The following is a 144179-nucleotide window of genomic DNA, read 5'->3' as shown; positions in this document are numbered from 1 at the left end:
AAGCAACAATGAACTATTGGGACGTAATCTGATTGCTCTGCAGAGCAAAAGAAACAGTCAACAAAACTAAAAGACAACCTACAGAATGGGAGAAGATATTTGCAAATGACCTATCAGATAAAGGGCTAGTATCCAAGATCTATAAAGAACTTATTAAACTCAACACCAAAGAAACAAACAATCCAATCATGAAGTGGGTAGAAGACATGAACAGAAATGTAACCAAGGAAGACATATATATGGCCAACAAGCACATGAGAAAATGCTCCGCATCACTTGCCATCAGGGAAAAAGAAAACCACAACGAGATACCACCTCACACCAGTGAGAATGAGGAAAATTAATAAGGCAGGAAACCACAAATGTTGGAGAGGATGTGGAGAAAGGGGAAGCCTCTTGCACTGTTGGTGGGAATGTGAACTGGTGCAGCCACTCTGGAAAACTGTGTGGAGGTTCCTCAAAGAGTTAAAAATAGATCTGCCCTGCGACCCAGCAATTGCACTGCTGGGGATTTACCCCAAAAATACAGATGCAGTGAAATGCCAGGACACCTGCACCCCGATGTTTCTATCAGCAATGGCCACAATAGCCAAACTGTGGAAGGAGCCTCGGTGTCCATGGAAAGAGGAATGGATAAAGAAGATGTGGTTTATGCATACAATGGAATATTACTCAGCCATTAGAGATGACAAATACCCACTATTTGCTTCCACACGGATGGAACTGGAGGGTATTATGCTGAGTGAAGTAAGTCAATCGGAGAAGGACAAACATTATATGGTCTCATTCATTTGGGGAATATAAAAAAAAGTGAAAGGGAATAAAGCGGAAAGGAGGAAAAATGGGTGGGAAATATCAGAAAGGGAGACAGAACATGAGAGACTCCTAACTCTGGGAAACAAACTAGGGGGGGTGGAAGGGGAGGTGGGCAGGGCATGGGGGTGACTGGGTGATGGGCACTGACGGGGGCACTTGATGGGATGAGCACTGGGTGCTATGCTATATGTGGGCAAATTGAACACCAATAAAAATAAATTTATTTTAAAAAAGGGGGGGAAATGAACATTTTTTAAAAAAAGGAAATAACTGGCTGAGAGAGCCTTGGGCGGGTAGAAAGCCAGGGAAATTGGGGGTGGAGATGAGAGCAGGAGAACAGACCAGGAGATCCCCCTGAAGCCCATTCAGGGTGGCAAGGCGGGGCCAGTGCCAAACATCCTATAGATGAAGCAGAACCATGCTCCCAATGTCCTAACCCCAGGAGCCAGTGAATCTGTCATATTCCATGAGGAACTGAGGCTGCTACCCAGCTGGCCTCGAGCCCGGGAAATCCTCCGGGGTTATCTGGCTGTACCCTTGCAGGTAGATATGGGGGCAGAAGAGTGAAAGACAAATGCCATGTAAGAAGGGCTGAATCTGCCTGTGCAAGCTTTGAAGGTGGGGGCGGGGGGTGAGCCAGCAAGAGCACCCGGCCTTCCACGAGCTGGAAGACGTGAGGAAACAGATTGCCCCCTAGAGCTTCTGGAAGGGACCAAGGCGCGGCCACCCGGATCTCAGCCTAGTGAGGCCTACGTTGAGCCAGCGCCAGAGCCAGAGCCAGAGCCGCAGAGGATGAGGTGCCCTCCCCCTTCAGGGCGCGGGCCTGGTTACCGCAGCCGCGGGGAGCACGCGTGGCCGCCACGCGAGTGGCCCCCGACCCCAGTCCCTGACCTCAGGGAATCCTGGAGGGCTTCCAGCCGGTCCTGCCCCTGGGAAGGATGGAGGTGGGCTTGTTTGAACATGGACAGGAGGAGGAGGCGGCCAGGCAAAGGCGATGGGCAGCCGAAGCAGGCAGAGGAGGACAAGAAGCCCTGACTGGCGGCTCAGGGGAAGCTGCTGAGAATTTTCCAGGGGGGCCCCCAGCGTGGGGCTGGGAGGCAGCCCGGAGCCGCGAAGCCCGAGGAGGAGGTGGGCCCGGTGGCTGCCGAGGAGAGCCTGGCCTGGGAGCGCTGGCCGCGGAGATCCCGAGGTGGCCGGAGGTGGACACGCAGCAGGTGCAGAGCCACAGGGACTGGGTCGTGTTGGCTTCCTTTTTTGGGACATAGTGAAACCATGTGCTCAGGAGCAGGGAGGTGTGGAAGGCTTCCCAGAGGTCTGTTTGGGGGGGGGGGGGGGATACTGTCACCACACCCATCACCCCTGGGGCTCTGCATCCGAAGCACCATTGGACAGATGCCTTCCAGGCACCCACCAGGCCCCAGGCGTGCTCCCCAGCCCCTCCAAATGAATGAAACTTCTTGCCCTTCGGGGCATGGATACTTCTCTTGAATCATCACCCATTCTTCCCCATTCTATTGTTTACGGAATAAATCTCATGGTTTACATCCTCCCTGCCCTCAGCTTTCTGGCAGTAAAAACAACTCCTTTCTTAAAAACAAAAACAAAAACAAACAAACAAACAAAAACTGTTCTTTCCCTGACTTCCAAGACTGATATTTCTGCTTTGCGTCTGAAGAATCTAATGAATGGTTTCCAGAAAATAAATACAAATGACCTTTGCCATAGGAAAGGATGGCCTCACTCATCATCAGAGAAATGCAAATTGAAAAACCACAGTGAGATGTTACTCATCGCCCATGAGACCCACTGATGTCCTCAGATGCCTGGCAGGCTGCACTGGTGATCAGCTGGGAGTGTGCATGTGGGAGCATAGCTCGGGGAGAGGACTGGAGCCACATGGATACACACTTGTGCACCGAGAGTGACGTTTGGACCAGAGCATTCACTGCAGCCTTGTAACATCACAGGACACAAAGCAGCCAAGCATGCAGCAGCCAAGGACTGAGTGAACACACGTGGCACGCATAGCACATGCCTACCACAGAGCCCACGGGGAGCCCAGCTTAGCAAATGTCTCCACGTGGTTTTTTTGTTTGTTTTTAAAGATTTATTTACTTATTTATTTATTTATAGACATATATATATATATATATATATATATATATATATAGAGAGAGAGAGAGAGAGAGAGAGAGAGAGAGAGAGAGAGAGAGAGGCAGAGACACAGGCAGAGGGTGAAGCAGGCTCCATGCCGGGAGCCCGTCGGGGGACTCAATCCCGGGACTCCAGGATCGCGCCCTGGGCCAAAGGCAGGTGCCAAACCATTGAGCCACCCAGGGATCACCTCCACGTGGTTTGTTAAATGAAGGAAGTGAGATGTGGAACAATAAATAGTGCATATCTTTTTGTAGAAATGTACATTTTTCAGTAATAAGTGTATTATAAAAGTAGTAAGAATATATATATATTCATATATATACACACACACACACACACACACACACATACATACATATATACACTGTATTTGCTTGGTTTTGCATAAGCAATACTAACAAACTGATGATAAACACAATTCTAATAAAAATGGTTAAGGAAATGGGACCTTGACAGCAGAGGCAAGCACAAGACAGCTCTGGGTATGCCCTTTTATACAGTGTTTACTTTTTATCCATATAAATATCTTACATCCTCAAAACATAATTTTCAATTTAAAAATCAAATGATCTTAGATTTGATTTGGATTCAGTTGGAGTCTGAGCAGAACACCAACTGCTGGTATCCTGGGCTAGTTGGGGGGATCCGTGTGTCCAGTATTCACCCTACCCAGAGACACCTGGGAGGAAAGGCTGGGCCAAAGCTGGTTCCTCCTCCCCAAGTGGCCCTGAGGGCGGTCTGCTGAGCCTGTGACAGTGGAAGGTAGGGCTGAGCCCTGCCCAAAAGAAGAAAAATTCAGAACCCCACCCCCACCCATTCCGAGGCCCAAGCTTCCATGTGCTTTCCCATTCCACATCCCAGGCCTAGTTCAACACTGTCCTATCCAGCCAAGGAGGGTGTGAACAGAGGGAACAAACAGTGCAGATCCAGGCAGAGGACCCTTCAACCAAGATCTTTGAATATGTGGCCCAATACCTCTGTCTTTGGTCTCAGAGCTTGTCCCTTGGCTATCAATGCTGTCAGAGGGTTTTTTTTTTCTTCCCTCTTTTTTGATGTTCAAAGCTGCAATCCTGACACTTGGTTTCTGATGTGAAAACATCCTGCTCTCCAGACTGATTCCGTGTTTGATGTCAGCCCTTTCAAATGTTCAAGACGTGCTTTGCAGAAATGCGGACTCTGGAAGCCTCCCTCTTGGCTATTTCTTTCTACTCAGTTATCAGTGCTGTGGTGCTGAGCACTTATAAGGGGAAGGAGGGGCACATCCTGAGTTATTAAAATCTCGGCCAATCCAACACATTACCCTGAACTCAGCCCTTTCATGTGACTCTTAAATATGCATCATAGCCCTAATAAATGTAAATCAGTCTGGGAATGACTTCTCAGCTGTTCATTGGGAGCATCACTGATTTAGATTTTTTTTTCAATTAACTTATCAAAGGGCCTAGATTTTAATCAAAGACTTCAGAATCTTCTGTGGGGCTAAGTCAAATCACTGTCAGTGTGAAGGGGAGTCTCTAGTGGCATACCACAGGGCCCTCCCCAGTAAAGCATTCTATAATTTAGGTGAAGGCATCAAGGAATAAATATCGCATCTAACAATTACCCTAAGCTCAGTGGGACAGATAGATATGGTAGATGACAGACTCAAGGTCACAGTTACCTTAAGGGAAGAGATTAATGTGCCAACCTGAATAATTGTAAAACCTTGTATATAGAAACCAGCAATTCATTGCACTTGACCAAAGATCATTTGTAGAGTGACTGAAGTTCCTCCAAAAGTAGGATATAATATAAACAAATTTTTTAAAAAGCCTATGTGGGTGAATGTAGAGTGTCACACTGCAGTCTGCACTGGCTCCCTGTCCCACTGAAAGTCCAGCTGCCATGTTGTACGACATGTGGTAAAACACTAAAGATGAGCATTTGTGGAACCTGGAGAAGGTCAGTGGTAAGACAGCATTGCTCTCAGAACTGGGGCTGGAATGGCTTTGGACTCTCAGGATAAACAGGCAGAATTTGCAAGGAAGGTTGGTTTCTCTTCGATTATACACTAGGTCACTTTCCAGGCATTGGAATGATCTATTAATACAGACTTTTGAGTTGCACCAAGCAAGCAAATTATAAATGAACTGCTTTATACTTCATATTTTTAAAAGACTAGAAACTTTTGTTCAAATGAAATCTCATCTGGTGTAGTGAAACAAAGGGGCACCTGCACCCCAACGTTCACAGCAGCAATGTCCATAGTAGCCAAACTGTGGGTGGAGCCATGATGTCCTTTGACAGATGAATGGATAAAGAAGATGTGGTCTATATATACAATAGAATATTAGCCATCAGAAAGGACAAATACCTACCATTTACATCAACATTGGTGAAACTGGAGGGTATGATGCTGAGTGAAGTAAGTCAATCAGAGAAGGACAATCATTATATGGCTTCACTCATATGGGGAATATAAGAAATAGTGAGAAGGATTATAAGGGAAGGAGGGGAAACTGAATGAGGAAGAAATCAGAGAGGAAGACAAACCATGAGAGACTCTTAACTCTGGGAAACAAACTGAGGGTTGCTGGAGGGGAGGTGGGTAGAGGAATGGGGTAACTGGGTCATGGGCATTAAGGAGGGCATGTGATATGATGAATGCTGGGTGTTATACTATATGTTGGCAAATTGAATTTAAATTTAAAAATTAAAAAAAATTAAAAATTTTAACTGGAAGTCTAACATATAAACTAGATAGGGTTATTCTTCTTGAAACCGAGGTGGGGGCCCAGAATACCATTTTTATGGATGCCCCCTACATTCTAGAACACTCATAAAGTTCTTCCATAGAAAAGCCCCAAATCCCTGTGATAAAGAGGCCTTGAACCATGTGTGCTCTTGACTCCTTTTATTTCTCCCTGGCAAATATAACAAAGGGTGCAGGTGCCCCTTTGTTTCACTACACCAGATGAGATTTCATTTGAACAAAAGTTTCTAGTCTTTTAAAAATATGAAGTATAAAGCAGTTCATTTATAATTTGCTTGCTTGGTGCAACTCAAAAGTCTGTATTAATAGATCATTCCAATGCCTGGAAAGTGACCTAGTGTATAATCTCCCTGGTCTAATCTAAAATTTCTGTAACAATTGACAAGCTGTCAGTTGTGTTGGGGTGTGATGTTCTAACATGCTCCTAGAGGAGCTTATAAGGATGTTTAGACTTAAAAATATGATCAAGAATTGATATCACAAAGGTAAGTTAAACAGCTCAGCTATCACATTTTATATCCAGCATACACTATATTCCCAAAGTCCCCCACAATTTGATTTGGGGCCAGATCTCTCAGGCTTGCTTATTCCTCATCCCCTCTTACTCAGTATCAGGCATGAGACCATTGTCAAGGGACATCCCTTTAAAGCCACTTCACAGCCACGATTCAGGTGGAAATGCACCATTCCAAACAAATCTTCACTGGTTATCTCCTGAAATGCCCAGCTATGTTGATGCTGCCTGGTGTACAGGATTTTGCAAGGATAAGTTCCCTCTTACATCCCATTTAAAAAGCTTCTTATCTCATCAAACACAAAAGTTTTACTGATGTGGCGCAGACTGCTATCATTCTCCCCTTCTTCCATAGAAATATAAATTTTATCTGAGTATAAGATTGCCTCTCACGGTCTCACGAGGTGATCTGGCCTGGCCGTGAGCAGGGTAGGTGTGGAAAGCTATACAGTCCCCCACTTCTCTCCCTATTTCGGCAGCAACTGGAGCACAGTTGTGTAGAAAGCCAGCTCTGGCCATGAGGACCAGAGCAAGTCTACAGACAGCAGAAAAGCAAGAAGCAGGGAGGTCTGACTCCATCAAGTTGCCTGCCCAAGGTATTGTGTGAGAAAGAAATAAAGTCTTACCTGTTTAAGCCCCTTTGACTTTGAGTTTCTTATTATAGTAGTCTAGTTTTTTCTTCTTATGGCTGTGTTTTATAGTCTCCTTCAGACTTCTCTCTAATCTGACATTCTGTGAATTGTCATCTCTTCTTGGATCACAACTAGAGCTGGAGCAGGTATTGCTGAGTGACTAAAGCTATAGTTCTGATTTCTGCTTATGGACATAATGGAAGGCAGGAATTGGATTTCCTTCCAGCTTATATAACTAGAAAATCAGACAGAAGACAGGACTTTAGAACACAGACATCATAGAACACTGATTCCTGAGAAAAGGAATCCAAAGGAGGTACATTATTTTGCTGGGGCTGCCATAGCAAAGTACCAGAGGCTGGAGGGCTGAAACAACAGAAATGTATTTTCTCACAGTTTTGTAGTATGAAATTCTGAGATCAAGGTGTGGGAAGCATTAGTTTCTTCTGAGACCTCTCTCTTTGACTTGAGAAGGTTGCTCTCTGCCTGTGTCCTCACATGCCCTCCCTCTGTATATCCATGCTGCAATCATCTTTTCATATCAGGACATCAGTTACATTGTATTAGGGCCAACCCTCATGACCTTATTTAACCTCTTCAGAAGTCCTACACCAAACACAGTCACATTCTAAGGTCTAGAAGATGGGACTTCAACATATGAATGGGAACACAACTCAGCCCATAACACAGAGTGTACCCAGTGAATGCCTAGGCCCTGCCTGGAGAGTATCTAAGCTTTAGTACAAGGAAAGGAGACCCAAAGATAATCTGCTGAGTTCTGCAGACAGAAGCAAAAGTAAGTAGAATTTGTGGGAGAGAGTACCAAAAAGGAGAGGGCTGTACAGAGTGAGCAAGATGTGGAAATCTGCATAGGGACCCCTCAAACCTTTATTTGAGTACCAATCCATGTGAAGGAATGATGCAAGCTTGGGAAAGCACCACCATGAGGAAGTAGGCAAAATAATCCCCAGGACTGACTTGACCAGTAGCTTGTGCTCCCACTAGCAAGTAAGAAGAAACCTCCTAATACAAGAGGCCTCAGAATGGTATGGTCTCAGTAATGCAACCAAATTCACTCCAGAATAAAGCTGCTTGGACAAAGCTCAAATACAAGTCTCATAAAGGTTAAACTGATTCCAAGGAATTTAATTGCATCTAGAACAAAGCCAAAACTATTTGAAGGAATACAATAAACTCCAGCACTTCATTTTTAATAATATAAATTTTACAACATCTGCCATTCAATAAAGAGTCACTAATAAGTGATTGGATTGTATTAAAATTAAAGTATTAAAATATGATTTTCAATGTTTAAAAAATCAATCAATAGAAATAAACATACACAAGACACAGCTTATGGATTTAGTAGACAAAAACATTAAAACTATTATCATGGGCAGCCCGGGTGGCTCAGCAGTTTAGCCTCGCCTTCAGCTTGGGGTGTGATCCTGGAGACCCGGGATCAAGTCCCACGTTGGGCTCCCTGCATGGGGCTCTGCCTGTGTCTCTGTCTCTCTCTCTCCCCTCTCTGTGTTTCTCATGAATAAATAAAATTGTAAAAAAAATAAAACTATTATTATAACTATAGTCCATAAGTTTAAAAAGGTAAAAGAAAGCATGGAAATGATGGAAAGTAAAATGATAGATTTTTAAAAGACACAAATGTAATGTATAGAGAGGAAAAATACAGTACCTGAAATGAAAACTACACTTTATGCTCTTAATAACAGATTAGGTGATTCATGAAAAAGATCAATAAACTTGAAGACACAACAGTATAAATTATCCAAAATGAACATTCAGAAAAGAGAATATTAAGAGAATGTCAATGAGCTGTGGGAAAATATCAATTAGCCTAACACACATATAATATTGAGAAAATAAGGAAGGTGGACAAAAAGAGACTTTGAAGAAATTATGAAAAAAATTTTCCAAACTTGATGAAAACTATAAATGTCCAGATACAAGAGACTACGTGAGTCCCAAGTAGAAAGAACATGAAAACACACATGAAGATTCACACAGTATGCATACACAAATCATGATCAAATTCCAGAGGGCCAGTGACAAAAAGAAAAGCTAAAAGTAGCCAGAGGAAAAAAAAGCATGTATGTAGAGAGGAACTAAGTTAAGAATAAGGGAGACATCTCATCAAGAACAATATAAGCCAGGGGTGCCTGAGTGGGCTCAGTCAGTTAAGCATCTGACTCTTGGGTTTGGCTCAGGTCCTGATCTCATGGGTCATAAGATGGAGTACCGCATCAGGCTTTGAGCTCAGCAGGAGTTTGCTTGGATATTCTCTCCCTCTACCGCTTCCCCCACTCATACTCTCTACTCACTCTCTCTAATAAATAAAATCTTAAAAAAAAATACAAACAATACAAACCATAAGACAATGACACCTTTTAAGTACTGAATGAAAAAAAATCAACCTGAACTCCATGTTGGGGGATTTATCTTTCTTTTTTTGTTTGTTTGATTGCTTTGTTCTCACTGAAGTTCAATTTGCCAGCATATAGTATTACACCCAGCACTCATCCCATCAATGCCTTCCTCAGTGCCTGTCACCCAGTTACTCCATCTCCTTCCCCACCCCCACTTCCACAACCCTTTGTTCATTTTCCAGAGTTAGGAGTCTCTCATGGTTTGCCTCCCTCTCTAATTTTCCCACTCATTTACCCTCCTTTCTCTTATAATCCCTTTCACTGTTTCTTATATTCCTCGTGTGAGTGAAACCATATGATGATTGTCCTTCTCTGATTGACTTACTTCACTCAGAATCATACCCTCCAGTTCCATCCACATTGAAGCAAATGGTGGGTATTCATCCTTTATGATGGCTGAGTAATATTCCATTGTATATATAGACCACATCTTCTTTATCCATTCATCTAATGAAGGACATCATGGCTCCTACCATGGTTTGGTTATTACGGACATTGTTGCTGTGAACATTGGGGAGCAGGTGTCCCGGCTTTTCACTGCATCTGTATCTTTGGGGTAAATACTCAGTAGTGCAGTTGCTGGGTCATAGCGTAGCTCTATTTTTAACTCTTTGAGGAACCTCCACCCTGTTCTCCAGAGTGGCTGCACCAGTTTGCATTCCCACCAACAGTGCAAGAGGGCTCTCCTTTCTCCACATCCTCTCCAACATTTGTTGTGTCCTGTCTTGTTAATTTTCATCATTCTCACTGGTATGAGGTGGTATCTCATTGTGGTTTTGATTTGTATTTCCCTGATGGCAAGTGATGCGGAGCATTTTCTCATGTGCTTGTTGGCCATGTCTATGTCTTCTTTGCAGAAATGTCTCTTGATGTCTTCTGCCCACTTCATGATTGGATTGTTTGTTTCTTGGTTGTTGAGTTTAATAAGTTCTTTCTAGATCTTGCATACTAACCCTTTATCTGATAGGTCATTTGCAAATATCTTCTCTCATTCTGTAAGTTGTATTTTAGTTTTGTTGACTGTTTCTTTTGTCGTGCAGAAGCTTTTTATCATGATTAACTCCCAGTAGTTCATTTTTACTTTTGTTTCTTTGCCTTCATAGATGTAGCTTGCAAGAAGTTCCTGTGGCCAAGTTGAAAAAAGTGTTGCCTGTGTTCTTCTCTAGGATTTTGACGGGTTCTTCTCTCACATTTAGATCTTTCATCCATTTTGAGTGTACCTTTGTGTATGGTATAAGAGAATGGTCTAGTTTCATTCTTCTGCACGTGGCTGTCCAATTTTCCCAGCACCATTTATTGAAGAGACTGTCTTTTTTTCCAGTGGATAATCTTTCCTGCTTTGTTGAGTATTAGTTAACCATAGAGTTGAGGGCCCATTTCTGGGTTCTCTATTCTGTTCCATTGATCTATGTGTCTGTTTTTGTGCCAGTACCACACTGTCTTGATGATCACAGCTTTGTAGTACAACTTGAAGTCAGGCATTGTGATGCCCCTGCCATTGGTTTTCTTTTTCAATATTCCCCTGGCTATACAGGGTCTTTTCTGATTCCATACAACTCAAGATTATTTGTTCCTACTCTCTGAAGAAAGTCAATGGTATTTTGATAGAGATTGCATTGAACCTGTAAATTGCCCTGGGGATCATAGACATTTTCTCAATTGTTAATTCTTCTAACCCATGAGCATGGAATATTTTTCCATCTCTTTGTGTCTTCCTCAATTTCTTTCAGGAGCGTTCTGTAGTTTTGAGGGTACAGATCCTTTACCTCTTAGGTCAGGTGTATTTCTAGGTATTTTATGGTTTTTGGTGCAATTATAAATGGGATTGATTCCTTAATTTCTCTTTATTCAGTCTCATTGTTAGTGTATACAAATGCTTCTGATTTCTGAGCACTGACTTTGTATCCTGCCACATTGCTGAACTGCTGTGTGAGTTCTAGCAATCTTGGGGCGGGGGGAGTCATTTGGATTCTCTATAGACAGTATCATGTCATCTGCGAAGAGGGAAAATTTGACTTCTTCTGTGCCAATTTGAATGCCTTTTATTTCTTTTTGTTGTCTGCTGAGGCTAGGACTTCTAGAACTGTGTTGAATAATTGTGGTGAGAGTGGACATCCCTATTGTGTTCCTGATCTAAGGGAAAAGGCTTTCAGTTTTTCCCCATTGAGAATAATATCTGCTGTGGACATTTCCTAAATGGCTCCTAAGATATGGTGGAATGTTCCCTCTATCCCTACACTCTGAAGAGTTTTGATCAGGAATGGATGCTGTATTTTGTCAAATGTTTTCTCTGCATCAATTGAGAGGATCATATGGTTCTTGTTTTTTCTCTTGTGATATGATCTATCACCTTGATTGTTTTACGAGTGTTGAATGACCTTGCACTCCGGGGATAAATCCCACTTGGTAATGATGAAGAATCTTCTTAATGTACTGTTGGATCCTAGTATCTTGTTGCGAATTTTTGCATCTGTGTTCATCAGGGATATTGGTCTATAATTCTTTTTGATGGGGTCTTTGTCTGGTTTTGGAATTAAGGTGATGCTGGCCTCATAAAATGAGTTTGGAAGAATTCCATCCCTTTCTAGCCTTCGGAACAGCTTTAGTAGAATAGGTATTATTTCTTTAAACGTTTGATAGAATTTCCCTGGGAAGCCATCTGGCCCTGGACTCTTGTGTCCTGGGAGGTTTTAAATGACTGTTTCAATTTCTTCCCTGGTTATTGACCTGTTAAGGTTTCCTATTTCTTCCTGTTCCAGTTTGGTAATGTAGTTTTCCAGAAATGCATCCATTTCTTCTAGATTGCCTAATTTGTTGGCATAAAGCTGCTCATAATATGTTTTTAAAATCATTTGTATTTCCTTGGTATTGGTTGTGATCTCTCCTCTTTCATGATTTTATCAATTTTAGTCTTTTCTCTTTTCTTTTTAATAAGGCTGGGTAATGGTTTATGTATGTTATTAATTCTTTCAAAGAACCAGCTCCTGGTTTTGTTGATTGTTTTATACAGTTCTTCTGGTCTCTATTTCATCGAGTTCTGCTCAGATCTTTATTATCTCTCTTCTTCTGCCTGATGTAGGCTTTACTTGCTGTTCTTTCTCCAATTCCTTTAGGTGTGAGGTTAGGTTGTGTATTTGATTTTTTTTTCCCACTTTTTTGAGGGAGGCTTGTATTGCCATGTATTTCCCTCTTAGGACTGCTTTCACTGTACCCAAAGATTTTGAATGGTTGTATCTTCATTTTCAGTAGTTTCCATGAATCTTTTTAATTCTTCTCTAATTTCCTGGTTGCCCCATTCATCTTTTAGCATGATGCACTGTAACCTCCATGTGTTTCTGTTTTTTCCAAATTTCTTCTTGTGATTGAGTTCTAGTTTCACAGTATTATGGTCTGAAAATATGCAGGTGACAATCCCAATCTTTTGGTATCAGTTGAGACCTGATTTTTGACCCAGTATGTGGTCTATTCTGGAGGAAATTCCATGTGCACTTGAGAAGAATGTGTAGTTATTTGCATTCAAATGCAAAGTTCTGTATATATCTGTGAAATCTATTTGGTCCAGTGTATCATTCAAGGCCCTTGCTTCTTTGGTGATGTTGTGCTTAGAATATCTGTTATTTGCAGAAAGAGCTGTGTTGAAGTCTCCCAGTATTAGTGTATTATTTGAGTATGTCTTTACTTTGGTTATTAATTGATTGATATACTTGGCATAGGGGCAAGTAATGCCCACATTAGGGGCATAAATATTCATGATTGTTAGGTCCTCTTGTTGGATAGACCCTTTAAGGAACACTTTAGTGTTCCTCTTCATCTCTTACTACAGTCTTTGGTATAAACTTTAATTTATCTGATATGAGGATTGCTACCCCAGCTTTTTTTTGAAGACCATTTGAGTGGTAAATAGTTCTCCACCCCTTCGTTTTCAGGCTGGAGGTGTCCTTAGGTCTAAAATGAGTAGATAGCATATAGATGGGTCTTGCTTTTTTATCCAGGTCAATACCCTGCTCTTTTGATGGGATCATTTAGCCCATTCACGTTCAGGGTAACTATTGAGAAATATGAATTTAGTGTCATGGTAATACGTATACAGTCCCTGTTTTTGTGGATTGTTTCTTTGGGCTTCCTCTTTCTTTTACATGGTCCCCCTTAATATTCCTTGCAGAGCCAGTTTGGTGGTCACATATTCTTTCAGTTTCTACCTATCCTGGAAACTCTTTCTCTTTCCATCTATTCTGAATGACAGCCTTGCTGGATTAAGTATTCTTGGCTGCATATTTTTCTCATTTAGTACCCTGAATATATCCTGCCAGCCCTTTCTGACCTGCCAGGTCTCTGTGGAGAGGTCTGCTGTTAATCTGATATTTCTCCCCATATAATAGTGTCTTGTTTCATGCTGCTTTTAGAATTTTTCTTTATCTTTGAAATTTGCAAGTTTCACTATTCAATGTCAAGGCAGTGAATTTTTTTTTTTTTTTTGATTTTGGGTGAGGGTTGTCCTCTCTAACCCTTGGATCTGAATGCCTGTTTCCTTCCCCAGATTAGGGAAGTTCTCATCTATGACTTGTTCAAATATACTTTGTGGTCCTCTCTCCCTCTCTCAGCTGCTTTGGGAATCTGAAATATATGTAAAATCTTCTCAAGCTCTCATTTATTTCCTAAGCCTTTCCTCATGGGATTTTAATTGTTTTTTTCTTTTTTCCTCAGCTTCCTTCCTTGCCATCAGCTTGTCTTCTAGGTCTCTCACTCTCTCTTTCACCTCATTAACCCTATCAGGACATTCAGTTTGAATTGCATCTCATTTAATCTATTTTTAATTTCAGCCTGATTAGATCTCAATTCTGCAATAATGAAGTCTCTAGAGTCCTTTATGCTTTTTTTCCAGAGCCACCAGTAGCTTTATAATTGTACTTCTGAATTGACTTTCTGACATTGAAATCCAAATTCCGTAACTGTGGCAGAGAGTACTGTTTCTGGTTCTTTCTTTTGTGGTGAATTCTTCCTTCTAGTTATTTTTTCCAGTGCGGAGTGGCTGTATGAGTGGGCTGAGTCAAAGATAACAACAATGAAATCATGACCTAAGTAAAATACACCCTAGATGATTCTGAAGTGGTCAGAGACCACAAAATAAAAGAAAAAGAAGAACAGAACAAAATAAAAGGGCCACTAAAATGAAAACAAATTTTAAAATAAAGTAGTGAAAATAAAAAGCCAAAAACCACAAAGAAGAATAGAAAAGAAAAATAATAGAAGAAAAAAGGAAAAAGAGAAAAGAAAAAAGGAGGGTAGGGGGATGGTGGTGGTGAGGACAGTGATAGTGGAGAGAGAATGTAATCTACCTGAGGGGTCCTAGAGGGTGATCCTCTTGGTTCTGAGTGTATTTTGTTCTGTATGTTAGTTGATGCTCAATCCCAAATTTACATAATCCAGCAATACTTATAGAAACCCCAACCTTGACCACCAAAACATAAACAAGGTAAATGAGGGAGGCAGAATGGGAAGGAAGAGAGAATATAATCTCAGAATGAACCAGCTCAGTATTCCACTTGGTTCTGGGTGTATGTTGGTCGTGTTTTAGAAGGTACTAACTTCCACCATTGTAAAATCAAACAAGGCAGAAAAAAACAAAAAAACAAAATCCCCTATCTCATGTATGTCCCGAAATTTAATTGAATACATTGAATGGAATCCAAAAGTGTACAATATATTTAAGACATGTAGTTGTAAAAAAAAAAAAAAAAGACATGTAGTTGTAGAAATATGAAAGTCAAGAAGGAAAAAACATAAAAATGAAGAGCTGGTAAAATATTGTAGTTAAGGTGGGAAAAGAGAAAAAATATTGGAAATTTTTATCTGCTATAAAAACGAGTCGTAATGGAAAAAGGAAAAGAAAAAGGAAAGGAAAGGCTTCTCTAGGGGGGGCCTATTTTCTCTCAGTCCTGGAGCTTTCCAGCACTGCTGGGTCAAGAACTGGTTTTTCCAGCTGGTTCTTCCAGCTGGTCTTTTGGGGGAGGGGCTGCTGTGCTGATTCTCAGGTGTGTGTGCCTGGGGAGCTGCCCTGCCCCTGCCGGGTGCCAGGCTCAGTGGGAGCTGTTCACCTTGTGAGGCCTTTGTTCCCTGAACACCCCACCTCTCCCAGGCACACGGTGAAACATGGAGGAACACTGGTGGCTGCCAGACTTCCAGGTCTGGAGAGTGCTCCCTGTGAGTAACTAACTACCTGCAGCTCCCATTCTGCACTGGCCTAGATGCTTCCGGGGAGGTGCATGTGCGCTGATCTGCACAGCTTGGGGGCACCCAGCAGCAGGAGAGTCCTTGCTGTCCTGGGCCCTCCCCACTTCTGCCTTTCCCAGGGGGAACACAGGATCACTGGCTGTGTCTGCTCGGCGCCCTGGGATCTGTGTCCCTGTGTCCCTGGTCCCACCTGGGGGCCACCTCTCCAGAAGACAATGGGGCTCAGCCACCTGGGTCCAGAGGGGCCAGCCTAGCCAACTGGCTTCTCCCAGAGCCCCAGAGGGCTGTGACGCTCCGGCACTTTATCGAGATCTCGGCCCGTTGTTTGTAGTGAGCTTTCCCCTGGGTGCCCCTCCTCTAATAGTGACTCTGGGAATCTTGAGGCTTCACTGCCCGTCCTGCGACTCTGCCTGATTTCTCTGCTAAGCACTTTTCCATCCAGGAAAAATCCGGTGTGGATTTTTAAAGTTTCCACTTCTCCAGGGCTTGGCTCTCCTGTCCCAGAGGCTCTTGCTGCTCCACTTCAGCCTGGCTTCTCACGGGGCCCTCCCCGACTTTATTCTTTTTTTTTTTTTTTTTCACCTTCCTTCCTTGTTAGCATTCCAGCTGTTCTCTCTTTAAATCTCAGGTCAAATTCATAGGTGTTCAGGATGTTTTGAAAGTTATCTAGGTAAGTTTGTGGGACCAGGTGACTTGAGGACCCCTACTCTTCTGCCATCTTGCCCCTCCCTCCTCAGGGAATATCTTTCTAAAACAAAAACAAAAGAAAGGCATTGAAACAAACACTGAAAAAGTTTATTGTTGGTACTCTTAGATTATAAGAAATGGTAAAGAAAGTTCTTCAGGCAGAAGGAAAATGAGACTTGAAGGAAATTCAACTCTAGACAAAGTGTAAAGAGTGCTGGAAATAGTAAATATGTAACATAAAAGACTATTTTTCTCATATTAAAAAACACTTTAAAAGATAACCCGTTGTTTTAAGGAAAATCAAAGGATATTATGGAATTTATAACATGTAGAAATAAAATATATGAAAACAGTATAACACAATGTCTGAAAAAGTAAAATGGAAGCATACTATAATAAAATGCTTAAAAATATGTAAAGTGGTACAACATTTATGTTTAATATCATGATAATTTAATTGTAAGTAATTAAAGATGTGTAGTGTAAACTCTTTAGCCATTACAAAATCTTAAAACAAAGAAATATGCCTCTTAAGCAAACAAAAAGGAAATAAAATGGAAACATAAAAAAATATTAAATTAATCCAAAGAAATCAGGAAGAAAATGAGAAAGAAGAAACAATGAGTGGATGAAGCAAAACAAAACAGCAAGATTGTATATTTAAATTCAATTTTAGGGAACCCTGGGTGGCGCAGCGGTTTGGCGCCTGCCTTTGGCCCAGGGCGCGATCCTGGAGACCCGGGATCGAATCCCACATCGGGCTCCCGGTGCATGGAGCCTGCTTCTCCCTCTGCCTGTGTCTCTGCCTCTCTCTCTCTCTCTGTGTGACTATCATAAATAAATAAAAATTTTTTTAAAAAAAGAAAAATAAATAAATTCAATTTTATTACTGGAATGGCCAAAAACACTCCAATATTAGCAGGCAGAGGTCATCAGATTGGATTGAAAGAGTAAGATTCAGTTATATGCCATCTAGTAAAACACTATTTTAAATATAGACATAGCTAGATTAAAAGGAAAAGAATGGAAAAAAAGATATATTCTGAAAATGTGATTGAAAAGAAAGCTGAAGTGTCTATATTAATGTAAGACAAAGTAGGTTTCAGAGCAAATAATTTTATCAGAGATAAATTTTATCATTCTTACTGATAAAGGGACAATTCATGAAGAGAACTTATCCATCTTAAGAGTATATGCACCTAATAACTGAATTCCAAAGTACATGGACCAAAAAACTGATGAAGTGAAAAATATCTCCAAATCCCATAGCCAGTAAAAAGGTCAAAACTACTATTGTAATTGGAAATTTCAAAAATGTTCTCAGCAACCAATAGAACAAGCAGACAGGAGCTCTATAAAGATACAGAATACTCAGCACTATCAGGTTGCCCAAATTTACATGTGTAGAACACTGCACCCAATAGAAGCAGAATAATAATTCTTTTCAAGTGCACACAGAACATATGCCTACATATACCATATTTTTCACCTCAATAAATGTAAGGGGGTTGAAATCATATAAAATATTTTATTTGAACCACAATGGAATTAAACTAGCAATTAATAATGAAAAGATACCTGGAAAATCCCCTCAAATACTCAGAAATTGAACAACACACTTCTTATGAAATGAAACTCATGGTTCAAAAAATTTTAACAAATTTACAAAATATTTTGAACTTAACAAACCTAAAAACACATGTAAAAAATTGTGAGATACAGCTGAAATAATTGTTAGAGGGAAATTTATAGCATTAAACAGTTACAATAGAAAAAAAAAGTTATAAAATAATGATTCAAGTTTCCATCTTAAGAAACTAGAGAAACAAGAGCCAATAAAGCCAAAGTTAGTAGGAAGAAGGAAGTAAAGATAAAAGCATAAATCAATGAAATAAAATGTGAAAAAATAAGAAAGAATTTCAAAAAAATCAAAAGCTGTTTCTTTGAAAAACTAGGAGATTGAGGAGGGCAAAAAGAGAGAATATACAAATTATCAATATCAGATATGAAAGTGAGGACAATAAACAGACCCTATAGTCGCTAAATGAATAAGAAAGAGATATTATGAATAAAAATTGATGCCCATCAATTTGATAATTTAGACAAAATTAAAACAAATTTCTTTTTTATAACAAATTTCTTGAAAGACAAACTACTAGAGCTCATTCAAGAAGAAATCAATAAATTGCATAGTCTTATATCTATTTACAAAATTGAAATTAAAATTCAAAACCTTCTCACAAAATATCAGCTCAGATGGCTTCACTGGTGAACTCTTTCAAATACTGAAGAAAGAATACCAATTTTAAACAGACACTTCCAGATCATTTAAAAGCAAGATTATTTCCTCCCAACATATGAGGTTAGCACAACATGGATACCAAAACCAGACAAAGACTTTAGGAGAAAAGAGAACTACAGACTGATGTCCTTAATGAACACAGGTGCAATATTGTTTAATTTAGTGAAACAAATCTAACCATAAATGAAAAGAGTAGTATATTGTGATCAAATGGTATTTATCGCAGGAATGCACAATTTGGTCAACACTCAAAAAAAAATCTATGCTTTTCACCATATTAATAAACTAGATTAAATTCCATTTGTAATAATTGTCCACAATAGGCAAATCTATAACAGAGAGTAGATTATTGATTGTCTGGGGCTGTGAGACAGAGATGCATTGAGGCTAGGTGATATAGTGTGGAGTTTCTTGTTAGGATAATGAAAATACCATAAAATGTATTGTGATGATGAACGCATGACCATACAAATATATCAAAAGTCATTGAATTGTACACTTTGGGTCGATTGTGTGGTTTGCAAAGGATATCTCAATAAAGCTGTACAAAATGAGTAAGCTTATTTAAAAAAAAGAATAATATAAGTTCCAGAAGGAGCAGACAGGGAGAAGGGGACAGAAAGTTTATTTAAATAAATAATACCTAAGAACTTCCCAAACTGGCAGAAGACTTGAACATCAAAGTTCAGAGCTAACTGATAGCCCTGTTATCTTAATGCAAAAAGACATTCTTCCGGACACATTATAATGAAATCTTCAAAAATTGAAGATAAGGACAGAATCTGAAAAGTAGACAGAAGGGGAAAAATAGATTGTTAATCTACAAAGTAACCCTCATTATGCTATCAGCAAATTTCTCAGCAGAAACCCTGCAGACCAGAGAGAGTGGAAGGACATTCAAAAGTGTTGGGAAAAAAACTGCCAGCCAAGAATACTCTATCCAGCAAAGATCCTTCAGATCTGAAGGAAAAATAAAGACTTTCCTAAACAAACAAAAGCTGAGGGAGTTTATCATCACTAGACTTGCCTTGCAGGAAATGCTTAAAAGAAAGCAGTAATCAGTGACATGAAAGTATACAACACATGGGTCATGATAAATATATAGTCAGACTTAGAAAACGCTAATTCTGTATTAGGAAGGTGTGTTACCCATTTAATTATAATATAAAGGTTAAAAGACAAAGGTTAAAAGACAAAAGACTAAAAAATAATAATTTGCTAACAGATATACAATATACAAAGGTAAATAATAACATCAAAAATATAAAAGAGAGGATGCCTAGGTGGCTCAGTGATTGAGCATCTGTCTTTGGCTCAGGGAATGATCCCAGGGTTCCAGGATCAAGTCCCACACCAGGCTCCCTGTGAGGAGCCTGCTTCACCCTCTGCTTATGTCGCTGCCTCTCTCTGTCTCTCATGAATAAATAAAATCTTAAAACATATATATAATATATGTTATATATAATATATATACATGTATCATATATATAAGGGGGGTATAAGTGACTTTTATAGATGATTGAAGTTAAGTTTCTATCAACTTAAAATAGATAATATCATCTGAGATGTTATACATAAGCCCTATGGTTACCACCACAAAGCAAAAACCTAGAGTAGCTGTACAAAAGATAAAGGAAGGGGAAGCAGAGCATACCACCACAGAAAATTACCAACTTACAACTGTAGGCAGAAACAGAGAGAAATAGTAGAAGTACAAAACAGAAGACAATTAAGAAGATGGCATTAGTAAGTCTTTATATATCAAGAATAACTCTAAACGTAAATGGATTGATTCACCAATCAAAAGGTACACAGTAGTTAATGGATAAGAAATAAAAACAAGACTCAATTATCCACTGCCTACAAGAGCCTCATTTAAATTTTAAATGAAACAAACAGGCTCAAAGTGAAGAGATAGAAAAAGATATTCCATGCAAGTGGAGACAAAAAGAGAACAGAGGTGGCTATATTTATATTAGATAAAATAGACTTTACAAAAATGGTAACAAGAAACAAAGAAGGTCATTATGTAAAAATAAAGGGGTCAATTCATCAAAAATGAGAATTACAGACCAATATCCCTGATGAACACAGATGCAAAAATTCTCACCAAAATACCAGCCAGTAGAATCCCAGATGTTGGTGAGGATGTGGAGAAAAGGGAACCCTCTTACACTGTTGGTGGGAATGTAAACCACTGGTACAGCCACTCTGGGAAATAATGTGGAGTTTCCTCAGAAAGTTAAAAATAGAGCTTCCCTATGATCCAGCAATTGCACTACTAGGCATTTATCCAAAGGATACAAACATAGTGATTCTTAGGGCACATGAACCCCAATGTTTATAGCAGCAATGTCTCCAATAGCCAAACTATGGAAAGAGCCCAGATACCCATCAACAAATGAATTAATAAAGAAGATGTGGTATATACATATCATATATATATACATTATATATATATTTAATATATGTACTGGAATATTACTCAGCCATCAACAAAGAATGAAATATTGCCATTTGCATCAACATGGATGGAACTAGAAGGTATTATACTAAGTGAAATAAGTCAGTCAGAGAAAGACAAACACTATATGATCTCACTCATATGTGGAATTTGAGAAACAAAACAGATGAACATAGGGGAAAGGAATGAAAAATAAAATAAGATGAAAATTGAGAGGGAAGCAAACCAGAAGAGATGCTTAACTCTAGGAAACAAAAAACTAACTGAGAGTTGCTGGAGGGGAGGTGGTGGGGAGGAAGGTATAATTGGGTGATGGTTATTAAGGAGGACACATGATGTAATGAGCACTGGGTATTGTATGCAACTGATGAATCACTAAATTCTACCTCTGAAACTAATAAAAAATAAGTTAAAAATTAAAAAACATTTAAATATGTTAAGCAAATTATTAACAGATCTGATGGGAAAAATAGACAACAAATACAATAATAGTAGTGGACTCTAACACCTCACTTTCAGCATTGGATTCAGACAGAAAGACAACAAGGAAATTTTGGGCTTGAACCATACATTAAACCAAATGGGTATAACAGACATTTATAGAAAATTCCATCCAACAGCGGCAAATACACACTCTTCTCAAGTGCACACAGAAAATTCTCCAGGATAAGTCACATGATAGGGCCCAGAACAAGTCTTAGCACATTTAAGAAGATTGAAATCATATCAAGTTTCCTTTCTGACAACAATGGTAAGAAACTAGAAATCAACAGTATGAAATCTGGAAAATCTACAAATATGTGGAAAGTAAACAACACACTCCTGAATAATCAATGGATTGAAGAAGAAATCAAAAGGGAAAATTTAAAAATCACAAAACAAATGAAAATGGAAACACAATACAGTAAAACCTATAGGATCCCATAAAAGCATCTGGGGGGATATTTACAGGAATAAATGCATTTATTACTTATAAATGCATTATAGTAAGAAAATAGAATCTAGATCTTAAACATCTTAACTTTACCTCAAAGAACTAGAAAAATAACAAAGCCCAAAGTTAGCATAAGAAAGAAAATAACAAAGGTCAGAGTAGAAATGAATGAAATAGAGACTAGAAAACATCAATGGAGCTAAAAATAGGTTTTTTGAAATGACAAACAAAATAGACAAACATTTGGTAGACTACAAAAGAAAGAGACAAGACTTAATAAGTAAAATTAGAAATAGAAGAGACATTACATCTGATACTACAGAAATACATAGTATCATAAGACACTACCATAAACAACAAATTAGAGATTGAATTGGTAATCCAAAACCTTCCAACCCAGAAAATCCGAAGACCAGTTGGCTTCACTGATAAACTCTATCAAACATTTAAAAAAGAATGAACACCAACCTTTCTCAAACTCTTCCCAAAAATTGCAGAAGAGGGAAAACTTCCAAATTTGTTTTATAAGGCCAGCATTATCCTGATACCAAAATCAGATAAAGACACAACAAGAGAAGAAAACTTTAGGCCCAATGAATGTAGATGTAAAAATTCTCAACAAAATGTTAGCAAACTGAATCCAATACATTAAAAGGGTTATACACCATGGCCATATGAAATTTATCCCTGGGATACAAGAATGGTTCAACATCTGCAAATCAATAAATGTGAAACACCACATTAATAGAATGAAAGGTAAGCATTTTATGATCATCTACATGGGATGCAGAAAAAGGATTTAACAAAATACAACATACTTTCATGATTAAAAACCCTCAAGAAATTGGATACAGAAAACAAATTAAATCAGTTGCATTTCTATACATTAAAAATAAAACAACTGAAAAAGAAATGAAAACTGTCCCATTCATATGAGCTTCAAAAATTAAAAAAAAAAAACTTAGGAATAAATTTAACCAAGAAAGTGAAAGAGGGAGAATTGGATGAAGGGGGTCAAAAGGTACAAAGTTCTAGTTACAAGAAAAAAGAGTCCTGGGGATGTAATGTACAGGAAGATGACTGAAGTTAACACTGATGTACCGTGTATTTGAAAGTCATTAAGAGAGTAAACCCTAAGGTTCCCACTACTAGGGGAGAGTGGTGTGTCACAAAGTCACACTACTTTGTGTGTGTCTCTATGAGATAATAGATGTTAACTAAACTTATCATGGTCATCATTTCACAATATATGAAGGTCAAGTCATTATGCTCTTTGCCTTAAACTTACACAGGGCTGTATGCCAATTATAACTCAGTAAGACTGGAAAAAAGTAAAATATCTGAAGAATGAAAACTATAAGACTTTGATAAAAGAAACTGAAGACAGATGAAATTTATTCCATGTTCATGGATCTCAAGATTGAATATTGTTAAAATGCCTATACTATCCAAAGCCATTTATAGATTCAGCGAAAGCCCTACCAAAATTCCAATGGTATTTTACATGGAAATCGACAAAACAATTCTAAAATTTGTATGGAACCACAGAAGATCCCAAATAGCCAAAGCAGTCATGAGAAAGAGCACAGCTGAGGCATCGCACTTCCTGATTTTAAACTACTATAAAACTATAGCAATTGAAACAGTATAGTACCAGTATAAAATAATACACACAGACCAATGAAACAGAATACAGAGCTCAGAAACAAACCCCTGATTTTGATAACATTTGACAGGGAGTCAAGAACACTCAGTGTAGAAAAGATAACTTCTTTGACAATGGGGTTGGAAAAAACTGGATAACTGCATGCAGAAAAATGAAATTGGACACCTATCTTATTTACCCCACTCACAAAAATTAACTTAAAACTGATTAAACACTTAAACATAAGACCTGAAACAATAAAACTCCTAGAATAAAACATAGGTAAGATGCTCCCTATGACTTTGATTGTGGCAATGATTTTTTAAGATATGACACCAAAAGCAAAGGCAACAACAGAAAAAGCCACCCAGTGGGACTACATCAAACTTTAAAACTTCTGCACAGCAAAATAAATGATCAACAAAATGAAAGGGCAGCCCCTGGAATAGGAAAAAATGTTTGCAAACTACATATGGGATAAGGTATTAATATTCAAAATATATAAAGAACTCCTAGAACTCAATAACCAAAAAAACCCAAAATTACAATTAAAAACAGGCAGAACTAAAAAAAAATAAAAATAAAAATAAATAAAAACAGGCAGAACTAAGTAGATATTTCTCCAAAGAAGACAATTGAATGCCAAAAAGTACATGAAAGAAATATTTAACATCACTAATCATCAGGGAAATGAAAATCAAAACCACAATGAGATTTCAAGAAGACAAGAGACAACAAATGTCGGTGAGGATGTGGAAATAAGAGAATCCTTGTACAGTGTTGGCGGGAATGTAAACTGGTTCACCCATTCCAGAAAACAGTATAAAGTTTCATCAAATAATTGAAAATAGATCTACCATATGATCTAGCAAAAAATAAAACTACCATATGATCCAACAATCCCACTTTTGGGTGTCTATCCCAAGGAAATTAAAAGAGAATATTGAAGAGGTATCTGCAATCCCATGTTCACTACAGCATTGTTCACAATAGTCCAGATATGGAAACAACTTATGTGTCTGCCAGTGGGTGAAGGGATAAGGAAGATGTGATCTATGCATATATACAATGTAATATTATTCAGATAAGTCAGATAGATAGGGAAAAACAAATACTGTACGACATCACTTACATGTGGAATCAAAAAGAGCTGACCTCCTAAACACAGAGAGTAGAATGATGGTTACCAGGGCCTGGGGAAACTGGGGGAGATACTGTTTTAGGATGAAACTTGCAACTAATAATAGTCCTGGAGATCTCATGCACAGCATAGATTATAGAGAATAATACCATATTATAAACTTCAAAGTTATTAGAAGACTAATTTATACTATGTCAATTATACCTCAATAAAATACATTTAAAAATAAATTTTAAAAATAAATTAAAAAGGAAAAAACATGATCATTTCAATAGAGAAAGCATTGAACAAAATCCCCAGCCTCCAGTCCTGATTAAAACAAAAGAAGGCTAATTCACCATCCTTTAGACTTCTGCATGGGTGTTAACTCCTCTGGAAACATTGCTTGAGGGGATCCCTGGGTGGCGCAGCAGTTTAGCACTTGCCTTTGGCCCAGGGCGCAGTCCCAGGATCGAATCCCATGTCCGGCTCCCGGTACATGGAGCCTGCTTCTCCCTCTGCCTATGTCTCTGCCTCTCTCTCTGTGTGTGACTATCATAAATAAATAAAAATTTAAAAAAAAAGATTGCTTGAGGCTCCACCAAGTTCAGATTGGGCATATGCCATTTTACGAGTTTTGGTAGCATCCTGAGCTTCCCCATCAGAGCCCTCAAACAGCGGAGCTCTGAGCTGTGCCTGCTGGCTGTGTTATCATGCCTCGAACTTTAGCCCACATAGATATCTGGAAACTGAATAAATGGATAAATAAAGTTACGGGCTAAGCTTTACAAAACATTCCTCAAAGTAGAAGAAAAAATAATTAGAAGACCCGTATAGGAACTATGTATGCTTGTTTAAAATGTATGGTCTGCCAAATTCGAAAACAAAAAAGAGATTTTGATAAGCTTTATAGTAAAAACATATACACAAGTAAACATGGCAGTTAGTTTTTTTTTTTTTAAGCTATTAGAAACCTTACAGAGGAAGCAGGGAGGTAAATGTACCAGGAATTAAGAACAAACTTATTAATCTTATTGGGTGCTGAATTGAACTTTGAGCTCCCTAGTAGCCAAAGCAAAAAGAGGAGGATATCAGAAGGGACTGTAGAATTATCACTGGCTCAAAAGGAAGGCAGAGCCTAATTAGTAGCATAAATAAGCTGCTTATACAGATAAAAAGATGGGGACAAGTTAGTCAAGGAAGAATTATATGATTGCGTCAACAATTGGGGCCTTTTCAGACAGTAACACTACCTACAGATCATTTATCTCTCCTGGGCCTCCAGGCCCCCATGTTAAAATCAAGATTGCACATGAGCTGTCTATCCATCCCCTAGAATAAAAGATAAGCATTTTCTCTATTTAAATATCTTTTTTTTTCTGAAGAAATACAGAATGTATCTTGTGGAACTGTAGAGCCACTTAGTTGGACGTGGATGACTTTTGGTTGTTTTCTGTGAATCATCCATGTTGACTTGCTTCTGATTATGGCACATTAGCTCAGCACCCCCGTGAAGCTGGCATCAATCTGCCCGTCCCTGGCTGTGTAGTGCTAAACCATGTCATGCTCATTAAGGAACCAGAGATAAATGATGTGTGAGTCTGCTGACCACACCTGCTTTTGTGTCTTGGATCTCTGCTAAAGGAGGATCAAGTTCCTTGCCTGGGCAAGGTGGAATTTGAGGAACTGCCACCTTCCTCTGAGAGGAGCAGGTGGGGTGACTCCATACTTCATGCAGGTACTTCATGGGGTGTAGCCCAGCTAGCTCAGGGTAACACTGGCAGAGGAAGACCCAAGTGCAAGGATCCTGTCTCACGGAGGAAAGAAGTCAACAACAAGGTCAGTTCTTCTGAAGGTAAATAAGTAAATAACAACAACAACAAAAGCTACCTAACTGATAGATCTTGTGTACTTCTTGCTTAAATAATATATACTGTGTCAACCATCATTAAACTGTCTCTCAACTTCAGTTTCACCCTTCATCGCCTGTTCGTGAAAATTAAGATGATTCCTTTAAGTATTTTTTATTCGCTGGCTGGTGCCACATTCATTTGTCAGTTGAGGGCATTGGGGAATGGTTCTTGTGCCGTGCAGTGCCTTTGCTGCAACACCTCCCTGAGAACAGCCTTCCTGGCACGCTATCGGGTGGGTTTCCAGCAGGTTTCCCAGGGAAGCACCACAGAAGCCACTTCCTAAGCCTGGCAAGAACCCTGGGGTGGGAAGCTGGGTCAAATCTTGTCATTGGCAAACAAGGGGACATCATGAATCTCATCTAAATTGTATGGGAAGGGGGATCTTGGCAGAAAGTCATTTCTGGGAACACAAAAAGCAGGGATTTTCCCAGTCTTCAGTCTTCACTGTTTTCCAGGATCACAGGCTTGGATAAAGTTTGACTACCACTTTTATTTTTGATGTTCTCTTGGATTTTACCACACGAGGAGAGAGAGAGAGAGAGAGAGAGAGAGAGAAGGGTCAGTAGACTGGTGCTGACCTTACCCTGTCCTGATTTCTCAGGCCCTGCTGTGGCTGCTGACCACCACCGGCTTCACATTCAAACTCGTTGGGACAGTCTCACTGGTTTATAAGCCCGAGGCTCACACCCTCCCTCCCATCTCCTCCTTTGCAACTCCATAGCCCATATTTTAATTTTGCAGCACCTTCTGATTAGGCTTTGTAGAGGGGAGCCAAGGGAGCACTGCAGGGCGAGAGGGGGCAAAGGCAAAGCACCAGTCGCTTGCCGTACTCATCAGCATGGCCCTTGGGCACGCTGGAGCTACCATTTCAATGTTACTCAGAGTCCTCCTGTGTTCTGCAACACCTATATAACCAGTTCCCTCTGTGACATTCTTTCTGAGCTCCCGGGTTCCCCTCTTCCTGATGATCCTAACTGATCTGGACAGTTAAGTTGCTGTTAAATGCAATGTAAGGCCCTTATTTCATTCTCTCATCCCAGAGAGGTTAATCCCACAGGCTACTAGTCAGCCTTGGCTGGTCAGGAGCCCTCCTGGGTTGAACCAGCTATGGTTACAAGACCATGTGGACCAGGAGGGGAATTCTCTGGGCACAGTGCTACAAGAGGCTGGTAGGGTAGGTGCCCAGGGCCCCACAGCCTCCTTGGCACAAAACTGAGGTTCCCCAAGGACCAAGGGGATCCCATGTGGGAGCCTCTGGAGACAGGTTTGAACAACTGGACAGATAGTGTTCCATTAACCAGACTAGGGTACCCAGAAGGAAGAGCAGGGAGCAGATATGAGGAGGCCCACTTGGGACTGCTGAACCGTTGGTACTGGGTAGATATTTCCAGTACATGGTTAGAAATATCGATCCAGTGCTTAGACGAGAGATGAAGGCCACAGTACAAATATGGCACCATGGGCATGTGGCTGAAGTGAAAAGTGGAGGTGAGCATACACAGGAGGACCAAGGAGGGGAAGGAGAAGGAAAGCTGAGGATGGAACACTGCTGACACCACTTCAACGGATTAAGGAAGCTGGTCCAACACAGAAGGGGGAGTAGAAGGGGAAGTAGGTGGAGAGGGAAGAGAAAAACAACTATCTTTTGGAGTACGCTGAGGATAAGTAAAATAATAATATAACAACATAATGCATCCACATGGTGCCTCACACATAGCATGTTAACCTCATTACATGAAGAAACACACAGGTCCAAGGCCCAGGAAAAGCAGGGGCTCCACTCATTCATATTGACAGTAGAGCCTCAGGAAGACCTCAGTGGACATGAGAATGGAATAAGCCACTTAGCAGATGGGTCATAGTCCTGTCATCCAAAAGGAGAGATGGTAATCTGTCCATAGGAAGACATCAGAAAAACTATAAGGTCAACAACTTATCTAATGCTAGAGATTATTTTTATGGTTGGTCTGTCATTACTTTTGCTTATGAACACCAGGCACTACTTAAGGTCATTTGTCACACTTAAGTATAAAGAATCTCATATATTTACCCAAATGATAGATTTCTAAAAGAGATGGGAAGCTACTCAAATCAACCATCTCTGTGAATATCCCACTATACTTCGGAACACTCTTAAAAACCTCTCAGGTATTTCCTGGACAGCCTCAAGTGACTTACTAAATTCTTACCTCTCTCACAACCCACTTTGACACTGGGTAAACCTTACATTTGTTCAGAAATTTGCACAGAATTAATGCTAGTCATCAAGACAGTCATCCTAAACCGCATGATTAAGACACGCAGCCACATACAACTGACAGTGATCACTTAGCAGCATCTGCTGGTGGAATCATAAACACTTGGATTTGAAAAGGAAATTATCTTACTTATGACAAACTGCCTATATATTTACTAGGAAAAGTCTAGCACCTCAGAAAGATTTTATTATTTTTTGTTGTGGAATGAGGAGGGAAAAAAGAGAGAAAAATGGTTCATGTTTAAATGGATGGTTCTTAAGATGTTAGCATTTGAAAAATCAATATACCAAGGTGCACTGTGAGTTGTGTGCAAACACGTGTGAACTGGAGCCCACAGGAGGACTAGCAAGACAGGGACTTCCTTTCTGTTATTGTGCTATTCTCTGTATTTTCAAAAGATATATTAGACACTGATTTTTTCCCTTGGAAGACACAGTATTTTATTTGCATCTGCTACTCAAGAACAGCAAAACATCTTCTATGGCAGAAAATTTTTTAAGAATAAAGATTTTATTTATTTATTCATGAGAGGCACAGAGAGAGGCAGAGACACAGGCAGAGGAAGAAGCAGGCTCCCTCTGGGGAGCTGATGCAGAACACCATCTGGGGACCCCGGGGTCATGCCCTGAGCCAAAAGCAGGTGCTCAACCACTGAGCTACCCAGGTGTTCCATATGGTGGAAGTTTTGATGTGGAGTTCCATGGGAAATCTTGATCAAACTCAGGCTGTGCAATGGGATAACATGGGTGTGAGGTAATGTCTGCATTCCAATAATATTCTCCACTCATGTCACATTCATGTATCATTTTTTCTTACAGAATAACCTTTAAAACATTTTTAAAAAGGAAATAGGCTCTTAGCAAATAGAGAAACAGCTAAGTATTAGAGTGATACAGTGCCATATGAACTATGAATCCACTAAATTCCTGTAAACACAATTTCTAACCAGTAAAAAACAGCCTTTACTATGATCATATTAGAGAATAGGAGGTCTTGGGAGGTGCTTTAAATAATTTCCCATCTAGGGGCATCTGGGTGGCTCAGTAGGTGGAGCGCCTGTCTTCACTCAGGTCCTGATCTCAGGGTCCTGGGATTGAGCCCAGTGTCAGCTCTGTGCTCAGAAGGAGCCTGATTCTCCTTCTCCCTCCACCCCTCCCCCTGCTCCTGTGTGCTCTCTCAAATAAATAAAATCTTTTAAAAAATTTATCATCTACTGGTATTCCTGAAATCCCATCACTCAAACTTGTTCAAGTCTTGAAGATTTTTTCGTTCTTAAAGCATCTTTTTAAAGCTAGCATTTCTCTCTATCTGGGGTAAGACCTTGAAACACTGAAATTAACAACTCTGCCATAAGAAACCGGAACAAATAACTGAGGAATCCAGGGTCAAGCCCTGGAGAATGCTAGCAGGTGCTGGCAGGGGGAGGCAAGCTGCCCTCCCTCCTTTGGTGTCTAGCCTGAGGACACTATAACTGCTTTCCAGATGCCCAAAAAGAAATCCTCTTCAGGTCACTGCTTCCTGGAGACATTCTTTCTTTGGACAAGACTGTTGGTATGACTGTCAGGGACAAGTTTTGTGGACAAACAGCTACACTGCTAACTGGAAAGACTTGGAAATGCCTGGTTTCCTTAACCTGGAGTACAGGGCAATACAGCAGGAGACAAGGGCGGTCAGTAACAGGCACCCACCTGCTGCCTGAGTCACATAGGAGCACAGACATTAGAGCAGAGTCTGAAAACTACTAAGTGCTTTAAAAGCAGCTGAGAGGGCACCAGACTCGGCAACTGCTTAAGCCAATGCTACTGAAATGTCTGGGACCGAAACTTTCTCATTTTTCTATTTTACCTGTTTCAAGTCAGGCAGTTTAGGGGAGGTGATAGTGGATGTAACTCTGAGAAGGCCGGCATCATCCAGCACTGCCTGGGTGGGTGCAGGGAAGGGGACTCTCCCTGGTTGTGGGCTCCATTTAACAAGCGCATCTGGCTCTCACAGTAGTAAGCTTAGCCTTTGTTGGCAACAAAGGTGACATTCTGGCTTCCAGCTGCCTATTTTACTTTTCAATTTCTTTCAGAACTCTGGTGAGGAAACTGGGAGCTATTTATTAGCCCCTGGAAAACTTTAACTGGTCAGGAACGCTGAGAAATAACAGAGAATGGATTACGTGGACCAAAGGAACTCATGGTGAGGTTCTGTGGGACCAGGTGCATGGACCCCAAAATGTGGCACTTCCCCTCCTTCTCTTCTCTCTTACCACTTGCTAGAGTATTGCAGAAAGTGCACAAGTAGATGTACAGCCTAACAAATTTTCATGAAACCCATGTAACCAACACCAAGATCGAGAAATGTTCCAGGACCCCAGAGTGTCCCTTCAAGCCCCCTCCAGTTACCACTTCTTGCCTGGAATGACCGCGACTCAGACTTCTAGCTGCACAGATGTGATATGGGTGGGTGTTGGGGCGTGGTGTCCTGTGGGGTATTTCTGGCTGTGCACTTGACTTTACACTTCTAGACTTGGAAGAATCTAAGGTTTACAGCACCTGCTGCTTTGACCTTGTGGGCAACAGCTACTTGGAGCTAAGAGAAGCAGGAATTTAAGTAAAGGTCAGAAGTCTCACTTGTATCTCATTGGGCTAAAATCAAAGACTCAAAAAACAAGCAAACAAACAAAAAACAAAAAGCACAGCTGAGTTCCTTCTGGAGGCTCCAGCGGAGAATCGTTCCTCACTTTCTCCAGCTTCTGGAGGCCTGGGCGTTCCCTGGCTGTGGCCCCTTCCTCCATCATCAGAGCCAGCAGGGGTGTGTCCCTCGGATCCACTCTCTGCCTACAGCCAGGAAAGGCTCTCAGCTCTAAGTAACTGAGTGATCAGACAGGGCCACTGGTACAATGCAGGCCCTCGGTCTCTTATGGCAGAAGAGGGGACAGCTTCCCAGGTTCAGGACATCAGGGCACAGACATTTTCAGTGGTGGGGAGAGGGAAGCGCCATCCTACCTACCCCAGGGGGAGTACTGAAAGAATGCCCGCCTCTTTAAATGTCTGGTACGAGTCTTAGGTGAAGCTATCTTGGCCTAAACTTTATGAGGATTTTAATTATGGATTATCTGTTATTATGAGACTTCCTATTAATTTTGTAAGTTATTTTTAAAATGAATTTATCATTTCTTCTGTATTTTCACATTTATTTATGACATTTTAATGTTTAACAGGATCTGTATAGTGACACTTTTTTTTCATTCCCATTGTTCCTGCCTCTTTAGAGTTTTAAGAAGAAAAATCAGGCTTAGTTGAGGTCCGTGGAGTTTTCCCACCACTCCGAGAGGTTTCCCTGTGTGCCTTTGAAGTCAGTCTGCTCCCTCCCCTTCACCAAGCCCAGGAACCACAGCTCAGTTCTGTCCTGATAGTTTTGCTCTGACAAAAATGTCACATAAATGGAGTCACACAGACATCTGAGTCTGGCTTAGCATAATACTTTTAGGTTTATTCACGTGTCTACATGTATCAGTGTGCTCCTTTTCATCGTACAATGAACCACAACCTGTTTATGCATTTACCAGTTGATGGACATTTGGGTTGTTATATGAGTTTGGCAGATTATGGGAAAAGCTGCTATGAACATTTCAGGATAGGTCTTTGTATGGATAAATGTTTTCATGTATCTTGAATACATTTTTTAGGACTGGAATTGCTGGCTTGTACGATATGGCAGGCAGACCTCAATCTGGGAGGGAGACATGCCGTCCCCCTACCGCCCCAGACCTCAATCCCTGTGAATGTTAGGTTACATGGCAAAGGGAAAACCTCAGGTTGCTAGCCAGCAGACAGATGCTGCTAGACAGCAGACCCATGCTGTCACCAGGGTCTCTGAAAGCTGAAGAGAGAGGAAGAAGAAAAGGTCACACTGAGGCCCTGTGAGGATTCAACTCACCACTGCTGACTCTGAAGACGGAGGAAGCTTCATGAACCAAGGAACATGGGCAGCTTCCAGAAGCAGGAAAAGGAAGAGGGTTCTCCGCTAGGGCTTCCAGGAATACAGCCCTGGCCACACCTTGATTTTAGCCCTGTGAGATCCATATCAGCTTTCTGTCCTCCTAAACTGTGGTTTTTAAGCCACTAAGTTTGTGGCAATTTGTTACAGTAGCTGCAGAAAACTAACACATATGGTGAGGGAACGGGAAACCACAGACATCCCACAATGGCTGAACATTTTGCATTCCCACCAGCAATGCTCTTCACAACCTCTCTCCCTCTCTCTCTCTTTTTTGTAATGTCAGATTTGTTGTTTTTAATTTTAGCCATTCTATGCCTCTTTCTTTTCTTCTTGGTCATTCTTCCCATGGTATATCAATTTTAATAATCTTTAAAAAATATAAGAACTTTTGATTTTTTTCCTACTTTATTAATTCCTGTTTTCATCTTTATTGTTTTGTTTTGGGTTGAATTTACAATTTTTTTCCCAACTTCTTGAGATGAATTTAAACAACACTGGTTTTCAGTCTTCTTCCTCTGCTAATACTAGCATTCAAGATTATGAATTGTGACTCTAAGAGTGGCATTAGCTGCTTCTCACAAGTTACGATGTATGGTATTTTCATTATCATTCAGCTCAAAATATTTTTCTAATTTCCTTTTTTACTTCCTCTCTGACCCATGAGGGACTTAGAAGTATATTTTTTAGTTTCCAAACAGGAGAATTTCTGTTATTACTGATTTCCGTCTTAATTATATTATGATCAGGGAACACAGTCTACATGATATAATTCCTTTAGAAGGTACTCAGGCTCACTTTGTAGTCGAATGTCCTAGTAAGTTTTCATAAATGTTCCCTGTGAGCCTGAAAGCAGTGTGTGTTCTGTGATTTCGTGTGCACTGCTCTGTAATTGTTCACCAGGCCAATGTGCTTGAATGTTTTCTTCAAGGCTCCCATAGCTGTACCAATATTGGCCCACTTAGTCTATCATATACAAGAGGTGTCTGAAAATCTCTCAGAGTATGGATTTGCATACTTTTCCATGTATTCTCATAATTTCTGCTTAAATATGCTAAAGTTGTTATGTATGTACAAATTTGGAGTTGTTACATATCCTTGTATTTGAAGTATCTATCTCCATTTCTAACAATGCCTTTGCCTTAGAGTTTTTTTTAATATATAGAAAATACAGCTATACATTAGCTTCTGGTTAGAGTCTACATGATGTATCTTTTTCTATCTTTTGTCTATGAAGACAGAGAAAGTGTCAGACCAGTAAGATGGTTATAGCTGATTTTTTAAAGACTTTTATCTTTAAAAAAAATTACAGCATGTAATCTATGTAATTACTTATTTATTTGGATCTAAATCTACCCATATTACTAAATGCTTCCTGATTGTCATATCTGCTTTATTTCCTTTGTTTTCTTTTGGATGAGCATATTTTGGACTAGTAGTGTTCCTTCTACTGGCTTCAGAGTCAGACACCTTACCACGTCTGTGTGCACTCCAAGCCTCATGTTACCAGGCTAACTGGGACTCTCAGTTAACACAAGAACCTGAGATTACACGATTTACCCCTCCCCAATTTATATGCCACTCTAGTTTTGTATTTTAGTTCTCTCTATATTTCCATCTCCACAAGACATTGTTTTGCAGTCACTATCCATTTAGATTTAACCATATGGTTACCACTTCCATTACCATATATACCTTTCTGCATCTGTATTTTTTTAAACACTACTTATCTATTCTACTACACACTTATTAATAACTGCTTGTCTGGACTGCAGTCTTTCCCTGAGTCAGCCAGCCTGGGTCAGCTCTAGCTCCACCAGTACATCTTTCCTGCAAACCCTGGAGGAGTATTATGTGAGGCCAACTCTTTTCATGGCTCCTACTGCCAGTGACATTGGGTTTATAAAGCTCTTTCACATAGACTATGATTTCAGCTTCAGAACAACACAAAGGGAAAAAAGTGCATTATGGGGGCAAATCCTTTTTTTAAATGATTTTATTTATTTGAGAGAGAGAGAGAGAGAGCAAGTGCAAGAGAAAGAGAGAGCAAGCATGGGAGGAGGCAGAGGGAAGGTTCTCTCTCCCACTGAGCAGAGAACCTGATATGGGGCTTGGTCCCAGGACCCCATGATCACGACCTGGGCTTAAGAGAGATGCCTAACTGACTGAGCCACCCAGGTGCCCCTATCCCATACCTAATTCTAAAATCTCATCCTTATTTATGCCCCACAGTGCCCCTATACTCTCTACTCATAGTTAGAGATTCTCTGGATTACCTGGATTTTATCAAAAATTGCTATTTCTTGTAACCTGGATTGCTCCATTCATGTATCTGAAATACTGCTTCCAATCTTTTAAGACCCAGTCACTTCCCAGGATGCTTTCTTGTGCTGTGTGGGTGGAGGCTGAAGCCTTTCTGAGAGCTCTATACATAAATCTACTCTCTTATCTTGTTACCACTCTGGTTGCTCCATGAGGGCATGGCTAGCCTTAACCATGTGTATCTCTATTTCCTAGCCCAGTAGGAAAATGGAGCCAATATTGAGTTCATCCTCAAAAAAGGGATAATAATTAAAAAAAAAAAAAAAGGGATAATAGTCCCTGTAACGCATTTTGCCCCTTTGTGTTCTGAAGCTGAAATCATAGTCTATGTGAAAGAGCTCTTAAAATCAGATAAGTATGTAGAGATTAATGGTTGGTAGTGCGACATAGTTGTTTCACATGCTTTATGAAAAAAAATCTAAATTAAATATGTCTAGATTTTGTTCCCAAGAAATTTATTAATTCCTGGATCATAATTACTTTGTAAACTTGTGCCTGAATAGTGAAGAATAAATCAGTTTTGTAAGGAGAATGTGAATGTTATACTTGTTCTAGAAATTTTTTTCTTTGCAGGATAACTCTTTTAAAATAAAATCTTACATGAAATCCCAAAAATATTAAGTAAATTAAAGATTCATGTTGTGACTGTGACTGAAGCACATGTGGTGAGTGTCTCTCACAGCAGAGTCACTAGTAGTACAAAATGATTACCCTTCTGGTAGGTTCAGAGTCATCTCTTCAACTAGAGAACTGAATAACTTTGTTTTAACATGCCAACAACCAATCTGGCATTTAAAAGTAACTTTATTAAAGTTGAGGATAGTTGTTGATACACAGTTTGATATAATAAATCTACAGATAACCACCACTCACATCACATAATTGAGCTTCTGAGATGACACTCTCCTCGGCTAACGCTCAGCGCTGTGGCAGTGGCTGGGCTCTGTACGACAGGCTACCTGCTCTCATGGACTCACGGGCTCTCCTCCTCCCACTTTCCAGAACTTGGACATTACTGATCCTGAGAAGAAAGTTCAGAGCTTTTTCTGTGATACTTATAACTTACTTTACTAAAGTTTTAAAAGGCTAGGAGACATTCGTGAATTTCAAGTGTAAAGCTGGAATTTAAAGTGTTTGTCCAGATAAATTGTACTATGAAATGAAAGGTTTTATTTGCAACTTATACAACTTCATAAAAAACTACACTGCTCAGAATCTGACATAGGCTAAGTGAAACATTTTATTTTCTGAAAAATACTGGCAATATATACCTGTCTTAAAATAGTTCAAACACATGATTAAATGAACTAATTTTGATAGAATGTTTAAGATGACAGTTTGTAAAAAGAAAAGTAATTTAACCACATATTAGTAAATATATTTTATTTGTCAAAAGTAAATGCCAAGTTTATTTAGGATATTCAAGTACAAAAAATGAAAAATTATATACCTATGTTAAGAAAAAGTTAGAAGGCATTAAATTGTTATAAGAATACTACAAAGGCACTGAATTCAACTATAACTTAATATATGAATTATCTAAGTTTTAATATCTTTAATGTTCAGTTGCTCACAGTTATTTTCTTAAGAAATATTTTTAATAAGATGATTCAACCTTATGATTTTTCCCCTGGAAGACAGAGTTTTAAACAACAAGTGTGTAAAACATCCTAATGAAATAGAGTGGGAATATCCCAGGCTCAAAGGTACTCAACACTAAAAAAGGGATGTATTATCCAGAAGCTTTTACTTTTAAACACATCTTTTTTTCATCACAATACATCTACCACAAAAAGGCACTTCATTGTGCCTTAATGAATGCCTCAATGAAGTGCCTTATTGTGCCAATTTTACACAATTTGATAAAAAAAAAGTTTAGGATTGTGTTACCAACTGGATAATGATATCAAAAATTTAAAAAGTTTCATGAAACTATTAAGAGGTTAGAGCTTCAGATACACAGTACATTTTAAAACATATTCCCCAAATTTTACTTTAGTATGTACAAAAAAGGAGTTCATCTTGGAATATAAATGCAATCAGATAGCCATAAAATGAATGACTTCTGTATTTTCAATGGCACTGACACTTTGCTCTGTGGTACAATGCATATAAGTAATAATAACTGGGCAGCAGGAAAACAATCTAGATTCATCGCAAACCAGCAACTTGGAAACTTCTAACAACAGTGAATATAAAAGTGGTATCATCCACTGTGGCTTATGTATTAACCTTATACTTAAAAATATTTTTCCATAAATGGCAGTAACTACAGCCATTTGCCAGATATAGAATAAGTGATACAGCAAATAAAAACAGCAAGAAAATCAAAGCATACTTCTAACATTTTAATAACTTTTGCTTGTGATGACCTTCTGTGATCTGGAACCTTTGTTTTACATAAAATTGGAGCTGGAAAGAGAAGAAAAAAACCTTTTGATTGGTACAATAAAGAAACTATATAGGAAATAAAAATTGCTAGAATCATTAGTTTTATAAAGCTTTTTTTTTTTTTTTTAGTTTTATAAAGCTTTTACAGAAAGAGTAAGTATATATCTAATATATAAACGAATCTTTGGAAAATAAAAAACCATCAAACCCTATTTTCTTGTGTATGAATTTCTGAGCTCTCAATAAAACTATGGGCTTGGACCTGACTTTATAAACGAGCATATGCTAATAATGGTCATGTTAAATGGAGTCAGGTGACCATTTTTACAAAGCAAATGTAAACTGTCTTTCACATATGGAATAAACTTGAGGAATCCAATTTTAGTTAACACTGGATTAGGAGGAAAAGATAAGAATAGGTAAAAGGTCCCTCAGCTTTATAATTCAAAGCCTATCTTAAGGCAGTAATAAATTTTATTTATAGTTTATCTTTTAAAATTCAATGACTGAGTAAAACATAGCTATTAATAGTCATATTCATTCTTTTGACTAGTGGCTTGCCCACTACATAGCAAGCGCTTTTGTAGGCTCTGGAGATAGATGCATCAATGAACAAAACAAAGATTGTAGAACTTATATTGAAAGATCATACATGAGAATTTATTCCTTCTTTCTTCCCCCAAACTATAAAATCCACAGGTCAGCGAAATCCACCAGAACCTTGTGGATTTACTTCTCCACAGTTCAAAAATGGAAAGCCATCATGAACCAATATTATGTTTTCCTAATTATTTTGAAGTTAAATTATAGTATTCTGAAAATGCTGGGTTTGAAGGAAGATGTAATGATAAAACTGAACCAGAAATATTGCAGTGTGAGGAACAAAAGGAGAAGTGGATGCTGCCAAAGCAGAGATAGTTGGAGTAAACTAAGGCAGAGCCACCAAGAAGCACTGTCAACTGAACAAGTCAGTGATAAAGTTCAAGGACGGTCAAATAGGCAAAATGACAAGGACACTCTGAGTGGGAGAGATAAAGGACAGAAAGTATAGAAAAGGAAAAATAAAACTTATTTTCTAAAAATTTGGTAACTTTGATTTTTAACACATACCCCAAACCCTCAAGCCTCGAGATTATCATCCATATGCTACTCATGGCCGCCCCATTGTACCGAGGCCCTCTCTACCTTCCTCTGCATCTTTACGTCCACCATTGGTTTCACAAGCTCTGACATCAAAGCACAGGAGTTCGAATCGATAGCCTGGTTCCCTTATTAAAATAAAAATTCTCACAAAATTATCATCAGTAGAATTTATTTAAATAAAAGTAAACCTAAAAATTTGTTTTTTTTATCAGATATTATTTTACTTCTAAGATTCCCCAACAAAGTATATAGCTTCTATTTAGACAAGAAATTCAACATAGCTAATGGCAGGTCTGCAGTTACTAGTTATGCACTAGAAACAGGCTGGACAATGAAATAAGAGCAGTCATTTTTCCTCTCAGGTAACTGACCCTTTTTAAATTATGATGTATTTAGTTCATTCATTTATTTGCTCATTTGGCAAATATTCACTGAGCACCTAGTATGTGCCCAGTGTTGTTCTAGATGCTGGGGAAACAGCAGTGAACAAGAGGGACAGGTCTCTGTTCTTAAGGAGCTGACATTTTAGTTGCAAGCAGCTGATAATAAACAAGGAAATAGACTGTTATAAGCACAAGATCAAACAGGGCAACAAGACAGACGGTAATGGGGAGGGGGCCACCAAAGTGGGGGCTTTGGGGGTAGCTTACTTTTTACGGTCCTTGTCTTTCCTCAGGTTGCTGCCTGATGCCATGTAGGACTGGCTTTGGTATATCTCTGAAGTAGCTTTCTTCTTTGAGAAAGCAATTATTTCTTCTTCCAAGAGTCGTCTCTTCTCTTCAAGCTTCATTCTCTCTTCTTGGTGAACTCTTTTAAGGTGCTCAAACTTGGCCTGTAGCTGTGAAACAAAGGTGCAATTCCCATCAACGACACAGTGTGGCAGCACATGCACAGGAACGTTCTCCAGTTTAACAACCATTGCTAAGGCTAACCTACACAGTAATCTACAAATTATCTGGATGTTGCAAAAGATCATGCTTAAAGTAAAAATGTACATATGAAATTGCCTTGGTAACGAGTTCCCATGCAAAAAGATGCATGAATAACAACAACAAAACAAACTATAGCCTCTAAAAATCTCCTTTTAAAACATTTGACCTTTTCTTAGTTTTTATTTTCTTGCTCTATATTTTCCTCACAAAGCCTCTTCAAATAAACTTTCTAAAATCCATGCTCAATAAAAGTGAGGGACACAAATACAAAATCAAGTTATCAAAAAAACACCTTATTGAAACCTAAACACATTCACCTTCTTGAAACCTAAACTAAATCAAGAAATCCTAAGTTAAATTTTATTCATAAAAATACTCACTGTAGTAGAATTTCACCATAGCCTGTGTCTAATGAAGTCAAAAAATAAATTTATGCTAAGTACACTCAATGCAGCCATTAAAATGAGTTTGTAAAAGGGTTTTTTTTTTTTTTTTTGTAAAAGGTTATAACACTATAAGATGAAATTTCCCTTTGTTGTTTGTTGTTTATTGGGGAAATAAATCTAGAGACTTGAGCAGATTCCACATGAATCAGCTGCAAGCCTTGCCTGCCAAGAACACAAACACAGCATCCAGAATCTAGATCAAAAAAGGCAACTTCTAAAATTCTCTAGTCTAGTCAGATTAACTTTAGTATTTTCAGTTCTGTGCAGCATTCATATAAAAAAAATAGGACTTGGTTTCTAGAAAATATGGCATAAAATAATTGAAGAAATACTTTGCTAAAAATTAGAGGTTGAGGGTGGAAAGTGAAGAGCTAAACTCCATCCTAATAAAAGTTAATGGTTTCAAATATGGAAGAGGTTGTCTTGTGTGCCAGTAAAGCTTGACAGATGTATTGAAATGGAAACAGAAAAGAATTGAAACAGATTAAGTAAGACCCTTCTACCCTAAGATTCTTTTATTCCTGAGGATGGAATTTCAGAGAAGTATCAGTTCCTTAGTATTTATTTCAATAATTCCTGCTTTTAAAAAAAGCCATGTAAGTGAGTGTGTATGTATGTAAAGGGTGGGGTTTATCTAGCCGTCATTCAAATCAGTGGTATAAATAAAGGGAGTCACAACTCTCTGAGTCTGTGTGCATCTCCTACAAATGTGGGAGAGGAACTGAGTAAACCCAGGAAAGACAGGATCTAGGAGTGAATTTATATGATGTGAATGAAGACATCTCTGATTACTTAAATGGAGGCTGCATACTCTATGTGCATAGTTAAATACCTTGAAAGGTTATAGGGTACTTTATATGTCATTCATGAGGTTGGCTAAAAATTGCAGAAATACTATAAAGAGAAAAATATTTTAAAAGGGGAGGCAAGGGGCGCCTGGGTGGCTCAGTGGGTTAAGCATCTGCCTTTGGCTCAGTTCATGATCCTGGGGTCTTGATCTCCTGATGCAGCCCAGTGTTGGGCCCCCTGCTCAGCGAGAAGTCTGCTTCTGCCTCTGCCCCTCTACTCTGCTTGTGCTCTCTCTCACGTTCTTTCTTTCTCTCAAATAGATAAAATCTTTAAGAGGGGAAACGGGTAGGTGTGACTATTATTCACATTATGTGGAGTTCACATATACATACTTGTGGTTCCATGATTCAGTATAATAGGCATTTAATTCAAACATATTTTCAAATACTCTGAAGTAATGTTTACAAAAGATACAGCAGTGTGCCATATTGGTGATACTGTCTTAAGGGTGTGGTGAGAAGTTATCAACAGCACAGAGGTCTCCTGTTTTTCCGACTTTGACTCTTAAGTATTTAATGATACTGACTTTACAGTATAAAACCTGGTCAAGAGGTACCTTGTAATATTAATAAAAGAGGTCCAGAATCTACTGCCTCGAATGCTATATAACTAATATGTTTAGAACTCTTGTGAGAACTTTGGTTGTTGATGCCTCAGGCTTACATTAACTACATTTTTTGTGCTTCACAAAAAAGCACTTAACCATAAAAAATAAAAGTCTACTACGGATCTGCTGACAAATAGTCTTTTTCTTTTTCTTTCAACCGTGTGGTCACTCTGAATTTTCTATATCCTTTTGAATAATACACATTTAAGAAAAATATTCTTATGTGGGATTTTAAAAATTAAAAACTCAACTATAAACCACTTCTACATCTTTTCTCAGTGAAGAAACTAAAAATCATGATACGTGAGAGACAAACTCTTAGTTTTACTCTACCATCTTAAAGATGAAATCTACTAATGAAAAAAATATCAGCAACCTTATTCCTTCTCTTCACAACTCCTTCCTCAATATTCATAAAGACAAACAGACAGAATACCCAAATGTGACATGAGAATTGCGACTGAATTCCAGTTCAAAAACGAAAAAAAAATCACCAAATTAAAAACAAACAATAAAAGGCCATATTTGGACAAGTGGGAAACGTGAATGTGATCAGGCATTCCCATTAATTTTCTTAGATGTAATACTGATACAATGGTTATGGAGGAAAATGTGCCTAAGCTTCAGAGATGCACACTGCAGGGCCTAGGGATAAAGTGTCATCATGTCTACAACCAGTTTTCAGATGACCAGGGAAAAATATATATCCTCCCCTTGGATATGTACATACACATATATAAAATACAGAGGGCAAATTCCTTTTTGAGCTCATCCTTTTTGACCATCATCCTGAATGTGACCATTGACTTAAAAGCAGCCATTGTGGTTAGGTCTATAGAAAATAGCTTAACTCAAATAAAAGTAAAATTATGACTTGAAGAACTAGAAGCAAGCCAAAGGTCACCTGACCACCACACTCCTCTGGAAAGCCTGACTTCAAACTCAAAGTTACTTAATTACTTTCACAGTTAACCACTAGGTAGCAAGCATCAATCCCAACAATCTCCAGAACTCTCAAGAAAGGCTTTATGAAGCCACAGCTAAAACATTTCTGGTTTAAACTTAAGGCATTTATTTTTTATTTTTTTTTTAAGATTTTATTTATTTATTCATGAGAGACACAGAGAGAGGCAGAGACATATGCAGAGGGAGAAGCAGGTTCCCTGTGGGGAGCCCAATGTGGGACTTGATCGCAGGACCCTGGGATCAGGCCCTGAGCTGAAGTCAGATGTTCAACTGCTGAGCCACCCAGGAATCCCCTAAAATTAAGGCATTTAAAACCTAGTTCACCTAACTCTGGGAAACGAACAAGGGGTGGTAGAAAGGGAGGTGGGTGGGGGATGGGGTTGACTGGGTTACGGGCACTGAGGGGGGCACTTGATGGGATGAGCACTGGGTGTTATTCTATATGTTGGCAAATTGAACACCAATAAAAAATAAATTAAAAAAATAAAACCTAAAAAAAAAATAAATAAATAAAACCTAGTCCAATAAAACCTAGGTTAACTTAGTTAACCTAGTCCAATGTAAGTTGTTGGCGAACCACTTCAAATGGAAGAGTAACATTTGCCAAAACGTTGGCAAAAAGGCCAACGTTTTTATTTGAATTCAGATTTTTTAAAGTCTGTATGCAAAGTCTGTATGCAAAGACTGTATGTTAAAATAGCTAATTTTTAATGAACAAGTAGTCCCCAAAAGTATCTCAGCTAAATTCTTGAGATAAATCTCCCAAACAGGACACCTAAAAAACAAATGCAGATCACATTAAACCAGCGTACTTGCCTCTCTCTCAGCTTCTTTCAGTATGGCTTCTTTTTCCTTTACTCGCTGCACAAACATCTGCTTCATTTCTTCTTCCTTCCTCTGACGTTCACCATAAAATTCATGTCTTTTGGCTTCATAGGTCTCTTGAAGACTAAAAAGTTATTTGTGGTACTATCATGTTAAAAATGATGTAGGACACTTGCAAACACAAACTTCTCAGGTTAAGCCTCAGTGTTAACTATAACACCCTCTTATACAGAGCAAACATGACATTTCCATAACACAACATTTCCTACAGCACAAGACATAAAAAGCCACCAGTGCTGTAGTGCTATAATAAATAAAGAGTACTAGATTTCTGAAATCTCTGCTTTATCAAGTCCTTCACAAGAAGTATTCTCACTTTACTCCAGATAAATTCTTTCAGCCTTGGTTAATTAGCATCACTGTGTCTGGAAACCTTTGAGGTCTTGAAGTCATCCTTGACTCTTCCCTTACCTTCTCTCTGTATTTGATCACCAAGGTCTGGGAGTTCAGTTTGTGACCCTGACATCATTTTATTTTTTATTTTATTTATTTTTTAAAAGATTTTATTTATTTATGCTTGAGAGACAGAGTGAGAGAGAGGCAGAGACACAGGCAGAGGGAGAGGCAGGCTCCGCTCCATGCAGGGAGCCTGACATGGGACTCGATCCCGGGTCTCCAGGATCCCACCCTGGGCTGAAGGCGGCACTAAACCACTGAGCCACCAGGGCTGCCCTTTCTTTTTTTCTTTTTCTTTCTTTTTTTTTTTTTTTTAAAGATTTTACCCTGACATCATTTTAATCCAGTCTTCTGATTTCTACAGATATCCTGATACAGCCCAACCCAATCTTCATGATTTTCTGCCCTCACTACTACAATAATAACTTAAGTCATCTCTGGACTTTTAGTTCCTCTCTCTCTCTCTCTTACTTTTTGCCACTCCTAAGATTTTCTAAAATCCCCCACAGGTCTCATTATCTTTTTTCTACTGCATTAGTTATGTTCTACAAAATAAGGTCCCACCTCCTGTAAGAAGCAATTAAGAAACTTCACAATCTGGCCTAATTCTACCTTTCCAGATTCATCTCTTACCAAACATATCCAATCCTCCTAAGGTTTCAGCCATATCAACTTATTCAGTGTTCCTAAAACTACACATTTCATGTGTTAGCTTGTGTATCTCCTGCGCTTCCAAAGCCACTGCCCACATGCCAACCCTCATTCTAACCAGCTGATCCTCTAATTCAAATGCAACTTCCTCTATAAAGCCTTCTCTGGTCTCCCCAGTTGGAAATAACTATGCCTTCTAAGTACTTTCGTGGCACTTTGTACCTCTTCTTTGGCATTTATATCCTACTTGTCTTACTCTTCTAATAGATCATTATCTTTGTAACCCAACTATCCAACAAAGCTCGCTAGCTTTTCAGGCTCTTCATAAATGTTTATTTAATGACAGAAATTCCCAGGAAATAGAGTCAGATTTAACCAAGCAGAGCAAGTACTGTCCTCAAGCACTGTGTCTAGCTGCCCTTTCTTATTTATTGCATTTCAGAGGTATAACAGATCTTATTCGGCAGAATTACCAAGCCCTTCCATTTCATCTTACTATGAGAGTATCCCAAAGATTTAACAAGAAACACAAATGTACCTTCCAGCTGTGTTGCAGTTAGGAATTTCTACTGCTTACAAAAGTACTTTATATCAAAATAGATACAAATGTGATGAATTAAGGAATTTTACAGTCTTAAATATTACAACTGGAGAAATAAACCTGGTAAGTAAAGAATTCTAGAAGTTCACGGAGAATTAGAGTAAGAAATGTGCAACAGCTATTACGGCTGATTGTGTAGGGTAGGTGTAGCAGGTTTTCTGAGGAGGAACAGATCCTAAACATTGTCTTAAGAGAAAAATGTACAAACTGCCATAGATAACCACATAAATGCCCTAAATCTCAAGGAAAAATTTCACTTTCCACCAGGCTTTGTTTTTCTGTGTTTGTTTTGGTCTTAAAGAAGCCTCTATATCTATCAGGCTTTTTTCATCATTTTCAGAAACCTCACTGCATTTTGCTGGTCCTATAGTGGACCGAAAGTCTTTATAAACAAACTTGATTTAATTAAAGTTTTGAATTCATATCAAATGTAAGTTTAAAGAAGTTCTCATTATCTGTTTATGTAAGCACTTGAGTTGCTTAAGAGGAAAATAAATCTAACTGGCAAAGAAAAGACCTAACATTTGTTGAATAGCTGCTACCAGCAAGGTACTTTTCTGGAATTCTTTCTCTACCCAATTCCCATAGCATCCGTGAAGAACAAGCACTAACACTCTGTTTTACAGATAAGAAAACTAAAACTCAGAGAGGTAAAGTAATCAAAGTAACGTAGTTGATAAGTAAAAAGCTGGAATTTGAATCAGGTCAGATTTTTGTTTTATCAAAATAACCTTTTGATAAAAAGATTATTTTCCATCACGTCACATTGTTTTTCAACCTTGACAACCAAAAGTCAATTGTAAGTAAAGAAATGTTTAGAAGATGTGTAAGGGAATAATTTATATAGTTAGTGTCATAAAACTAACACAACAATTGTTTACAATCATGGATTTATTCATTAAATGAAAATGAAAAATAGTTTTCTTGCTATTTTAATATAAAATTCTTGCTTTTTCTAGTATAAAAGTATCTTGTTGTCATGAATATTCAATGAAACACATTACTATACTTGCAAATATCAGTGATTTAAAGCAAAGTTGAAAATTAAAGAGGAAGAAAAAAGTTCTCAGATGCTCACGTTCATCAAGAAAATCACTACAGTCCATTCACTCAGGACTTCTTTGTTTCGTATACAGTTCTAAAAAGCCTGTTGAACTGTTTCCATTTCTGCTGTAGACTAAATGTAGGAAGTTATTTATTTCTTGAGAGTTCCAAAGACACAAATTTTATTTTATTTTTATTTTTTAAAGATTTTATTTATTTATTCATGAGAGACAAGAGAGAGAAGCAGAGATATAGGCAGAGGGAGAAGCAGACTCCCTGCAGGGAGACTGATGTGGGACTGGATCCTGGGACTCCAAGATCATACCCTGAGCCCAAGGCAGATGCCCAACCGCTGAGCCACCCAGGCGTCCCTAATGACACAAATTTTATGACAGAATAAAATTATGTAAAAAATGTAAGCAACTCTAAAACACTACAAAAATCTTCCTTTCAAAACTATATAGGTCCCTCAACACTTCAAATGGCAGTGATTTTGTACTCAAATGTTAAAGATGCCTAACTTGTGGGAATGAGAATGGTTATGTTAATCTAAAATAACTTGAGGATTTAAGAACATTTATAAGCACTTCTGATCTAGCTTAAATAATTAAAGATCCATTAATTAAGACTAGAGGAGGGTATAATGCCATTTACTGGGACCTCATGACAAGCAAGTGAAAAGTGTTGAGAGATTAGGACACTAACTATGACTCAGCTTAACTGTTCACAATAAAATATAAGTGGAAAACAAGCTAAAGGTCTGACAATGAGAAGGACTGGGTAGTAAAAAGAAATAAAGGTCATCTTCACAGGTTCATATAACTTTTTAAAATTGATATAATATTGAGGGATAGATTTTACATGCCAACCAAATCATAGTGACTATTGTTAGGTATACCCCAAATTAAATGGAAAATATTGCCCAGAAAATAGAATGTAACTTCTTGAAACCGTAAAACCTTCCTAAGACATCAAGCTACAACGAACTATAGAAGCTTTATCAAATAATTTATTCACAAGTGAGAAAACACCAAGAGAAGAAACATTCTGCTATTCCTGACTCAAGATATCCAGTAAGAAATGTCTTCTCTCTGAAGGAGAGCAGCCTACGAAGTGCAGAGGACTCAGGCAGCTTACACTGAGATCTAGTTCCCCATCCTTTCCTGCTTGTTAACCTGGTGTAAACTGAAAAACCTCATTTTTCCAATTTTCCACTCTTCATTCGATCAGTGAACAATGTTTCCTGAACTGAAGAAATGCTTAAAAAAAAAAAAAAAAGGATGTTCTAAGCAATCTTTGATTCTGATTGCTCACCATCTATCTATACCTCCTTTTTGTACTGTTAACCTAATTACCTTTTGGAGAGCTACCTCTTCCCCCTAGGGATATAGTCTGGTGGGACAATTAATTAGATTCATGCCCACTCCGGCCAGGACAAGGGTACATGTCCTAAGCCAGGCCTGCTGGACCAGGCTATAAACTGTCAACCAGAGAATAAAAAGGCTGGAAATGGTTTTTGAGTTCATTCGCTCCACTCCCAGCATAGAATGAAACTGGTTTCTACCTGTTGTAAGAGTCTTCCCTTTGAACCTGTAATTCTTGGCTGATGTAGTCTTCCAACTATTGCCCTTTTTGTTTTAGATGGAGTGGTCTTCATTATTTTCAAAGAGTTGTAAAGGAAACAACTGGATTGTATTACACTTCTGTACTTCTACATTGAGAACCTGATCCTCAGCTTCAACACAGCTGACCTCTTCTTTCCTGAAACTCTTTTCACTTGGCTTCCAAGACATGACACTGCTGGCTTTTCTCCTTCCTCTACCCAAGGCTTCTCAATCTCTTCTATTTGCTTCTCTGGCTGACAAACAATAGAGTGACTCAAGTCTGATTCTAAGGCACCTTTCTTTCCAGATGTACTTCTCTCTCCCGGCAATCTCATCCATATTCATACATTTAGTTAGCCATCTAAATGCTGATGACTCTTAGGTTTATTCCTTTGGCCCAGCCCTTTCTTCCGAGCTCCAGAAAAATACCAAAATGCCTATTCGACATTGTCACTTGTATGTTTCAGAGGAAACTCAAGTCAACAGGTCCCAAACCAAGCTTATGCTCTCTATTATGCCCATCACTGCTGCTCCACAAAAAAGGCCAATCCATCCAGAGATACTTATCTCATTGAAAGGTACAACCATCTACCTAGCCAATGAAACTATAATACTAGGAAACTAGAAATCTTCTTTTTAGCAGCGTCTTCTGCTTCTTTAGAACTCGTTATTCCCAGTTACTAAGTTCTTTCATTTCATCTTTTAGATATGTCTCAAACATGTCCAGTTCTATTTTCACCACTTTTACTTTAGTCCAAGCAATATTCTCCCATTGGTCTCTCCTAAGCATCTTTGCACACCCCTTTAATGCCTTCTTTGCCTTAGAGCTAAAAGTGATTTTTCAAATGCAAATGTATGATAACTCCTTGAATGGTTTTGCCTTTCCCCTGGGACAAAGCCCAAATCCCAACCAGGTCCTCTGCAGTTGGACTCCTGCCTACCTGTTCTCTCAATCTTATGCCCCCTAACTTGTCTACTCTCCAGCTGCACTGACTTCCTGACAGAGAAGAGATGTTATTTTTTCTCTGCTTGAAGTCTTTTCATGTCTTGCTGATTTCCCCAAATTATTAGCTCAAAACAGTAACTGCCTCAAGAAAGTCTTCTCTAATTTTCCAGAGTAAGTGAGGAAACCCTTCCCCATTATATACTATCTCTTCTCTAGTGTACATTTCACAGCTATGATTAATTGTGCAATTTGATTTTGGCCTCCCCTATAAGAATGTAAACTCCATGAGAGCCAGGTCTATAAGATCTTACGCAGTATGATATCCCCAGCGCTTAGCCTAGAGCCTTGTAAATATTAGACATGTTTAAAATGTTTATGATTTTTCATATTATTCACTGTTGACTCCCAAATTATTAACCCAGCCTTAACTTCTCCCTAAGTCCCAGGTTCATTTATTTAATAACCTACTGAAGCTCTTCACTGGAATATTTATTTATTTAAAAGATAGATAAATTGATTGATTTTAGAGAGAGAGAGAGAAAACACATGTGCATGCATGAGTGGGCAGAGGGGCAAAGGGAGAGAATCATCAAGCAGACTCCCCACTGAGTATGGAGCCTGATGCAGGGCTTGACCACGACCCATGAAATCATGACCTGACTTGAAACCACACATTGGATGTTTAACCTATGAGCCACCCAGGCACCCCTTCACTGCAATATTTAATAAGCTACTTAAATTTAACATGTCTAAAACCTCTCAATTATGAACCATAACCCCTAAAATCTATCCCTTCCCCAGTCTTGCTCATATCAGTAAACATCACCACCATTCAGCCATTCTTCAGGTCAAACATAGTGACTGAAGTTATCATCCTTGATTCCTCTGTCCTTTACATCCCATATCCAAACCATCAATGAGTTCTATTAACTTTACCTTTGAAGTAGATGTCCTAAATGTGCTCCTGACCACTTCTACACTACCACCCTAATCCAAGCCTTTATGGTCTCATCAGAACTACTGTAGCAGCGCCTCTGACACTATTTTCCACAAAGGGCCAGAGTGTCCTCCTCCCACCTCTACCCCAGAAATTCTGTAAGGCAGGGTTTCTGTTTAATCCACAGTGCTTACATAATCCACTGACTAGCACTAGGTGAGTCAGATGAGATAAAGAGTAAATATCTGCTAAATGAATGGAAATTTTAACTCAAATGCAGATTCTTGGGCTCCATCCCTGGAAATTCTGAACCTGCATTTCTTAATCTTCAACAGGTGTCTGATGACTGAACTATCAGGCAACCTGAATCCCTCTTCTTGGAGTACTTCAAGGTTGTCCAACTTGCTCTCACTCAGGATCCGTGTCTTAGTAACATACACTGAGACCTCTGAATTGACCCTCAGACCTCAGACTTGAAAGAATGAGAAGTGAAGCCAAATCTTCAATAGAGAAAATAATTTCATTAGAACTGGCCCATAATCAAAAGCACAGCTTGCCTGAAATGGTGAGGAGGGGTTAAGTACATATAATTCTTTATTTCCCATACTTCTAGAGTTAAAACATTAATTAAATCCATAGGCTGAAAAAAATTAAAAAATTTAACCTCAGCTACCATTAAACCTTCCCAAAGTTCATAGGCAATGGCAGCATTGATAATGTTCTCCTCCTTCTTTTTGTGTTTACTCTAGTGCAAATATTAACAGTCAGGGAAACACCAAACTGCAAATAATGAAATGGAAAATAAATCCTTAGTTGCACAGCAGAGTTTTAAAAAGTGTTTTTCCTAAAGATCTCATGCTTTCTGCCACACAAAAACTGTTCTGGAATGCTACACCAAATCTAATTTGATGTAGTAGGTTAAGGATTAGTCACATATTTACATATCTTAATAAGAAAATAAGTCAGGAATGTGGCTGCATATAAAATTACCCAGCAAGTTGATAACACTGAATGCTCTAATTACTGAGCAAGGAGGTCATCAAGCTCTAAAACTCTTATAACTATCCTGTAATATTTTAAGAAACAGTCTAATCCCTGACTCCCTACAAGCACTTTCATTCTTCCTTTGTAAGACATTTTCCTAAGTTTAAGTCATTCCAAACTTTCATCAGAATTAAAACCAAGGTTTTCTTGGTTTAATATGATTCACATTCCAACTTTTTTTTTTTTTTTACATTCCAACTTTCTTTTAGAAGAACAGATAAATATACTTTCATCATTTTCAGGAAAATACAAACATAAAACCAAATAATTATAGTTCTTTCCTTTAGTTTTCATTTCAGCATGTACTGAGATCATGGGCTTCTGCCATACATTTTTTCTTAAACTTTTGAGTCAGATGAGGTGTTAGAGGCCTTTCAAAAGCAAGAAGGCCTCAAGTGATTTGAGAAGTATAATAGTTAATCATAAGCAAATGATTCTACTTCGTGATTTGCCCAATTTCTGAAAACCACATTCTCCAACAGCCTAGCTACATAACAAGGTACTATCTTCTCTAACCTCCTCTTGGTTGGCTCCTCCCAGAAATCCCCATTACCTGAGCGGCTGGTTCTCTGGGCCCAGGTCTGTAAAGCCCATTTCCTCTAGTTTACAACGCCTATAAAGTTCATAATGCCTCATGTGGGTCTGTTCGCGCAGATCTTCCATGTTGGTACAAATGAGCATTTCCCGGAGCTTTACAAAGTCACAGTGGTTTTCATTTTCCACTAGCCAGAAAAATAAGAAAACAGCAACACCAATTTTTAATTCCTGGCACATAGTATTTGTTGAATGAAAGAATCTATAAAAACACTCTGAAATAACAGTGAAATGATAAGTCTAAAATCTATGATTGTTTTATACAAGTAACCAACAAAGAAACTCTTGCATTATACACGCTGAATTATAGGCAATGTAAATGAACAGATTAGGAGACTGCTTTAAATCTAGTAGGCAAGGTCTAAACAGGTAAGAAATACACTATGTTACCATATGCTCCAGTTATTTCACTAATATTTTGTTTGCAGTTTACAAACCATCCTCAGGACATTTTACAAAGTGCTTAAAGAGTCTGTAACATTATTTTACTAAAACTTCAAAGTAGTAATTCTGCATACTCCAGATACCATCTGTACATGCTATAATTATCAAAAATTTTTAAACCATGCCACAGTTACGGTACTGTGTTTGACACCATTCAAATCAGTGAATAAATATATTTAGTTCTCCTTACACAGTCCTTCTTCTAGACTTATGATGACCAAAAGCCTAGAAATAAATGTGTTACTATACCAATAGTTTTAAGCACGATTACTATTTTTATATTTTTTATACATTAAAAATGTTGTTTGTCAGTACTTCTTATTAACTACAAACTTGTCAATTTAAAAAAGCAGCAGCACTGGGAAACCAGTACCTAGTAGGGGTAACTCATTCCCCGTTAATTAGTACCACAAGTAAATGAACCAGACAATACTAATCACTTATTCATACAATGCTAGATAAATCTTAAAAATTTTTTAATTGGTTGACTAGTTTGTTTTGGAAATAGTTGGCAATACTCTGATGACTAAAGATACTTTAATGTACAAGATGGTTTATTATGTCTAGAAGTACCTAGTATTTAGTTTATGCATCATGTTTAAACACTAGTATTTATACTCAAATTCTGTTCAAAGTACCTGACTAGTGTTTCCTACTTTCTGATTGTCTTGTCACACCAGGCACAAAATGTGTGTAGTATAATGCAGAAAATGGGGAAGCTCTGCCCAGCCTCTATAGACTTGGCCAAAATAGAACACATTTCACTTTTCTGATGACTAAATCATAACCCCAAATAAGTATCACCTCAGAGAATGCACAGAAAGTAAACTTTCAGACTGTTAGGTGACATACATATTCCTAGGCATTATTCATGTCATTTACCTTGTACCACACCCCAAGGGTACTGGCGAGCTTTGACCATCTTATTTCCAACTTTTACCTCATCCATACTTCCTACAACAGCAAATGGCAAATGTCCCTGGAAAGGAACCATGATACCAAATCATATCTCACACCATTGTGATAAATGACTAAAAAAGTTTTATGAAAATAACATATTAGAGAAAATTTACTAAATAACAAAGTTATTAACTGAAATGATCTGCTGTGCCTCTGATTTTTAAATTTGGCAGTGAATATGTGCCAACTGTTCTATAAAAGTACATTTTAGGCCCCATAAAGAAAATTATTTTTTGAGCATTCCCCACATGCAAGGTATTATGCTATAGGAATAAGGGAAAAAAATCAGTATTATCTCCGCCCTAAAAGACAATGTTAAGGAAATTACACACATACATATACTCACAAACACAAAATAAATAACAAAACTATCTATCTATATTTAGTGTATGCATAGATATACGATACTAATACAATGTCCCAAGCCAGTGCTAAGTACAGTAAATGTTACATAAACTTGGATCACTGTGAGCAGGAAGAAAACCCAAACTGGAGATGGATCAAGGACAGTAAGAACTTAGGTGAGGAAAAGATTTTGAACAAACACATAATAGTTAGCTTTAGGGCACAGTGCGTAGACCAGTCCGTCTGAAGCTGAGGATTAATACAGGACAAAAGTCTAATGTAAAACCACTAAGTATTATGTTTAGTAATTGACACTTAGTGTCTTAATTGTGCCTTTCTGAAAAATGATTCGAAGTGAGCACAAAAAATAAAATTAGATCTAAAGACAATATAACATATAGGTATTGAGATCACTTCTTTTCTATTAGTCAGCTTTATATATATTTAAATAAAGTATCTTAATGAAAAGTGAGAAAAGGAAAAGGAGAAGTGGCATGAACAGTTACTGAATGTCACTGTGTTAGGCAGTGAACAAACTATATCCTCACAATGACCCATTCGCAGGTATTAACCCAATTTTGTAGGTAAGTGAACAGTCTCAGGAAGGTTAATAACTCCCACAAGAACTATGGCTAAGTCAAAACCAATAACCCTTTAAAATATAACCAGATACTTAAGAAATTTAGTAGCCCGAAGAAAGTAACACAAAGAACTTAGCCAACTTCAATTATATTAAATGAAAGTTTATGTCAATGTTTAATACGTAAGTCTGACACTGTAAGGAAGGATGAGCTTAACTACCAGATTAGAAAGGTGTCCTTAAAGATTTTAAGATTCCAAAGCATTCCAAGGGAGAGTATAGACTTCCCATGTTTTTAAAGACAGGGTAAAAAGCATCTTTCTAAGGCAATTAATAAGTACAGTACCACAAAAGGAGTATCCCAGCCTTGCCAATGTATCATGTTATTTAGTTGAAAGTAGAGGAAAGAAAATATGCTCAAAAATATATTCTCATATATTTTTTCCAATTCTAGAAGTCTTTTTGGAAGATATAAATGAAAATGTGTTAGTAGGAAAGTCACTTATAAATTACTCTTTTCACATGTAAACAGAATTAACATTCAACTAGGAGCTTACATTCATTGAAGCATTGATTTTAGCAATAGTTTCATCATCTGTTGGGAACTGATATATCTGGACACCGTTGCTAACCAATTCACTCATGAGCTTAATCTTAAACTTCTGTAATTCAGCTTTAGAAATTGCATCTGCTTTGGCAATCACTGGTATAATGTTTACCTATCAATAATAAAGAAAAACAAAATATTGTAATTGAGGATTTACTTTTTAATTCTGTAGTTTTCACATTCAAAACCAGTCAATATCTGACGAACTTCCTTAACCTAGATCAGGGGATGAACACACTATGTATGGTCTAGCTCACTGCCTGTTGATATAAAGAAAGATTTACTAGAACACAGCTAGGCCCATTCATTTACATATTACCCATAGCCACTTTCATTCTCCAATAGCAGAGATAAGTAGTTAACCTCAGAGACTATATGGCCTGTAAAGCTTAAAGTATTCACTGCTTGGTTCTTCACAGAAAAAGCTTATCAATTCCTAACCTAGATAATCGCTGGCTGTCAATGTCACCACATTCTCCTACACAATCATTCCTACAGATGCGGGCCTTAATAGTAACTGCTTTTAAAAAACAGAGTTCTTATAATTAATCTTACATTTGAATTTAGGGTTAGAAATCTTACATTTTCAAAAAAAAAAAAAGAAATCTTACATTTTCTTCTCTTTCTCAAAGTCTCTTACAATTCTATCACATACCAAATATAAGCAGGAAGCTGAGATCATCTGCTTAATTCACTAAGTATTTTTTTAATGTCTAGTTTTTTTTTTAAAGGATTTTATTTATTAGAGAGAGAGAGAATGGCAGAGACACAGGCAGAGGGAGAAGCAGGCTCCACGCAGGGAGCCCTATGTGGGACTCGAACCCAGGTTTCCAGGATGAGGCCCTGGGCTGAAGGCGGCGCTAAACTGCTGAGCCACCTGGGCTGCCCTCACTAAGTATTTTTTATGTCTTAATAATCTAAGTACTAAATAATCAGGGTAAATGATCCCTCGGCAAAACTATGAAGCAAGTGAGTTTCTTCTTTGCCTCTCATTTTGGCAGATCCCTCCCCAATGGATCCATGTAATCTGTACTCTGTTGTGAGAGGCTCCTACCTAGATGTTGAAGGAAGAACATTTTATAAATACCAACTGAAAATTCTGATGACATTCCCAGCCTTAAAGTCCTATTACTGGCCAGAGAGGAAAAAATCCGGTGTCATGAAGACTAACTTTACAACATTAGTCCCATAGAAGATTAATGTCTCCACAAATGTAGGGATTTAAAGGCTTTTTGTTTTCAATTTCTTTTTTTAAGATTTCATTTATTTATTTGAGAGAGAGGAGGAGAACGAGCAGTGGGGAGGAGCAGAGAGAGAGGGAGAAGCAAACTCCCCGCTGAGCTGGGAGTCCGACATAGGGCTCAATCCCAGGACCCTGGAGATCATGACCTGAACCAAAGGCAGATATCTAACTGACTGAGTCACCCAAGAGCCCCTATTTAGTTGGTTTTAGTGAAAAACTTCAGGCTAACTAGTCATTGTATCATGAGAGTGAGATACCAATTTAATTTTCAGAATGAAAAGGAAAAGAAAAAAAAAATCAATCCTATTCTTAAATTTCTTGCTCTTCTCCAATTTCACACTAACTTACTGTGTATATATGGATTTATTATTCTTATAAATATGCTTCACAGGAAATAAAGATTTTTTCTTTACCCATGAAGACTTACCAGCAACTGTGGGTAAACAGCTTTCATGCTAAATTAGTTAAAGTACATAAAAATTTGATGCTAAGTTCTTGGTTTCAGTATTATATACTTAGATTGTCAATAAATTATGCCAGGTTAATAACTTATAATTGATTCCACAGTAAATAGCGAAAGCACACTGTAGTTTAAGTGCCTGACATTAAGCTTTTCATTGCCAAGGTACTCACTTCAAAGACATGCATGTCGAACAAACATATTGCCAACCCTATGGCACAGCTATTATCAAAACTGAATAAGACACGAAGCCACCACCCCCCGGAGAGTTCCCCTTTTAGGAAACCAAGGTGACCTGGATAACTGAGCACTTGAGTGACCCTACTTCTTCCTCCCCATGCCCTAATCCCGCTCTTACGCTTTAAATTTGCCAATAGAGTGTATCTGTGAAACCCTAGATACTTGACCCTCAACCCTAATAAAGGCAGAGCCCAGATTCACACTTGACCTCATCGTGTGGCCCTCCAGCATGTTATGTGCCCTCCAGGACCTGTGAGTAATAGATCTTGTTCTTCAGAGTTCTCTCACTGTATCTGGCTGAAGTGCATCCTGAGATCAGAGTAAGAGCCACAAGGGCTGGCCCAGCCATGACACTGGCCCTGGGGAGGATGTCTGTGGGGCTTGCCATGGGTAATATGGTTGGGGGAGTACCTCAGGCATTCCTAGCCAAGAATATCACTGTAATGAGGCTGGGAGGGTACACCATAGGCTGAAAGCTACACACATGTTTATTTGTACATTGGGGGGAGGGAAAGAGATGTTTCACACTGAAGGTAACTTGTCACTGTTTGCATAAGGTAACTTTTATGTGAAGCAATGGAACATTCTGCTTTTAGGGACAAAAGACAAGCTATCAGTTTAATTAATCCTCACATCTGCCCCTTCATTTTTTATTTTAGAGTTGAGGAAATGGAGGCTCAGGAGGCTATAAAAACTTGCTGAAGAACACAAAGCTATTAAGTGACAGAGCTGATACATAAAACCAGCCTCCACTGACACCAAATTCTATGCTGTTTATAGAGATTATATTATGTTGCTTCTGTCTAGCTAAGACAAACTCACACATGCTTGATTTTATGTTATTTTATGAATTTCCATATAATCAGACTCAACTATGAAAATACTGGATAAATGGTTATAACATCTGATCAGATGAGTAGACTATCACATAATCTTCATCAAGTTTTGGCTAAAGCCAGGGGACTATGCAACTAGTCAAAAGTCAATCAACCTACATACCACAACTTCACTAGCAGCTTTATGCTTTCCATATCGATTTCTACACAGAAAGTAGTACTTGCCTTCTTCCTGAATCCTATCTCATAAAATCATTAGCCAGGATAATGAAAGCTGCATTTCTTATACCATCAGAGGTTACGGGAAAACTGTGTGGAGTCTTTTTAGTACAAGATCATAGTCTTCAACCACCTTTTACACAGATTTTTAAATCAAGTAAGTTAATTTGTAGATATTATTTCTCATAGCTCCCTGCATTTATATATAACTCTTTGGTTCAGAAATTAGTATAGTTCTTGGTATAGTTCAAATCAAAGCGTAATATACTATAACACATGATGAAACATTAGACCTTCCTCTTTTTCTTTTTTTTTTTTTTTAATTTTTATTTATTTATGATAGTCACACAGAGAGAGAGAGAGAGAGAGGCAGAGACACAGGCAGAGGGAGAAGCAGGCTCCATGCACCCGGAGCCTGACGTGGGATTCGATCCCGGGTCTCCAGGATCGTGCCCTGGGCCAAAGGCAGGCGCCAAACCGCTGTGCCACCCAGGGATCCCCCTTCCTCTTTTTCAATGAACTTCCTTTTACTTAACAGCATCATAAAGTAAAATTAGTATCAAATAAATTCTGGCATGCAATTTAATTACTAAAAAACAGGACTAAAATTTTATGTTATTGTATTCTCTTTGCAGCTCATCTTTCAAACTGAGTTTCTCTGGAATAATCTAAGATCGAAACTTATCAACTGTTTTTAAAATGCACAGAATAAAAGTTAAAATATATTTACATGCTATAAAAATATTGTAAATAAATATTAAAGCATGATAAACTCATTCCTTTTCCAAGCCCACCTTGCTGTCAAGGCTCTTCATTGTTAAGAGATCCAGTGTCTTCAGAGAGTGACCTGTAGGTGAGATGAAATAGAGGCACACGTGGATTCGAGAATCATGGTAGTTAAAGAGAGAGCGCTTGATCTTCAGCTCCTCTTGGAGATAGGCCTCAAACTGAGCATCTATGTAGTCAACTATCGGTTGGTAGCTGAAAAAATAAACATTAAATTATTTAATCGAGTTTACTCATGCTACCTTAATAAGATATTTATGTAATTCTAAAGTGTGAGATCTATATTTTTAAGAATAAATAGCTACTATCTTTGCTAAACAGAGAACTTTAGTAATAAAACAAAGTGCACAGAACATGCATGTACAAAGGTAGTATTTCAAAACCATAAGTACAACCTGTGCTTTAAATTGCTTTATAGAAACTGAATGTACACAAACTCATTCTTACATATACTACACCCCTTACATATACTGCACCCCTTTCTGATAAAAGTTCCCATACTTGCCAGAGTGCTGAATGAGGCCAGGCACTGAACTATAACCAACATGGACATGACATGTTATTTAACCAACAAAAGTCATGAGTATTAATAACTTAAAAGATATTTAAGTCAAGTTCTATGATTTCTTGTTTCTTAAATCAGATTCATAAGACATAAAGAACAGCAACAAAATAAAGAGGAAAGGTATACATCAAATGAAAGTAACCAGTAATGCAGGCATGATTTTATTTTTAATTACAAAGGAAAGACACACACACTCTATGTTCTGAGTCCTTGCTTAGATCACTTCTCTCCCTGGCATGCCTTTTCCCACTAGCTACTTCATTCTGTTCATCCTCCAAGATGCGAATCACATCACACTCCATGTGTATGGGCACTTACCTTAATTTGTGAATGTCCCACTTGATTCTGATATACTAAATCACTACCTTTATAATTCAATGTTCTACTCTTAACTATTCTCATTAAGTAAATCTGGTTTTCCAAGTGAAAATAATAGCAAATTGTTCCTCTGTCAAATTCCCTGGACACTTTTATAATTATTTTTGTAGTCCAAATGGAGCTGTGCTTTGTGCAGCTAAGGTACTCAGTACATGTGCACAGAACTGAATTCTTCCATAAATCTGCTTGATCCTTCTAGTCCTTAAGGATCATCACCTCTTTTACTCTCACTGACTACCTTGTCCTTCCCATGCAGATGGTAAACCATGTGAGGACAGAGACAGTATCTTATACTTCTATGTTCTCCACAACACCTAGCATATGCTTTGAACATGATCAGAGAGAGTGTTAGGAACACCTGTATTCACTACCAGGAACACCATCCTTGGGAAATTTGTCTAAATATGATCCAACACAATTCCCTCCCCAAAATAATAAAACAGTTAAAATTAATCTGTAAGTACATGTTTAACATAAAAAATTCAAAGAGGTATTTATGGCTTAAACTATAAAAATCATTGATCTTAAAAGCCTATACCTTCAGGGTAAGAATGAACTAGAAATTAACCTACAATTCCTCCCCACTCCCCAGGTTCTGTAGGAAAGGTTGCCCTGGCACTAAATGAAGCAGGGAAAATAAAAGGAAAGGAAAAAAAATAGTCCTTGAGAACTTAAAGCCACAGGGTCTGCCCTCACACATGTATGCAGCCCAGGCTCACAATGCCTCTTTGATGCTGAGAACCCCAAAACATGAAATGAGTTTAAGGATCCTCAGGGTATTAATGCCAACAGGGACCTAATATGAACAAATCCAAATCTGTTCAAAGGAAAACAACTTCATCTTAGACCTCAAAGTATCTCTGCAAATAGTATTTCAAAGACCATGAGAACTACAATAAAAATATCACCAAGCGTATATGGGGAAAAAGGCACAATGAATGAGAACCAAAGGAAAAAACAAACAGGGGTAAATAATTTATAATCTTATGTGCATAAGCCGAGAATCAATGAGAAATTAGAGCAAATTAGATCAAAACCCAAAGAAATGTAAATTATAGGTGTAAGAGCAGAAATAAGTAGGAAAACAAACAATATAAAATTGAGAGGACCAATAATAAAGCCAAAATTTGTAAAAGCCAAATAGACCAATAAAGCTTTGTTGAGACTAATAAAAGGGAAAATAAAACAAGCATGAATAACCCAAATCAGAAAAGGAAATGCAGATATCATCATAGATGATGTAAGCAATCAAAAGATATTAGGAATATATTATCAAATATTTTAAGTAAATATCTTTGAAAATTTGGATGAAATGGACAGATTCTTAGAAGAATGTAATATTACAACTGTCTCTAAATAAAACAACTCTAAATTGTCCTATAATCATTAAAGAAAATTAAATTAGTAATTAAAAATCTCAGAAAACTCCAGACTGAAATGGTTTTATTAGTGAGTCCCACCAATCACTTCAGGGAAAAATAATTCTGATTTTATACATAATATAAAAAGAATATAAAACTCTACAAGGCTAATTTACCAATGAAAACTCAGTTACTATAATTCATCTTGTTAAAGATTAAAGAAGAAAATGTACAATCTTCTCTACAGAATGCAAAAACAAAAAATATCTGATAATATTTATTCATGATAAAAAAAAAAACACCTCTCACTAGTAATACAATGGAACTTCCTTAGGCCAATTTAAAAAAAAAAAAAGCAAATAAGCATTATAAATGGTAAAAATAAAACTCTCCCTTGCATTGAAACACGTCAAAGATAACCCATTAATACCACTGATTATCTAACATACTATAAGTCCTACCCACACAATCAGGTTTTAAAAATGGGAGACAGAAAAATAAAAACTATCTTCAGCCATGATGAAGTAAACCAGGACTGGATTTACTCTCCCACTCTGAACAACTAGAAACTTGGATAAAATACAGAAAAAAAAAAAAATGCTTTCAGACACTAGACAACAGGCAATATATAAAAGTGTTTGTTGAGAAGGGAAATAAATGAGATAAGCTTCATGACTCCCCCAGCTTACTGCCGGAGTTTCCAGGAACAGCACAAAAGAGCATAGAGCCTAGCAAACTCACTGAGTTGAAACAGAAACAGGAGTTCAGGGAGGCCAAGGCAACTAGAATTTTAGGCAAGAACACTGAATAGAAGGCAGCTGCACCAACAGAAGATCTAGATAGACGGTGGTTCCCTCCAGTCTGTGGTGAAACACTAATTTTCACATACATGTGAGGAAAGAACCCAAGACTATGGATATTTCCTATATTATAGTCATGATGGTAGTTACAAAACTATGTATTTGTCAAAATTAACTGAATTGTACACTAAACTCAGTGCATTTAATTTATTCTATGTAAATGATATATCAATAAAACTTATTTTAAAACAAACTGAGAACAGAAATATAAATTCATTACTTGTAGATTATACTATTATACATACATAGAAAATCTACACAAATTTGGAGATGAATTGTTGGAATTAATCAGAGAATTTACAAAAGTCACTATCTGCAAAATCAACTCTTTTTCTATACACCAAAACAGAAAATGAGGTATTTCTAAAAGATATCATCTACAGGAGCATCAAATATACCAAATATCTAAGAATAAATTTAAGTAAAGCTGTCTAAGACCTCTGCATATAAAATTATAAAGAAATTATAGAGATTTATTTATTTATTTATTTATTTATTTATTTATTTATTTTTAAAGATTTTATTTTATTTATTTATTCATGAGAGGCACAGAGAGAGGCAGAGACATAGGCAGAGGAAGAAGCATGCTCCCTGCAGGGAACCTGATGTGGAACTCGATTCTGGGACTCCAGAATCAGGCCCTGAGCCAAAGGCAGATGCTCAACCACTGAGCCACCCAGGCATCCTAAAATTGTGAAGATTTAAAGTAACAGGTCACAGGCTTTTGACTCTACAACTAACCTGCTTTTTCTAGAAAATCCACATAAATGTGCTGAAAAGGCAAATGTAAGTCACATTAAAGGGAGTCAATTATGAAACTCTTTCCTCTCTAAAGCAAACTTAAGGAAATTAGAAAATTAGCTCTAATAATGAAAATATTTCAAAAAGGAAAAATAACAGAAGTTATTGCTTTACTCCAATCTATTTCCCTGTTTCATACTTTAAATTTCATACAGAATCTATAATCATTCTTTATAATACCACAGGAGAAATAATAACATAACATAAAATATAAACAACAATTTCACTATCAAACCTTTCCTGTAATGCTTAATAATAATGGACCTGGCTGATTTGCTTAGAATTCCACACACAGAGAAAAATTCACGCACCATGGATTTGGCCATTATATATTTGCCATTTTATGTCTTGTTTTTTTTTTTCCTTCAACAAAGTTAAGTCCTGCCTCAAAATTAGTACAAATCACTTATGTTTTTTAAAGATTTTATTTATTTATTCATGAGGGACAGAGAGAGAGAGAGAGAGAGAGAGAGAGGCAGGTTCCATGCAGGGAGCCTGGGACTCAATCCCGGGTCTCCAGAATCACACCCTGGGCTGAAGGTGGCGCTAAACCGCTGAGCCACCTGGACTGCCCCAAATCACTTATACACCAAATTGGCATATGAGAAAATAATTAAGGCAATTTTTGCCAAAATATACATTTCTATAATGTGAGGTTAAATTATGCTAAAAAATTAAGACAACTATATAGAAAAATGCTGATTTGTTAAGAACAAAACATTGCTGAATTATTAAAAAAGAAAAAGTCTGGAAGGAAAGGAAGACAAATGTGTTGAAATAAGAAAAACTTATTTTATTACAATAAGAAAATGTGTACCTCTCTTCTTTGTTTATTTGGTCACCAAATCCTACTGTATTCACGATGGTCAATTTCAATCGAACATTACTTTCATGGAGTTCATATGTCTGGGCTTTAAGTCTAACATGTGGGCAAAAATGTGAGGACTCATGGTCTTCAAAATTAGTATTAAACAATGTGTCAATCAGAGTTGATTTTCCAATTCCAGTCTCTCCTGAAAGAAACAAAGGTACATCTTCACAGGTGCAGAGGACAAATGAGAAAAAACAGAACTCCTAGACTGGTTTCAAGGATCCCAAATATTTCAAACATTCCAAAGGCTGAGTTGTCTTTTAAAGACATACAAGTTAAGGCTCATCCACCGAGTCATTAGCAGAACATAAAGTGAGTATAGATACTAAGTTACTCAGACTCTGAGGAAAGCACTAAAATATTCAAAGAATAAAAACGTTTAAAGCAGTACAACTAAAAAAAAAAAAACTGATAAAATTTAAGTAACTGAAAAAAATCTGCAATCATGATCTCAAATTAATAGCATGAGCATCATACTACTTCCAGGAGTGAAGAGAACACAAGGAATGTAAAGGAATAATTTCAAGGAAGAGTCTGGCACTTACCCACACAGAGAATATTAAAACAGAAGCCTTGCTGAATGGATCTGTTGACCAGCTGATCAGGCAAACTCTCAAAGCCAACATGGCCAGACATAGTTAAAGAACGAATATTTCCCCTTTTTTGCTGAAGGAAAACAAAGACAGCATCAATAATTTAAAAAAAAATAAAGAAAAACAAAAAAAAAACTTTTACTGAAATAGGATACAGCACATCTGAAAGGATAAATACAATTTACCAAAGAAACTAAGGATTTTATTATCATTATACCTTCACCAAGATACAACTATATTAAGTAAATTTGTGAGGAACCTGTTTCCAGACCCTGAAAACACATACACATTTCTTATTCTCTTCCTACAATGGGAGTCCAGCATTATTTGTAACATTCAAATGTTTGATTTCCAAAAAATAAGAAAATACTCAGGTAAGCTATGGCATATTTACTCACAAAATGGAATGTTTATAAAGTTATTATAGATGTTTATGATAAATATTTAGTAACTTAAGTTTTGCATTAAAATATCACATGAAAAAAGTACAATACAAAATTAAACAGTTTCAGCTCCCAGTAGTGGCAGAGTAACTTATGTCATATTAATGTCCCTGCTAATAACAATCTATTCTTCCAAGTCAATGCAGTGCAACCAAAGGCCAACAGACACTAGAAGGAATGATACTCTTAGGAGGAAACCATGTAAGGTGAGATGCACATTTTCTCGGTCTTTCTGAGGGCACACCCCAATCACTGCTGCACAAAAAAAGACAGACCTCCAGATACAAGTGGTAGTCTTACTGAGTTGAGAAGTTGGAAGTAAGGGAAGGCAGAAGAGCTGAAAATTGAAGAAGAAAATTCCAGAAACGAGGGAGTCCAAAATCTGCAAATTTGAGGCACTTGCCTCAAATCTCTGGCTAATCACTGAACTGCACAAAGACAGTGGGAACACAAAAGAGCCTAGCAAAGTGGAAATGGAAATTGGAAGGAGCTATGTAGAGTTTTTAAGAATGCCATCCTGGGGGGCTTGAATTTTAGCTCTGTAAATTAAAGGGGCTCAATAAACACTTCAGGCTTTCCACTAAAAACCTATATGGACCACATTTTAGGAGTAAGGGTCACATCCCACATCAGAAGTGTTCCCTAGTATACAACTGAAATAGACTTGCCCTAATAAAGCATATAACCATGGCTCAACATGAACAACGTAACAAGCTAGTATTTTACTACCTGCTAGAACCAAGGTCAACACTCTTCAGAAGAAGAAATCAGAATCCAGCACTCTGTAATGTACTATCCACAACAGCTACTATACAATAAAAAATTACTACAGAAGAAGTAGAAAGATGTGATTCATAGGGAAAAAAGTCAATAGAAAGAGATCCATAAATGAACCAGATATTGAATCAGCTGATAAGAACTTTAAAATAACTATGATAAATATGCTGAAGAAGAAAAATATGCTTTTTTTCTACACAAAAAGAGATGGGCATAATGGGTGACAAATTACAAGGGAGATATAAAAGCTCTCAACAACAAAAGTAAACAAACGGAATTCCTAGAAGGAAAAATGCAACATCTGAAATAAAAAACATATTAAACAGTATTAACAGGAGATCAAACAATGGAGAAAAGATTTGTTCAATAGTTATTATCTAAGCATATTTAAATATCCTTATCTATCCAAACTAAAAAAATTTTGTAGAAAAAATAAAACTGTAATAAAGTCCCCCCCCCAAACCCCCCAAAAAACCTATGGGACAATATCAAATGATCTTACATACCTCTAACTGGAATACCATTTAGAAAAGATGGGGGGAGACTGGGGGAGGGAAGAAGGAAACATCTAATATAGTAACCAAAATTTTTCCAATTTTCAAAACATGCACTCAGAGATCCAAAAATTTTAGCAATTACAGACAGGTAAAATCCAGGGCAACCCACAACTAGGCACAGTAGAGCAAAATGTTTCAAAACAAAGTTAAAGAAAAACTTTACCAGCAACCAGATGTGGAAAGACATATTACACACAAGTAAAACATATAAAATGACTACAGGTTTCTCATAAGCTACAATGCAAAGCATAAGACAAGAGAACAACATCAATAAAATGCCAAAAGAAACAAATGGCAACCTAGAACTCTATATCCAATGAAAATATCATTCACAAATGAAAGTCAAAGGAAGATACTGTCAGACAAAAGATAAATTGGAGAAAATTCACTAAGAGTAGACTTACACTATGGGAAATGCTAAAAGTTCTTAAGAGACAGGAAAATGACAATATATAGAAAGGAAAATGACACCAGATCTACAAAAAGGAATGAAAACTAGGTAGAAATGTAGGTAAATGTAAGAGAATTTTTTTGTTGGTTTTAATTTCTTGAACATATAATTGCTTAAAGCAACAAAAACAACAATGTATTGCAGAATTTGTGATCATGGAGAAATAGAATGTATGACAGTGACAGCACAACAAATGGGAGAGGGAATAGAGAGCAAGCAACTGTTGTCAGGTTTCTCTATTATACATAAAGTATTATAATATTGTTTGAAGATATGTGTGGTAAATTAAAGCCTATGCCAATTACTATTTTTAAAAAACAAAAGAGCAAAGAGGTATAGCCAATAAGTCAATAAAGATGAAATGCAATAATAAAAATATTGACCATAAAGCACGAAAAAGAAAAATGAAAGAATAAGTGGGACAAAGAGAAAATAGCAGCATATTGGCAAACTTAAACCTAGCCAAATCTATAATTACATTAAATGTAAGTGGTCTAAACCAGTGATGGTGGAAGTATTTGGTATCTGAGCAGTACAACAGGAAGGAGCTGATTTTTAAAATTTTATTTTACTGATTTAAATTTAAACAGCCACATGCAGCTAGTGGCTACCAAACTAGAGAGTGAAAGTCTAAATGTTTCAGTTAAAAAAAGGAAATTGTCAGACTAGATAAAAAAGCAAACTCAATTCTATGCTGTCAATATAGTAACTGATAAGCTGGTTCTAAAATCTATACGGAAATGCAGATGATTAAGAATAGCTACAACAATTATGCAAAAGAATTGTGGTCCTGTAACAATCTAGTTATTTATTTGTCTACTTCATCAAAATTAAAAAAGTGATCATCAAGGAATATGTAAATTAGAGATTAAAAGAAAATATATATTTGACACATACATGACAAAGCACTTATATTCAGAATACATACAGAATTCAAATAGTTTAATGAGAATCCATTTTTTTTAAATGGGTAAAGATTCAAACAGAACTTCATAAAGAAGATAACAGAATACCCAACAAGCAAATGAGAGAGTGCTCAACATTACTGGTTATCAGGGAAATGTGAATTAAAACTACAGTAAAATATCACTGAACACCCACTAAAATAGCTAAAATTTTAAGAAGCTGATAATGTCAAGTATTACAGATTATGAAGTGGAACTCTGATAAATTTGCTGGTGTGAAAGCAAAATGGCACAGCCACTTTGGGTAACAGGTGGGTAGTTTCTCATAAAGTAAAATACACATTACTATACAACCAAAAAACTATACCTGTAGATACTCAAGATAAATAAAAACACATATGAATGTTCATGGTAGCTTCTTTTTTTAAGATTTGTTTATTTATTTATTTATGATAGACAGACAGAGAGAGAGAGAGAGGCAGAGACACAGGAGGAGGGAGAAGCAGGCTCCGTGCCGGAAGCCTGACGCGGGACTCGATCCCGGGACTCCAGGATCACGCTTTGGACCAAAGGCAGGTGCCAAACCGCTGAGCAACCCAGGGATCCCCTGTTCATGGTAGCTTTAATCCAAACAGCTAAAAACTAGAAACAACCCAAATATCCAACAGTTGGTGAATGGAGAAATAAAATGTAGTATATCCATACAATGTAATACTAAACTACTGATATATGCCACGATATGGTTAAGTCTCAAAAAGTCTCAAAAATTAAGTGATTTACTTACCTTGATTTGACAAAGAAAATAAAAGTATATTTTTCATATGTTCTCATATACATGAATATGGATAAAAATCTTTCAAGGATAGTGACAGACTATGCACAGTGGTTATTACTAGGGAATGGTCTTGGAGGTGGAGGTGAGAAAGATTCACTATTTATATGATGGGTAGAATTCTAATACAGTCCCTGGTGTACCCACACCTTCTGTTTTTTTTTTCCAAACACTAAGTACTGCTATGAAGGGATTTTGCAGATGTAATTAAGGTTCCAGATCAGTTAACCTAAGAAAGGGAGATTATCCTCGGTGGGCAGGTGAGCCCTTAAAAAGGACCGGGAACTTCCAGGTGAAAGAGATGTGAAGCCTGAAGGGGATCTGACATGGGGTTCTCCGCTGTTGTATGGACAACAGAGAGTTATATGGCAAGGACTTAAGAATGCTCTTTAGGAGCTGATAGCAACCAAACAGCAAGAAACTGAATCCTGCCAACAGCCTGAAAGAGTTTGGAAGGGGAGCTTCAAATAAGAACCCAGCTAGCCAACATCCTGAGTGAGGCCCTGAGCAGAGAAGCCCGCTATGTTGGCGTGGCTTTCTAACCTACAGCACTATGAGCTAATAAAGAGGTGTTATTTTAAGAAGCTAAATTCATGGCAATTTGTTATGGGGCAACAGAAAACGAGTACATTATATTCTCTTTTCTACTCTTTGAATCCCTTTTAGTCTTGTGTTTATTATTAAGAAAGTGAAGAAACACTATGCTTCCCAGTCATGAAGGTATTCAAGAAGATTAGAGTAATACATGTCAGAGTTTTTACCTGATAAGCACATGCTTATCAGCTAAAAGCTGAACTAAACGGCATACAGAATCCCTTCTAGTTCTAAAGCTGTAAGATTTCAATATCATGGAAATAAAAAAGGCTTTTTTTAAAATGTGGTGGTGGTCACCATAATTTAATGAAGATGAGGGGCTAGAGAAAACGAGGACTAAACAATGACCATTCAGTGGATTACTAGTGACTGTGACAGCAGTTTCAGCAAAGCAATGTGTTAGAAGGCAGGTAAAGAGTCATACCAAAGGTCTGCAAGGTGATAAAATAAAGATAGGGCAGACTATTATTACCAATGAGAGAAAAAAGATAAAAAGGATGGTAATTTGGTGATCAAACTACAATTTATCAAAACAGTGGGGCCCTTAGCATGTGTGAAGGAAGAGGGAAAAACAAGAGGCCTAATGGGCATAGAACTAAAGAAAATTATTTCATCTTACCAAATTACTCATGCTTATATTTGCAATTTTCTATTTAAAGAATCATCAAAAAAAATGAAAAAAATAAAAAAAAAGAATCATCAACTCATCTTTTTCATCAAGTTAAATTCACTCCCCTTTAAAATGTAAGTTTTAACATGAGTTACCAAAACCTCCATCCTATGCAGCCACACTTAGAAGAACCATTAAGGGCTGATCTCGCGCTCAGGAAGGCATCTGACAGCGCCATTCAGAGACTTCCTACACTCTGTCATTAAAGGAATTCTCTCCATCCACCAAGTTCTGCAAGCATGCCCAGCAAAAGCAGTGCTAGTCTTCCTACTCAATGCTGTGGGAGCAGTTAAAGTATTAATTTGCTTTATGTCCCATAGGAAAGAGACACCGTAAACACTTAATGATTATTCAATCCATTCTCGATTTGTAATTTCAATCAACATCAAAGTTAATTTACATTCAAGATATAAACAAAAGTCTGTTGGGTCTCTGAATAGCTATTTTAAAATCCTAGAGGGGTGTAAAGTACATTACAGATCTATTTAAAAGATATACTCACTTTCTGTTCATCATCAGATACTTGTGAGGACAGACAAGTTGTTTTTGTTGGCATGTGAGACTGAAAGAGCTGAAAAATAAAATTAAAAGATATTACTCCAAAAAACCCTATATCTAAATAATATGTCTATATTAAAAGGAATTCCAGTATTATCATTAACACCAAGTTTTGACTTGCAATCTATACAACTTACTCATGCTTAACACCAAGGTTTTCTTGATGGATAAATATATGCAAAAGTAAATATAATATTCAACATATAACATATATCAATATACTTACCCACATATGCAAAAATACTGTAAAAGAGTAAACTCTCTTTTACATCCAAGAAGACAAAGAACATTACTTTTATTTAAAAGACTAAATTTACAGTGGAACCAGAAAAGACCCTGAATAGCCAAGGGAATGTTTGCAATAGTGAGGAATGAAGGAAGACAAGAACAAGAGAAGTGGTAATTTCAAAGCGATCCTGCCTCATAAACTGATACTTTTTAGTGTAACACAAATACTAAGGAAATGTGGCATTTTTTAAAAAGTAGTATTAATATGGATGTAGTAAGAAAAATGTAAACAGTGCCAGTAAGAAAATAATGCAAAATAAGTTCCTTTCCTACCCTTGATTTACTAGTACCTCAGCAGACCTACATAGCCTTCCAGAGTCAGACCATGCATGTATGAGTACCTGTGAGTGTGCAGGTGTCTGAATTTATACAAATGGTAGTCACCTCTTTCTCTGCATTGTGGTTTCTCCCCTTAATCTCTCATGGAGACTGCTTCACTATTACACAGATCTACTTCACTCCTTTGGTAGTACAGTATTCTGTTTTATATACAACAATATATGTGGATCTCTATTTTTATTTAAGCAGTCCCTAGTCTTTAATTATAATAAACTATGCTGCAATGAACAGCTTTGATCACATGTACGATGAAAGGGAGAATCTTACTACTGCACTAAAAGAAGAGTGTTTTGGCACCCTAAAGTGCCCCCAACCATACACACACATGGATTGCGATGCAATGTCACAGATACACAGGTATGTATCATGCCTGGATTTTACAGAATGCTGACAACAACCTCTCTCTGTACATTCTGTACAATATAACCTTTTGAAGCTGGCCTTGTGACTTAATTGCTAAGTATATATATATATATATATAGAGAGAGAGAGAGAGAGAGAGTGTTTCCAAATCCTGAGTAGCTAACCGAACACACTGTTCCTTTTTTTTTTTTTTTAAGATTTATTTATTTATTCATGAGAAACAGAGAGAGAGAGAGGCACAGACACAGGCAGAGGGAGAAGCAAGCTCCATGGAAGGAGCCCGATGTGGGACTTGATCCCGGGTCTCCAGGATCACACCCTGGGCTGCAGGCGGCGCTAAACCGCTGCGCCACCGGGGCTACCCTGAACACATTGTTCCAACATGAAATAACTCGTCAGTTGGAAGATGTCCTTAGGATTAACACTTAGGTACAGGCTGTATTTTCACAATTTAAAAAAGTGAAAAATACATAATGACACAATGTACATCAAATAGGCCTAAGGTTTTGTTTTTTAACTATATGTGCTTCATCTTCCTCCCTTCAGGCAGCTCCCTTGCCCCTAGTCATTGTGCAGCATGCATGCAGTAGCTCAGGTCCCTCTCCTATGCCAGAACACCAATCGGAGGAGGACAATCATCCTCTGGTTTCACTCATATGGGTAATATAAGAAATAATGAAAGGGATTATAAGGGAAAGGAGAGAAAATGAGTGGGAAAAATCAGAGGGTGACAAAACATGAGAGACTCCTAACTCTGGGAAACGAACAAGGGGTAGTGGAAGGGGAGGTGGGTGGGAGGATGGGGTGACTGGGTGATGGGCACTGAGGAGGACACTTGATGGGATGAGGACTGGGTGTTATACTATATGTTGGCAAATCGAATTTCAATAAAAAAAATAATAAACCCACAAACAATAAGTCTCACCAACTAGCAGAAGTAGCTGGAAAAAAAAAAAAAAAAAAAAAAAGAAAAACAACAAAAACCAAAAAAAAAAAAAAAAAAGTGATAGCCGAGGGAAAAGAGCAGTGGTACTTAGGGAGATGAAGAAAAAGAGATCATTAAAAGCCAGAACAGTTTTCAGAAAAGACAATGATATTGCAATGAGTCAGGAAAGTGGCATATATAGCAAGAGAGAAGGTGGCATTTAGGGTAGAAAAAGAAAAATCCCTGAGCCACAAGAGGGAGGTAGAATTTAGTATTTGGAAAAAGTAAATAGTGAATATAAGAGTTTGGTGGGGGGAGGGGAAGTTCATTGCTCTCCTGGGCAGTAATGAATGAGCTTATGAATGAGGTAGAGAAACACATTAGGGAAAACAGATGAGTAGCTCACTGAGGAATTCTGAAGTGTCCATCTCAAGAATCTGACCTGTTGGTAAAGGCAAGTAAGTGCCACAGAAAATAACTGTCTGGGGGCCCTGTTCACAGCCTTGCCTTAGATAAACTAAGAGAATAGAACATCTCATGCTCAGTGCTACTTTCTGATGTCAAAAAATTATGGTGAGAAAGTAGCTCCGTGGTTTTTATATAATGACTAGCATATTTTTGTTAAATACTTGCTCAGTAAGCCGTGTGGTTGATAAGTAAAATTTGCTTAAAAAACAGGATAGGTTTTATACTAGTTCATCATTAAATTTTGACTAATAAAACCTAGGTTGTATTTCTGTCATTTATGTAAGTTCATTTCAAAGATCTGCTTGCAATTGTTCATTTCATATGTTTTTGAATACCTGCCAAAAAAAAGCTACTTAATATCTCTGTGGATAAATGTTTTCATCAGGAAGTATGAATGAGTCACATAAAAGTATTAAAAAGTTTTTAATTTTTCCACTACTACCTGACTAGTTGAATTTCCAAACAAGTTTTAGAATAAAGTTTTTAACAAATTAACAAGACATTTTTGAAGGTAAAATAACAAGGGGACAATAGCTGAGCAAGTCCCTCTAGTGGCAAACCCTAAATTAAAAAAAGACAAATTGGAAGTGGAATTCCAGTCTGCAATATCAATGATCGCTTACTATGTGCAAATCACTGTGCTGGGTAATGAGGTCTCAGGGGGAGTAAGACAGAGCCCTTTATCTTAAGAACTTATCTCAGAGAAATACAAACTCATTGACCACTCTCATTCCAAGGAAAACTAACAAAATCGCCACCTACACTAGATTATGTAGTTTGCTTTTTCTACGGTTTTCATTTTAAATACATATACACATCACAAACACATATATATTTAAATCTATACACAAACTATCTAGAAGGAAAAAAGGCATACAGTACCTTTAACTCCTGACAAACTCTAACACATATTATTTAACTTGTAATTTATAATGAATTATAGAATAAAAAAGTGCCAGAACATTTTGGAGTAGCTGGAGGAAGACTGGGCGCTCTTACCTTCTTCAAAATTTCAGTTTGGGAGTATGTGCAATACAACAGGGGGAGCACACAATTTGTTCTGGGATCCTTTGGTAGACATATAGTAGATGACCTTTTTCCTATCAGCCAATTATGGGGAAACATTTGGTGATTCTTTCACAATGGGACCTCAGATAACAAGTTTCCTTACTTGTAAACATTCTTGAAACTGCCCCTCTCTGTAGCTATAACAATGAGCCTTAGAGAAACAGAAAAGTGACTTAGCTTTACCATAGCTTCATTTTAACTTTTCTGTCCCACAATTTTTTTCTTTATAAAATTAACCCAAGAAATAGAACCAAAATTTTCAAATTGTTCCTTGCTGTTTCCTGGGGTTCTTTAGGGGAAAAAAAAAAAAGAATGAAAAGCAGAGGGTAGTCAAAATAATTACCTGGGCCTATTTCATAGGTTTCAAGAAGACAGAGTTCTTTGGTTTAAAATAGTACTTTGAAAGATTCCACAAATTCGTTATTTAAAATCATTTTATTAAAAAAATAAAATAAATAAAATAAAATCATTTTATTAAATCCTCAGGTTAAGGAAACTTTAAAATAAACTTAAGAGTGCTTATCTAGGGATCCCTGGGTGGCGCAGCGGTTTAGCGCCTGCCTTTGGCCCAGGGCACAATCTGGGATCGAATCCCACGTCGGGCTCCCGGTGCATGGAGCCTGCTTCTCCCTCTGTGTCTCTGCCTCTTTGTGTGTCTCTCATGAATAAATAAATAAAAAAAAATCTTAAAAAAACTGCTGATCTAAAATTTTCCTACAAACAGGTAATAACATTACCTAATTCTAGAAGTGGATGCTTAATTACAACCCAGGGAAAAAAGAAAGAATTCAACTGAAACCAGTAAGACTGTGCGTGTCTTGCCTGGATCTCCCCCAGTGAAGTCTCTATTTAGTTCAGCCTGGGGTAGTCCAAGTCTCATCAAAATATCACCTCAATGTCACCATCATCTCTAATAAATAAAAAAGTTAGAGGATAACTACAAAGTCTAATATTCAGCCTCAAAAGATCAAGACATGGAAATTCTTGATAGTGGTTCATGTAATAAAGAGTTTGGGGTATCAAGCTTAACAAAAGCTTACTGTAACGGAAGCAGGCTTCCGTTAAATGCAATCTTATTTTGAAATTATTTTCCTCCCTTTAATTAGAAATGGGAGGATTTTATGTTTATTATAGGATAAAATACCATTTCTAATTGTGTCATTTTTTAAATAACACTGCAAACAAACATCCCTTTTGTGGTATGCTACTTGGATCTCCCTTCTAGCAAGAACTTGCCCTTTGGTTACAAAGAATGCAGTTGACAGCCTTCAGCTGCAGAGCCTTCACCATCTGTACAGTATTTCACCCAAGACCACTCCTCCCTGGCAGCCCCTAGTGCAGGACTGAGCAGTGAGGGCGTCAGGGCCTCGCCCCTCTGTGCTAGGTAGGCAGCCCTAACAGGCAGTCAGAGAGCTCTCTATTGGGTTGCCCCAGGCTCTACCAGACCCACATGGCCTCTGAGGCTCTCTCCACCAGGTTCTAGCTTCCCAGCTACTTTCCTTTCATAACTGTGTCCAACTGCATCAGAGCCTGAAGGCTTTTCCTTTCCAGTCCTGCTTCCCCTCCTCTCTTTCACAGGCATTACCTCCACTCCCTACCTATACTACCCCTAATCTACCTCTAACACTCTTAACTTCACCATCTGCTTCCTGGAGGATCCAAAGGTACATACCTGTATAAGCATTAGTCATCTCATACATTTAATAATTTCCTCATGATAAATTCCTAAAATATAGAGTCACTGGTCAAAGGTATGAACATATTGCCAAACTGCCCCTTTAAAAGGCTATATCTATATGTTGGCAAATTGAACACCAATAAAAAATAAATTTACAAAGAAAATAAATAAATAAAATAAAATAAAAGGCTATACCTGCTTACATTTCCAAAATCAGTCTGTTAAAAAACAAAAACAAAAAACAAAAAAACAAAAACAAAATGTGTATGTTCATTTCTTTATATAGTCATCAATACAGGGTATTAACACTTTTTAGGTGTTTGTCAATTTGATACGCAAACACTGGCATCTTAATTTGATGTCCAGTATTTTAAACATTTTTTTCAGCATATTTTCATAAACCATCAGTTCATGTTTTTCCCCCATCTGCCCATCAGGGTATCCTGTTTTGGCTTCTCTTAACAAAAGCTGTTGGATATAACTCTGTGCTTGTCATGGGTATTACAAATATCTTTTCCTGATTTGTCATTGGCCTTTTCAATTTTCAAATAGTCCAATTTATCAATCCTTTCCTTTATGGTTTCTTTCATAAATGTAAAGCTTAATTTTTTTTTCACACCCTGAAGTTTAAAAGAATGGATCTAAATTTTTTCCAAGTTCTTTTAGGATTTCATGTCTTACACATAAGTTTCTAAGCCTTCTAAAAATTACTTTCTAGCACTGTGTGAGTCAAAGCAATTGGGCTTTTCCCCAACATCCTTTTAGCCCACTGCTCCATCAAGGGACAGCAAAGTATATTCAAACATCTATAGTCTGTTTTAGAGAAACGCATCCCCAAGGGAAAAATTAGAATGCATGAATGGGCTAGAGAGACCAATCTGACACAGCAAGGAGAAATTACTGAAGGACTAAGAGTGAGTGGCTTGCTCCCCCTGGGGGTGGGGTGGGGTGCGGGATGTCAACAGTTACACAGTCATCAACTGGGCAGCCAATTCATGCGCTGAGTGGGAAACAAAAATAATGATCTTCTAAGGTCTCTTTCAATTTAATTTTATGACTGTGTATCTATGAGCAGGCAATGAGGAAAAAGTATGTGATGTATTGGAGAATGAAGAATGAGTCATGGAAACTGAATGCTCAGACAAAGGGAAGTAAGGAAAAGCACAACAAAACTGCTAGTTGATGTGAAAAGGCTTCTTGGAACTAAATTTCAAGGCTTAATTTAAGGAAAAGTAGAGAGCTCAAATTTCTGGGAGAGGGGGTATGTTCCATGCAGACTAGGTGATAGAAAAGCCAATCATATTTCAAAAATCATTTATTTAACCCAAGAAAAGCAAGTAGAAAAGGAGCTGAAGAAGGAGGAAGGCAGAAGAAACTCATTAAAACAACTTATAATTGACAAGGAATATCTGAGGAAAAAAAGAATACTGAGGAATCAGTGTGAGGACTATCAATACACAGTTTTTCATTTGTTCCACAAATACACGGAATACTTACTAAAAGGCCTTCCATTTTCAGGACAGAATAACAAACCTCAGGCACTGAGGATGAAAGATGAGTAAGTCAAGTATCTTTGCAATTTAAATTTTAGTACAGTGAAGAACAGATAGTCCTTCAACTTATAGACAGGACACAACAGTAGCTCAGGGTATAATGAACCCTGCATGGTCAGAGAAGACACTGCCAAGAGAAGGCTTGAGCAAAGACTTGAAGGAGAAATACAAATATTCCAGGCAAATGGGAAAAGAAAGTAGAGGAACTGATGTGTGCAAAAGCATGCAAGTATACTTGGAATGACTGGAAAACTGCAGTAAGCTCATTATCATTTAAGCCATTAGGAGGCCTAAGGTTAAGTGTAAGGAGGACAGAAGAGGTGAGCATAGACAGGGCAGCAGGGGGCTGGACATCCATTCTGCCTTAGAGTGAAGCCTTGCCCACTTTCAGATGTCTTGACCTAAGGTGATTTGGTGGGTATTACTGTGAGGCAGGAAAGAAAATGAGATAAATCAGCACAGGTTTGATGCAATTTTGCAAAGAGTTTAAGGTTCCCATGGGCACTCTGGATCTCTCAGGGAGAGTCTACCTAATCACCCAAATCTTTAGTTTAAGTATATAATTAATCTCGGGTAACTTTTACATGATTATTAAAAATACAGTGGTAATTCCCATTTCTCTTGAAGTTTCCACTGATTCTCTATGACTGGAATTCATCCATTCTGGTAATTCTTCCACATTTTAGAGCACTAAAAATTTAGCCCTACTCAGCCATTTATAGGCTTACTTTTTAGACTGAGTATATTACCCATAACAGGCTGCAGTGTAGAAGGTAGTATCCTATTTTTGTAAGTCAGAAAAAGAAATGTTTAAATAAAAAAGGAAAAAGTTGTGTATACATCTACATTGAAATACTATGGGGAATATTATTATTTTTTTTTTTTTAAATGCTATGTAGCCTTTATTTTTTTTTTATTTTTTTTTTTTAATTTTTATTTATTTATGATAGTCACAGAGAGAGAGAGAGAGAGGCAGAGACACAGGCAGAGGGAGAAGCAGGCTCCATGCACCGGGAGCCTGACGTGGGATTCGATCCCAGGTCTCCAGGATCGCGCCCTGGGCCAAAGGCAGGCGCCAAACCGCTGCGCCACCCAGGGATCCCTATGGGGAATATTATTATAAAAATTGAAAGAAATCATGAAAATTAAGAGAAATAATATGATGTGATATTAAATGGCAAAATGAAACATTAAGACTGTACTGACACCATACTTACAAGTTATTTATGCATATGAGCAAGCATACACAGAGTTGATTCTTGGAAGGAAGAGAATATTACCTTTTTTTCTTGTTATCAATATTATTACCTATGTGAATTTAACAAAGGCTAAAAGAAGAATATAAGTATTTTTCAAATATCTGTAAAAATGCATCTGTTCATCAGATATGTATTGAGTGACTACTATGTTCCAGGAAATGTCCTAGGTACAGGGGAAGGATAACTTAACAAAACAGAAAAAAGTCCTGGTTACCAGGAAGCTTCCATTCTAGTTAGGGGAAGACAGGCATAAAGCATATGCTGTGATAATAGAGAATAACACATGCAATAAAGAAAAATAAGGCAAGAGAAGGCAACAGGAAATGTGAAGGTGGTACAGGAGAGGAGGTGCCATTTTGGTTTTGTTTTTAAAGATTTTATTTTTTTATGTAATCTCTACACCCAACATGGGACTTGAACTCATAACCCTAAGATCAAGAGTTTCATGCTCTACTGACTGAGCCAGCCAGGTGCCCCAAGGAGTTGCCATTTTGAACAGGGTGGTTAGGGAAGGCCTAACTAGAAAGGTGATAGTCTCGACCTCAAGGAGTTAAGGGAGCAGAGCAGGTCCAGAGGCTATGTGGAGGAAGCATATTCCAAACGGAGAGAATTAACCATTTCAAAGATCCTAAGGCAAGTGTTGCTCTTGTGTATGAGGAACAGCAAGGAGGCCAACCTGGCTGGTGGCTGGAGGGCTGGAAGGGAGATGCAGAGCAGTCAGAGAGAAATGAAGTGCCAAATTATGTAAGGACTGGTTCTGAAGGGTTTTTAGCATACGAGAGATATTTCTTTTTGCATTAAAAAGTTTGCTTCAGCTATTATGCTGAAAGTAGACTGAAGAATGGCAAGACAGAAACAAATAGACTGGTTAAGATCCTAACTGTGTTAATCCAGGAAAAAAGATCATGGCAGAATGCTACTGGTGGAAGAGGTAAAATGTGGTTAAATTCTGGATCTACCTCAAAAGCAGAAGCAATAGGATTTGCTGAAAGTTCAATATAAGATGTGAGGAGATGGTTTTAAAGTTTTTGACTTGAGCAACATTTACTAGAATTGGGAAGACAACAGAATGAGAAGGACTGGGGAAGATCAGAGTTCTTTTTGGAACATAATAAATTGGAAATACGTTTTAGACACTTAAGTGAAGGTTCTAGGTAGGTAGCTGAATAGACAAAATGAGAGTGCAGGCATCTCTGGATCACAGATAAACATGCTGAAGTCATCAGGACATGGCTAGTAATCAATGCTGTGGGAAGAGATGAAATCACCCACAGAACAAAGGTATTTAGAAAAGAAAAAGGATCACAGAATTGACCCCTTAGGGAATTCCAACATTTAAAGGTTGGGAAAATGAGGAGCAAGGAATCTAAGTGATGGAGAAGGATCAGCCAAAGAGACTGAAAGAAATCCAGAAATGTGTGGAATCCTGGAAGATGTAAAGAAAGCCTTTTGGGGAGGAGAGAGTATGTCACTATCATTGTTTTATGTATTGTGTGTGGTTGTTTTCAGGCCACAACAGCAGAACTGCAGAGTTGTGACAAAAACTATCTGGCTTAGAAAGCTGAAAATAGTTACTGTTTGACCCTTTAAAGAAAATGTTTGCCAATTCTTGATCTAGAAGAATTAGAGGGCAAATAATTTAATGAAGAAAATGCAGTACAATTTTCAGGCAGCACCAAGGCCTCCAGAGTTCAGTGGTCATGATGTTTAAGTTAGACCACTCAGCATGATTTCCCTCAATCTCATTCAGCTGTAAGGAGAGTGAAGTCTAGGGAGAGTGTGTCTGGTTTTTGCCAGGGGAGAATGATGAAGCAAAGAAAGGAACTGAGGCAAGGAAATGACTATACATGTTATGAGGAAGGACTTAACAGCTGGGCAAAAAGAGGAGAGGGCATGGGGGATATGAGGGAAGGGAAAAGGTAGTAGGAGCAGCAGATCGGGTCAAAGAATTGTGGGACTTGGTACCCAGGGGAGTAACCAGGCAAACTCCACAACCAAACAGGTATGGTTAGAGTAGAATGCCTGGAGGGGCTGCATTTACTGGTCATAACAAGGTCAAGGTTTTTAACCACAAGGAGAGGTGAAAGCAGGGGACTGAACATAAGATCATTGAAGAAGAGGCCAAAAACTGAAAGGCAAGGTACTGAAAGGATAATCTATGTGGAAACTGAAGTCACCATAATTACCAGACGTTTAATACTGGAGATCACATGGAGCCAGTAGGTACACCATCAGGCATAGAGGGAGATGAAGGTAACAAAGACAGGTGTGAGCACACCTGAGGATAGCTGAGAGTCAAAATGGAGAATATTTAGGGAGGAGAGGAGAATGATCTGGATGTGTCAAGAGGACTACTTGGAGGAGTAAAATGGTCAACTATGACACCTCCAAGTTTCATACTACAAAGGGTGTCCATTAATGACAGGAAGCCTTGAAACACAGCTTCCACAGATCCCCTCTGGTAGAAGTTTGATCACATGTAAAATTTTAAAATATTATTACATTTTGACTAAAATAACAAATCCTAAGGAAGGGCTTCATCCATCTTAACCCAAGAAGAGCAGTGGGTGGAACTCTCTAGGGAGCTGTGGAACAAGACAAAGGCAAAAAATAAACGAAATTTGTATTATTCCTTTTTTATCCACACTGATAAAGAGGAGTATCATATGTGAGGATGCCCTGTTTCTTCTCTAGGGTAATCCTTTTGCCCCGGTCCATACTCTCCTTTGATACTATGGCCTCTCTCTGGCCCTGCAGGATTTGACCACCATCTATCCCTCTCTCCAGCTTCATCTTGATTTTGATGCCCTCCCTTTGGACATGTTTTCAGACATGCCAAAGCTCCACCCCCTCAGGCACTTTACAACTATCATTCCCTCTGCCTGGATACCCTTTCCATCCTCAGTCCCATAAAAAATAAGTTCCTCCTTTCTAAGAGCTTAGTGGAGAGGAGGCAGCTAAAGAAAGAAAGCAGAGTGTGGTCAATGTTTTGATGGAACAGAGTGATGTGATCCAGAGCAGTCAAAGGGGTAATGGCAGGAGGAGGGAGGGGTAGAGTTCCAACAAGGTGCAAATGCAATTAAGTGGAGAAAAAGAGTCTTTTTAAAGAATGGTGCTGGAACAACTGGACTCTCATATGGAAAAAAAAAAAAAAAAAAGGAACCTTGTACCATACACAAAAATTAACTCAAAATAGATTGTAGACCTAAAACCTTGTGGCCTTAGCTTAGACAAAAATTTCTTAGCTACAACACCAAAAGTGTGATCCATAAAAGAAAAAATGATAAATTGAAATTAAAAAGCTTCTGCTCTTCAAAATACTATCAAGAGAACAAAAATACAAGACACATACTTTTTTTTTTTAAGATTTTATTTATTTATTCATGAGAGACACACACAGAGAGGCAGAGACACAGGCAGAAGGAGAAGCAGGCTCCATGCAGGAAGCCTGATGCAAAACTCGATCCCAGGACCCCAGGATCACGCCCTGAGCCAAAGGCAGACACTCAACAACTGAGCCACCCAGGCACCCCACAAGACACATACTTTGATGAAACATCTGTAAGTCATTTACTCATAAAGGACTTATATGAGAAATATACATATACTTAAAACTTATACAACTCAATAATTACATAATTTAAAAAATGGGAAAAGTTTTGAACATATATTTCACCAGGAATATAAGGATGGCAAATAAGCACATGACAAGATGCTCAGTATCATCAGTCATTAGGTAAAGCCAAATAAATCACAAGATATCCCTACATACCTATCAAAATGACTTTTAAAAAAACTGACAACACCTGTAAAGATGCAAAGCAACAAAGGCTCTCAGTCACTACTGGTAGTAATGCGAATTGGTACAAACATTTGTTTGTTTCTTAAATTAAATACACATCTACCATTCTACTCAGCAATCTTACTCCTAGGTAATAACCCAGATGAAAAGAAAAAATTTATTCACATATAACCCTGTATGTGAATATAACCAGTAACTTCATTCAAAACTGTTAAAACTAGAAACAGCCCAAATGTTCCTCAGATGGAGAAAGAATGAACAAACTCAATTATGACACATCTATACAATGGAACAGTACTCAGCAATAAAAAGGATCGTGCAACATGGACAAATCTCAAAGATATTCCATTCAGTGAAAGAAGCCAGCTCAAAGGCTATGATAACTCCATACATAGGACACTCTGGTAAAAACAAAATAATAAGGGCAGAAAACTGACCAGTGATTGTCAGAGATAAGGAGGAGGACTACAAAGAAGCACAAAGGAATATGGGGTTGGATGGTGATAGAACTATTCTACATCTTTGTGGTTGTGGTTACACAACTGTGTTCATCAAAACTCTCAAAACTTTATACTACAAAAGTGTAAATTTCACTATACTAAATTATACCTTAACAAAAAAACTTAATTCACAAAGATATAAAAAAATTTTCTAACTAAACATAAGTAATCAATACATGGGAAAGTAGTAGCTAACAAAAACTTAGAACATCTGAGGATAGGCTGATTATGACAACATATTGGTAAGCAGCAATAAAAAGTATGTATACACCAAAACAAGCAAATGCAAAAGGAGATTAAAATATTTTCTCCAAGTTACAATTCAGCATTAGGTTCTTTTGGCTCTCAGAGTTATATAGAAATGATAGATTATATTTCTTTTCTATGCAACAGAATCTCTGTTATTATATGACAAACAGTCTATCTTCTCCCAAAACAGAGAGCCCTAGAAATGATCTCAAAGGCCCATGTCACAGTAGAGAAGAGCTAACATGACATCAGCATAAATGTATGGCTTAAGAAGGCTGTTCAAATTAAGTGCTTATGGTGGCAACAGATGCAAACTGCTGGCACACTAAGTAACTGCCAAAGCCCTGTACAAGGGCCTGGGACAAGGAGGTACAACGACAACATGAACAGAATGAGATTTCTCAGCAAAATCTGAGAAAGTTAACCCTCATCTCCCCAAAATGGAATAACAGTACTGAGCTCCTGGGGTTGGGAGGATAAATATGATAATACAACCACAGTACTTGTCACAGTGAAGCATTTGGTAGCACTCAACTATCCCAGAGGATATACTCAAAGGAGCAAAGGAGAAATCCACATAAAAATATATCTTGAGGGGCACCTGGGTAGCACAGTCAGTTAAGTGTCTGATTCTTGGCTTCAGCTCAGGTCATGATCTCAGAGTCATGGGACTGAGCCCTGAGCCCCCAGTTGGGTTCCACGCTTAATGGGGAGTCTGCTTGAGATTCTCTCTTTCTCCCCCTGCCCCTCCTCCTTGTACCTGTACGCACGTATGTGCCTGCTTTCTGTCTGTCTGTCTTTCTCTCTCACACACACACACAAATCTTTAGGGAAAAAATTTTTTTAGATGTATCTTGAATATTTTAATGTTTGCAAAGATCTTGAGATTACTAGATCACTAAAAGAGTAAAAATATGTTCAAAGAAGTTGAAAGTAATGGCTAAAGTTCTCTTTAGTTTTTAAAAACTATACCTAAAAAAATTTAAAGGGAATTTTTTCACAATTGGTAAATACATTAAAAGACATCTCATGTTAAAGACTGAGTATACAGACTGAGTATACAGACTGAGTCTGAGATATTGAATCTTCTTCCTGCTTAAAATATCCAGCCAGGGGCAGCCCGGGTGGCTCAAAGGTTTAACGCCACCTACAGCCCAGGGCCTAATCCTGGAGACCAGGGATGGGGTCCCACGTCAGGCTCCCTGCACGGAGCCTGCTTCTCCCTCTCCCTCTGCCTGTGCCTCTGCCTCTCTCTGTGTGTGTCTCTCGTGAATAAATAAATAAAATCTTAAAAAAATATATATATCCAGCCAGTTCTTCTAATCTATGGCCATCTTTCTTTAATACTTGGCTGAATATTGAGCTTTTGCAGAAAGTCTTCACTACGTAACTAAAAACCAGTACAATCATAAACTCACAAATAGGTTGTATTTTCCAAAAGTTCATTTTAGTAATAAGCTTCTTGAATGTAGAATATAGTTTCCATAGAAACAATATTATAAATGGAGTTCAGGTCCTGAGTTGGTTGGCAACTGGTCTGTAATACTCTGGTCTGACATCCCAGCAAATAACCCTAAACCTTTCTACTACTGGTCATAAGGATTTCTGGAACACATCTTTTGTTAACTAAACTATTACTATGCAATCTCTACTATACTGCTTACTTTTATATCTGTCGGTTGTCTCAGGCCTACATGTCAGAGTATATAGGATTCTTTAAATGGAAAAAGATTTGGGACAGCCTTAAATGGAAAATAGCTAAAAGGGAATATCTTTATCCCTCTCCCCTAACAGAGGCTCTGGCCTTAGCTCTCCGCTGTTCCTATCAGAGAAACTACCACTTCCTCTCACTTGAGTCTCCAAGCATCTTCCCTTCTAACAGAAAGAAGTAGGAGTGAAACTCTAAAGCCTGGGGTCATTCTCCTAGGTTTCTATCTCCCCAAGGGTGAATTTCAAAAATCTTTCACATGCCATTTGACTTTACCTTCCTTTCTAGTTTTTTTATTTTATTTATTTATTCATGAGAGACACAGAGAGAGAGAGAGAGAGAGAGAGAGAGAGAGAGAGGCAGAGACACAGGCAGAGGGAGAAGCAGGCTCCCCGCAGGAAGCCCGATATGGGACTCGATCCTAGGACCCCGGGATCATGCCCTGGGCTGAAGGTGGCACTAAACGGCTGAGCCACCCGGGGTTCCCTTCCTTTCTAGTCTTAATACTCAGTTCATTTTTTAAAATTTGCCCCGACAACTTATTTACTCCATGGTTTAAAACTGAAAAAACAGACTGAAAGAAATCTGAAAATTCTATATTCCCAATGTAGTAAATTTATGGTTACTGAGAGAATATGGTAACCATGTTTCTCCAAACACAAGGTCTAAAGGGATCATGGTACTTAGATAACTGGCACTGCTGCAGAAAATCCAGGACTCAAGACTTTTCTAACTAGGTAAAACTGTAATCACACATCTTCATTTGTCTATGATAATATGGTTTGTAGGTAGTCAATGGGAAACCTGTCCATCTGACGTGACATTATTTAAGCAAAGCAAACAAGGAAAAGGGAGATCCCAAAATATAATTCTGAACAACTTTAATATTGACAAACAAAATTCGCCTTCTGGGATGTCTGGGTGGCTCAGCAGTTGAGTGTCTCACGGGCTCAGGACGTGATCCCAGAGTCCTGGGATCAAGTCCCACATCAGGCTCCCTACATGGAGCCTGCTTCTCCCTCTGCCTATGTCTCTCTCTCTGTGTGTCTCTCATAAATAAATAAATAAAATCTTTAAAAAAATAAAATCTTAAAAAAATAAGAAAATAAAATGTTCTAGAGTGAATTGTTTCAGCTAAATCCTCAGTGAAAAATATCTAGACTTGCTGCGAAATACAAAGAAAACAGTTAATTTAGAATTAGTATAACTGCCAAAGACAAAATTCCAAAGATGGGAAGAATATTGGAGCAAAATACGCATTTACTAAAAGTAATACTAAGAAGTCTAAGTGCTATATCTCAGTCTACAAAATCATGATATTTATTTTATAGGTATTTAAAATGTTCTAATATTTTATTTATATTATCAAGACTATAACAAATGTGATTCCTATTTTCATGATCTTCAAATCGGTAATACATACAAATCTTACAAGGTGTTAAATAAATTTTTGAAATAAAGCATCATTTAAATCAAACTTCCTTCCAGGTATAAATGAAGAAAGTGTTTAAAATCAAAGTTCTCACTAAAAAAGAGCTTTGAAAATCAGGTATTTTGTATAAGGTGTACTAAAAAACTTAAGCAGAGAAAATCAGATTTAACATCGTTAAAAATGGGGACTGAGGGGTGCCTGGGTGGCTCAGTCGGTTGGGCGTCTGCCTTTGGCTCAGGTCGTGATCCCCGGATCCGGGATCGAGTCCTGCATCGGACTCCCTGTGAGGAGCCTGCTTCTCCCTCTGCCTATGTCTCTACCTCTCCTCTCAATCTGTGTCTCTCATGAATAAATAAATAAATCTTTTAAAAAAATAAAATAAAAAAATAAATAAAATAAAATAAAATAAAATAAAATAAAATAAAATAAAATAAAATAAAATAAAATAAAATAAAATAAAAAGGAGATCCCTGGGTGGCTCAGCAGTTTAGCGCTTGCCTTCAGCCCAGGGTGTGATTCTGGGGTCCTGGGACTGAGTCTTGTGTTGAGCTCCCTGCATGGAGCCTGCTTCTCCCTCTGCCTGTGTCTCTGCCTCACTCTCTGTGTCTCTCATGAATAAACAAAATATTTTTAAAAACTATTTTAAAAACCCTCTAAAATCAACAAAAAATTCCAGTTAGTAAATGGGCTAAAGAAATGAAGAGACATTTCGATGAAGAGAATATGCAGATGACAAGTCCATAAAATGATCCTTAGCATCATTAACCATAATGGAAATGCAAATTAAAACCACTATACCGGTCACACATACATACATACCTATCTGAATGTCTAAATAAAAAATAGGAACACTAAATGCTCATGAGGATATGGGGAGACTGATCCCATCTACATTGCTGGCGGGAATGTAAAATGGTACAGAAACTCTGGAAAATAGTTTTTAAGTTTCTCATCAAAACTAAACATGTAACTGCCATGTGACCCAGCAACTTATCTCCTAGGCATTAATCCCAGAAAAAGGAAGACTTGTGTTACCTTCCATGTAGCTGTACTGGAATGTTTATAGCAATGTTATTCATAGCCCAACAATGGAGACAACTAGGTGTCCTTGAAACAAAGTGTGGTACATCTATCTCATGGAATACTATTCAGCAACTAAAAGGAGCAAACTAATGACACATGCAACCACCTGGATGAAATCTTCAGAGAATTTTGCTCCGTGAAAAAAATCCAATCCCCAAAGGTTATGTGTTTATTAAATAACATTCTTGAAATGAGAAAACTATAGAATGAAAAACAGATTAGTGGTTATCAGGGGTTAAGGAGGATGTCGGGTAAAAATGAAGTGAATGTGGTTTAAGTGGCCACCTGAGGAACTCTGTGGTGATGGAAACTTCTCTGTCCTCCACGGTACAGAGGACAATGTCTTGGTTGTGCTCTTGTAGTGCGGTTTTGCAGGGTGCTGTTACTGAAGAAAACTGGATAAAGGTTACAGGGGATCTCTGTTATTTACCAACTGCACCACTGCATCTGAATCCTCAATTACCCCAAAATAAAAAGGTTACAATTAAAGGTAGCCTTGCTATTGCAAAATGAGTACAGCACTTAACAAGAAATCCAACATCAATTAAACGAAGCACTCTGCCCGGGTCTAATTCTGCAGATTACTCTGAATCCGTTTATGAAGCACATTTTCCTCTCCTACACACACGCAAAAGAAGCTAAGTTCAGACACAAGCACTCGGATGTCTCCAAACACGGGCCAAACGTAGAAAGTGACCTGGCCTGAATCAGGAGGAAAAACGCTGGTCCTGGCTCTACCGAGGAAATCAAGGGCGCTGCCTTCCACAGGTCCTCTCACCTCTCAGGCTGCAGTCCCAGCTCCATCCTGCAGGCCAAACTAACCTAGGAAGACTGCTTACAGCGAGAGTGCCCAATCCTGGTCTCAGGCCCCCCAGAGCTCCCGCTAACCTGGAGTGGAACCAGTAATATTTACAGTATTAGGACACACATCAGCCCGCAGAGAAGCGAGGTCCTTCCACACCGCGCAGTCCCTGGAGAGCTCCATGTCTACTTAGAAAGAGGGCGAAAAGGGCGAGCACCCGGTTGCTATTGTCATGAAAATAAATTGTGACCGCAGTTTGAGAACCAATGGAATCTATGCATGTAAGCGATTGTACAAGTATAAAACACTGAACAAACTGCTCCCATACGTTCCTTTAACGTTAGGGCGCCAAGGACACACACACACACCGCGAATCCCACCGGACACGCTGGGCCACCGCAGGCGGGTCACCGGGGGCTCCAGCAAGCGCGGCCCGGGAGAGGGTACGACCGCGCCAACGGGCTCCGCGCGGCCAGAACCGTTACACGGAGGGACTAGGATCCCTGCTGCCGGTTGGACTCCTGAGCAGCGAGGGAAGCCGTGCGGACCCCTCCGGGGACTGCAGACCGAGCCCCGGCTCCCGGCGGCCACCGACCGCCACGCTGCTGCGGGAGGAGGAGGAGGGAGGCCCCGCTCCCCGAGGGGTCCGCTCGCGCAGGGGCGCTCACCGGGCCGCGCTGCAGCCGGAGGGGGGGAGGGGGGGGCCCCGGGGCCCCCGCGGGGTCCGCCGGGGCGGGGGGGCCCGGGAGGGACTGGGCAGCGCCAGGCCGCGGGGCAGAGCAGGGGGAGCCGAGCGGGGCAGCAGGGGCGCGGCCCGTCTGCGCTGCGGGCGCGAGCCTCGGCGGAGGAAGCGAAGTCCGGCCCGGGACCGGCGGGGCGGGGCGGGGCCCTGGGGGAGGGGCAGGCTGGGCGCGGAGGGGCGTGAGGGGTCGGCGGGGACTCACCGGGTGCCGCGCCACCTCGGAGGCCATGGTCCCGAGCGGGAGGGCTCAGCCCCGGGCCCGCGCGCCGAGCGTCCCGACCACGGAGGGAGCGGAGGGGGCCGAGGAGGGCGGGACCCGCGGGGCGGAGGCCGGTGGAACGGGCGGGGCGGGCCTCCGCCGGGGGGAGAGGCGGCGCGGAATGTCCGGGGAAAGGGGAGGGGCCGAGCCCCGCGGCCTCCGAGACGCGGGGGCGCAGAGCCGGAGGGCGGCGGCCCCGCCGGGCAGGGCGCGCGCCGTTAACCGCGGCGCCGCGAGCCGCCCCCAGCAGTGCCCGCCGACGTCTCAGAGCGCAGCAACCCACGACCGGGGAGGGGACGCCGGAGAAACAAATCTCGGCCGGCGGGCAGCAGCGAGCGGGACCGGAAGGGGGCGGGGCGGGCGAGGGCGTGAGACCGCGGGCGGCCCGCGCGGGACCGGAAGTGGGCGGGGCGGGCGGGCGGGGGCGTGTCCGGCCGGGGTGCGGCCCCAGGCGGGCGGCGGCCTCTCCCGCCGCGGACGTCCGGGCGCGGAACCCTGGGGCCCGGCCGATTGGACGGTCAGTGGGCGAGCCGCCCCCGGGGATGGGGCCGGGTTGAGCCTCCGCCGCCGGACGAGCAGGGTGGCCAGGGATGGAGGCGCCCGCGGAGCTGAGCGTCGAAGCGGTGCTGCGCTTCCTCCGGGAGCGCGGGGGGCGGGCCCCGCACGCCGAGCTGGTGCAGCGCTTCAGGGGTGCCCTGGGCGGGGACCCCGAGCAACGCGCCCTCGCCCGCGCCCGCTTCAAGGAGCTGGTGAACGCCGTGGCCACGGTGCGCACCGACCCCGCCGACGGCTCCAAGTTCGTGCACCTCAAGAAGAGGTTCCTGGAGGGGGCCCCGCCGGACCTGCCCCGCGCCTCGGGGGCCGCAGAGCCCGAGCCCAGCCGCGGCGCCCCGCCCGAGTTCCCAGACGGCGGCCCTCGCTCGGAGGCGGCGTCCCCCGAGGCGTCCCCGCGGCCCGGCGGCGGGCCGGGCGATGGGGGGCCGCCGGGCGTGGACAGCGAGAGCTGCCGCGGGCCACCCCTGAGCGCCGGGGCCCGGCCCAGGAACCCGCGGCGGGACGCGCAGCCCAACCCCCGGGGGCCGGGCCCCGGGCCCAGCGAGGACCCGGCGCCCGCGCCCGCGCCCCCGCCCCACGGCTGCGCGGAGACGGACGCGGGAGCCCCCGCCGGGGGAGGCAGCACCCCGAGGCCGACCCGCCAGAGCCTCCGAGACCTCGTGATGGGCAGCTCCCCGCAGCTGAAGAGGAGCGTCTGTGCGGGGGGAGGCAGCCCGGGGAGCTCCTCTGGCGGAGGACGCGGCAAGGGCGGAGGCGACTCGGACAGCGCATCTGTCGCTTCCTCGTCTGCAGAGGAGGAGAGCGGCGGGGCCTCGGTGACGCTGGACCCCCTGGAACACGCCTGGATGCTTTCAGCCTCGGACGGCAAGTGGGACAGCCTCGAAGGCCTGCTCACTTGCGAGCCCGGCCTGCTGGCCAAGCGGGACTTCATCACCGGCTTCACCTGCCTGCACTGGGCCGCCAAGCATGGCAGGCAGGAGCTGCTGGCCATGCTGGTCAACTTCGCCAACAAACACCAGCTGCCCGTGAACATAAACGCCAGGACGAGCGGAGGCTACACGGCCCTGCACCTAGCGGCCATGCACGGGCACGTGGAGGTGGTCAAGTTGCTGGTGGGGGCTTACGACGCAGACGTGGACATCAGGGACTACAGTGGGAAAAAGGCCTCCCAGTATCTGAGTCCGAGCATCGCGGAGGAAATCAAGAACCTCGTGGGAGCCCTGGACGAGGACGATGGAGACTGTGCCGCTGGCGGCGGGGGCGGGCGCTGGAGGCTATCCAAGGTGCTCCCTTCACACCTCATCACCTACAAACTCTCACACGTCCTGGAGGATGGAGGAGACCACCACCACCACCACCACCACCACCACCACCACCACTTGACCGACGGATGGGCTGGAGGCAAAGTGAAGGATCCAGGTCGCAAGGCCCCCGGCAGCTCTAGTGGACGGATAAAACCCAGACTCAATAAAATACGCTTTCGGACTCAGATCATCCACACTACACCCTCTTTTAGAGACCCGGAGCAGCCACTGGAGGAGGAGGGGGAGGAGGAAGAGGAGGATCGGGCTCTTAAAGGACACTCATCCTCCTTCAAATTGAGGCCAAAGTCCAATGTATTTGGGTAAAAATAATTTCTTTTAGAAAATACTAGGTTTATTGGTCTTCGGAAATATAATGCCAAGGGTACAAGAAACTGAGACTAGAAAAAAAGGTAAATTCTGCATTCTTACTTGGGGCGTTTGAATGGGTGGGAAGAATTCCTTGAACTGCGTCTGGGTTGTAGTAGGGTTTACAGGTGGTTTCATCAAACCTTGCCCTAGGCCCCTTTTCCCCATGCCACCCCTCTGCCCTGGAGTCCCTGTTTCTGAGGACTGAAAATGTATTTAAATTGGGTGTACAGAATGCATGATTGACGGTTCCTTTGATTTTACCAATATTGGCTGCCATGCAAAATAAGGAATATTGCACTTTTATATTTCTATTTTTAAAAGTGGTTACTCTTCCAAGAGCAACAAGAAATGCAAGTTGTAATGAAATTATACATGTGGGCAAAACTACATACTGCCCTGATTTTTGGTTTTTTACTTACTGCATTTACCTGCTAAAATACTACTGAAGGTCAAGTCAAAGTTGAAAAAATACTATTTAGAGAATAATGTGAATGAAAATAGTATCCTGTTTGTATCGTAAATAGTGCTCAACTATTTTTTTAAAAGAAATTTCAACTTTAATCACTGAACTAAAGAAATAGGCAACACTCTTCATTTTTGAGGTAATCTGTACTGTGGTTTCCTCTTAACTGTCTAGTATCAGTGCACTCAGTATTAAGGTACCTTATCAATAGCTACACACATTTTTATTTAAAGAGATCACTTAACAATCTATGGTACTTTTACTTAAACATTGCCTCTGGTTCTGATTCTCACTAACTTGTTTTGCTATTCTAAAAGGCCAGTTTTAATTCTAGGAATCATATAACCATTGGTTCTGTTTGACATTACCCTATTTGATGATGCTTAGATGTGAATTGCCTACAGAAGCTGTCTCTGGTTTAGATGACTAGCAAAAATTGGCATAAATGTTAATGAGCCTATGCTTCTGTGAAGTAATTATTAAATCAATGATTCTTACATAAGGTACACTTTTATTTTACTAATAAAATACACTCATAGTCTGTGCTTTGTAGCAATTTTGCAAATGTTTCTAATACTAAAAGACTTTCCATTTTCCAATGTTTCCTTGAATCTGTTAGAGATGTACAGTGAAGTTATTAAAAGGCTGGATAGTAAATCTACCCAGTTAAAAATAGCACTTTATAAAAGGGGAAAAGAGAAGAGATGGGACCATTTCTTTATTTAAATGCTGCTGGCTATTGAATTATTTTGTATATAAATGAAAAAATACCTTTCATTAAAATTACAGAGTTTAAATGTAGTTCTTAATTATATTTCATTCAAATTTGTTAGGGTAAATGTTTATATAATTATTGTAGAATTTAACTCACAAGCCTATTAAGTTGATTTGTAACAGATTCAAAACAACATTGTGGGAGATTAATTGTAACAAATCCATCTCCCTTAGTCTTTTTGGTCTCCCTAACTGCTGAAACCTAAGAATCTGCAGCCCATAAAGGTTAAAGAGTGAGTTAACAGCTTGCAGAGTGAATGAACCAATATATAAATCACACAGAACTGCAGAGTTTAGAGAGTTCTAGATCTTTACTTTCCCAAGTGGGAGAAATTTGTACGAAGTTTGTCACACCTTTCTAGATAGCAATTTAATTCGTTTAAAGACATATCAAAAATATTCACATAAAATATGTAAACTCTTATCCATTTGTGTGCCTTTTTGTTTTAGGATTATGGAAATGGGCTATGTACATTTGAGAAGCACCTTTATCCATACATGTGGGTAAGAACAGTCCAATTTTGTATAAATAGAGGTTCCTTGAAGGTGAAAAACGGTCGCTTGTTTGGAATCCTATACACATTACCTGTATCTAGTATGGAACAAGCTATATAACTTCCCACGGAGGAATCTTACATTTCATTGACATATAAAGCTAAAGAGAACTATAAAAAATAGGTACTTCAGAACCTTCTAAATGTTCTAATGAAGTCAATATTAATCTCAGAACATGTGTATTAGTAATAATTGCACAAAATCTATAATTTACTAGATCTTTAGAGATTGAGTCAATACTTCATTTAAACTGCTTTTCACACTAAAAAGATTTTTAACTTTTCCAATAAAATCTAACTCTAAATTTTCAAAAATCATTCCTGAGGGAAACTACTTCTAGCATTGTCATGATGTGCTCGTGTGCAATAAGTATAGCATTTTCTTCTACTTAAACTCTACATTCCTCTTATTTTTCAATTTCCAAATTGAAATGATTAAAAGCAAAGGATTTGTGTAACTTGATTTTGTGGAGTTGTGTCTGCTGTTAATGGAAATATATATGTCAATTACTTAGATGTTTGTTGATATGAAAGTGTGTGGGGTAGAAAACCCAAGTATGTCCACATGTTTCTTATAGGTACACTTGAAACTATTGAATGTTTGGTCACAGTTCTCTTCACCTTTATGGTATATAAAATGCAGCTAGTTTATACAATGAAAATCTGGTACTATTTTATTCATGACTGAAATCTTAGGAGTCTAGAATGCTAGTCTTATTTTTTAAACAAGTGAAACTTTGGTAGTTTTAGAGTGTATAATTTGTAAAAGTTTGTTCTGTCAAAATAAAAGATTCACACTACATTTTTTTTCTCTGAATTGTCTAAATAATTGTAGTCCTTTATGCTTCTTACCTGTGTGGTGTTTTGTAGTTCACACGGTGCTTTTCGAAGTTTCCATTTATTTGATCCCTTTCCTGTCCCTTAAAGTTAATAAAGGAATGAAATTCAATGGCTGTTCAGGGTCATGAAGTAAATGGCAGTTAGTAAGATTTTAAGATTTAGTGCTTTTCCACAATATATTTTCTGCACTTCAAATTGCCAGATCTTGGCAAAACTACTGTAGTTTGGCTTCAGTGATGGAAGAATCAACTTGGACACCACCACCTTTAAAAAAACAAAACAAAACAAAACAAAAAAACCCTATCGTTCACTCACATACCAGCTAACTGAACCCTTCCTACCCAGACCAGATCTTAAGAAAGATATGGGAATGTGTTTTTCTATTGAATATCTATTAAGCTTTGGTCATTAAGGAGCTTTGGTTTCCTCACCAAACAACAACAACAACAAAACCACAAAAACTTTTATCTTTATTTTAATGAAATTCACCTCTATTCATATGGTAAGGGATGTGTGGGAAGCCTTGATGCTCTCCTGGGAAGATCCAATTATGATTGCTGCTGGGGATTTTTGTTGTCACTCTTGCTTTATGACAACTTACAATATATTTTTCTGTACAACTGAAGGATTGAAGTTTAGTTTCTGTTTCTAGAATGACTTCAAAGTACGTATCTTAAAAGGATTAACTGAACAGTCCACTTGAAGGTATCTTTGTAATTTGTCCTAGTGAAAAACTATATTTTGCTAAATAAATGGCAATTATTTGGAGTTTCCTGGAAACTAAATCCTAAAAAATTTTCCTTAATCCTAAAAAATAAATACTCTGGGAACTTGCTGCAAACCATTGTTCCTTTGGTGATGAGTCAGATTTTCATGAAATAATGTTAGAAGTTAGGTTGGAAAATGAAGAAATAAAATGACACTTTGTGAACTCCTTTATCAAGATTCAGCAGTAGAGTTGTTCGGGTCATATCCGATTATTTTCCTCTATACTCTTTTCTCCTTAATCTTCTCTTTAAATCTCAGTTTCATCTTAGGAGTGGCTTCCCCACTTAGTTAAAAAGAATTGTCTATTTTTCCACATTTAAATTGGTGAGAAATATGGGACAAGTTGCCATTCTCGCACAATGCCTGGCATATTGAAGATCATAAGTGGGTTTGGGTTTTTGGGGGTTTTTTTTAGTGGACAACACTAAAATATTTCATGTTGTTCCATCATAAGGATAATTTGAATGGTACACATTTTTGCCAAATGAATAAGGTAAGTAATTTTTATAGGATCTGGTTCCTAAGTCCTGGCCAACCACTTCATTTACAGACCAGCCAAAAGAACAATCTTCCAACCAGGAGGTAAAATCAGCTTTAATAGGATTTTACTTTGGAGCAACTTAAAAGATTTTCATGAGTAAATTTGATTATCAGAAAGTTTTACCTTACAAGTTGAGATTCAAGTACATAATCCCTGAGAGAATCTACTTTCACTGGCTTTAAATATTCTAAGTATTAGCATGTATACAAATGACCACTTTGTGAAAACCCCAAAACCAAAAGAATAGAGAGGTGAAGTTTAGCTTAGAGAACTTTCTAATAAACATTTTAAACATACCATGGACTTCTCAGGAGACACAACACAGCCCTTGAAGATAATTGATCAGAGGTTATATGAGCACCTGAGTAGTTAAAGCAGATCTACGCACATTTGTGACTGACCCTGTCTTTTTTTTTTTTTTTTTAAGATTTCTTTTTTTATTCATAAGAGACACAGAAAGAGAGAGAGAGAGGCAGAGACATAGGCAGAGGGAGAAGCAGGCTCCTCACAGGGAGCTGGAAGCGGGACTCAATACTGGATCCTGGGATCACGCCCTGAGCCAAAGGCAGACACTCAACCACTGAGCCACCCAGGCGTCCTGTGACTGATTCTGTCTTAATAAACATTGCTCTAGAATGTTAGAATCCTATTCATTCTGTCCAAAGGTTTAGTAAAACTGGCCTGACTTTGAAATAAGTTATCCAATGAAGTAGCATTATATAATTTTTTAGCCCTAATTTATGCTGTTCTGATGAAAGAACCTGGAAGCAGGTGTTAGGATACTCATGGGTTTCTCAGAAGTTTTTTTTTTTTTTCCTCAGAAGTTTTGAATTTAATTTCTATAAATATAATTGAGCTTTCCTGAGATTCATCCAGAAGTTTCAATATTGATAAGTGTGATCCTTAAGTTTTGTCTCAGTCCATCTGGGCTGCTATAACAGAATACCATAGACTGGATAGTTTATAAACAGAAATTTATTTTTCACAATTATGGAGGCTAGGAAGTTCAAGACCCAGGTGCTGGCAGAGCCCGTGTCTGGTAAGAATCTGCTTCCTGCTTCATGGACAGTGGTCTAGGGGTCTCTTTTACAAAGGCACTAATCCCATTCATGAGGGCTTCATCACCAAATCACTTCATCACCAAATCACCTCCCAAAGGCCTTACCTCCTAAAATCCTGGGCGGGGGCGGGGGGGGGGGTTGGGGGGGGCAACATATGAATTTTGGGAAGACACAAACATTCAGTCCATAAAAAGTACATATTCAAGGGGCAATGGTCTGGCTGTGGTCAGCAGTTCAATCCTATGGCTGCATGCGGAGTCTGCACTGAGGAGATTCTAAACCCAGCTTAGAGTTTTTTTTGGCTGTGTGAAAACAGTTATTATTTCCAGGAAGCTTACTGTGCAGGCCAGGCAAGGCTTTAAGCACTTTATAAAAAGTGAGCCGTTTTATTCTCCCTGCTCTGTCCCTCCTCATTAGATTCTAGTGTCTCCATTTTATTGATGGAAACACTGAGGTGCAGAAACCTCACCTCACCTGACCCCAGGGAGGGTCAGCTCCTGCAAGCGATCATTTTATTTTCTTGTTTTTGTTTTTTATTTGTAGCCATCGTGCACATATCAAGGAAAGTGTCTTTAAAAACACAAACCCTGAAATGTATATTTGGGATCATGACAAGGCAACTGAAGAAATGAAATCTCAGGTACCCTGCTGTAAGTGGATGACTCCCCCTCCGTGGGAGACGGAGAATCGCTCTGGTGGGTCAGTGTACAGATTTGTATATAGTGTCATTTTTACGGAACCCCTTTCGGCGTGCATAAGGAATCACTGTGTACAAATTGGCCAAGTGCTTCTGTAGATAATGTCAGTGGAGTAAATATTTGACAGGCCATAACTTGAGTCTCTTGCCTTGCCTTTATTACATGTAAATTTTGAATTCTGTGATCAGTGATTTGGGTTTTATTTTGTATCTGCAGGGTTTGCCATTAATAATAATTACTGCCCCTCTTATGGAACACTCCTCTTTATACCTCCACAGATGCAGACTCCCCTCTTGTTTGCCCAATGACCCTTTTGGTACACGTAGAGATGATTTCCTTTCATTTGATGGTACTGTTTGGACAAATGATCCCAAAGCACAATTGGTGAGTGGGGAGGGGGCTGCCTCTCCCTGACTCCCATCCCCTAGGTCAAGCAGAATGGCTGGCCTGTGCTGCCTCTGCACACAGGAAGTCCCATAACCCGCTCCCCCCAACCCCAACTCCTTCAACACATTGGCTTGAGGTCTGCCTATTTGTCCAAGTCTACAAAAGTAGCTGGGAGTAAAGCCTGGCCTTAACCTCAGGTGACTTGGTTCTAGGGCTTGTGGTAAGCACTAGACTCTGCCACTTCTCTGGGAACATACATTATAGTAAAAAAAAACAAAAAACAAAAAAAAAAAACAAAAAAAAATTATAGTCAACTGGCCATAAGCTTACAAGGCTGCAACCTCATCGTGCAGAAAAAAATTCACAGTTCCTGTATAAAAGACCAAACAAAACCACAAGCCCTGATGATTGAGGCGAATACTGACTTTCATATCTGACACTGCTGCACAACAATAAGATGGAAACTAGATTTTTAGGTGTTTAGTTTTTTTCTGTTTTACCTAGGATAAAATTCAGTTGGGTTGAGAAAGATCCTTTTCTTAGCTCAGGATGATAGAGTTGCTAAAATGTATATAGGGTATGGTTAGGTTTCTTTGTTTAGGCTCACCTCCCCTCTCCCCAGCCTCTCCTCCCACTTTGAGCACTAGGCTTTAATGCAAGGGCTCACCGCTTCCACAAAATCATAACATAAAGGTCAGCCTGAAAGAAAACCAACACATCATCCATTTTCCTTGCCATAAAATTACCAATTTTTAAACAAATGAATCTGAATTTTGAGAACTCATCTTGGAATAGTCATAAACTTGTCTTTGCTATATTATAAAAGGTGATATTTAAATGTTTTAAAGAACGATCTTTAGGGATATTTGCCCTTTGTTTGTAAACTGCTTTTAAAAATGAGTCACTTGGGACGCCTGGGTGGCTCAGTGGTTGAGCGCCTGCCTTGGGCTCAGAGCCTAACGCTAGGGTCCTAGGATCGAGTCCCGCATCGGGCTCCCTGCATGGAGCCTGCTTCTCCCTCTGCCTGTGTCTCTGCCTCTCTCTGCGTCTCTCATGAATAAATAAGTAAATAATAAAATCTTTAAAAAAAAAAAAATGAGTCACCTCCTACAACTTTGACACCCAGTTAACTACATATGTACTTCAAATGAATAAAAATACCTTGCTTTAATTTATTTTTAAACAAGATTTTATTCATTTATTTAAACAGAGACAGAGAGGGCACAAGCATGGGGAGTGTCAGGCAGAGGCAGAGAGAGAAGCAGGCTCCCTGCTGAGCCAAGAGTCCCCTAAGATGAGAGGCTCCATCCCAAAACCCTAGAATCATGACCTGAGCTGAAGGCAGATATTTAAATGACTGAGCAACCTAGACACCCCATAATTTATTAACTATTTTTATATAAAAATGTAACGTATGCTCATGGATTTAAACAAATGACAGAATAGAACTAGGTAAGGTAAAAAGTAAAAACTACTCATTTCTTCCCATTTGTATTCCCCAGTATAACTCTAACTTAATGGTTCCTTCTATGCTTTCGAGTATTTGACTTTAATTTATACTAGCCTCTTTCCTTGGTCTAAAATAGTTCATTCAGTTTTCACTAGATTATATCTAATACAGATATTGAAAAAGTGAAAAAAAGCTAGTAAACTTTTTTTTTCACTCTTGGACTGTTCCTTCAGGTTTCCATCTGAAATCATCTGCAGGTTGCCTGAGAAATGTTACTTGAGGTCTGCTCTTCTTTTCCTTTCCTGTTGGGTTGGAGGGGAGTTAGTGTAGTCTAGCCACATTAATTCTCATATTGACTGCTCAAATTCGCTCTTTCCTTATGTCCTTTCATACGTTGCTATCTCTTGTGTTTACACAGAAAATCTTTTTTTTTACAAAAAAGATTTTATTTATTTATGAGAGTGTGTGTGCACGTGCTCTCACATGAGCAGAAGGGAGGGGCAGAAGGAAAGGCAGGAGCAGACTCCCCACTGAGCAGGGAGCCCAAGGTAGGGCTTGATCCCAGGCCCCAGATTGTTACCTGAGCCAGAGGCAGAGGTTCAACTGACTGAGCCACCAAAGCACCCTATATAAGGAAAATCTGTTCAAATTTGGGCTGCATTGAAATTATGCTCTTAACTAATTATGAAGTGATATTTCGGTAAGTAAATGAAGAGAATAAGGAGTATTTAAGGGAAATGTTGGTAGGTGAAGACTGTAAACCACCGCCACATGTCTTTCATTTAAGGCTAATACTACTATTAGTGTAGGATATTGAAGAGAGAATTCCTGAACTAAGTGGAAAGGTGGACAGGATAAACTTTGAAGTCATTTTAACAAGAAAATTCTGTAATACAGATGCTTTTTCTCAAGCCCCAGCCTAGCTACAGGTCATTCCAGGCATTCGTTAATACTGGGACCTATGTTGAAGCAGAAATTTGTTAGCCTAATTTGAGTTTATAAATGGAAATGGATTATATTTGTAACATCTTATAATTCAGATTTTTCATCAGTGCATGTTATCTGAATGAAAATAGTCAGTCACTCAAACCAAACTAGAAATATAGTAAACTTAAAGATGGTGATAAGAAATTATACAAAAACAATATAGTAACTTTACAATAACAACTTGAGAAATAATATTAAATAATGTTTTAAGGGAAAAAGACTTAAAATAGAACATATTTTTAATTTATTTTTTTTAAGATTTTATTTATTTATTCATGAGAGACACACAGAGAGAGAGGCAGAGATACAGGCAGAGGGAGAAGCAGGCTCCAGGCAGGAAGTCCAATGTGGGTGAGACTCCATCCTGGGACCCCAGGATCACACCCTGAGCCCAAGTCAGATGCTCAGCCACTGAACCACCCAGGCATCCCTAGAAAAAAATTTTTTTAAGATTTTACTTATTTATTTTGAGGGAGGGAGAGAAAGAAAGAGAGAGCATGAGCAGGGGGAAGAGCAGACAGAGAAGGAGAAGCAGACTCCCCACTGAGTAGGGAGCCTGACCTGAGGCCTGATCCCAGGATCCTGAACCCATAACCTGGGTTCAAGGCAGATGCTTAACCAATTGAGCCCCCTAGGCACTCCCCAAAATAGAAAATCTTCAAAAACCAAGTAACTATTCAAGAAATTGAGTCGTTAATAAAAAATTATCCTTTCCCTAAAACACCATAATCTCTCAAAACAAACAAAATGTACACAGACTCTTCCTAACATATACTGTTTCAGAGAATATAAAAAGAAACACTTTATGAATTTAATGTAATCTTGATACCGAAATCAAACTGGTAGAGTACAAGAAAAGAAAACTGTAGACTGGTTTCATTTATTAGAGTGAAAAATCCTTAATAATTGCTTAACAAATTCAGCAAATTCAAATAAGGTCCTTCTCTCAGCAGTGAAAGGTTGGTTCAAAATCTGAAAATCTGTTTGATATGATATACCACAATCTGGTATGGAGAAAAACTGTATAGTCATCTAAACAACTTAAATTCTTATAAAATCAAGTGTTAGTAAAAATGTAGAGTAAAGGGAACCGTCATATGCAGAGAAGGTATAAAGTAGAACCACTGTGAAGAGTAATTCGGAAAAATGTTATGAAGTGAATATACCTATACTCTTTAAGGCAACCATTCCACTTCTTAATACATACTCAAGAGGTAGCCTCTATTTTTTTTTTTTTTTGAGATTTATTTATTTATTTGAGAGAGAGGGAGAGAGAGAGAGAGAGAGAATGAGAGAAAGAACACAAGCACAGGGAGGGGCAGAGGGAGAAAGAGTGGGGTTTGATCTCATGATCAGGACCTGAGCCAAAATTACAATTTGGAGGCTTAATTCACTGCACCCCTGGTATCCCTGCAGGCTGTCATTACACCAACAGCATCACCATCACTTTGGAACTTATTAGAACTCCAGAATCTCAGGCCCCACCTAGACTTCCTGAATCAGAATTTGCATTTCAACAAGATCCTGGGAATTGGCTAGCATTGGCTGTAAGGAACTCAAGCAAGGGTACTTGTATGTTGTCTGCAGCATTGTTTCTAATAACAACCCAAAAGGGAAAAACCCAAATTTCCAACATAATGAGAACAGATACATTGTAGTACTACCATACAATGACATATTATAAAGCAGTTAAAAGTAAATGAAGTAAAGCCGTATGTACCAACATGGATTAAATTCCAAATTGTAGTGTTAAGTGAAGAAAGCAAATTTCAGACTGAAATGTAGAGTATGATACAGTTTATATGACTTGAAAATAAAATAATATTCTGTTTCATTTGGGGTTACAAACATATGTCACACAAAAGACTACAAAAAAGGCATGGGTGTTATGTACCAAATTTAATACAGTTGTTAAAGGAGAATGGAGAAATAACTATATCTGTGGTGTTCTGTTTCTTAAAAAAGAAAATCAGAATCAAACATAGCAAGATGATTAAATATGGTGCAGCTAGGTGACAGGTATATATTTTTTTATCATTTTAAAAATATGTTGGAAATATTGCAAGAGGGGAAAAGAAGTACCAAAAAAAAAAAAAAAAAGATAGGCATACTTTGATCTCCTGTCATGACTTTTCCATTCTTGTTTTGCTGTTTTTTTTTTGTTTGTTTGTTTTTTTGTTTTTTTTTTTTAAATTTTTTATTTATTTATGATAGTCACAGAGAGAGAGAGAGGCAGAGACACAGGCAGAGGGAGAAGCAGGCTCCATGCACCGGGAGCCTGATGTGGGACTCGATCCCGGGTCTCCAGGATCGCGCCCTGGGCCAAAGGCAGGCGCTAAACCGCTGCGCCACCCAGGGATCCCATTGTTTTGCTGTTTATCTGAACTCATTCTCAGTAAAATCTAAACAGTAGAATATAGTCCCTGAGAAGGCTACAGCATCAAGCTATTAACAGATGAGGCAGTATTAAACTAAAGAGGCAAGTACCAAGGACATCAGCTAGTGGATGGGAAAGTGGGTCTGATCTGCAGACCCAACACACGACTCCATCCCAACCCCCTGTCCTGTGCTTTGCTCTGGAAACTGGAATATTTCAGAATTGCAGCTATACCTCTCAGACCCTCAAATTTGAGAAATTTTATTTAACTTGACTTCCATCAAATTACTGCTCTGCAACTTAGGAAGGTCAGGTGAGATGCAGGGTCTTCTGACCCTGTCATTCCACAGTCAAGTTGGGGATGGAGATCTTTCCAGGGGCGTGGTCCAGGGGTCCTTAGATTCATCAAAGTCCAGAGCAGTGTGCAGGCATCCAGTCTGCTCGTGTGGACTGGAGCTAGGACAGTGAGGGCCTAGATTCACAGTTGAGGCAATGACTTAAAAAAAATTTTGTGGGAGTATATAAAATACTCCATAGATTAATTTTGACTATCTTTGTATGTTATATGGATGGAATTATACAATATAAACTCCTTTTGTCTTTTTTTGCTGAACAGTGTTTATAAGATTCATCCATAGTATTGATTGCAGATTGGTTCTTTATTCTCATTGCTATATAGTTGTGTGACTGTAACACAATTTATGTATTTTGATGATCAATTGAGTAGTCTCATTTTGGGGGCTATTATGAGTGTGCTATCCTGATGAAAGGCTTTTGGGTGAGCATATGCTGGGCGTCAGGGCATGCATATCTCTAACTCTGGTCCATCTAGGACAGTGACTGCTTGATTCTCCGTTTCCCAGACAGTAACAGGTGGCAGCTCCAGTGGTCTTCTGTGGTGGTATTCTGGGAGGGTCTTAGAAGCTCAGCCTAGCCTTCTCTCTAACACAAAGATCATCCAGACACCTAAAAGACTGCAATAAATATCCCTTTCCTGATTCCTGTTTCAAACAATTGATCATGAGCCATTAAAGAATATATTTCCTGTTATTCCCATGATAGCCACATTTGGTTTACTGGGGTGACCTCTCTCCTTCATATGCTTATTTATGTTCTCATGTTTTCTAGGTGGGTGCATTTTCCTGCCCCCAATGCTGTCTGCTTATTTTATATCTTTTAAAATCTATCCACATTTCATTTGAAGATATTTCACCAATATGACATGCTACATTTTCAAAGCAACACACCTCAGGTAATACACTTAATTTACTTTTAAATGACAAATTTTATTAACCTTACAAAAGTACCTAAAGAGTTCTGGTTGCTGTGCCTTTTCTTCTTAAAAAAATCTCATGTTTTTGGCAAGCAAGCTGGCAATCATTTAATCAGAAGTATCTGACTAAACACAAAATACTTCCGAATGTTTAAATATTACTGAATAGCCACCAGCAAGTACAAATATTACTTGGCCTAAAGTAGTTTTTTTCAAAATAAATTATATCGATCTTTCATTTTTCTGGGCCTCATTTTCACAAACTTGAAAAATGATAAATTTCTACCTTAATATAAAAATTAATTTTATATATGTTTACTAAATTGAGAATTGATTTTTAAATCTCAATACCATATTATAATGATAGAAAGTTTCTAAGATTAAAAGCCTGAAAATTACATATTAACAATATTCTAAGAGTGATAGTTATTCGAAGCTTAAATGCATGATGCCCTCATTGTATGAACTGGCTGTTGACTTGTGGCAGGCGTAGGGTGGCAGATATGATCATGTCCTGCTCTTGGTTGTATACAGAGTAGAAGAGATAAGGCAAGAGTAACATTGTAGCTGAGCTAGGACTTGGATCTAAGCCCACAGAGTCCCAGCTCAGTACTATTGCCACCACTTAAACTATTTTTATAGTTTGGGTGAATTATACTTTCTTATCATAGGATATTTTGAAAAGAAGTCTTGTTCATAGTCCCAAATCTTTTTGGAAAGTGAGCTAAGTATGTAGATATCAATTCATAAGTTTAAAGGACAACATCTGTCATAACTTGCCAAATCCTTAATTTAGGAAAGCCTAGTTGCAAATAACATCCGAATTTAAGTTGTATGTTGATTTGTGTCTTAAGTCTCTTCCCACTACTAATGTGACTTTTGAAAATCTTGTGCTCTGGGAGAAGCTACAAGTTCATTAAGCCATCTCATGATCACTGTTGTATGATAAAGAATGTTTTTGGTCTCTGTCTTGGCTTCCTGACACAGCAGAGTCTCTAAAATGTCTAAATTTCCTAAATGATAGGAGTGTCTTTGTTACACTACTGAGGTGACTCAGAATAGGTCCCTACATAGCTTTAGGATGGGGGCTGCTCACTAAACAAAAAGCCAACCAGGTAATTAGAGGGCTGGGACTTAGAGCCACACCTTTGGGGAGGGGAATGGACCTGGAAATGATTAACCACGTCCATGTGATGAAATCCCAATAGTGTCCCGCCCTGATTTCACAAGGAGAGGGCACAGAAACAGAGCATTTGGGACCCTCCCAGGTCTTGCTTTATGTATATCCTTCACAGTAAACCTATACTCATAAGTATAGTGCTTTCTGGAGTTCTGTTAGTTGTTCCAGTGAGGCATCAAACCCCAGGGGACCCCCTGAGACTCTCAGCTGCCCTCTAACATGAGGGCAGCCTGTGGAGGGTTGTGTCCTCAACCTGTGGGTGGGGCCTACGCTAGAACTGCAGGGGGCTAGCATTGGAATTGAATTACAGTGTACCCAACTGGTATTGGGCCAGTTTTGGTGGAAACAATACCATCTTATCTATTCAAGACTTGATGTCCAAGATGAAATACACAATTATCATGTAGAGTTCTTTCCTTTTGAATTCCTTTCTGGCTCTCAAATCTGATATGGTACCATCAGCGTTGTTACTCCATTTTTGCTACACTCATGCTCTACAGAAAAGGATTTTGAGGAATTGTATTAGGGAGGGTTCTGATGAGAAATATAAGGCATGTTCAGCTGGAAATTTTAAAAAGGCTTTTGAATGAAGGCACTCTCAACAAAAATTCCTGGAATGCAAAGATTAGTTATAGGGAAGGAAAAGCTTTACCGCCCTGCAGTTTACAAACTGGGGAGACACAGCCTCTGTTGAAAAACCAAAAACATACCCCAAAATTGATCAGACTCAGGTGCCAAACTACAAACTTCAGGAGCAGAGTGACCAGCAGAGTACAGCCTGCCATTTCTGGTAACAGTTTCAGGATGTGGCAGCAGTCGCTGAAGAGCATGATAAGATATGTTGCAGGGATCTTTCTGCAAATTTTGATGAATTTTGTGCAAACTTGTTATCTTGGTGCTGACTGGTTTTGTTCCTCATGGTCATTCAGCCTGAGTAAAATTTAATTTTTTCCCCCTTGACATGAAGGAATGTTGTGCCCAAGATTGCGAATCCGAGAAACCACCAAGGAGCCCACACCGATGCAAACACACCAGGGTTTATTTACAAGCTCGAGCTTGGGTCCAAGTGTACCCCACACAGCAGAGCAGCGACTTGGACCCCGAGGTGGGTTTCAGCTTAGTTTTAAGGGCTGGTCTAGGGGATTTTCTGAAGGGGCGGAGGAATTTCTCAAGTTCTGTTTACATTTTGATATGGGGCTTTCAAGGGCATTGAGCTCTGTTCTTATTCTAATATGGGGCTTTCTAGGACGTCAAGCTGTAAGCTGTTTTCTTCCTGTAACTGAAGTAAGGTAAAGTTCAGCTCTTATTCACAGGGGTCTGGAATGGCTGAACTTGTGCTAACGCTAAACTTGAGGTGGAATGGCCTAGATTTTTCTTGGCCTCCACAGGAACTCATCTTGTCTGTTAACTCTTGCTAATTATTGGGGTGTATTGTTTTCAGAACAACTTAAAAAAGAGTAGATAGGATTAAGGAACCAGCAGGGAAGGCTGAGGCACCCAGGGAAGCTGTTACTACCTTCCTGCCTAAGATATTACCAGTGTCTGTTGAGAACTGGAGAAAGGGGCAGTCTGGCAAGTCCTTAAGCCCAGAAGGATGCATCCCCTGCAGAACCATAGCCTGGGGCAAGAAGCAGGCTGGCCTCCCTCCTGCTGTGCTCCTCAGAAATTGACTGGAACTGAAGCAAAATAAAACCCAGATGATCTGTCCCCCAAGTAGAGAATGAATCTGGGGGTGAATGGAGGATATCTAAGCACAGAGAATGACCATAGGACTCAAAATAAGAAACTGCGGGATTCCAAAACTATCACAGATTGCTTCATTTTCAAAAAGTCAGTGGATATTTGTTTTCTCCTATAACACAGTGTTGATACTATAATTCTGTTAAAAACTAATTTGTGCAACAGCTGGTGTCATTTGAATGCTACTACTCAAGAGAAATATGGATTAACTGGTAACTTCACTTGCATTTTGTAGCTAGTTATTTTCTTCAGGAAGCCTTTGATGAGTTTGCTACATTTATTTGTAGGTTGTGCTCCCTGTTGCATTTTCCCCCATGCTGTTGTAATTTAATTTTTCTACCTGATTATTTTCTGTACTACATAGTGAGCTTTTTCTGGGCATAGAGTTTTTCATATTCCTTTCTGAACACTCAGTACAAAAATGTGAGCAACTAACGAGAGACTATATATTGAATAAGCTTATTTGAAAAAAAATTAAAGAAAACTTTTATAAATAAAATGTATAGCAATTGAAATTTAAAATGAACAAACCTAATGGACAGTCTGCCTTACACCAGATTAGACATTTCAGAGGAAGAAAAAAATCAACTAGAAGATACATTTGAAGAAATTACCCAAGTGCAGCTCAGAGGGAGAAATTTTTTTTTATGTAAAAAAGAAGGCAAAACACATAAAGGATAGGATGAGATGTAACATACATGCATTTAGGATTCCAGTAGGAGATAAAGAAATAATGGTGGAATTTCCTCAAATGATGAAAAATACCAATCATTGATTAGGCAGTCCAACAAATCACAAGCAGAATACATGAGTACAAAACTAATACCTAGGTATATTCACTTAGAGTGAAGTACGAAGACAGAACATTAAAATAAGCCAGAGAGAAAAGGCACATTATCTCCCAAAAATGGACAGCTAGGCTGAGAGCTTAACTCTTCACAGCAATAAGAGCAATAAGAGCCTTGAGGCCACAGGGATGATGGCTTTAAAGATTTTATTTATTTATTCATGAGAGACACAGAGAGAGGCACAAACACAGGCAGAGGGAGAAGCAGGCTCCCCACAGGGAGCCCAATGTGAGACCCAGTCCCAGGCTGGGATCATACCCTGAGCAGAAGGCAGATGCTCAACCACTGAGCCACCCAGGTGCCCCAGGCGATGATAGCTTTAATGCACTGACAAAAATAACAGTCATAACATAATTGAAGATGAAGCTAAGAGTCTTTCAAGACTGACAGCACAATAAGGTTGTTTTCGGATAGGTAAAAATTGAGAGAATTTTACTGTTGTTCTTAAAGAACCATACTGAGAAAAAACCACAGTAATGAAAGTTCTGAGACATATGTGGTTCTGTGTGTGTTAATGTGCATATGTTGGCAGATCAAAAGATTATTGACTGCACAATACAGTAATAACAATCACTTATGATGTTAAAAATTAGAACTCACATAGAAAGGAGTTTAGATCTGTATACAAAAAAAAGATCAATGTTCACTATAATACAATTTTCATGTAATATAAAGTCAAACTAAAAAGGAGTATCTATGAAGACAATGTCTTCAAAAATATCATCAAAGATAAAAAGGGTCTGAAGAACTGTTTCAGATTAAAAGAGATTAGAGAAATGTGACAACTACATGCAACACATGATCCAGACTTTCTTCTGCTATAAAGGACATTATTAAAATAATTGGCAAAATCTGAATAAGGTCTGTAGATTATAATGGTATTGTTTTGATGCTAATTTTCTGATTTTATTATTGTCATTGTGTAAAAGGATGTCTTTCCTCCCCGGAAATACACACTAACTATCCGGGCTAAGGAGCATCATGTCTGCAACTTACTCTCAAATGGTTCAAGAAGAAAAATAGCGAGAGAGAAAGTTAAAGTAAATGTGGCAAAATATTAACATTTGGGGAATCACAATAAAACACATGGGAATTCTTTGTGCTCTTAAGGCAACTTACATTAAAAATTAGGTAAAAGAGGGATCCCTGGGTGGCGCAGCGGTTTAGCGCCTGCCTTTGGCTCAGGGCGCGATCCTGGAGATCCGGGATCGAATCCCACGTTGGGCTCCCGGTGCATGGAGCCTGCTTCTCCCTCTGCCTGTGTCTCTGCCTCTCTCTCTCTATGTGTGACTATCATAAATAATAATTTTAAAAAATTTTTAAAAATTAGGTAAAAGAACAAAACTCTCATGCAAGAGTCAAGAGGTAAGATGTAGCACTCACTAGAAGATTAAGTTCATTCAAAGATGGAGTAAACACTAAGTTTGCTCTCAGAAAGTAGTTTCCATATCAGATTTAACCCTTTTCCCTGAAACTTTCATTTTATGTTCCATAAAAGCAAACCCAAGTTCCAAGTTCCCCACCAGATGTGCACATTACATGTTTGGACTGGTGTGTGTGGTTCTTATTTGTCCTGAACCTAGTTTTGAAAACGATGTTGAAGAGTGACACTGAGCCATCTGCAAAAAGGTAATCATGATCTAATTGCTGGTCTTTTGTGTGACCTCTTTCCGTTGACCAACTTAAAAACCAATCCACTTCAATTTAGCTTTCACACATATGTTAAGAAAATCAATTTCTGGTTCCCCATCTAATGTCTTAGTAATACACAGTAATACAAAGAGTAGGTGTGCACAGTAATAAAAAATTTAAATGGAGCCTCAGCAACAGGGCTCCCATTATTCAATTTTTTAAAAAATTATTTTAAAGTAAGTTTTATTAATTTATTTTTTAAAGATTTTATTTATTCATGAGAGACACACACACAGAGAAAGAGAGAGAGTCAGAGACACAGGCAGAGAGGCATAGGTTCCCTGCAGGGAGCCCTATGTGGGACTTGATCCCAGGGTCCTGGGATCACGCTCTAAGCTGAAGGCACCGCTGAGCCACCGAGGTGTCCCAGTTTTATTTATTTATTTATTTATTTATTTATTTTTTATTTTTTTTTATTTATTTATTTTTTTTAGTTTTATTTATTTTTAATTGAAAATTTTTGGTAAATACATTATATACATTTAAGGTGCCCAACATAATTTGATACATTTATGTATTGTAATATGACTGCCATTATAGTGATAATTAGCACCTCTATCACATTACATAATTATCCTCTCTTTTTAGTGATTGGAATCATCAAGTTCTAGTCTCTTAGCAAGGTTAATGGTTATAATACAATATTATTGTCTTTCAGTGTCTTTTTTTTTTTTTAAGATTTTATTTATTCATGAGAGACACAGATAGAGAGGCAGAGACACAGGCAGAGGGAGAAGCAGCCTCCTTGCAGGGAGCCCGATGTGGGACTTGATCCCCGTGTTCAGGATCACGCCCTGGGCGGAAGGCAGGCGCTCAACCACTGAGCCACCCAGTCGTCCCTTTCAAGGTCTTTTAATGGCTCATTGATTAGGGGTTGATCTCGGCCACTAGGACTGGTTCTCCTAAAAAACCACTAAACTGGGGATCCCTGGGTGGCTCAGCAGTTTGGGCCTGCCTTCGGCCCTGGGGCATAATCCTGGGGTCCCCAGATCAGTCCCGCCTAGGGCTCCCTGCGTGGAGCCTGCTTCTCCCTCTGCCTGTGTCTCTGCCTCTCTCTCAGTCTCTCTCTCTCTCTCTCATGAATAAATAAAATCTTAAAAAAAAAAAACCCTAAACTGTTAAAAAAATCACTGTTAAAAAGTAGTTTCAAATGCCTAAGAAGTAGCATTGTTGAAATGATGCTCTTGTAAGATTCCCTTGTTCTTCCACCAATACTCTGAGATGATGTTTCTTGAAATAGGGGCTGGATACTTTCTACCTCCAGAAGAGTTCTGGCCATGCTCCAAAACAGAGCCTGGATCCAGCAGATGTTGCTACTGGCCAAACCCCTTTATGGCAAACGTGGGAGCAATTTAAAAGAGGTGTCACCTGGCTTTTCTAGCCAATAATCTTGGAAAGAAGGAGATGGTTTGCCTAATGCTTAGAATGGTTTTTATGGTCAGACCTTTCACATGTTAAAGTAGTTTTAATCTGCCGCACCTCCTCATTTTCAAAGATTCACTGAGATTTTTTTTTTCATAATGCTTTTATTCTCTACTTTCTGAATTGAGGAATTAATGGTAGTGATGGATTTAAGCATTAGGTGAAATTTATGCTACAAAAATAAAGCAGCTGTTTCTTCATCTCACTGGACATTGTGGTAAAGAGAATCCCTCCTGAATCTTTGGCAGGTTTTAATTAAGTAGTTATTGAACTCTAGGGGATCCCTGAGTGGCTCAGCAGTTTGGCGCCTGCCTTCGGCCCAGGGTGTAATCTTGGAGACCCGGGATCGAGTCCCACATCGGGCTAGCTGCATGGAGCCTCCTTCTCTCTCTGCCTGTGTCTCTGCCTGCCTCTCTCTCTCTCTCTCATGAATATATAAATAAAAATATGTAAAAAAAAAAAAGTAGTTATTGAACTCTAGAAATCACGTGAGGAAATGGATTGTCAGGTAGAGGCTTAAAGGAGCCTTTTACAAAAGGTTACTACAGGTCACTCCTGTTTTCTAACAGCACTGGATTAGAAAAGAATCCACAGAACTTTCTGCTCAGAAAGGGCTGGGGATTTCCTCTCTTTCTTCATTCTTCTATTTTTTCCTGAAGGAGTGCAGGAATACTTAGGAATTATATGATTTCTTTTTTTTCCAAGCCCGAATCTCTTGTGTTTTTGTATTTTTTTAAAAGATTTTATTTATTTGAGAGACAAAGTATGAGAGCACACACGAGCAGGGAGAGGGGCAAAGGGAGAGAGAGAAGCAGACTCACCCTAAGTAGGGAGCCTGGACTTGGGACCCAGGGCCCTGGGGTCATGACCTGAGCCCAAGGCAGATGGCAGACACTTAACCAAGGAGCCACCCAGGCGCCCCTAAATCTCTTTTAATATTTAATGTTTCCTCACAATGGCTCTGAACAGTAAACATGTTTTACAAGATCCCTTTTCTAAAAGCTGGTAAAGTCAAGCCAGGGAAGGGCAGAGCGGATTAGTCACTGAGGGCCTTCGTGATGCTGCATTAGCACAGTGTGTCACTGCAGCCCTTAACTCTGGGTGGCCAGCCTCCCGCTCCGGTGAATCACAGCCACACTCAGCCATTTTTCAAGCGAGGCTCACATTCCTGGGCTCTGTTTTTTACCCTGTCCTACTGCTGTTTACTGAACAGTCATTCCAAATCCTCAAGCCTGGAGTCTGAAGCATCTGTTATTCTAAATCAGGCCCAGGTGAAGCAGGAAGAACTGAATCAGATGGCTTAGCACCCATCCATACTTGCCTGGCTCCTGTTTCCAAAACAACTCCAACAATCTTCTGACATTTAGAGACTGTTGCTTTTTATATGGGGCTTACCAAAAGCTAGACATTGAGGATAAATCCTCTAGAATAACTGAAAAAATAAGAGAAGGGAGAAGGGAAATGTTCCTTAGGATGCCTAAGAAGTATAACTGCAAACAGTTTGCTTCCAAACATGGATTGGGCTGGGTATATATGCAAAAGAATTGAAAAATAGGAACTTGAACAGATATTTCTACACCAATGTTCATAGTGGCACTATTCACAATAGTAAAATAGTTAAAAGTTTGGGGTATTTTATACCCCAAATGGCATTGGTAAATGAATGGGTAAACAACATGTAATATATTCAAACAATGGACTATTATTCAACCTAAAAAGGAGTGAGATTCTGACATACGTTATAACCTAGATTAACCTTGAAGACACTATGCTAAGTTAAATAAGCCAGGCACAGAGAAATATTGTAAAATTCCACTTATATGAGGTGCCTAGAGTAGTCAAGTTCACAGAGACAGCAAGTAGAATGGTGGCTGCCAGGAGGTTAAGGGATAGAGAATGGGGTGTAATGAATGGGTAATAGAGTGTCTGTTTTGCAAGATGAAAAAGTTCTAGAGATGAATGGTAGTGATAGTTGCACAGCAATGGAATGTACTCAATGCCACTGAACTGATCTAAAAATGACTAAAATAGTAAATTTTATGTTTTTGTGTATTTGCCGCATTACAAAAAATGAATTAGAGAACAAAGGGATAGTATCCTAGCCAGTCATATAAATGGCAGAGGCAGGCTTTCTGGCTATTTGAGATACATTTTAGAAAGAAATTAGGATTAATAAAAGGAACTGAGTAATGTCCATTTAATGAGTGGTTCAGGGTGTTTTAGCCAGATTGTATACTTTGGCAGACAGAAGTGTTATGCTGTAAGCAGGAAATAAAAGTCCCTTGTGTGTGCATAAAATGATACTTTACTTAGAGCCCTGGGGGAAATCTGCTAATATTATCTCTAAGGGCAAAAGACAAATCTTCCCACGCAAAGCTCAAAGTATTCAGAAGGCCGTCACCAGGTAAATTTTTTCCTCTTCTGGGCAGATTGCCTCACTTCTTGCTTTTCTTTTTCCTAACTTTGCTTTCAGATATCACCATCTTTTTCCTTTCAAAGGCTCTACCTCTAGCATCTGAGCCATTACAGCTATTTAACTAAGTCATATTTATTTTTAATCACTTACTATGGACCATAGTGCTAAGTCTTCGGTGTATACCAAAAGTACAAGACAAGGTTTTGGGCTCAGGGACTTATATCCTAGATAGGGAGGAAAGTCACATGTATACAGAAAGGTAACTAACACTGTCAGTGCTAAAGGTGAGATACACATATTAATGTGTTACTGATGTTACCAGAGGAAAAAGTGTATTGTAAAATGGGAAGCATTAGAAGAGACAGACTGTGGAACCATGTACACGGTTGGGTCGGTTCCAGCAGCAGGACAATATAATGCATGTCCTCAAAGTCTGGGGTCTGTGCCTAACATTGGGAGACAATGAATAGCCCGCTTTGCTTAGAAAAAAGCATACTTCTGAGAAGTAGAAGATAAGGCAGGAAATAGGAATTGCTGTCAAAAGACTGTATGTCCTAAGAACCAAGAATACTATAACCCATCCTGGTTAGCTCTTGTTATTATTCCTAACTTTTCATTTTGGAACATGTAAAAAATACGGAAAAGTATATAAGCCCCAATGAACCCACAAGCCAAGCTCCATAGTTATCAGCCTTTGTGTCAAATCCTCTTTCATTTATTTTCCTACCACTTTCCCTTGTCTCATGTTATTTTGAGGCAAATCTCATACGTCAGAAAAAGTAGAGTTCATAAGCATTATTGAAATTGCTTAAAACTGCTGATGGTAGTTTAGGAATACAAATTTTGAAATCTAAAAGGCTGTTTTCTACGAACTGTAAAAATAGAGACACTCACAGTGCTGCCAAGTTGCATGTCATCAGGGTGTGTCTCAGTGAGGTATGTGGATGTATTAAATGCAGAAGGGTGTAGTGCCCAGGAAGCCTTCTCAGTCTTCTACGAAATATTTAGATATGTTTAAAGATTTATTTATTTTAGAGAGAGAGAAAGCTTGACCAGGAGGGGGCAGGGGGAGAGGGAGAGAGAATCCTTAAGCAGACTCCCCGCTGAATGTGGAGCTGGATGTGGGGCTTGGTCCCAGGACCCCTGAGATCATGCATGACCTGAGCTGACATCAAACGTTGAATGTTTGGTTAAGTAATCGTTAAGTAATCTTAACCAACTGAGCTATCCAGGTGCCCCAAAATATTTAGATTTTTAAATTCTTAATAAAACTTAAAATCAAAGAAAAGCTTCTTTGTGTCCCTAAAAGGTAAATGTGTGTATGTGTACACACACGCACACACAATCACATAGTCACAATATCATTATCACACCTAAGTATCAGCAATCATTCCTTAATATCATCAAATATTCAGAGTGTTCAAATTTCCCTCTTTTTCTCTGATTTCTAAATAGTTTGTTTTTTCAAAACAGAGTCCTAATTAGGGTCATGAATTTCAATTGGTCAATATGTGTTAAGTCTCTTAATTGATAAGTTTCTCTCCCAATTACTGCATCAAAAAAAAAAATTTTTTTTTATAGCTTCTATTTGTTTGCTGAAGAAATTGGGCTATTTTTCCTGTAGAGTTCCCACTGTAAAGATCTTGCCACCTGCATTCCAGTGGTGTCATTTATTTCCTGTCTCCTTATTTCCTGGAAAGTGGTATTCATATTGACAGTCTTGGTTATATTCAAGTTCCATTTTACTGAGAACACTTCATAAGCGGTATTCTGTACTTTTATAAAAATATAACATAATATAATCTATTATCTGTACCTATAAGTGTGCAGTTTCCAGGTATTGAAGATGCATGCCCAGATCTGCTATTTCATTAAGTGTTGCCAAATGGTTATCTTCTAATTCTATCATTCCTTCTTCAATTATTAGCTGGAATACTTCAGTAAAGAGAAATTTCTTCTCAATAACTATTCAGTTACACTGAAATATAATTTATATAAGAAAAGAAGGATGGGTTTTATCCCTTTATTTGCCAGTTTTTCCAAACAAAATAGTTTCCTAGAATCTTCCAAAAGTGCCCAGGGAATAGAATTTTAAAGATATCTTTATGAATTGTGAACTGTGAGCTTTCACAGTTTCACTGTGGGTTTCACAGGTTTATGAACCTCCCTAATTATTTTTTGATGCTCTAACTTTCATAGCCATCTTGAGAGGGTCCTTCTGACTCTCAAGTTGGCTAACAAACTCACTTTAACAAACCTCTAGTAGTCCCCTGTTGCTTCTGACCTTTGTTTGGCTCTCAAGTTGGCTAACCACTCACTTTAACACACCTCTAGTAGTCCCCTGTTGCTTCTTTGCTTTCTAATATGACAATATGTTCCAAATTCATTTTGTTCATTTCCTTCCCACACCTGGAATTGGACACTTCTCTAGAAACCTCATTTTTGTTTTGTTTTGTTTTTAGTGAGAAATGCCATAGAGACATCTAGGTTCCACACTGCTATTGGGTCTATCATTGTTTCTAGGCCTTTCAGAGGACAGTGCTACAATATCCATTTAAAAAATTAAAACATATTACTAGCGTGAGACTTAAATCAGTTTGATTCACTTCTCTGAGCTCACCAGCAAAATAAAGATGAATAATATCTACCATCTCATAGGTTTGTTGTGGGAATTCAACAAGGTAGTATGTGCTAAGTTTAACTTGATGTCTTTCTGCACAACTTGTAATGCAGTTTATAGGCCCACTTAATCTTAGGGCAATTATATGCTATTGGGAGTTGGCAGCCTCGAGGTTTAGTCTATTCCCTTCCAAAGTACTATCCCTTCCTCTTGATGCTCATAGATTATCCCTTATTATATGGGGGTCATTAGGGAATGTATCTTTGACCTTATCCTCTTTTCGGGTATGGCCTGCAGTGAATGGATGGGTTGGGTTGTTAAGAAGACACTAAAGCTAAAAAGACTTAACTCTAGTATCTGCCACTTCCTAAGAGCCTAGAACTGTCAGCTCCCCTTCATCCTCAACTTCTTGATGACTAACATTCTTTTGACCAATTTTTCTTAAACTCTCAGAACTCAAAACATCTTGTTTCATCATTCTTCTAAAACATTCAAGAGGTGACTGGCCCACTCTTAATGAGACTGAGTTTTTTAGTACTGACTATCCTGTGACGAAGCTGGCATTTTCTCTCTAAAGTAGAATGTAAAAGTCACTGTAACATCAGCAAAATCCCCTTTCTGGCAAAGTGCCCTGCTCCCCCAGTCTAGACATAACAGAGGGCTGGTACAGTAGGGGTGAAGATCATACCCGGGAGAAAGAAAAGGATGCATGCCAAGGTCAGGAGCCCGTCTCAAGATGGCATCCATTCAGTATCTGACCCCAGGGGTGATGCAGGTGGCCTGTGATTTTTGAATGCCTTGTTGCTATGTCCTTATCCCTATCCCTTATCTTCAACCAGTCACAACAAATCACGTTGCTTCGCTCTTCCCACTTACTGTGTAGACTCTGGGTTTGGATCACCAAATGGGGTTCTCACTGAATTTTAAAAATTATAGCATCATTCCATTAATTTCGTTTTGAAGGCATTCTGAATTATAGCTTATATAAAAATAAGTCAGACACTTGAACCTACAGTTCAATCATAGATGCACTAAAACTGGAACTATGGACATTATACCCCCTGGCATGTGCAGAAAGAAGTTTTCAGCACCACTTATGTAGTATTCTGGCTGTAAAAATATAACCTAAACTTAATAAAACCTGTAGAACTAGCTACCATCTTTCCTGTAGGAAATAGCAGGAACAGTGAGACAATTTCAATGACATCATGAGGATGTCATCAATCAATCCAGAATGTGGAAAATTTCATGGGACAAATGACTAGGTTCCCCCCCCCCCATATTAATGGCATAAAAAGGGAAGGGAGATGATTTTAAAAGAGATTTAAGGAACAAATTAGCCAAATGCAATATGTAGAATTTGTTTAGATCTTGATTCCACCAAAATATTTGTAAAAATAGGTTTTTAAGATAATATGTACAGTATGAAAGGAGTATGACTAATTTTGCTAGATATGATAGTACTATGGTAATTGTTTCTTAATTTTACAGATGCATACTAAAGTATTTACAGAAAAAAAGTGGCATGATAGGAGAGATTTGCTTTTAAGTGTTCTGAAATAAAACAAAATACCAGTGTAAAAAAAAATAAAAATAATATGAGCAAAATGCTGATATTTTGAAGCTGGGTGATGGGTTTATGGAGGTTTATTATGTTATTCTCATTCTCTCTACTTCTTAGATGTCTAAAATTTTCCATAGTAAAGAGTTTTTAAACATAAAAAGAGTAAAAATAAGTGAGAGAGAAGGAGGGAGGAAAGCTTTCACAATATGTTAATTTAGGTGAGAAGTGAAGGTGCCTTGCACTCTGGTTCTGTCAGTGAGTTAGTGAGAACTGAATAATCAGAATATATTTTGGAGGAGTAGAGAATTGTTTTCTAGTGGTATTAGGAAAAAAACCAATTATGATTCCTAGGTTTTTGGCTTTGAGCAGCTGGGAGGATGGCTATGAACCTGTTGAGAAGAAAACTGGGAGAGGCACTCTCAGGAGTTGAGATTTGGCCATACTGAGGTTTGAGGTGGTGCTTAGAAGTGTCAATCCACAGTTGGACATTCAGTTCTGGAGCTCAGAGGAGATGATGGAGCTGGGAGTGCACAGTAGGATTCATCAGCCAAAGGATGGTATTTAAGACCACAGGATCAAATAAGGTCACTAGGGGAGAGAACATGGTTGAAGGAAAGCAGTCTCTATTAAGTTAGAATGTTCCAGAGTCTAAGATGGGTACTAAGAAATCATCTCCAAAATTTCTGTAAGGCAGAAAAAGAAAATCAGGCTTTTGCAGTAACCATATTCAAACGACAGGAGCTTTGGATTGGTTCCAGTGTTTACCCCAAGAACATTGCTGGGAAAGTTGCAGCAATGCTGCCTCGTTGCAACCTTGGACTGGAATTTAAAGCTGAGGCCAGCACTCCACTTTCCAAAGAAGTGGAACTGTTATCCAAACCTGGACTCTGTTTCCTGCCCTGTTTCCTCAGCTGCTTGTCAATATTTGATTTCTAGATCACAGGATCCTATCCACTGCCAAGGTCCGAACCTGTCACTTAGAATAAAGAGAAGAGGAAGTCAGTAGAAACCACTCTGTTCACACTGTCTACTTTTAGGGACTTTTCCCTGGGTGGTTTGTTCGTATTCTTTCCCACCCCCAGGAATAGCAATGCAAGGCTAACTCTGGGTAGCTTTTGTTCACTTCCCGGACTGTGTGGCCCCAAACGACAATGCCTTGATTCAAAAGCCAGTGGGATCCTAAATGTCAGAGTGAATGCTAGTGGCGAAGTTACTGTTCAGTCCACTGGCAAAATTCTTCCACAGGCGTTTGATTTGTACTGCATGCCTTCATGGGCTCAGGGCATTTAATTCCCTGCACACTGTTTTTAAGCCTCCCTTACCAAGTGAGTGCAGGGGTAATCTTGCAAAGTAAAGGAGTTTAGAGACAGATAGGAAGAATGCAGTGGGAGTGGGGCTGGCATTGCAAATCCTTCACCCGAGCCCCACTAGCCTGACGTGGGACTTCTATCAGACTTGACACTCACTTGGTAAGGGAGGCTTAAAAACAGTGTGCAGGGAATTAAATGCCCTGAGCCCATGAAGGCACGAAGTACAAATCAAATGAACATGAGTTCACACCTTGGTAAGTTAGAGGTAGAGACTACACCAGGTGGAATTGTCACACAATAGGAACTTTATTTGCAGCACATAAGGAGATTACAGGGAATAACGTCCCAACTGTGACTCACCCTTTGAACAGGGGTGAGCAGGTTCTTTTTATTTAGGATTTAGGATGAATATTCAGAGGAGCTTTGTCATCATATGTAAAGGCAGGCATAAAGTTGCACAGGAGTACTCAGAAAACCCATGCATACATATGTCAATGAAGGTAGTGCTCCTTAGAGGAGCACTAAGGGGTGGTGACTAACACTATAATGAAGCAGGGGTAAGCAGGCAAGGGGCAGGGGCTATGGGCATGCTCCTAGAGCTGGTATAAACTGGATAGGGTCTTGGGCTCCTTATCTCTGTAAGGAATGCAGGGCATTCGGAGTTTCACTACTGATTTATCATCTCTGATATTCTTAAGCTATTTCCTGCTCTGATAGAAGCTGTTAGTTTTTGCACTCCCTCTGTTCCCTTAAAATCCTTAACTATTGAGATTTTTGCATTTCTTTGTAACTCTGACACCTCCTAGGAAGTTCCCCAAGAATCAGCTAGGGCCAGTAGAGCAGATAGGTAGGGCAGATAGATCATGGAAAATAGCCAGGGACCTAAAAGGGCTTCTCTTCTGTCACAAGAGCTAAGTCTCATCTTTCTTTTTCTGAGGACCCCTAACTCTTTCTGCATACACAGCCACAGCCATCCCCTGTCTCCAGGCTGGCATATCCCCTGGGCAGTGGCCAGCACAGACTCAGGCAATATCTACTATGCTCGGTGCAGTGTGGGCTGTGTGTTCAGATGTGTGCTTGTGGGGGTCACTTGGGACAGCTGTGACCTGCAGGGATCGCTGCTGGGGTGGAGGAATGGTGTTTAAGTAAGGAGAGCCTTTGGTTGGACTGACGCCTCCACAGGTGCATGCACACACATATTCGAAGATCACAAGGCATGGAAGGCAAGCCCGGGGCCCTGCTGAGCAGCCATTATGGAGCCTGAGGCAAAGAGTTGAAAAGGTTGGTGCCCCCTTATAGGTCAACAGTTTGCAAAGACACAAAATGGGCCATGTACTGATGGAAATGGAGACAAGGCAGACCATGTGGCTGGGAGCAGTACTTGGAAACAGCTTTCTAGGTTCTGGATATTTCCCCATGAAGCTGTGGTGAGTTTCATGACCTACAATGCACATCCTTATCACTCAGTCCTCCTTTATCCCTTTTGCTAGGGTAGGTGGTTTTCCATCCCTTAGAATAAAAAAAATACTCTGAGGCAAATTAGTAAGGCAAATAGGATAGCGGAGCCCTAATAACACAGCTTCACTTTGTACAGCTGTCAGGAACAATGACCACAGGTTCATGAAGACAATATATAAGGAAGGTCAGAGAGGGAAAACTATTAACAAACCAGTTAGCAGGTGGAAAGTCATACAGAGCAGTTCCAGGAGTGGCTATTTTGAGCCACTGCAGAAAGCCTGACTGGCTAACTATCACCTCTTTAGAGAATATTTCCCTGATTTCCTAGACTGAGAGGAGTCTGTCTAAAATTACAGAATCAAGTATTTGTGGGAATGTTTTATTGTCTGTCTCCTCTGCTGGAATGTAAACTCCCTGGGGGGGTGGGGGTGGGTGTCTACATCAGTTTAGTCACTATTCTGTCTCCAGTACCTAATACAGTTGGTGACTATGCCAGGTGCTTACTACTACTTTATTAATGTAAACAAGCACATGCATTGGGTAAAACTTACTGTGATATCATGACTCAAGAGGAACGCTTGAACTTTCAAATGCTTGTTACAAGAGACTCCCATTCTTCACAAGTAAATATTTGTTCTTAGAATGAATACTCACAACCAGTACTAAGTAGTACTTCTGTATCAGTGCTATTAGCAGCACTTACCTGAGTTACCATTTTGATCCTGACAGTAGTTTTAAGTGGCAGTTCAGGGGAGGGGTGGGCTTTGAATCAGCCCTCTAGCCTCAGGACTACCCTCTTGGATGGAGTGAATGAACTGGATGAATTAATTCTGAAACAGAAATGATTCCATTTCAGTGTCATTAGTAACTCATATCTTATGAATAGAACACCTGGGAAAATACAACAGGGAGACCAGAAGAGGATTAGCAGACCTTGGCACCTGGAGCAGGGAGGAACAGAAATATGGAAGTCACTTACACAACTCACCAGGTTTGCAGTGCTAAAGCCTAAGAACAAAACAACACTTGCTTTTATGCCCTTCCCTCTTGGAAGACTTTGGAGCATAGGTGTGACTCAGCCTTTGAAAACAAGTATCATTCCACAAACCCTCCTTGGTCATCTTACTCCACTCCATTTCCCATGCAAAGCCCTGTGGCCATGACAAGGGACCCCTGTCCCTGCCCTGGAGTTGCTTACAGTCTGTTAGGGGAGGCAGACAATAAGCAATAAGTGGGCAAATAAGCAAGAATCACACATCAGAGGAATCTAGGGAAGGAAGCAGAGAAGATAAAATAATATACTGACCAGGGTTGACTTCTGAGGGAAGGCTGGCAGGAATCTGTGGATAAATATTTTCCATGCAATGGAAAGCCTCTGGAAGATTTTAAGTAGCAAAATGACATCATCTTACTTACATCTTTTAAAAGCATTTTTGTGGAGAATGGACCCATGGGTTGGAGGACAAGAGGCAGAGGTAAGACACCAGGTAGCAATCCCAGCAACAATGGAGTCCTGGACTAGAAGAAGGTGTGGAGGCCAAGAACAAGGCCCAAGCTGGAGATTCATTTTGGGGTTAGCATCCTCAGGCTTACTGATGAAGTGGATGGAGGATGCTAGGGAACACAGTCAGAATGAGTTGTCAGAATGAATCCCTATTACATTTTCAAAGAGTTCCTATTTTTTAGACATAAACACTAGAGTATATTTAGATGAAATGGTAGTATGTCTGGCTGGGAAGGGGAAGCAGATAGAAGTCTCGATGAAAAAAAGCCCAGCCCTGTGTTGATAATCACTGAAGCCTGGTTTTGGATATGTGGGATTCAGTATGCCATACCTTCTTCTTTTGAATATGAATGAAATTTTTCATAGAGAATTTTTTTTTAAAAAAAGAGTGAGCTAATGTTATATGTCCTGCCAGACACCATTCTGAATGTACAGTATTGCATTTGAATGCTGTATTTATCATCACCATGCCCGTTTTACAGATCAGGAAGCTAAGATCCAATTTAAAACTTAATGGCAGAACCAGGGTTCAAACTCAGGCCACCTGGCAAAAGAGCCACCACAGTGCCTCAATTTCTGCCCTGTCTGAAGGATTATGTTCCAAGTCATTTCACATGACATGTTAATATTTTTGGGACAATCAATAATAGAAATATTAATATGTAACAATCTCAAAGAATATTAAAATAAAGTTTAAAAATAACATATACAAGTAGGTTCAACATTTAAAAAATCTAAGAGTAACATATAAATATAAGATACTATCAATACCAATAAGTTTCAGGATGCCTGGGTGGCTCAGAGGTTTAGCACCTCCCTTCTGCCTAGGGCATGATCCTAGAGTCCGGGGATCAAGTCCCACATCGGGCTCCCTGCATGGAGCCTGCTTCTCCCTCTGCCTATGTTTCTGCCTCTCTCTGTGTGTATCTCAAGAATAATAAATAAAATCTTTAAAAAAAAAGAAACCAATATGTTTCAAACAAGGCAAAGCAATATCCTTGGTCTTGTCTGCTCTTCTGACAAGAGAGTAGGGGGTGAGCTACTGCTGCTCAATGAATCATTGCAATGTGAACCCACCGGATGACCACTGTCCACACCAAGAAAGAAAACCTCACCAGGTCCCAGAGCCCCTCTGTGCCCCTCCCAAGCCCTGCCCCATCCACCCCCTCAGCAAGAGCCATGGCTTGCTTTCCAACATCACCAGTTAATTTTGTCTGGTTTGCTTCATGGAGTATGTTAGCAAACAAAAGATCCCCAGCTTTTTACTTGAACAACTTGTCTTTATGGAGATGATCAAGTAGGAGAAACAAGTTTTATGGGAGAAACCAAGGATTATATTTTAGGATGGGTTAAGTTTGAGATGCTTATCCAAATAGAAAGGTGAGGTAGCCAGTTGGAAATTAAAGCCTAGGGAGGGGTCTGGGTCCCGCCTGAGTGCTCATAGATGACCTGAAAAGCCAGTCTGAGTTCACCTGGCTGGAGTGCAGTCACTGCGTCAGACCACACCCTCCAGCCCTCTGGTAGGCGTAACCTGGGGAGGCGGGCAGTGGTGCAGCTGTGACAGCATGTCCTTTGTTCTCACTGGCAGTAACTGCATGTCACCTGCAAATGCTTGGAGGAGTCAGGCTCTCATGTGTCACCATTTCCTGGGGTCAGGATGGGTGTGTTACAAACGCAATCCTCTCAAAAGCTCAGAGAGATATATGATCCAACTGCTGTAGGGAGGTTGCTGTCCTAACTAGAACACCCTCTTCATCTCTGAGTGAATATCAGAAGATGGACGAATGAGTGCTCCCTCCCTCTGCTAACCCCCAAACACACTAGCAGGTAAGTAGTGGTTGTGACCATGTGCATTGACAAATAACATACAGATGCAAGACAATGTTGATAACCTGGCCACAGGGCAAAACCGTTGCTTTTTCAGTGTGAGTAGCATGGCTAGTCTGTTATTAGGAGGACTTCAGACTCTAATCAGCTTTAAGTTACCAAACATTCCCAACCAAGTTTTCTTAGGAAGAGTATTTATTATCTCTTATCACATGACTTTCCAGAGGTGTGATGGTCATTTAGTGATGTCACCAGGGATCCAGGTTCATTCTATCACTGCACTCTGCCATCCTTAGACTGCTATGTTCAGATGGATCTCCTCTAGGACTGCAGGTGTGGGCACAGACACTGAAACTGCCTGTGGTAGGAGACCCAGTTTCTCCCTGGAGCTTCCTTTCAAGAGGGAGGAGATTTTTCTCAAAGACCTCTGGCCCCTACACCACCCCTACATGCCTCACCAGAAGTGGATCAGTGAGCCCTGGTTTGGGAAAGGGCCTTTATGGTGGCTGTATTTAATAGTCACCTTGAGTCCCTGGTAAGGGAGGGCACACGAGGATAGCTTCTGATCTCAACCACAGAGTACACCAGGCCTGTTGTGCCCTCAAGCCTTCTCTGTTAGGCTGGCTGCTTCAATCAGAGGGCCTGCTCTTCAGCCATCTGAGGGAGCTCCATCAGGTTGAGTCTGTTTTTCTGCCTATTGTTCTTCTTACTGGGGCCATGAGAAATAATCGTGCAGAACGAAAAGTGCTTCTCCAATGTGCTTGAGGAAGCAAACACGAATTTCCACAGCCTGGTTTTCCTGCACCCATGCCTGGGAATGCCTCCAACAAACTACTGGCCTGTGGTCTTTGGGGGCAGAGGGCAAAACCGGAGAAGAGGAAATAGAAACATTTCTTATGCCCCTCCACATCCTTACCCCTCGAAGCCTCTGGGAAAGAGGAATAACTGGTTTCTGGTCCTGTGGACTTGGGGAATGATAATTACCTCAACCAGAATGATGCAAACTGCTTCCTCTGGACTCTGGTCAGGCAGGAAATGTTTCCTGAGGCTCCCACCTCCCCAGAAAGCAGCAGACAGGTAGGCTACAGGCCCTGAGAGTGCACAGCTGGGGTAAAATGGGGCCCTGGATTCCCTCTGCTCCTCTGCTTTTCATCCCTGCCCCCTTCAGCTGGCCTGGAAGACCCCCCATGCACCCTGACATCAGAGTGCTTTACCTCTGCTAGCAGGTATGTGGCTGTCTTCCCATGTGCAGAGCCACTTCTTCCCAGTTATGCTCAGGAATCCACTCTTTGGAAAGGTGACCTTTCCCTGGTGGAGAAATCTTGGTCTGTCTTAGCCTGTTATTGTGCTTATTGCCTCACCAGGCAAGTTCTGCAAGGGCCAGCAACTGATCCCAGCTAATGGGCTATACTGAGGAGGCTGCTGGAGACCTCTGGGGAAGGGTCCCCCCTTCTTTAAGGAAGGAGCATACAGGCCTTCAGCTGACCAGGGTCTCCCTACAGCTGAGGTTATGGGTGCCTCCTGGGGTGGTGCCTTGTTGGAAAGGAAGCAGGAGGGAATAGGTATCTGTGCTGGTATTTCTGGTTTCTGAAGGACCGTGGTGGTCTCTGTGCTTACAGGGTTTGGGGAGAAGAGGAGACACCCTGATTCAAAATAAGCTGTGTGCCCTCCCTATGCAGCTGCTCTCCCAGGTCTGCATGGGGCCCACAGGACCAGAACTCCCTTCTGCTCTTCCATTAGAGCCATGACCTGCCCAAGACAGTCAGTGCTGGAATCCAGACTCAAACCTCAACAGTCTGAAAGCTTAGCCATGACCATTGTCACGTTTTTAAATTGCTCTAGTAAAAACCTCTCTACCACAGAACCATGCTTCTCCAGACTTGAAGGCAAATGTGAACCAACTGGATGGAAACTATGTTGAAATTCAAATCCCTGGCTCGGTGGGTCTGAGTTTTTTTTTAAGCTAATTTCTAGACCACAATTTTCCTTTAAGGAAGATAATTCCTTAAGGAATTCCTTTAAGGAAGATAATTCCCTCCTGTGTGTTTAAGGGAAAAGAATCTTCCTTTAAGGAAGATAATTCCTTAAGGAATTCCTTTAAGGAAGATAATTCCTTCCTGTGTGTTTAAGGGAAAAGAATGGCTACTTCAGCAGAGATGAACTTGGAAAAGCCACCACACTGATAATTAGCTCCTTGGAGGCCATGACCCCTCCCTCATTAGCATGTCATACTAGACATGATTAAAGGACAATTCTAGAATGCAGCCATTTGTTACAAGACAGTTGTGATCTTTTGTTTGGGCAAGCCTGCAATAGTCCTAAAGCTTCCCAAAGCAAGCTTGGTCCTGGATGTTCTTCGCAGGGCACTGATGTGTGTGAATTTGATTTTTTTTTTTTAACCAGTATACAAATGCATGTACTCATTTGGATTTTGTGGGAAACAAAAGTCAAACAGATGATAGAAATTCACAAGACTTAACACAGTACATTCTAGTGATGTGACAGCACACATAGGCTTGGCAAAGAGCCTAAATCACACAGATCAACAGGGAGAATTTAATCTGGGGAATTAGGAGCAACGGGTTAGGGAGCTGATAGAGCAGAGTGAAGGGCAACGTATCCCAGACATTAGTAATTTCAGGAAGCACTACTTCCCTAGGGCAGAAAGGACAAAGAAACGACAAGAAGCCTGATCTCCAAAAGCCAGGACCACCTGTATGTGCGGAACTGAGATTATGGGGGAGAAGCCACCTAATTAGAACTTAGGAGGAGACACTTTAGGAGCAAGGAAAATGGAGGAGTACCCTGATTCTCTCCTTTTCCTTCCTGCCAATCTCGGGCCAGTTCCCATGGGCCAATCCTAACTGGAGGTCTGCAAGGGAGTCTGGGAAATGAAGTCTCATAGAGTGGACCCCGCTGGAGGCTGGGAAGGTATGAAAGCAGATGAAAAATAACTGACACAACCACTCCTTCTGTGGCTCGCTCTATTCTCATATATCTAGACATAAATACAATAATGTCATTAAATGCAACTACCAGGATCAGGCTCTCCTTAAGATATTTTCTCCCTTCCAAGAGAGAGACACAAAGCCCCAGCGATCTCTGGATCCATCTCAATGTGCATATATAGTTCCATTGGTCAGATGCAGATATGGCTTCAGAGGGGCTTGACGAACTATACAGGCTAAGTACCTCCAATTCTCCTTTTCTAAAATAATAGACAACAGATAAAGTGGACTTGTGTGTATATATAATTTAAAAACTTATTTGTGTATGTTTTTATTTGTATTTATTTACAACATTTTCATTGCATTTTATTATTTAAGACTATTATAGTTCTCATCTCTGTAACTGTCACGAGCTCCATGTTATCACTTTCTTTTTTTACCATCCTTTCCAAATTCCCTTTGCCATCATGTGGTTGGCATTCTTTACCTGTTATAATGACACAAGCCTTTCTTTCTGAGTCCTCTGAGTCCTCAGTGGTCCTACTTTTAACGGACAGCTGCAGTTTTCTATTAGGTTTAGTTTTGGACATAGAAGTATTAAGAAGAGCCCACTAAATCCTCTGGGTGCCAAACCTGGTCCTCTCTTATCCCTACTATACAGCACCAACCTAACATCCCCTTGGAATTCAGGATACATTACTCAGACAGCTCATTAAGTTCCCTTTTGTATCTGCCTATTGTTATGAGGCAGTGGTATAAGGAGGCCCCAAATTGCCACATTTCAGCCTGCATACAGTTGGAATATTGTGTATCCCCTGGTAAAGCATTCCCTCCTCTCTCCCCCGCCTGACAACCCAAAACTCTAAACCTTCAGAGCAAGTTTTCAAGGATGGTGATAGAATATCAGGTAATGGTGAGAGGGTTCTTTAACATTTTCAACCATTGATCCCTGGACCTGTGAATTCCTGCTGTGGAAAAAAAAAAATAGCACGATATATTTCTCCCTACACGAGAGTATTTTGTAGGATAGCTCCTCTCTTGCAATTTTGTTTTCCACCTGGTCTAATATATATGTGTATATATATATATATATATATATATATATATATATATATATATATGACTGGGCTTAAGCAGATTGAGAAGGCACAGTGTCTCATGATGCCTACTTTTGCTGCACTGCTGCCCCTTCCTCCCCGCAAACTTAAGCCTCATAGAAACACCTTATGACCATATGAGAGGGACATAAAAACTTAGATCTGGTTTACAGGTATATCCACAGAACTTGGTGGCACCAACAAGAAATTGACTGCTGATGCATTCACTCCCTTTCAAGGTGGGCCTGGAGGACAGAGTGGTAAAGAGAAGTCTTCTCAATGGACAGGATTTTTAACTCTTTGCTGAACAGGAGAGAGAGCCAGAGGTAAGGATCGTCAGACAGTGGCTAATGCTTTGGCTGGTTGACTGGGGACTTAGAACAAAATTGGAAGATTTTTGACAAGGAGATCTAGAGAAGCGGTCTGATCTCTCCAAATGGATGGAACATGATGATGTCTGTGTCTCGTTTGATAACTTCTCAATGGCATCTATTGCAAAGGAGACTTTGAAAAGTCAGCTAGACGTAATGATATTAATATGTGCATATTAGCTTTCTCCTCAGCTTGTTCACCAGTCCAGGTACAAAATGGCCATAGCAACAGGGATGATGGCCCAACAATGAGGACTATCCTTTACCAAGGTTGATCTGCCTACTGCCACTGCTGAGTGTCCAATCTGCTGATGGCAGAAGTCAACACTTCTTCTCCAATAGAGCACCATTTCCAAGAGGGGGTTGGTGACAGCCCAACATGGTGATATGTTGATTATATTAAATCCCTTTCCATCATGGAGGGGGAAGAAATTTGTTCTCAAGACAACAGAAAACTGTTTCTAACTCTGGACTTGCTTTCCCTGCCTGCAATGCTTCTGTTAGTCCCACTATTCATGGGCTCAAAGAATGCTCTTTTTACCATCATGGTATCTTGTAAAACTTTACTCTGACCAAGAGACTCTTACGCATCAAAAGAAGTAAGGCATTTCTCACGTGATAAATGAATTCCTGCTATGCATGCACAGCTGTATGACTTTGTGCCTCAGATAGCACCCAGTTCATGATGGGAAGTTGTGCTGCCTACTAATCTGGTGTCCTGTGGTCAACCTTTCAGTCTCTACCAGAGCTCAGTAGGAGACCAGCAGCTGTTTCTCAAAAGCAGAAGTTAACAGTTTGTGAGTAGAATATGTTGCAGATTTGCTCTGAATGGTAGAACATGGCTTTCCAGAGATTAATATCAACATATATTTGGTGCTTAGTAAACCCTCAAAACTCTCATTGTTTCTCTTTCCTTGATGCTCAGTCACTCTGGTAAATGACTTTGGGTCCCTTTGGGGATGGCTTGGAGGCAGACTTATATTATTGTATTTCTGATAATTCTGAAGTTTCCTTCTTGAGGAGACTTGTCTTCTCTTCATCAAGGGATTGGAGCTCCTGTGAGCTGGCAAAGGTCTGGGAATTGAAAGAGAAGTAACTTCCTTTTACGGTTACTTGAATTATATTTCTGCTGACCTAGAATTTTTCTGCTTATGTAATGTAATGTTTTAATAGGGTGCCCATGCTTCTTTTCAAAGAAAAGATCCCAGCAGTTCGAATTTAAAACCGTCTTCTTTCCTTTTGCACATTATAGTTAATTGTACCCAACTTGTCTGCTGGTTAAGCCCTCTCAGTTGGACCCATTGCCCTAGGGCCCCATCATTCCCACTGAACCAGAAAGCCCATTTCACTGGAAATTTTCCTACTGTCATTCTCACAGGGCTGTTCAAGGCTTCTGGTCCTCTCCTTACCAGAGCATTTCTCAAAGCCTTAATCAGTCTCTGGTCAGTCTCTGGGTCCTCTTGGGAGACATAGGTGGTGGGTAAGTGAGTTGCACAAAATAATTTCCTTTCAGCTTTCTCATATTTCTAAGTCTTTGACATTATTCCAGGGAAGTTTGAGCCCCTCCACTTTGTTAAATATAGACTGCTATTGGGCTGACAGTCAACCAACAGTTAACCAACCAATCAAACTGGTAGAGCTAATTCCAGCTTCCAAACTAGTACACGAAGCCCAGAACATTGGATAATAGTACCCACATTAATAAATGTAGTCCAGTCCCATATATTATCCATTTCATATTCTTTTGGATATAAACTTAGCAAAATCTTGCTGTTGTTTTGCTATATAAGCTATGTCTAGGACTATACCAAGGATGCATGGCTCTTAATCTAACTATAGGTTTGAAGAGAATGAGCAGAGTGATGGCAAATCTTCAGAACAGACTTTTCCTTGAAAGCCTATTATGTCAGATGAGTGGTCTCAAATGGCATAGAAGGAGGTGTTTGTACTGGTAAGAAAGGCTTAGTGGATTTTGGGGTGCAAGATTCTTAGACTTTTGCAAACCTGTCCAAATTTCTTCACCTCAGTTTCAAGGTCCCACATGCCATACTAACATAACCTAACCTTAATATAAGTCTTGACATCACGGAAAGTTGCACTGGATTTTGATCTAGTGTTTAGCGTGTGATATAAAAATAGAAAGTTCTATTAGCACCATCATGGAAATTCTCCATTTCTTTGACAGTGTTCTGACTTGAGCCAAGAGTTTAAAGCCCTGAGCTTAGCACTTTCTTCTATATAAGCTCTCCAGTGCCACATGAAGAAGTCAGTCCTTCTTCATTATTAACACAACCATCGTTACTACCAAAACTATCAAGTATAGTAGCTCCTTTATGTCTCAAAGTCTTATTCTCCAATGGCCTTTTACCTCAAGTCAGCATGGATTATAATATACGTCGTTGTGATATCAAAGAATTGGTAAAGCTTATAGCTGCTTTCAAGATCAAATAGGCAAGCATTCTCAGAATCCCTGAATCTCTAAATTTCTGGGACCACTTCTGGGATCAGTCAGGAGTAGTCCGGGTAGGGAATGCACCCCTACCACAGTGTTCTATCACACACTGCCCAGGGGCCATGAACCATAATTCTCTACTCCACTGCTGCTTCCAGTTGTAGTTCTTTGGAACTAAGGAGGACATCAGATCAGCAGCTTACAAATGACTGGCAATGAAGGGCTCTACTTAGAAAAAAGAATTGCTCCAATCAAGTCTCTCATTTGAAAAGGAAAATGGATAAGATGCGGAAGCTCCTCAGGTTTGGGAAAGTTGAAGGCCATAGAGACACTGATGAAGAAGCAAAAATGACTTCTTCAGAGGAAGAGAAGAATGGAGGAAGAAGAGAGCAAATGAGGAGAAGCAGACTAGGGAGACTGTAAGGAGAGAGTGAAAAGGGCCTTCACTGGGTGTCAGCACCCTATACTTTGGGCCTTTGTTGGGTGTCAGCACATGTAATGTTCTGCTTATTTTCCCACATTGGTTCCTCAGGAGGCCTCTATATCTTTATTTTTAAATAAACGAGGAAAAGAAAATCCAGCAAAACGAAACCCTCTTTTGCACTTAAACTGTTTGCATGGTCTCTCTTCCTTAAAACCAAAATATCCTGGCCTGAGGAAGAAAAAAAACGTCTCTAATAATACATCATTGCATTAAATGAGGTAATTTGAGTGAAAGCCTGGATATACTGGGAAAAAAAAACAACAACAATTTTGTTTTCAGAATCAGCTTGGAGTTCCAATTCTGGGCCTACCATTTATTATTTGCATGATCTTGGGTCGCCTGACTTCCTTGGTACCTCAGTTTTCTCAACTGTAAAATGAAGATATTTCCATTTGGAATGCCCTTCCAGACCTACAATTTCCATTTGTGAATACATTCTTCAAAGTCAGGTTCAAGTGAAATCTCCACAAGCCCTTCCTAAGCCCCTAAGGGGAGTCACCTTCCTTCTGTGCCTCAGTAGAGTGATCCTATTCTGCTTAACATACTTTCTTTATATACCTACTTCATCTCTGCTACCATTGCCATGAGCATCCTGTAGGTACAGGCCATATGCTTTCACCCTCTATTCCTCATAGGACACAGTAGAGAGGAGATGCAGAACAAATGTTTCTGGAGTGAGAGAAGCATCTACTCTCCGTTAGAACCACTTTCTCTCTTTCTTTTATTTTTCAACCCCATTTCTTAAAAATAAAATTCCAAAGCAAGCCCAGCTTCATTTGCTCAGGTCCTTATCATTATACAGTCATTTCTGAAATATATTTCATATGATAACTAGATAGCAATTATAGAATTAACTAGTCCTTTTGCACTAATTAATATCATGTGAGTATTCTGGGTTTTCTTCACTTGGATTTTAATGAATGCATGTATGACCTCAAGGGAATGGAAAAACAAAAAATTATCTACTATGATTCTGTTAGGATAATCGAAAGAATTTAGAAAGGTAGAAAAATTGTAGGAAAAATCAAGATCTCCAGTGAAGAACAAAAAAGACAGATGGTAAAACTTAATTATAGAATGGGGATGATCTTACAACCAATCATTTCAACACTGGGAACAAGAAAATCCATGATATGATTTGAAAGATGAGGTCATTTCAGGTAACTTAGAAACAATCTCTGGATACTCTGCTTTCATGAATAGTACAAACCTAGACATTACCTAACTGCTAAATGGTTAACGATCATCCTCTGTGGGCACACACAGACATCCCTGCATTTTAACATGCCAAACAGCTGCCAGTTAAGCAGACACTCCCAACCATGTTCTTTCTCTATATTGCCATAGAAAGAAAATCCAAGAAGTGTGCAGAGTGAAGTTCAACTTGAAATAAATATTTAAATTGGTTATAAATTCTTGGTCAGTATGTTTAGCTATTAGTAATTAAGAATGGTGTCATTATTGAGGGAGAGGAAGAGTATGTTCTTAAAAGGGAACATAAGTTAACTGAAATCTCCAAAGGCATAAATTAGCTGAGTTTGTCATTAGTTACTTAATGTGGAACATTTACCTCAACTTCACAACTCTGAAAATAGCACAGATTGAAATTGATGGTATATAAGCTAATTCTCACTTTTTCTCCCTGAATAAAATAATTTCATTTTTAACAAATATAAATCAGAATCACAACATTCTCTCCTCGTTTAAATAGACTACCATGATATCTAGTGATGAGATCCTTTTAGAACAATGTTGAGTTGTAATGAAAGAATCTTTTTATTTTTTAATTTATTTTTTTAAAAAAAGATTTTATTTATCTATTCATGAGAGACACACAAACAGAGAGAGGCAGAGATGTGGGACTCATTCCCAGGTCTCCAGGATCACACCCTGGGCTGAAGGCAGCACTAAACCACTGAGCCACCCGGCTGACCAAAAGAATCTTTTAAAAACTATTGAGAGACTGACAGATGACATCAGTGATATCCTAGGAAGAAAACTAGCACCCCAGTGGCCTGGGCTCCATTTCAATAGTGAATGCTGGTGACTATTAGAGCCCTGTCTTCTGATGAGGAATGTTCTAATTTATCCTTAGATGGCTGTGAGTGTGGTCTGGGACTTGCTGCTGGGTAGACAGTGGCAGTAATGCGTGGGACATAGCCACTGCAGCAGGGACTGAGTACAAAGATTTTGTCTGGCAGACAAAGTGTGAAAGCCCAGGGCTGAGGGTTAGGCTACAGATGAGGTGGAGGAGAGGGCCCAGGAAACCTGGATATAGGGTCTGTCTGCAGTGGCCCAGTTCTTGAAGCCTAGGAAGAGAACAAAAAGGTAGTATGAGTGGCGACTGATATTCTTGGTGGATTAGGTGGACGAGGCTCTTGAGGCCAAGGGCCAAACCACAGCCCAGGGGCTGTGAGAATTGAGGCACAAGGTGGGGCTGAGTCTCAGGCACAAGTGGATGTCCAGATGGCTAAACTGGAGCACAAGATGGGGGCACAGAATAAGCAGCAGGAGCTTAGCTCTTGTCTCAAGTCAGGATTAGCATAGGGAAATTAAAGTCCAGAAGAGCAGAGCCTACAGGGAGGGATCGAGCAGTCACCATAGCCAGGAGGAGCCAGAGGATGAGCAGTCAGCTGGCCAGGCTGCCCAGTGTTGTCCCAGGCACGCTAACACAGGCTGTTGAGAGCCTGAGGAGCAGAGTGCTGGTTCTGGTTCTGCCACCAAATGATCTTAGACAAATCTCTCAGAACCTCATTTTACTCTTTTGAAAAACAGTGGTAATAACACTGGTTCTGCTCACAGTCTGGGTTGACATCTTGTTCTCCTTCCCTGGCTCCTTGTCATCTACCTTGGCCTTTGGATTTAGAGAAGATATTAGCCTGGTGTCTGTCTTCAGCTCTCTTCTTTCATTTTTATTCTCTCCCTGTAACTACATCTTTAACTTTGGCCTCTTCTTGGACCTCAGTATACTAGTAAGGATTCATTAGGTTGGTTAGGGCTGGTTTATCTGCTGTAGTAAATATATGATAAATAGGTAATGGCTGAAACATGATAGAAATGTATTTCTTGCTCAAGGAAACACCCATGCCCATGCTAAGGGGGCAGAAGGGCTCCATTCCATGGAGTCATTCAGTGACCCACGTTGATGGAAGCTCTGCCACCTTCAACATGTAGCTTCATGGCTGTCCTGGAAGGGGATGCCAATATTGGAAGGGGAAGGGGCATGAGGGAGTGGGAAGAAGCTTATCAGGGCTAGGAATGAAAGTGACACATACTTTTGTTTATATTCCACTGTCTAGAATTCACATTGCTACACTTAACTGCAGGGAAAGCTAGGAAATGTAGTCAGGTCATGAGCCCAGGAAGTAGGGACATAGGGTTTATTGAACAGCTGTAAGTTATTGCCACATTCATCCTTAATTTCCAAGTATCTTCAGGATTTATCCCTTGGATGCCCCATAGGAACCTCAAACTAAACCTATTCAAAGTTCAAACTCACTAACATCCCTAATGAAACTTGCTCCTTCTACTATGTTCCTTCCTCTGTATTATCACCCACTTAGAAACCTACCTACAAATTTCTGAGTAAGCTTCTCCTTCTTCAAGTAAGGCTTGGTGGTAGCCATGGAAATGCACTGCTCCTATTTTCTGCTTCAGGGAACATGATTGACTAAAGATCCCAGCTGCTGAAGACCCCTTCTGGGGCCATGTCTGTGTTTGTACTGAGCCCACACTGCCTATGGGCCACTCTACCTGTGACTGAGCATGCACGGCCCATTCCTGCAAGTTGTGGGGCTCTGTAGAGGGCAGCTTTGGCTCAAGGACTTTCCATCAGTACTGCACAAACTTTCTTAGATCTCTACTGAATCTAAGACTCTCCTCCCCAGCCCTCCTCCTTTTCTCTTCTTCACTGAGATAGGATCTGTTCTATGGTCTAAAGGTTCATCCCACCTTTAGTTTTCACACGTGTCTCCCCCAGTAAATCTCTTGCAGATAAGTTTAATACAATGTTGGCATCTACTTTTCAGAGGACTTGAACTAAAGTAGTTTTCAAAACTGTGCTTTTTCACATTCCACTGCCTAGTTCAGTTGTGTCCTCTCTCTCATACCAATGGAAAAGCTCCTGATGGTTCCCTGCTTCCTGTCTCATTCTCTTCAAGCAACGCATCTACAGTGCCACAGCATTCCATTTCCAAAAAATAAATATTAACCAATTACTCCTTTGATAAGTGCTTTCAATTGTTCCCATCTGCCACTTATGAATCCACCTAAATTTCTTAGAACATGGTTCAAAATCCTTCACAATCTCTCCTCTGTCTCACCTCCTCCCACTGTCCTTTCTATACCGGGAGCATTTGCCTTTCCCTATTGTTCTCCCTTTATGTGGCCTCCTCCCTTTACCTGAAATGGCTTCCATTCATTTCTCATTCTATCAAAGTTTTATTCATTCATTAGAATCCAGCTCAAAAGTCTTCCTAATCCTCAAAGACCTACTGTTTCCCTCTTTTTGGTTCTCAACAGCACTTTGCACATAATCCCTCACCTTGCTTATTTATTTAAGTGTATTTCAACCTCCTCCACTAGCTGGAGATCCTTGAAGGCAAGGACGGTGATTCATTCATTCAGCAAACAGTTATTTTAGCGCCTACTGTGCCTTAGTTCCTGGGTGTTGGGGATAAATCAGCAAAACAGATTTAAGAAATCTTTCCTATGGAGCTTCATTCTAGAGTATAACAGTGTTGAGTGGTGCTCTTGTATATAGCAAGTGCCTCATTGTTTGTTAAATACTGAAAAGGAGATCATTTAAAATACTCTACTGACCTAATGTGTAGCTAATGGCAATGCTGAAACTCACACCTATTTAAGGAGAGAAAAGTGAAATTGTGGCTCAGAATGTCTGCAGAACTTATAGAAGTACTACACAGACAGAAGAGAAATCAGCCACAAATTTAGGCCAGGAACACCTGAGGCAAAAGATAAAAAGGCTGACAGAACGTCCAAATTAAGGAACAGCTTTTGCGTTAAAGCTAACAAGAATCCACATCAGCAAAGAGACCAGGGATATCTAGGAGTCATTTCCAAAAATAGCTCCTCTTTCAATTGGCTTTGTGGAAAATGCTCCTGTGACACTGAGATGCCTCCCATATATCACTGGGCAGCCACAGTCATCACCTCAAATGTATTAACTCTGAGATCTGGGAGGCATATAGGTGATGAAGACCCTTCATCTTCTGTGTGGACACAAAGTGAGAAAGTGGCTTTTTTGCAGACCAGACCATTCTGTTCTGTTGCTGGGCAGTCCTCATTACATTTTTTCCTCTTCTAATACATCTTGGTTTTTGCCCATCCTTCCACTGGGTAAGAGGTCTGCTTGTAACAAAATGTCATTATATTTATCAGAAATGATGAATGCATTATAGAATTCCAAGCAATAGTACAAAACATTTTAAATCACCCCAAATCCCAAAACCCAGAAAGAACTATCAAGACTATTGAGTCAACATTCTTACAGAAATCTCTTAATGAATACCTAAACATAGATAAAAATAAGTATACCAAAATGAGATACTACAATCTTATTTTTAATTTTAATTTTATTTGAAAGCATTGTTTTGAAGTATAGCATACATACAGAAAAGGGAACAAATTAAAATAATAAATGCAATGAATTATCACAAAATGGTATGTTTGTGTTACCTCCACTTAGGTTAAAATATAGAACGTCATCAGCATCCTAAAAGTTCCACTCCTGTCTCCCTGCTAACAGTCCTTCAAATCACACTGTTCTCTCCTTCCCCAGAGTACTCCTATCCTGACTTCTAACACTATAGATTAGTTTTGCCCTTTCTTTTTAACTTTTTTAATAAAAGGAATCATACATTAAGTATTATTTTGTGTCTGGCTTCTTTGGCTCAAAATTATATTTGTGAGCATCATGAACATCATTGCATATATTTATAATTTATCTTCATTCCTGTATAGTAGTATTCCATTCCATTCCAAAATTGTGTATGCATCAATGGTTGATGGACAGTTGGTTTATTTCAGTTTGGGATTATTATAAATACTAGTAAGATATTCTTGTCATTATTTTAGCAAGCATATGTGTACATTTGTTAGGTATTCCCCAGGAATAGAATATTGGTCTCACGAAGCATGCATATGCCCAACTTAATCAGAAAAAGCCAAAAGTTTTGCAAGGTACTTGTATCAGTTTACCCTTATGAACAATGTCTGAGAATTCCAGTGATCTCTAACCTTGTCTACAATTGACATTGCAAAGGTTTTTTTATTTCCTTTCTTTCTTCATTGTAGCTCTCCTGGAGTAATGTTACTACATTGCTCAGTTGGTTTTAATTTGCATTTCTCTGAATACTAATAAGGTTGTACACCTTCCCATGTATTTTATTGTCCATTTGGCATATCTGTTTTGTAAAGTGCCTGTTTCAGTCTTTTGCCCATTTTTTAAAAATTGGGTGGTCTGTCTTTTTCTCATGAATTTGTTGGGATTATGTTGCAAATACCTCCTCATGCCCTGTGTGAAGAAATAACTTTCACTCTTACTACTACCTTGTTGGCAGCTCTTCATTGTGTTAGTTTTTACAGTTAATGCATACATCCTATTCTAAACAATAAGCATCGAATGTAAGTGTACTTGAATTTAGCAGAAAAAAAAATGAAGTAAAATTGAAGGAATTACTGAATTTCAGATAAATGTTTTCTCACTTTAAAAAGAATACTAGTTTCTAAAATAAACCCACTAAAATTAAGGAAAGGGTTTATTAAAAGCATTTTTAAGAAAGCATTTCTTTTAAATGTAGTATCTGTGAACTCCTTGTTATGAATATTATGAAATTAATATTTGTAGATTTCCTCTTCCCTTCTCTCTCCTATCCTCCAGAGTTTGCCAGCCTTATACTGTTGAGATTTACATTTTATTCTGAAACCACCATTTCTACCACAGCATAATCTTAACCCTGTTTATATGGGGTCATCTCTCTTTAACAGTCTTTTTATCATGCCTTCTCTCTCCCTTAATTTTTACTTTTGATTTATCTCTTGGTTGCCTGGACTTCATTTTCAACTACATTTATAAAGGCCCTCAAGTGCTTATTTCCTCTGGTACTGAAGAGCATCTGTAACCTTCCGAATGCAAAAGGAAAACTTGGCAAAGTTGAAAGTGGTCAGGCGGGCCCCTCGATAAGATCATCCATATACCTCCCACAGCACTCTGCTCTATAAGTCCAGGGAATGTGAACTAAATTTCCACTCTATGTTCTTCCTTGGTGCACTGAGATCCCAAGTTCCTGTACTAATTGGCAGAAGCCAGATTCTTTTTTTTTTTTTTTTTTTTTATAATGCCATCCCCCACCAAGGCTTGTCGAGTTGATGAGAATAAATAAATTCTTTTTTTTTTTTTTTTATGATAGTCACACACACACACACACACACAGAGAGAGAGAGGCAGAGACACAGGCAGGCTCCATGCACCGGGAGCCCGACGCGGGATTCGATCCCGGGTCTCCAGGATCGCGCCCTGGGCCAAAGGCAGGCGCCAAACCGCTGCGCCACCCAGGGATCCCCAGAAGCCAGATTCTAAGTGGAGCAAGAAGCCACAGCAATCTAAGTGGCTCTGTTAATCCCTGCCCCCTTGCTTGCTGTAACTGTCTTTCTTTCTCTAGGGTGGGATCTGCTTGAAAGTGTGCATTGAGACAACCCCAGGTGGATTTCTCGTCTTATAGCATGCTCAGTTTTCAAACCTTATGATCTGTGAGGCCTCTACAGATCAGCTGTTAATGTTTCATCGTGAAGTGAACTGTTTGGTTCCTATGGGAACACAGGCACATGTGTGGATCAGTGAGATTACAATGGCCATTGAGGAAGACTGAATCTATTTATCCAAGTTGTCCATGCATTTATTCTTCCTACAAACATTTATATACAAGGAAGTGCCTCCAGTGTAACATCCACCACAATCTTGCTCTGTGTGTGAGGAACTCAAGAGAAGTCTTTTACAACAAACTGGAGGGACCAGTGCCAACTAATATGATGTCACTCTGCCTGGCCCTTGTCCTCCTGACCTTGCACTCTGTGCTTCTCTACTTCCACTCACATGACCCTGGAAATCACAGGTAAAAATGGGGCCAGACTCTTCCTCAGCGTCTTCATAATCCCTTTATAGGGCAGCCTTTGCCAGCACCATCCTCCACCATCATACTGGACGTGTTCCCACCCGCCCTTCCTTTCCACTGACTAAATAACTTTGCTGAATGCAATTTAACTGATGCTCTTAAAGGGAAGCAGCAGACATGTGCAGACACATTGAACACACCCAGAGTCTTGGCCACGCAATATTATCAAGTAAATTTTCTATCTATTCAGCATTGTCAGGTAGAAAACACTAGTTTTGCCCTAAGCATCGGGATTACCTTTGTCAGAGCAGAAGCCATAGAGCTGACAGGATATGACAGGCTCAGGAAATTCCAGCTGAAGGAGGGGTTGTAAGCCTAACCATGCAAAGAAAAGGAAGCATTTTTTTTTTGACCCCAGTATACGGAGGCAAGCAAGATATTATAACACAAGTACTTTGCAAACTCTGAGTTTGGAAGGCAAGATAGCACAGTGTGTTCATTCACACAGTAGTGGAATTCTTCCCTGAGCAATGGGCACATCCACAGTCAGAGGCTGATCACAGTTTTGGGATTTGGGCGTGGGATGGGGATCTGCGGATACATGTGGAGAGAGACAGTAGTGGGTTTTTCTTTGGCGTCTGAATCTATATATCTATTTACCTGTCCATCATCTACCTACCTATCTTTAGAAACCATGACACTCTTGAAGGTAGACAGGATTATACATGCTGTGAGATTTAAATTTGAGTAAAAATAATAGTAGTCATTTCAGAAGCTGGGATATTACCTCAGGTTTCCATCTCTGTTCCACTCCTTACTACCACTGCTTTGTGACAAGTTCTCCATTTTCTGAGGTTTGATACCCCAACTTGCAGGTGGCCCTTTGCTCCTGCTGCTTCTCCTCAGCACCTCTCATCTTCTCCTCCTTCAGCTCTCTTGAGAGCCCCCTCCTCTGGACTCCCTTTTTCCTGACTCTCCAAGCCAATCAGAAGCTTCTCCCCTATCTGTGATAAAGGACAGCTCCATCTGGGCCAGTCTCCCCCCATCCCTTAAGATCTGTATAGGACTGACTCAGGTCCCCTTGCCCAGCTTGTCAGACTGGAAGTGTGTGTCCTGCCCAAAATTCTCTGAATTTGTGTTCTCAAAGTTACAACTGTGCTAATTTCCAGCCTTGGCCAAACTGTTCTTTTCTCTATATGTTGCAGCTATTTTGGTACCTCTGCTCTGATGTCAATTCAATATGGGTTGAGGCCTTTTCTCTTTGATCATTCCCTTCACAGTAACAGTGAACTGAATTCTGTTATGAGCAGCAGAATGTTTATTGAAGGTTTATGGGTCACGGGAAGTGCCTTTAAAAGCAAAGCACTTGGGACACCTGGGTGGTTCAGTGGTTGAGCATCTGCCTTAGGCCCAGGTCGTGATCCTGGGGTTCTGGGATTGAGTCTCACATTGAGCCCCCTGTGGGGAGCCTGCTTCTCCCTCTGCCTATGTCTCTGCCTCTCTTTCTCTGTGTCTCTGATGAATAAATAATCTTTTAAAAAATAAATAAAAATAAAAATAAAAGCAAAGCACTTAAAATCAACATCACTTTTTAAACTAGTCCTCCAGCTAGGATTTCTCTAAGCTGGGGTAACTTCCCGCCTTTCTTGTACCCCCTTTTCAGAAACTGACCCCTAACTCCTCTGACAACCTTCATGCCCTCATGTGCCAAATCCTGACCCAAGTTTATCAGGTTACTTTTCCAATAAAACCAGTTCCCTCCTAGTGAAGAACTCTGGTGTCAACTGTTTAGATAATGCAGTGTTTCTATTTCCTAAAATAGCAACCACCACACTGTAGTATAATCATCTTATTTTTGTACCTCCCACTGAAACCAGTCTGAACAACTCACTGAAGGCAGAAACCTCCTCTTTTGATCTATATATCCCCAGTCCCTAGCAAGCGTACTGACTCATGAGCACTCAGTAAATCCAGTTGTTCCAAGAGTGAGCCTCTGATCTGAAAGGAGGGAAGCAGACCTCTCAGGCACCATGCCTTTAGTGGTTCTACTTAGAAGGAGCATGAAGGTCACACCAGGTAGCCTGTTGCTAGGTGATGATGGGGCTCTGTGGAGGGATGTGCAATGTTGCTTAGCAACATTTCCTCACTCTCCTGTCACATACATTGTCCAGAAACAAATTATTCTTTTGGCCAGACTAGGTCTTTTGACCTATCTCACTTAGAAATAGGTAAGATTTTTCCCTTTGTCTAAACATAGACAAGGAAATCCGTAACGTTTTCAAGGATCACAAAGGCAAAAAAAATCTGAAATATCACACTCAAGCATCTACTTCATCAGAAGGTTAATGAGGAGAGCCTGAGTGCCAGTCAGTTAAGCGTCTCTCTTCAGCTCTGGTCACGATCCCAGCATCCTGGGATCTAGCCCCACATCTGGCTCCCTGCTCAGCGGGGAGTCTGCTTCTCCCTCTCCCTCTGCTGCTCTCCCTGCTCACTCTCTCTCTGTCTCTCAAATAAATAAAGAAAATCTTTAGAAAAAAAAGATTAACTGAGTCAGAGGGACATTGGGAGGATTTCCAAGAACTCACAGCCTATCTTCTGTTCCCTGAAAAGAAAAATTCAGTTAGCTGCGGCCAGTAATGCTGTTGGCCTGGAGTGCAACCAAGACTCTCCTGCAGGCTCAGACATAGAACTCCACTCACTTGGCATGGCCTGAACCAGAGTCAGCTGGTTTCCAAGGACAGAAATGCTTTCTGGATATAGTTGATGCTTCCCTGACTTGCTTAGTTTAGGAAAAAGAACATTCAGATTTATTATCCATCTGAAATGTAGAAAACCTTGGTATTAACTAAGTTCCTTGAAACATTTGCATTGAAAATGTTGCACATGAGTCAAATAACCATAAATAATGGACCAGATTTCCCTCTGTGCCAGATAATACACAGCATACACTTTGTGACCGTTTTTCCTTCTCTTGCTTTCCTACTACCTTCCACGAAGGGAAGCTGGTAGGATGTGGGAATCTGGATTCAGTCTGGGGAACAGGGCTGGAAGAGGGCTCCTGTTAAGTCTCTGTGGGTACAGGGAAGACCGACTGCCTTGTAGCTGTGGAGCTGGCAACTTGCCAAGAATGGAGATCTCCAGGTTGGACCAGGCACAGTGGGGGCACAATCAATCAAACAACCCAGAATCGTCCATAATCATTCAAGCATTCAGTATTCAATACATATTTTTTTTAAGAGACTGCCCTGTGCTGATATAAAAAGCTCTAAAGGCAGAGAGATACTCCCTACACTCAGAGCTCTGTCTGCCTGGGAACTAGGCAGGTGAGAGGCCTGGGGCCTGGCCTCACAGTGCTCCCCAGTAGTCATGTTCTCTAAAGTCACAGTGAAGACTATATTAGCAAATACTGAATCATTGCCCTTAAGGATTTTTGAGGGGTAGGTCCCATGAGCACAGTGCTATTATCAAGTGATCAATACATAATTCTGTTTTATGCACATTTCTGTTTAAAAACACCTTATTTATTAATATATAAATATTAACGTTGAACTCTTGTCAACAGCACTCGAAATCAGACCTGAGCAAAGCTCCTCAAATGTGTATTTTCTCCCTATGGCATATCACAGCCTTCCCATGCTTAGGAACACCAGCCAGTATTCAACATAATGCTTGGGGGCATTTCAACAGCCAAATCACTTGTAAAAAGCACAAAATGTAAAAATTCTGGCACTAAATAGACCACCAAAAAAAGATGCATGACAAGCAGAATCAAGCAGCAGAGCCTCACTTGCTTGGCCTCAGCTGGGAACCTACCAGATTTTTCTGGTTTGTCAGATTTTGAAATTTTTCTCCACCTTATACAAGTCCACAATGACCACAAAAGCATCGTAAGTGTAAGTTTCGGTTACAAATACTATTAGAAAGTGAGTGAATTCAAAAATATAGGATCTGTATAATGAGGATCAACTATATAAATGTATATATGTACATGGTGTTATTTGTATCTATTGAAGTTGAACATACATATACATGTACACAACTATAGGTATATGCACACATGTGACACATATGTATGTGCATGTATGCATTTATTTATTTTTTAAATTTTTAATTGGAGTTCAATTTGCCAACATATAGCATAACACCCAGTGCTCATCCCAAGTGCCCCCCTCAATGCCCATCACCCCAGTCACCCCCATGCCCTGCCCACCTCCCTTTCCACTACCCCTTGTTCATTTCCCAGAGTTAGGAGTCTATCATGTTTTGTCACCCTCACTGATATTTTCACTCATTTTCTCTCCTTTCCCTTTATTCCCTTTCACTAATTCTTATATTCCCCAAATGAATGAGACCATATAATGTTTGTCTTTCTCCGATTGACTTATTTCACTCAGCATAATACCCTCCAGTTCCATCCACATTGAAGCAAATGGTGGTATTTGTCGTTTCTAATGGCTGAGTAATATTCCATTGTATACATAGACCACATCTTCTTTATCCATTCATCTTTTGATGGACACCGAGGCTCCTTCCACAGTTTGGCTACTGTGGATATGGCTGCTATAAACATGGGGTGCAGGTGTTCCGGTGTTTCGCTGCATTCGTATCTTTGGGGTAAATCCCTAGCAGTGCAATTGCTGGGTCATAGGGTATCTCTATTTTTAACTTCTTGAGGAACCTCCACACAGTTTTCCAGAGTGGCTGCACCAGTTCACATTCCCACCGACAGTCCATGAGAGTTCCCCTTTCTCCACATCTTCTCCAACATTTGTTGTTTTCTGTCTTGTTAATTTTCCCCATTCTCACTGGTGTGAGGTGGCATCTCATTGTGGTTTTGATTTGTATTTCCCTGATGGCCAGTGATGCGGAGCATTTTCTCATGTGCTTGTTGGCCATGTCTATGCCTTCCTCTGTGAGATTTCTCTTCATGTCTTTTGCCCGTTTCATGATTGGATTGTTTGTTTCTTTGGTGTTGAGTTTAATAAGTTCTTTATAGATCTTGGAAACTAGCCCTTTATCTGGTATGTCATTTGCAAATATCTTCTCCCATTCTGTAGGTTGTCTTTTAGTTTTGTTGACTGTTTCTTTTGCTCTGCAGAAGCTTTTTATCTTGATGAAGTCCCAATAATTCATTTTTGCTTTTGTTTCTTTTGCCTTCATGGATGTATCTTGCAAGAAGTTGCTGTGGCCAGTTCAAAAAGGGTGTTGCCTGTGTTCTCCTCTAGGATTTTGATGGATTCTTGTCTCACATTTAGATCTTTCATCCATTTTGAGTTTATCTTTGTGTATAGTGTAAGAGAATGGTCCAGTTTCATTCTTCTGCATGTGGATGTCCAATTTTCCCAGCACCATTTATTGAAGAGACTGTCTTTCTTCCAATGGATAGTCTTTCCTGCTTTGTCGAATATTAGTTGACCATAAAGTTGAGGGTCCACTTCTGGGTTCTCTATTCTGTTCCATTGATCTATGTGTCTGTTTTTGTGCCAGTACCACACTGTCTTGATGACCACAGCTTTGTAGTACAACCTGAAATCTGGCATTGTGATGCCCCCAGCATTGGTTTTCTTTTTCAATATTCCCCTGGCTTTTCTGATTCCACACAAATCATCTCATGATGATTTGTTCCAACTCTCTGAAGAAAGTCCATGATATTTTGATAGGGAGTACATTAAATGTGTAAATTGCCTTGGCTAACATTAAATTTTCACCATATTAATTCTTCCAATCCATGAGCATGGAATATTTTTCCACCTCTCTGTGCCTTCCTCAATTTCTTTCAGAAGTGTTCTGTAGTTTTTAGGGTGTAGATCCTTTACCTCTTTGGTTAGGTTTATTCCTAGGTATCTTATGCTTTAAGGTGCCATTGTAAATGGGATTGACTCCTGAATTTCTCTTTCTTCAGTCTCCTTGTTAGTATAGAGAAATGCCACTGATTTCTGGGCATTGATTTTGTATCCTGCCACACTGCTGAATTGCTGTATGAGTTCTAGCAATCTTGGAGTGGAGTCCTTTGGTTTTCTATGTACACTATCATGTCATTGTGAAGAGGGAGAATTTGACTTCTTCTTTGCCAATTTGAATGCCTTTTATTTCTTTTTGTTGCCTGATTGCTGAGGCTAGGACTTCTAGTACTATGTTGAATAGCAGTGGTGAGAGTGGACATCCCTGTCGTGTTCCTGATCTTAGGGGAAAGGCTCCCAGTGTTTCCCCATTGAGAATGATATTTGTTGTGGGCTTTTCATAGATGGCTTTTAAGATGCTGAGGAATGTTCCCTCTATCCCTATACTCTGAAGAGTTCTGATCAGGAATGGATGCTGTATTTTGTCAAATGCTTTCTCTGCATCTATTGAGAGGATCATATGGGTCTTGTTTTTTCTCTTGTTGATATGATCTATCACATTGATTGCTTTACGAGTGTTGAACCAGCCTTGCATCCTGGGGATAAATCCCACTTGGTCCTGGTGAATAATCTTCTTAATGTACTGTTGGATCCTATTGGCTAGTATCTTGTTGAGAATTTTTGCATCCATGTTCATTTGGGATATTGGTCTATAATTCGCCTTTTTGGTGGGGTCTCTGTCTGGTTTTGGACTTAAGGTGATGCTGGCCTCATAGAACGAGTTTGGAAGTATTCCATCTTTTTCTATCTTTCCAAACAGCTTTAGTAGAGTAGGTATGGTTTCTTCTTTAAACGTTTGATAGACTTCCCCTGGGAAGCCATCTGGCCCTGGACTTTTGCGTCTTGGGAGGTTACTGATGACTGCTTCAATTTCCTCCATTGTTATCGACCTGTTCAGGTTTTCTATTTCTTCCTGGTCCAATTTTGGTAGTTTGTGTTTTCCAGATTGCCTAATTTATTGGCGTATAGCTGCTCATAATAAGTTTTTAAAATCATTTGTATTTCCTTGGTATTGGCGGTGATCTCTCCTTTCTCATTCATGATTTTATTAATTTGAGTCTTTTCTCTCTTCTTTTTAATAAGGCTGGCTAATGGTTTATCTATCTTATTAATTCTTTCAAAGAACCAACTCCTGGTTTGTTGGTCTG

General features: G+C 39.5%; 2 protein-coding genes across 4 annotated transcripts; one reads left to right on the top strand and one right to left on the bottom strand.

The window, feature by feature from the left end:
- Positions 1–35961: 35961 nt before the first annotated feature.
- Positions 35962–87985, bottom strand: SEPTIN10 (septin 10). Of its 3 annotated transcripts, none has more exons than XM_041755516.1 (11): positions 87609–87984; positions 69092–69160; positions 63313–63433; positions 62714–62909; positions 57940–58126; positions 54098–54259; positions 52538–52634; positions 51171–51339; positions 43326–43458; positions 39360–39547; positions 35962–36196 (listed from the first exon to the last, which is right to left on the bottom strand). In XM_041755516.1, exons 1-11 carry the CDS (start codon positions 87633–87635, stop codon positions 36094–36096), a joined length of 1452 nt encoding a protein of 483 aa, XP_041611450.1. In that variant the 5' UTR covers positions 87636–87984; the 3' UTR covers positions 35962–36093. The 3 variants fall into 3 exon arrangements, with proteins under 3 accessions (XP_041611450.1, XP_041611452.1, XP_041611451.1); XM_041755517.1 differs by lacking the exon at positions 35962–36196 and adding an exon at positions 36542–37587 and having other exon boundaries at positions 87609–87980; XM_041755518.1 differs by lacking the exon at positions 54098–54259 and having other exon boundaries at positions 87609–87985.
- A 128-nt stretch (positions 87986–88113) lies between these two features.
- Positions 88114–92486, top strand: SOWAHC (sosondowah ankyrin repeat domain family member C). The gene has a single exon (XM_041755515.1). The coding sequence runs from the start codon at positions 88256–88258 to the stop codon at positions 89846–89848; it is 1593 nt and encodes a 530-aa protein (XP_041611449.1). The 5' UTR covers positions 88114–88255; the 3' UTR covers positions 89849–92486.
- The last annotated feature ends 51693 nt before the right edge of the window (positions 92487–144179 follow it).

The sequence above is a fragment of the Vulpes lagopus genome, chromosome 5 (genome assembly GCF_018345385.1).
Source record: "Vulpes lagopus strain Blue_001 chromosome 5, ASM1834538v1, whole genome shotgun sequence".
Lineage (NCBI taxonomy): Eukaryota > Metazoa > Chordata > Mammalia > Carnivora > Canidae > Vulpes > Vulpes lagopus.
This window is presented reverse-complemented; position numbering and strand designations above follow the sequence as displayed.

Excerpts from the sequence above, each read along its gene's own strand:
- SEPTIN10 (XM_041755516.1), bottom strand. The coding sequence starts at position 87,635 with ATGGCCTCCGAGGTGGCGCGGCACCCG. Across the intron at positions 52,635-54,097 it reads AAATCAATGCTTCAATGAAT|GGACATTTGCCATTTGCTGT; the intron begins GTAAGCTCCTAG and ends GTTCCTTTCCAG. Across the intron at positions 36,197-39,359 it reads AAAGACAAGGACCGTAAAAA|GATCAGTAATGTCCAAGTTC; the intron begins GTAAGCTACCCC and ends CTTTCTTCTCAG.
- SOWAHC (XM_041755515.1), top strand. The coding sequence starts at position 88,256 with ATGGAGGCGCCCGCGGAGCTGAGCGTCGAAGCGGTGCTGCGCTTCCTC.